The following is a 144,179-nucleotide window of genomic DNA, read 5'->3' as shown; positions in this document are numbered from 1 at the left end:
AAGTGGCGTAACACTGCGACAAACTTATTCCCAGAAACCATATGTGAGTCAGAAATGCATGCAGGCTCATTCTCCAGGCTCTTCCCACTCTGTTTCATCACTTTCCCATCCATTTCAGCCTTTTCCTCAGACCCCCAGACCTCTTTTTAGGGTCTAGCAGAAAATTACTCGCATTTCCCATTGACTTACATTGTACTCGCTATTCGGAACGAATACGCGATTATTACAAAGTACTCGTTACTAGTATAGCGATTACGAATATTACGGTACTCGCTCATCACTACTGATCATAGATGTGACTTCTCCATCTGTCTGTGACTTGTACAATATTTGTTTCAGGGTGAAGATCTGACCCATATTAATACTACAGAGACATATGTGAGGGGTGACGAGTGGTGTAAAGAGGAGATTCCTACATATGACTACCCAGGTGAGTAGTAACCACTAAATGCAGAGAAGTCACAGATTCTTCTCAGTCACAGGCTGTGGCTGGTTTACCGGTCATGTAGTCCAGCTGTATCACGATCGTGTGATAACCATTTTGCATCTAGACCAAAACATTGTCCTCCACCAAAAACTGTTCAATGAACTTACAACCTGGAAGATCCACCTACCAACTGAAATTAGAAGATCCTGACTCTTACCTGCCCAGATCTGTAAACTACCAATCCAAATGACAGCATATGTAGAAAGTGCTGACAAGTTAGAAAATCACTTGAAGAAAAATATTATGATGGGCCTGTAAGAGAAAGCAGAGGGTAATGATGGTGTTGGGTTCCTAGATCCCTGATATCTTATTGGATGGATCTACCTTCTCTCCCTTCTGTGCTACTGAATGTCCTCATATGGTCCCTACAAGACCAGGTCCAGTCTTTCTGGCCAAACTTCGCTTTTATGATTGGCAACATTAAATGTGCAGTGAGGCCAAGTGTGAATTTCTGTACAATAACAACAGAGTTTCCCTTTACCCTGACTTTTCAATTTCTTTTTAAACCAAATAACTTCAAATAGATGAAGTATACAAAAAAACATTACACCTGTGCCATGATATATCTCTAAGCTGTGTGCGGCTGATGGCTGTAAAAAAATTTATTCATGCCTGTAGGAGATATGTTGGCATGACTTGAGCCCTGGTTTCATGGATTCACTCGTCATAAATTATATTATCGATCCTAAAGAATTTATATACAATTTATCCTGAAATGGGGACCATTAATACTTTCTCTACTCTTCTGGTCAGGAGTCATAGTAGCTCCAACGGTCCACCATAGATAAGTGCAACTCTGGTTTAGTGTTGGAGTCGTCGTTCCCCCCCCCCAAGCATACATTCTTGTTGGGGATGTAACATATTTTTTTATTCCCTTTTTTTTTTATAAAGGTTCATTCTGATTGTGGTGGCATTGGCCTGCCCCACTTAACTCCGTAATTCCCTGGTAGTCTTTCATAAAAGGTCTCCATTGTCTCTTCCAAATGCCCGAGTTCTAAATTTAAGACACCTCAGCTCTGCACTATTATAAAAAGTTCTCATTAAATGTATATTTCTTCTTGAGACTCATTTGACAGAAAATATTGTCCCTTACTATAGTTTAAATTGCAGAAGCTACCAAGATGCATACTCTAATTACCCCAGAAAGGTTTCACCACTATTTTTTTTTTTTTGATCTTTTCATTACATGTGTTATTTTCTATAGTCAAAGTTTTGCCCATCACCCTTTAACCCCTCTATATGGATCTATACTTACACAAAGACCCCTAGGCTTGGACTTGGAGTTGCCTGCTGTTCTGTGGTGTGAGATGACAAGAAGAATAGTCAGGTTACCGGATCAGAACCAGGAGAGCAGAGAAAATACAAAATCAGAAGACACAATAGTAGTCAGTAAACGGGCTGGGATCACAAGAAGAAACTAAGAAGAAAATGCAGAACACTGGAGCTGAACACAGAGGACTTAACCAGCAGAGAACAAGGCTGTATCAGGCAGCTTCCGGCATTATGCATAAGCTTTAGTAGGGTGTAGTGCTTTCCATTTGAGTTAAGCAGGGAGCATATTTGACTTTGGAAGAGCGGATTTTGCTGGATTGGTTTATGGAAGCCATGTTGCTTTTCAAGAGTTTTTGAGCCACTAATGATGTGGAAGCCTCTGTTTTTCCATTGACACATGATGGACCTGAGTGGAGGCTTGTTTTTGTGAGATTAGTAGAATTTTTTATTGGTATCATTTTCGCATATTTCATATTTGGGAGGCAGAATGAACAAACAGTTGAACACCACGCTCTACTGGCTCATGCTATGAGGTTTTCTATTAGACTGTGAACTGTCATTGTCTTGGTGAATAATTCAATATTTTTACATAACTTGCCATTTGTACCAACAGTTTAAGTAGAAATGTTCAAAAATATAAATTTCAAGAATATTTTATTCAAATGTAATATTTTTTTTACTTAGCAGATGACTGTACTAGGAGATCAGAGGGACAGCTGACATCTTCAATTTTCAAATCAGATGAGCTTGAGATCTCACAGGATACAATTGAAGAGAATGCTATTACTCCAGATATACCATCATCCCTTCACAGCAAAGATGTGTCATCTGATCCTTTGAAACAGGTCCTATCTTCTGGTTCATTACCGACTACTATGGAAAATCAAAGTCACAAAATAAGTATTAAAAAAGTAATTGCTCCTAAAGCTAAGAAGCCATTTGCACGGTCAGAATATAGAAATATTTTTCCCCTCAAAAAGTTTTTTCTTAAACATCAAAAAATTCACACAGCAAAGAATAGATTTTCTTGTTTCAAGTGTATGAAATGTTTTAACAAGAAAGCAAGCCTTCTTAGTCACCAAAGAACTCACACAGGGGAGAAGCCTTTTTCCTGTTCAGAATGTGGGAAATGTTTTACAGAGAAATCAAATCTTGTTAAGCACCAGAGAACTCACACAGGGGAGAAGCCTTTTTCATGTTCAGAATGTGGAAAATATTTTACAGAGAAATCAAGTCTTATCAAACATCAGAGAATTCACACAGGGGAGAAGCCTTTTTCATGTTCAGAATGTGGAAAATGTTTTAATCGGAAAGCGCATCTTGATAGACATCAGAGAATTCACACAGGAGAGAAGGCTTTTTCCTGTTCAGAATGTGGGAAATGTTTTTTCTGGAAAGAGTATCTTCATAGACATCAGAGAACTCACACAGGGAAGATGCCTTTTTCATGTTCAGAATGTGGGAAATGTTTTACAGGCAAATCAAATCTTGTTAAGCACCAGAAAACTCACACAGGAGAGAAGCCTTTTTCATGTTCAGAATGTGGGAAATATTTTACAGAGAAATCAAGTCTTCTCAAACATCAGAGAATTCACACAGGGGAGAAGCCTTTTTCATGTTCAGAATGTGGGAAATGTTTTACAGGGAAATCAAATCTTGTTATGCACCAGAGAACTCACACAGGAGAGAAGCCTTTTTCATGTTCAGAATGTGGGAAATATTTTACAGAGAAATCAAGTCTTATCAAACATCAGAGAATTCACACAGGGGAGAAGCCTTTTTCATGTTCAGAATGTGGAAAATGTTTTAACCGGAAAGCGCATCTTGATAGACATCGGAGAACTCACACAGGGGAGAAGCCTTTTTCATGTTCAGAATGTGGAAAATGTTTTAACAACAAATCTGCTCTTGTTAGACATCAGATAACTCACACGGGGGAAAAGCCTTTTTCATGTTCAGAATGTGGGAAATGTTTTAACCAGAAATCAAATCTTCTTAGTCACCAGAGAACGCACACAGGGGAGAAACCATTTTCCTGTTCAGAATGTGTGAAATTTTTTAACCGGAAAACGCATCTTGATAGACATCAGAGAAGTCACAGAGGGGAGAAGCCTTTTTTATATCCTTAATGCGGAAAATGTTTTACTTGAAAAGACACACTTTTAGCAAGAAAAAATCTTGCTAATAAGTGACTGTGTCCTATAGACTGGAGGTAGCTTCCTGTGACTGAGAAAAATGAGCCAGTGTCCTTCCTGATCAGTGAGAGAACTGCTCTCTCCTCAAGCCCCACACTTATCTGACTGGTGCAGAGGAGGAGAGGAAGGTATACAGAGGCTGCAGTCCTGACTGAGCAGCTGAAGAACCTAGCTCATGGACCTTTCAGATCATGTAACACTGTTTTAAATATTTTTAAAAGTCAGGTTCCATTATGAACTGAGCCGTTTCTTAATGAGTTTGACCTCCTGAATTCAAATTGTACAATTGAGTTTTCCTTTTACTGCTACATATAATTAATGATAAAAGTTTCAGTACTTTGAAACATTATTATTTTTGTAAATATACAGATGCAGAATATTTTGTTATGCCAATTTTCTGATATTTAGTTAGAGAAAACTTAGAAACAATTCAAACAATTAAAACCTGTCTATACCCTATTGCGAATTTTAAACAGTTACTGAAATTGCACCACAAAATTAGTCCTCATTCAGTGACAACTGTTTTTTGCTTGTTTCTTGTTCTCCTGTATCAGATCATCTCTTAAAATTATGCAACAGTAATCTGCAAGCATTGATGGATTTCATTTTCCTTTATATCTTTTCTCCATAGCTGCAATATCTTGGTTACATTTCTCACCATCCTCGTCTCTCACTACTTCACAGTTTGGTGAAAGAAAAGTCTAGATTGTAAGAAATGAATCATTAAGGACATGTTATAGCGAAGATCCTTATATGTTTTGAGGAGAAACAATACCAACTCCTCATAGTTACTGTATCTGCTCGAGTTTCCCAAAAAGTTAGTTACCGCAAATGCAAATGTAAACCATACAGCCTTTTCCTTGCCCTGCAACAAATGAAGAAATTCCTCATGTTGAAGAAGCTTACAAATCTGAAGTCCAATAAAGACTCCTTCTTTTATATTTGCTTCATCTTAACCTTGGAAAGTTATCAATCAGATGCAGGAATGCTTTTACATTTTTATCCATAGCATTTAAAAAGTTCTTCATTAGGCCCAACTTGATAAGATTTTGTTACCACCATTGCCTAGGTGGGTCCTCAACTTCTGGATGCAGGACAGTTAACTCCCTTGCTGAAGTGAATGTCAGAGAGGCCAGTCCTTTTTTTTGGAGCAATATTCTCTTGCATGACTATCCCACTCACACAGAAAGCAGCAGTACTTTTGTGCAACAACCCTGACAACATACAGTACAGTCCAAAAGTTTGGACACACCTTATCATTTAAAGATTTTTCTGTATTTTCATGACTATGAAAATTGTACATTCACACTGAAGGCATCAAAACTATGAATTGACACATGTGGAATTATATACTTAACAAAAAAGTGTGAAACAACTGAAAATATGTCTTATATTCTAGGTTCTTCAAAGTAGCCATCTTTTGCTTTGATGACTGTTTTGCACACTCTTGGCATTCTCTTGATGAGCTTCAAGAGGTAGTCACCGGAAATGGTCTTCCAACAATCTTGAAGGAGTTCCCAGAGATGCTTAGCACTTGTTGGCCCTTTTGCCTTCACTCTGCGGTCCAGCTCACCCCAAACCATCTCGATTGGGTTCAGGTCTGGTGACTGTGGAGGCCAGGTCATCTGGCGTAGCACCCCATTACTCTCATTCTTGGTCAAATAGCCCTTACACAGCATGGAGGTGTGTTTGGGGTCATTGTCCTGTTGAAAAATAAATGATGGTCCAACTAAATGCACACCGGATGGAATAGCATGCCGCTGCAAGATGCTGTGGTAGCCATGCTGGTTCAGTATGCCTTCAATTTTGAATAAATCCCCAACAGTGTCACCAGCAAAGCACCCCCACACCATCACACCTCCTCCTCTATGCTTCACGGTGAGAACCAGGCATGTAGAGTCCATCCGTTCACCTTTTCTGCGTCGCACGAAGACACGGTGGTTGGAACCAAAGATCTCAAATTTGGACTCATCAGACGAAAGCACAGATTTCCACTGGTCTAATGTCCATTCCTTGAGTTCTTTAGCCCAAACAAATCTCTTCTGCTTGTTGCCTGTCCTTAGCAGTGGTTTCCTAGCAGCTATTTTACCATAAAGGCCTGCTGCACAAAGTCTCCTCTTAACAGTTGTTGAAGAGATTTGTCTGCTGCTAGAACTCTGTGTGGCATTGACCTGGTCTCTAATCTGAGCTGCTGTTAACCTGCGATTTCTGAGGCTGGTGACTCAGATAAACTTATCCTCAGAAGTAGAGGTGACTCTTGGTCTTCCTTTCCTGGGGCGGTCCTCATGTGAGCCAGTTTCTTTGTAGCGCTTGATGGTTTTTGCAACTGCACTTGGGGACACTTTCAAAGTTTGCCCAATTTTTCACACTGACTGGCCTTCATTTCTTAAAGTAATGATGGCCACTTGTTTTTCTTTACTTAGCTGCTTTTTTCTTGCCATAATACAAATTCTAACAGTCTAGTCAGTAGGACTATCAGCTGTGTATCCACCAGACTTCTGCACAACACAACTGATGATCCCAACCCCATTTATAAGGCCACTTACTAAACCTGACAGGGCACACCTGTGAAGTGAAAACCATTTCCAGTGACTACGTCTTGAAGCTCATCAAGAGAATGCCAAGAGTGTGCAAAGCAGTCATCAAAGCAAAAGGTGACTACTTTGAAGAACCTAGAACATAAGACATATTTTCAGTTGTTTTACACTTTTTTGTTAAGTATATAATTCCACATGTGTTAATTCATAGTTTTGATGCCTTCAGTGTGAATGTGCAATTTTCATATTCATGAAAATACAGAAAAATCTTTACATGATAAGGTGTGTCCAAACTTTTGGTCTGTACTGTATGTGAACAGTAGATGTAGGAGTTCCTGTCGAGCATCTAGCTCTTTATCCGATATAGGACCTGACGACCATCCTGAAAATCGTCATACATCTACCAGTTAACTTTCTGAGTGTGGCGGTACTTTGTTCCAGGGGAAAAAATGACCAGGAAAAGTCACATAAAGACGGCGGGAGAAGCAGGCTCTCAGCTCCAAGATGACACCACGGTCATCATGCTGGAGACAGATTGAGCAGGGGAGACGAGGAGGAGGGAAGTGGTGGCCAGGCTGTAGCAATTTGCCTGCACAAAAACACAGGTCTCAGCAGGTGCCAGTTGCCTTCTTATAGCAGCTACCCCACACCTGTGCACGGGCTCCAAGTGGAGGAGTTGGGTGAGGCAGCCACGTTGAAGGGGATGAAAAGACCACAAAATTGCATGTGGCACAATACTCACTGCCCCACGGCCTAATCTGCACCAATGGGACATACTGGTACCTGAGGTACCTACTTTAAAAGACGTTTTCATTGCAGTGGTACATTGTAAATTCTCTCCATCTGCTTTCAATGTACATTTTGGTGGACTTAAAGATGAGATAACAGGTATACGACACAAACTGCTGAAAATAGAGCAGGGGCAGTGGAAGGCAGAGTCAGCGCCATTGAGGACCAGATAGCCGATACAAGGAATGAGAACAGGCTTGCTGAACAGCAAATATCAGCACTGCTGGCAGAAACAGATGATCTTGATAATAGGTCAAGGCTCAATGATATGCCACTTATTGGTGTGCCTGAAATAATAGAAGGCTCCTTTCCTACTGAATTCTTTGAAAACTGGCTGAAATTAATTATCAGGCTTAAAACCTTAACCCTCCTATAATCTGTAGAATGAGCTCATAGGGTGCTCATCTTCCTCCTGGGCTTCCACAAAGACCTGTGCTGGCTAAAGTTTTACACTACCAGGGCAGAGATATTATCCTGCAACAGCCAAGGGATCACCCAGATGTAATAATCAATGGGTTCAAAATCTAGATCTTTCCAGATTATTCTATAGAAGTGCAGAAACAAAGAGCCAGATTCATTGATATAAAAAAAAGATCTGAGAGATCTGCACGTTCCATATTCAATTATTATATTTAATAAACCTTTCTGAATTGACGTCTTCAATAAACCAGCAGCACGGGAATTATCCACAAATTTCTCCAGATCCTGATATTAATCGGTTTTGACAAACCCATGGATCCGCAGCAGCTGAACATCAAACTTAAAACGCCAAAGAAAAGAATACAGATCAGGTTAGCACAATCTGATACAAATACTCTTAAATATTTGTTGGGTTAGGCCCTATTTGCGCTACTTTCTCCCTAGTGTTTTTTCTTGGATACAGTAGCAGTACATTGGAATCGTCTCCCGGTCTGGCAATTTTCAAAGGAGAGCCTGGCTGCAGAGGGAATTATCTATATAGCTACATCATGGAATACTTTTACAATTGACTATCATCAAGGGAACGGCTCATGTTACAAACTATTAGACAAACCGGAGGATCCATTATGGACATGGACAGTTCTACAAACATTTCCTAATGACAATACGTTTACACTTGAATTGGACTCTAATTTAAATAATTGTCTGCACATTATGTTAACATGTTTACATAAAAAGAGAACACAATTGTGTGAAACTGCAGCTGAAAAAGTTCTATCTTTAGCTAAAGACTGTGAAGACCTTGGGTCTTCCGTTGGCATACTACTCAGACAACACAGTGTGAGAGTAAAGCAGTGTGGCAATATTTTATTGAACCACCAAACGGACATTAAACAGAACAGTCCCATCAAACACCCAAGATGGTACAACATTACATAGTCTTGTCCTTCCGCTGACCTGCCAGAGATAGAACTGTGATTTTGGGACTTCCAGGGCCAACTACCTCAACCAGTGGCCCCCGCTTTTGGCGGGCACCCATAGAGAGGAGGTAGCAGCAAGCTTTGGAAGCTGACAGTACATCGAGGTACAAGGTCAGAAGACCCAAGGGTCCCACTCTGGCCTCGCCAAGAGTTTCTATGAGTTCCAGGTGACCAGAGGGTCCCACCTGGCAACCCCAAACAACATATCCATGGGGCCAGGTGACTTCATCGTCCCAACCTGGTCTCCCCCAATGGAGCAGATCCGTATCCTTCCAGTCAGGGCCGTACATACTTAGGCTGGAATCATGTATAATCTAAATCTGTGTCTCTCTGGATTGAGCCATGCTACCAAGCTGATGCCCTGCAGACTCTGACTGATTTTTGATTCTCTCTTTCAATTCTCACTGCTACAGAGGCATATGTCCCTTAAATAGTTACAGTTGTCCTATCATGTACACATCCACAGGTCAAGGATTAGGGAGGGTATTATTCCACAGGGCTCATGTCTCATTGTTTGAGCATTTAATCAATTTATATAGTTGGTATAGCAGGGGGCTCTTGTAAATCAACATGTAGATGACTTTAGTACAATATGCAATTAGCATAGTAACAAACATCATTGTTTAAAAACCAAGAGATGTCAACATTCAGCTTTATACAAATAATCGTATGCCCTTCTTGACCAGCCACAGAAATACACATACATTCACAAGTCAACACAAACAGAATAGTGGATTTCTCTTGGCTTAACAAAAGTAGACTTCTGGCTGATTAAGATAAAAAGCTGTTTTGTCAAAAGGACCTATTAAGGTTTGAATCTCATCCATAATATAAAAAAAAAATTCTAACACTATCACATCCATATTACAATTGGAACATGAGCCAATAATGAATAAATCGAAAAAAACTGCAACGAGACAGGGATGATTATCATATTATAAAAAAGAAAGAAACACAAAGTGTACCCTGAGTGATCGAACAAAAATCTAAAATTTCTCTTCCTAAAGGACAAGGCTAATGAATGTATTGATACAGATAAAGAAAATAGTGAAAAAATGAAAATAATAAGATCGAACCGAAGATAACAAATAAAAATATAATTGAGAAAGTCCTACCAAATAGAATTGAACCTTTATCAATTGCAACAGTTGAATCTACAAAAAGTACTGTGAGCAGGAGATCAAATTTGACAAACTCTCCTCCTATGCAAAATTCAAATACAATACTTCCATCTTCTGAATGGAAAACCTCTACCTTCATTTTGGTTCTTAATGCAAAACAAACATCTAGACAACATTAGACTACAAATAGAATAAATGAAGAAAGGGAAAGTGCTTGTGTAAGTAAAAATAAAACTGAGACAACTAGTAGCAATAAATTAAATGTCTAATTCCACCTAATGAAATTGAATCTCTTGCTCTAATCAAATTCTCAGATCCCATTTCTACTCCACTACTGGACCTCTCAATATATGACACTACATCAGACATTGTTTCCTCTACTAAAAAAAACAGGTTATGATTAGATTTCCGAATGGTCATTTCATAGTCCGGCAGATATGTTTGTCATACAATGCACCTTACGGCGGTAATATGAATCACTAAGTATATGGACATACATTACATGTGTATTCTAGAAATTACTCTAAAAAAAACAAGCAATACTATTATAGTGGGCAATACTGGTACTAAAGGTCTGGTACCTTTTTACCCTGGGCTGTGTTTCCCAAGAAAGGGCAATTAACCAATACTTCTCCCCCAAACCAGGGGAAAGAAAAGACCTACTAGAGGAATGCGAAAGAAAAAGAAAAGAGGGAAAATAAACCTACCACAAGCCCCAAACAATAATACCCACAAATATTTTTAATCTGTCGGACAACCTTTTATCAAATGATGAGAAATGAATGTTATCAAAATGACTTTCCTTTTGTCCCACAAACAAACCCAAAGACTTTGATCTTTTTTTAAATCTTCAGGTATTTACGAGGAAAATGACTGATTCAAAAAAACATTTTACAATAAATAAAGTGAGAGAACAGCCTATTTTATCTTCATCACAAACTGATTTACAATTTCATGTGAATGTAAAAACAAAATCCCATTTTTATCCGATCGAGAGTAAGGGACATCACATTAGCACCTTCCATGATATAGTTCTTGATAAATTGAAAGAACTTACAATTAAAGGAGGCCCACCACAAAAAAATAAAAATAATCTTTCAATATCTGAGAAAAAAAACCTACAATTCTTAGGTAATAATGAAAACTTAGTCATTAGAGCTGCTGATAAAGGGGGGTATAGTAATACAAAACTGCACAGATTATTGCAGAGAAGCATACAGGATAATATCAGATGTGGAATACTATCAGACAATTCCTTCAGACCCTTTACCTAAAGTGATGCTAATAAATAATAGTTTGATCAACAGAGCAATGGAGGAAAATATATTAAATCTAAAAGAAAAAAAGTTTCTCTTAATCAAAAATCCCACTACTCCCTTCTTTTATCACCTTCCAAAAATCCATAATAGTCTTACCAATCCCCCTGGAAGACCTATAATATCAGGCATTGGATCTCTGACTAGCAATCTGTCAGAATATATTGACAAAATAATGCAGGATCATGTGTCAAAATTACCTAACGATCTAAAAGATTCTACACATCTAATTCCACTTCTACAAGAGATACAATGGGAGCCGAATTATGGTTTTCTCACATTAGATGTATCATCTTTATATTCAAATATATTAAAGGATATCGGATTGACATGTTTCAAAAATATTTGACCGATGTCAGATTGTCAAGTAGACAAATCCTTCATCTACACAGGGCTATCCTTTATTTAAAAAAATAGTTATTTTACATTTGAAGGTGAACATTACCATCAGACGCGAGGCACTGCGATGGGTTCAAAGGTCGCACCAACCTACGCAAATCTATTCATAGGGGTATTTGAGCAGATTTTTATTCAAAATAATAAATGGAAAAAGTAGATAAGATAAGATAAGATATACTTTATTTATCCCGGAGGAAATTGCGGTATCACATATAACTTTATATAAAAGGTTCATTGATGACCCGTTCTTTATATGGGACAATTGTAACAATAACATGCAATCCTTTATTAGCTACATAAATTCTAATAATTGAGGTATTTCCTTCTCACCCCTATATGATTTTGTAAATATTAATTTTTTGGATATAAATGTGTTTATTAAGGAATATTCCATATGTACGAAAACCTTTTTTTAAAAAGTTGACACAAACAGTTATATCCATTATAAAAGCGGACATTATGTGAAGTGGCTGTGAATTGTAGGGTTGACATTGATTTTATCCATACACTAGCAAAATCTGTTCAGAGGTCAGCTTAGGGTTTACTTAATACACACACAGATTGCCAAGGGCAAATAGAGATCCCGAATATAGACCTAAAAATAAAACAGAACTTTTATTTCACTTATTAGATATAATGGAAGGACACATACACTAAAAACACACAGTACTGGATATTGGAATTCTTTCAGCGAAGGGTTACATAACCCATAACTACTAAAGTGCTTGTGCTTCTATATTGATGGTTGAATATCAATTACTTATTATAATTCTTGGGGACCAGTCCTCAGTCCAATCTTATTCCGTGCGTTCTGATCATTCAGTATTGAGATTTTTATTTGTCCTAGACTAGTATATAGGGAATTATGGAGTACATAACTCAGATATAGGGACTAGGATATAGGGAATTATGCTGTACATAACTCGGATATAGGGACTAGGATATAGGGAATTATGCAGTACATAACTCAGATATAGGGACTAGGATATAGGGAATTATGCTGTACATAACTCGGATATAGGGACTAGGATATAGGGAATTATGCAGTACATAACTCAGATATAGGGACTAGGATATAGGGAATTATGGAGTACATAACTCAGATATAGGGACTAGGATATAGGGAATTATGCTGTACATAACTCGGATATAGGGACTAGGATATAGGGAATTATGCAGTACATAACTCAGATATAGGGACTAGGATATAGGGAATTATGCAGTACATAACTGGGATATAGAGACTAGGATATAGGGAATTATGCTGTACATAACTGGGATATAGAGACTAGGATATAGGGAATTATGCTGTACATAACTGGGATATAGGGACTAGGATATAGGGAATTATGCTCTACATAGCTAGGATATAGGGACTAGGATATAGGGAATTATGCAGTACATAACTGGGATATAGGGACTAGGATATAGGGAATTATGCTGTACATAACTAGGATATAGGGACTAGGATATAGGGAATTATGCTGTACATAACTGGGATATAGGAACTAGGATATAGGGAATTATGCTGTACATAACTAGGATATAGGGACTAGGATATAGGGAATTATGCTGTACATAACTGGGATATAGGGACTAGGATATAGGGAATTATGCAGTACATAACTAGGATATAGGGACTAGGATATAGGGAATTATGCAGTACATAACTGGGATATAGGGACTAGGATATAGGGAATTATGCTCTACATAGCTAGGATATAGGGACTAGGATATAGGGAATTATGCAGTACATAACTGGGATATAGGGACTAGGATATAGGGAATTATGCTGTACATAACTAGGATATAGGGGCTAGGATATAGGGAATTATGCTGTACATAACTGGGATATAGGGACTAGGATATAGGGAATTATGCTGTACATAACTAGGATATAGGGACTAGGATATAGGGAATTATGCTGTACATAACTAGGATATAGGGACTAGGATATAGGGAATTATGCTGTACATAACTAGGATATAGGGAATTATGCTGTACATAACTGGGATATAGGGACTAGGATATAGGGAATTATGCTGTACATAACTAGGATATAGGGAATTATGCTGTACATAACTCGGATATAGGGACTAGGATATAGGGAATTATGCTGTACATAACTCGGATATAGGGACTAGGATATAGGGAATTATGCTGTACATAACTAGGATATAGGGACTAGGATATAGGGAATTATGCAGTACATAACTGGAATATAGGGACTAGGATATAGGGAATTATGCTGTACATAACTGGGATATAGGGACTAGGATATAGGGAATTATACTGTACATAACTGGGATATAGGGACTAGGATATAGGGAATTATGCTGTACATAACTCGGATATAGGGACTAGGATATAGGGAATTATGCTGTACATAACTGGAATATAGGGACTAGGATATAGGGAATTATGCTGTACATAACTTGGATATAGGGACTAGGATATAGGGAATTATGCTGTACATAACTTGGATATAGGGACTAGGATATAGGGAATTATGCTGTACATAACTGGGATATAGGGATTAGGATATAGGGAATTATGCTGTACATAACTGGGATATAGGGACTAGGATATAGGGAATTATGCTGTACATAACTAGGATATAGGGACTAGGATATAGGGAATTATGCTGTACATAACTAGGATATAGGGACTAGGATAATATTAATTGTAATAATTTAGATGATATTTTATTGTAATATCTATTTACAACAATATTATCCATGATCTGTGACATGGTTTTATTAACCAATTGATATAAATTAATTATTTTAGATAAAACCCTCAACCATTCAGATTTTAAACCCTTAACTACCGGTGACGTATTAGTACACACATTTGCGTACTGTCCGTTCAGTGAGGGCTGCTGCGCTGAGCCCTCACTGAACCGGGCACATGTCAGCTGACTCTTACAGCTGACATGTGCCCGCAACAGCCCCGGGTGGAATCGCGATCCACCCGCGGCTGTTAACATGTTAAATGCCGCTGTCAATCTCCAACAGCGGCATTTAACGCGCGCTTCTGGGTAGCGCATCATAAGCCCCACCCACCGGCGACCCCGTCACGTGATCGCGGGTCACCGATGGGTGGGCATGACAACCCAGGGTCTGCAGCAGACGCCTGTGGTTGTCATGATCTTGTCGCTATGAGCGCCACCTAGTGGACCATTTCTGCTGCATGCAGGGGACCTGCTCGTCCCCTGTATGTAGCAGAGGCGATCGGACAGTTGCTGCTTCAAGTCTCCTATGGAAACTGTAGAAGCAAGCAAAAAGTAAAAAAAAAAAAGTTTTTAAAAATATAAAAAAAAATAAAAAAATATAAAAGTTTAAATCACCCCCCTTTCGCCCCATTCAAAATAAAATATAAAAAAAAAAACCCTACATACACATATTTGGTATCGCCGCATTCAGAATCGCCCGATCTATCAATATAAAAAAAAGATTAATCCGATCGGTAAACGGCATAACGAGAAAAAAATTCTAAACGCCAGAATTACGTTTTTTGGTCGCCGCAAAATTGAAAAAAAATGCAATAACGGGCGATCAAAACATCGGATCTACCCCAAAATGGTATCAATAAAAACGTCAGCCCGGTGCGCAAAAAATAAGCCTCACCCAGCCCCAGATCACGAAAAATGGAGACGCTACGGGTCTTAGAAAATGGCGCTATTTTTTTTTTTTTTTTACCAAATTTTGGAATTTTTTTCACCATTTAAATATAAAAGAACCTATACATGTTTGGTGTCTATGAACTCATAATGACCTGTAGAGTAAGAATGGCAGGTCAGTTTTAGCATTCAGTGAACATAGTAAAAAAAATAAATAAAAACAACTGTGGTATTGCACTTTTTTTGCAATTTTACCGCACTTGGAATTTTTTCCCGTTTTCCCGTACAGGATATGGTAAAACTAGTAATGGTGTTGAAAAGTACAACTCGTCCCGCAAAAAATAAGCCCTCACATGGCCATATTGACCAAAAAGTAAAAACGCTATGGCTCTGGGAACAAGGGGAGCAAAAACGAAAATGCAAAAACGGAAAATGCTCCGGGGCTTAAGGGGTTAATATTTAGTTCTTTTATATATATATATTTCCTAGGATTTATTAAGATATATAATTATGGTACAATGATGATCTTTTAATATCCTATGTAGATTTTTTAGATGTCACAATTTTATCAAACTCCCGGAACATCGAGCATTTAGATCTCCATGAAGTGATTGTCTTTTTTTCTCAGAGTATAAAACTCCACTCATTGTAATTCCAGTCACTACTGTTTTACGTATCGAGAGAATCCATGTAGCAAGTGCGGGATTCCTCTGATGTTCCCCGTCCTCTATTACCTACAGTCCCTGATAACGAAGGCTTGTAGTAAAAAGAAAGATCTCCCTGACCGGATCCCCCCGTGACGTCACCGCTGCCCTAGGTGACCCCTCAGCAGATGAAATCCTTCCAAGTTAAGCATATGGCCATATATTTACTCCAGCGGCCGTATTCATGGACAGAGGTAAACCACGCTCTCTCCCCATATTTCACCATCACATTGTATGAGAAACTAAGTAATTAAAAAAGGAAGCGTGGAAATAATTTATAATGATATTTATTTTCCCTCTAATAAAATTATACAGGAATTGATAAAACACACTGATATCAGTATAATGACACAAAATAATATTCTGAGATATGAAACACGACAAATGGCCTGTAACCAATATAATAAACTAAAATAATATTTAGAGGAATTCGGATAAGAGCATTTTAGCTCATCAAAAAGACATTAAATAAAATAAATCAAGAATTTATTGACATACAATGAGCTACAAGTTTTTTACACACTTTTCTCCGACCCTTGGATTTGCTTTTCTTTTTAATCATCTGCTAATTCCTAAATACACATAGCGGCTTAACGAGTAAAGAACACAGGACACAGTGGTTTTCCCTATAGAGACATAGGTTCTAGCCCAACTCCTGCTATTAGAATAAGTGAATACATACATTTATTTTAGTGAACATTTGAACTTATATATATACAATTTTTAAATAATGCTGAATAGGTTTATTGTATATGAATCGTGATACATTTTTAGGAGGAATTTCTTTGTATAATTGAAATACACACAATTTTGTTATTTTCCGATGTAATCGTCTGCCAATCCAGTGAACTTTGACACAACTCAGACAGTCATGTGTTGATTTGGAGCCTTAATTCAAACCTCAAGCCTTCACATTGTCTTGCAGGATTTTGTCTGTATGTGGTTGTCTCCTGAAGAAGAAGTGCTTGTCACTTTGAAACTCCTCGAATAAAAACAGAAATTTAATAAACCTTTCTGAATTGACGTCTTGAATAAACCAGCAGCCTGGGAAGTATCCACAAATATCTCCAGATCCTGATATTCAATGATCTACCCTGCCAAGTTAAGGGTGGTAGCCCGAGGTACTGTGCACTTTATTCAAGATTCATAAACCCTTCACTGGCTGGATATGAATGAGAGGATCAAATATGAAATACTCCGGGATCACATTCAGGATGTTACAAGTTGTAGATCCTGTGGTACAAACCCTAATTCTTCAAAAACACAGTGATCCGTGAGTGTATGGGAAGAAGTGTGTCCCTGCTTGTTGGACAGTTCTTTACAAATGTTGTTTTTTCTTCAGGTTCTATTATGATTTTATCACAGTCCTTATGTATAATTGGGGTTGAATTATCTCCCAAGGAGACGTAAATTCTAGGGGGGATTTTCCCATATGTTCAACAGTGACTGAGCCGCCATTTTTTATACTTTAAAAATGGAAATACTTTGCCCAGTCTCTCACCCGGAGAAAGGTGTTTTATATCTGACTATTATGGTTGGGGTTTTATGGGTGGAGGTCTTTTTTATTTTTTGGGGTATGTTTTATTTTGTTGACAATCTTGTAATTAGCGCTTAACTATCTATGTAAAACAGAAATGCTCTGCTGATAGGATATTGGAAACGACATATCTACTACATTAAATATGGCAGGGTCAGTGCAAATAGCTGGAATGTAAGGGGTCTTTCTTCTAGTGTTAAAAGACAGGTGATCTTTCAGTATCTTTAAATGGAAAAAACACATCTTACCTCTGAGAAACTTCATCTACTAAACAAGAAGAGATTACAGCCGACTATCACTCCACGCGCTCTCCATACTCTCGGGGAGTCAGTATATTAGTACACCCTAGTGCACAATGTGAGCGTCTTACAGTGAGATACAGAGGGTCACTAGATATGTTTGTTCTGTAAATTAATTACTAAATCTCTATTAATATAATCTATCTACATACCACCACTATATTCCAGGAGAATTATACATAAAATTCTCACTATTATTTCCGGCTTCTCACAAATCCCCTATATTATAATAGAGGACTTTAATAATATACCGGACTCTCACTGGGATAGAGGGATAAGAGGGTAGAAGGCAATTGTATGGCTTCCTGTATGAATGCCCACATTCATGCAGGAAGCCATAATAATGGTGTTACGTAAACAAGGCAAGGACCCTAGCTTGCCGGCATCCTATAGACCCATCCCTCTTTTAACAGTAAAGTCAAACTTCTTCCCAAGCTGCCATCCAGGGCTGGCGTCAGCCCTGAGCCAGCGGGGCGGGCCCACTCACCGTCGGGGACATTGGCGCTCTATGGGGCCAGTGAGTTGGGAGAGCCCAGTGCCAGTGCCGCACTTGCTCAGGCTGCCAGCACTTGGAATACTTACCTCTCCCTGTTCCCCACAGCTCCAGCTTCTTCCGCGTCTGCTGACTTGTGACTTCTCAAGTCAGAGGGAGCGATGACATCAGCGCACCCTGTGCTATGAGCATCACAGAGAGTAGGAAGATGGCGACGCTGAGGAGTCCAGAGCTGCAGCCAGCAAGGAACGAGGAGAGGGAAGTATTTGATTTTTTTTCATGTACACAGCATTATATGGGGGCCATCTTCCATGGAACATTATATGGGGCCCATCATGTATGGAGCATTATAGAGGGCCCATCATGTATGGAGCATTATATTGTGCCCATCTTCTATGGAGCATGATATGGGGCCCATCATGTAGGGAGTATTATATGGGGCCTATTCTGTATGGAGCATTATATGGGGCCAATTTTTCTGTATGGAGCATTATATGTGGCCCATTATTCTGTATTTAGTATTATATGGGGCCAATTTTTCTGTATGGAGCATTATATGTGGCCCATTATTCTGTAATTAGTATTATATGGGGTTCATTATTCTGTATGGAGCATTATATGGGGTCCATTATTCTGTATGGAGCATTATATGACGCCCATTATTCTGTATGGAGCAATACATGGGGTCCATTATTCTCTATGGAGCATTATATGGGGTCCATTATTCTCTATGGAGCAATATATAGGGCCCATTATTCTGTATGGAGCATTATATGGGGTCCATTATTCTGTTTGGAGCATTATATGTGGCCCATTATTCTGTATGGAGCATTATATGGGGTCCATTATTCTGTAAGGAGCAATATTTGGGGTTCATTAGTCTGTATGGAGCATTATATGAGGCCCATTATTCTGTATGGAGCATTATATGGGGCTCATTATTCTGTATGGAGCATTATATGAGGTCCATTATTCTGTATGGAGCATTATATGATGCCCCATTATTCTGTATGGCGCAATATATGGGGTCCATTATTCTGTATGGAGCAATATATGGGGTCCATTATTCTGTATGGAGCAATATATGGGGTCCATTATTCTTCATGGAGCAATATATGGGGTCCATTATTCTGTATAGAGCATTATAAGGGGTCCTTTATTCTGTATGGAGCATTATATGAGGCCCATTATTCTGTATGGAGCATTATGTGGGTCCATTATTCTGTATAGAGCAATATATGGGGTCCATTATTCTGTATGGAGTATTATATGAGGTCTATTATTCTGTATGGAGCATTATATGACGCCCATTATTCTGTATGGAGCAATATATGGGGTCCATTATTCTGTATGGAGCATTATATGGAGTCCATTAATCTGTATGGAGCAATATGTGGGGTCCATTATTCTGCATGGAGCAATATGTGGGGTCCATTATTCTGTATGGAGCAATATATGGGGTCCATTATTCTGCATGGAGCAATATATGGGGGCCATTATTCTGTATGGAGCATTATATGGGGTCTGTTATTCTGTATGGAGCATTATGTGGGTCTATTATTCTTTATGGTGCATTATATGGAGTCCGTTATTCTGTATGGAGCATTATATGAGGCCCATTATTCTGTATGGAGCATTATATGGGGCCCATTATTCTGTATGGAGCATTATATGGGGCTCCTTATTCTGTATGGAGCAATATATGGGGTCCATTATTCTCTATGGAGCATTATATGGGGTCCATTATTCTGTATGGAGCAATATATGGGGTCCATTATTCTGTATGGAGCAATATATGGGGTCCATTATTCTGCATGGAGCAATATATGGGGGCCATTATTCTGTATGGAGCATTATATGGGGTCCATTATTCTGTATGGAGCATTATATGGGGTCCGTTATTCTGTATGGAGCATTATGTGGGTCCATTATTCTGTATGGGGCATTATATGCAGTCCGTTATTCTGTATGGAGCATTATATGTGGTCCATTATTCTGTATGGAGTACTATATGGGGCTCATTATACTGTATGGAGCATTATATGGGGTCCATTATTCTGTATGGAGCAATATTTGGGGTCCATTATACTGTATGGAGGACTATATTGTCCGGTCTAAAATGAAAACGTTTGACTCCCCCCAGGGCACACACTGTGCGACAAATAGTACAATCTTTGGCATTGTACTATTTATATTTCTTATCTGTGCATCATGAATTGTGGTAAGTATTAAAGGGGCCCACTCTTTCGTCCCGGGGCCCACGAAAACCTGGAGCCGACCCTGGTGCTAGAAAACAGACTCTGAAAAGTGATCTCAATAATACATCTGGGTCAGTCTGGGTTTATGCCCAATATGTCCACCACGATCAATCTCGGAAAGCTTTATATTAATATGCAAGCAAGGGCTGATAATATTGGTCAAAGGGTGATCCTGTCTTTGGACGCCACTAAGGCCTTTGACAGTGTAGAATGGCAATACTTGTGGGCTACGTTGAGGCAGATTGGCTTTGGTGACAAATTTATATAATGGGTGCAATTGCTTTATTCAGACCCAAAGACTAAAATAAGAGCGAATGGCTCTATCACTAATCGATTTTTATTGCACAGAGGTACAAGACAAGGATGCCCCCTGTCTTCCTTACTGTTTGCAATAGCAATTGAAGTTCTTGCTGCAGTAATTAGATAAATTTATTTAAATATGGGACCCATTGTATGCCGTTTACTCTTATACCTAGGGTATGCTCGGGGGTCTCTGGACAGCACAATGGTATAAGGAATAAGTCTCTAGCGGACTTATTTCTTCCAAAGATGCTAAGGACTAGTGGGCACTCATTACAGGTGGCAGAATGATCATTTCGGCAAACAGGAAAGGGCTTTTTACAGTTAGAGCAGTCAGACTGTGGAACGCTTTACTATAAGAGGTAGTAATGGCAGACACTATAACAACTTTTAAAAAAGAGCTGGATGATTTCCTCAGTAAACATAACATTGTGGGTTATAGATAATTTAGTGACAACAAATGTATAATTGGTGGAGAAAGCTTGAACTTGATGGACTTAGGTCTTTTTTCAACATAGGTAACATCCCCAACTTTCTGTATAGCGTTCTCCACCCCAGGACATTCAGAGCTTATCTTATAAAATACACCAAAATGGGGATGAAAACCATAATTGAAAAAAACAGTGAGGTTCCAGTGGACTGATTGATCTGACTCTTAAAGGCAAAATCAGCAATAGGTAAGAATGAAGATCAGTCCTCCTGCTGAGCCGCAACAAAACACCTTAAAATTTGTTCCAAAGATTGATTTATCCTTTCTGTCTGACCGTTGGTTTCAGGGTGGTAGGCACAGGAACATGACAAGTCAATCCCCAGTGTTTTACAAAACGCTCTCCAGACTTTGGAAGCAAATTGCACTCCCCTATCAGACACAGTGTTAAGAGGAATTCCATGCAATCTCACAACATGACGAATAAACAACCTGGAGAGTGTCTCAGCATTAGGTAACCCTGACAAAGGAACAAAATGAGCCTGTTTACTGAATCAGTCAACCACAACCCAAATAACAGTCTTCTCACCACACCGAGGCAAATCCATGATGAAATCCATGGACAGATGAGTCCACTGTCTTTCAGGAATTAGCAATGGAGCCAATTACCGGCCGGTCAGTTATGACAGACTTTATCGTGTGCACAAACTTCACAAGTGGATGCAAAACCTTTAATATCATTATTCATAGATAGCCACCAAAAAGCCTAGCAATAGCTTTCTGCATAGCTGTGACCTCAGGATGACCATTCAAGATGGAATCATGAAACTCCTGCAACAGACGCAATCTTAGGTACAAAGCTACAAATAATTTGGACCCAGAAGTGGCGGAAGGGGCCAATGACTGGACTTTACGGATCTCAGCTTCCAACTCCAAGGATACCACAGAAAACCGCAGTGCCTTTAGGTAGACTGGAGGATGTAGGTTCTGGAGAAGAAACACGGACATGTTCCTGATGAGAATCCAAATCACGAGAAAAAATTATATATAATCAAGGAAAATCACAAGAAATCTCCCAATGTAATCAGAGAAATATTATTCAGAAAGCTGTGAAATCCTGTTGGTGCATTGGAGAATCCAAATAGCAGAACGAGATTATCGAGTAAACCCTCAGACGTTAAAAACTCTATTTTCCATTCATCACCGTTCTTGGTGCAAATCAAACTGTAGTAAGCCCCTCAAGGTTAGAAAACCATCTAGCCCCCAAAAGCTGATTATAGTCACGGCTCCACTCCGCACACACACGGCTCCGCTCCATACACCTCGTACACACACGGCTCCTCTCTGTACACCTCGTACACACACGGCTCCGCTCCATACACCTCGTACACATGCGGCTCCGCTCCGTACACCTCGTACACATGCGGCTCCGCTCCATACACCTCGTACACACACGGCTCCTCTCCGTACAGCTCGTACACATGCGGCTCCTCTCCGTACACCTCGTACACACGCGGCTTCGCTCCGTACACCTCGTACACACGCGGCTCCGCTCCGTACACTTCATACACACACGGATCCTCTCCGTACACCTCATACACACACGGCTCTGCTCCGTACACCTCGTACACACGCGGCTCCTCTCCGTACACCTCGTACACACGCGGCTCCTCTCCGTACACCTCGTACACACGCGGCACCGCTCTGTACACCTCGTACATAACGGCTCTGCTCTGTAAACCGCGTACACACATGGGTCCGCTCCGTGCATGTCTTATACACAAAGCTCTGCTCCGTACACGTCTTATACACATGGCTACGCTCCGCACGCCTCGTACACACATGGCTCCGCTCAAAAAACCTCGCACACACCCGGCTCCGCTCCATAAACCTCGTATACACACGGCTCCGCTCTGTACACTTCGTACACACACGGCTCCGCTCCGCACACCTCATACACACACGGCTCCGCTCCGCACACCTCATACACACACGGCTCTGCTCCGTAAACCGCGTACACACATGGGTCCGCTCCGTGCATGTCTTATACACAAAGCTCTGCTCCGTACACGTCTTATACACATGGCTACACTCCGCACGCCTTGTACACACATGGCTCCGCTCCATAACCCTCGTATACACACTGCTCCGCTCTGTACACTTCGTACACGGCTCCGCTATGTACACCTCGTACACACACGGCTCTGCTCCCTACACATTGTACACACACGGCTCTGCTCCCTACACTTAGTACACATGTGGCTCCGCTCCGTACACCTCGTACACACATGGCTCCGCTCCGTACACCTCGTACACACACGGCTCCGCTCCGTACACCTCGTACACACACGGCTCCGCTCCGTACACACACGGCTCCGCTCCGTACACCTCGTACACACACGGCTCCGCTCCGTACACACACGGCTCCGCTCCGTACACCTTGTACACACACGGCTCCGTACACCTCGTACACATGCGGCTCTGCTCCGTACACCTCGTACACACGCGGCTCTGCTCCGTACACCTCGTACACACATGGCTCTGCTCCGTACACCTCGTACACACACGGCTCTGCTCCGTACACCTCGTACACGCGCGGCTCCGCTCCGTACACCTCGTTCACACACGGCTCTGCTCCGTACACCTTGTACACACGCGGCTCTGCTCCGTACTCCTCGTACACGCGCGGCTCTGCTCCGTACTCCTCGTACACGCGCGGCTCTGCTCCGTACACCTCGTACACACGCGGCTCTGCTACATCCACACTGTAAACCCCTCCTGACCCCACACATAAACTTCAGCTCATCCAGCACCATGACAACCAGCACAGCAGAGTCCTGCATCCACTGAGGCCCCTGATCATGTGACCCCTGACTCCTCCCTCCTGTGACCTCATCACAGCGCCTGTGCGCACAGAGCAGCCATATATGTGGTGGCGGCTCTGCAGGTGGAGGTATGTGGAGATCCCCCATTATTGGCGCATTAAACCCTTCACCCCGAGGGTGGTTTGCATGTTAATGACCAGGCCAATTTTTACAATTCTGACCACTGTCACTTTATGAGGTAATTACTCTGGAACGCTTCAACGGATCCCCCTGATTTTGAGATTGTTTTTTCGTGACATATTGTACTTCATGATTGTGGAAAAATTTCTTCGATATCACTTGCGTTTATTTGTGAAAAAAACGGAAATTTGGTGAAAATTTTGCAATTTTCAAAATTTTAATTTTTATGCCCCTAAATCAGAGAGATATGTCACACAAAATACTTAATAAATAACATTTCCCATATGTCTACTTTACATCAGCACAATATTGGAACCAAAATTTTTTTTTTATTAGGGAGCTATAAGGGTTAAAATTTCACCAGCGATTTCTCATTTTTCCAACAAAATTTACAAAACCATTTTTTTAGTGACCACATCACATTTGAAGTCACTTTGAGGGGTCTTTGTGACAGAAAATATCCAAAAGTGACACCATTCTAAAAACTGCACCCCTCAAGGTGCTCAAAACCACATTCAAGAACTTTATTAACCCTTCAGATGCTTCACAGGAATTTTTGGAATGGGGAAGAAAAAAAATAAACATTTAACTTGTTTCACAAAAATGTTACTTTACACCCCAATTTTTTTATTTTCGCAAGAGTAACAGGAAAAAATGGACAAAATTTGTTATGCAATTTCTCCTGAGCACGCAGATACCCCATATGTGGGGAAAAACCACTGTTTGGGCGCACGGCAGGGTTTGGACGGAAGGAACGCCATTTGACTTTTTGAATGTAAAATTTACTTGAATAATTAGCAGATGCCATGTCGCGTTTGGGGAGCCCCTGATGTGCCTAAACAGTGGAAACCCCCCACAAGTGACACCATTTTGGAAACTAGACCCCCCAGGGAACTTATCTAGATGTGTGGTGAGCACCCTGAACCCCCAGGTGCTTCACAGAAGTTTATAACACGGAGCTGTGAAAATAAAAAAATCAAACTTTTTCCACAAAAATTATGTTTTAGCTCTAATTTTTATATTTTTACAAGGGCAAGAGGAGAAAATGGACCCCAAAAACTTTTGTGCAATTTCTCCTGAGTACGCCAATACCCCATATGTGGGGAAAATACAGTGTTTGGGCGCACAGCAGAGTTCAGAAGGGAAGGAGCATTGTGTGACTTTTTGAACGCAAAATTGGCTGGAATTGAGTGCGGACGCCATGTCGCGTTTGGAGAGCCCCTGATGTGCCTAAATAGTGGAAACCCCCCACAAGTGACCCCATTTTGGAAACTAAACCCCTCAAGGATTTTATCAAGGGGTGTAGTGAACATTTTGAACCCAGAGGTACGACACAGAATTTGATAACATTAAGTCATCATATTGAATAAGTTGTCATCAGTCTTGAGCGCAAGTGCTCGCTACTTGAGTTTGCACCAGGTATGCAGTAACATGCTCGAGTCCCCGCCCCGCATGTTTCACGGTTATTAGACACCCAAAAAAAAACACGCGGGGTTCGCTCATGCATGGCAGGCAATCCCCGCGAGTTTTTTTTGGCCACGAAGCATATGAGGCGGAAACTCGAGCATGTTAGTCAAGCACCTGCGATACTCAGTGCATACCGAAGCACCTGGCACTCAACACTAGTCGCCATATCGTCATAATTTTTTTTTTCTTTTTTTTTTACTTTTGAAAAAATCCCAACCCTAGCGGAACCCTAACCCTAGCACAACCCTAACCCTAGAGTTTATTTTTTACACCGTTCCTTGTGCGGTATAAGTGATTAGACAACTTTATTCTTCGGGTCGGTGCGATTACAGCGATACCAGATTTATATCGGGTTTTTATGATTGACAGGTGTCACACACTAAAGATGCATTTTTTTGCAAAGACTATTTTTTGCATCGCCATACTTTGAGAGCTATAATTTTTACATATTTTGGCCGACAGAGTCATGTGACATCTTGTTTTTTGCGGAACAAGTTGATGTTTTTATTGGTACCATTTTCAGGCACGTGACATTTTTTGATCGCTTTCTATTCTGATTTTTGGGAGGCAGAATAAACAAAAACCAACAATTCAGGAATTGTTTTTTGGTTTGTTTTTTTATGCCGTTCCGCGTATGGTGAAATTCATAAGGCAGCTTTATTATTCGGGTCAGTACGTTTACAGCGGTATCACATTTATATAGTTTTTTTTATGTTTTGGCGCTTCTACACAATAAAAACTATTTTATAAAAAAAATAATTTTTTTGTATCGCTTTATTCTGAGAGCTATAACTTTTTTTATTTTTCGGCTGATGGAGCTGTATGGCGCCTTGTTTTTTTGCGGGACAAGATGACGTTTTCAGCGGTACCATTTTTATTTACATTCGTTTTTTTTATCGCGTTTTATTCCATTTTTTGTTTGGCGGTATGATGATAAAGCATCATTTTTTGCTTAGTTTTTTTAATTTTTTTTACAGTGTTCACTAAAGGGGTTAACTAGTGGGACAGTTTTATAGGTCAGGTCATTCTAGACGCGGCGATACTAAATAAGTGTACTTTTTATTGTTTTGTTTTTTTCATAATAATACTTATTGATGGGTATATTATATTTTTATTTTTTGGGTATTATTTTTTTCATTTTTTTTTTTATATTTTTACAATTTTTTTTCTTTTAATTTTTTATTTTAAACTTTCTTACACTTTTTTTACTTTTACATTGTCCCATTATGGGACTTTCACTTTTTGCAGCCTGATCGGCTGTATAGCATAGAGAACAGCAGCAGCTCCCTATGCTATGCAGCCTGTCAGCGCTGCACACAGGGAGGTTACTTTGGTCATGCACTGCCTCCTGTTGACCCGGATGTTATTATGACGACATCGAGCCGTCATGACAACATCCGAGACCATTATGTAAAGAGAGGAGAGAACAAGGCGCAATGGGTGACTCAGTATTGCAATTGTTAGAGGGGTGTGAGGATGGCTACTAACCTTATGAAGTTGTGCACCTCTGCACAACCCCAGTGTAAAGCTCCACAAGCTCCGCTCTGTTGGTGGCTGTCATCTATTTCCAGCGGCGTTCACAGATCCTGATCTCTCGGTGGTGGATCACGTGGTCAGGTTAGTTGCATGTAACGCCGAGATGGACGCCCAGCTTCACCAACACCCCCGGCAGCGTTCCGGAGGGGTTAGGGCAGCGCAGCTTGGAAAACCAGGGTAGTGATTCTAATTAAATTCCTCCCACAGGTGAAAGAACAATAAGTTAAAGGCAGCTCTACCGCACCCCAACAGGGGGAAAGGGACAATAAATGGATATGAATAGCGGTACCAGAGCGCCAATAACAGGGCAAAAATATTAAAAGGACTGATTTATTAATATACACACAACGCGTTTCGGTGGACACAGCCACCTTCATCAGGTGTGACAAGCAGCAAACAATTGATCCTTATATACATTTGACTAGGTATACAATTACTTAAAAGGGGCCTTTTTTTTTTTTTTTTTTTTTTTTTTCTTTTTTTTGTTATACCCCTCAATAAAAAGTTTTTTTGAGGATCTTGTAAGTTAGGGTCCTCATCTAGGAATTTTTTAATTGCCTGTAAACCCAATACATGTGTGATATTGGAATAAAGAGAGCTTATATCGAGTGTAATAAGAAGACAGCCTGGAAGAGGGGGTAATTCTCTCAATAGTCTAATTAAATGTGTGGAATCCTTTAAATGAGAATCTAGGGATAAAACGTACTTCTGTAAAAAAAGATCAATATAGTGGGATAAGTTGGATGTGATAGAATTAATACCAGAAATAATAGGACGTCCAGGGGGATTAAATTTATCTTTATGAATTTTGGGTAAAAAATAAAAATAAGGGACTTTGAATTTTTTAATGTCTAAAAAGGATTTTTCTTTTTTATTGAGGAAGCCAGCTGTAGAGGCCCCTGCTACAAGTCCTTTGTACTCCAAAAAAATGGTTACAGATGGGTCTGCTTCTAATTTCACGTAGTAGTTTGAGTCGTCTAAGATTCTGAGGCCCTCCTTGATGTACCAGCCTCTGTTCATTATCACAGTCCCCCCTCCCTTATCTGCTCTCTTTATAATTATTTCTTTATTATCCTGAAGGGTTTTTAATGCACATTTCTCCTGGTAGCTCAAGTTATTCACTTTTTTTGAAATTGGGGGGAATGTCCTAAGGTCCCTCAAAATTAATTGTTGGAAAGTTTCAAGGTGTGAACCTTTGTGATGTAATGGATAAAAATTATTTTTCCCCTTCACATTTACATGAGTGAAAGGGTCCAGTAATGGGGGGCCTGGTATATTAGATTCTTGAATGGAGGGGGATACTGTTGAGCATGAACTAATAGGATGTGATTTTCTCTTATCTTCCAATAGAAAATGTCTTTTTAGTGTCAATTTCCTTATAAATTCATTTAAATCACAGAACAAAGTGAAATTATTAAATGGGACAGCTGGACAGAAAGATAATCCTCGACCTAACAAGGATCGTTCAGCTTCAGATAGCACATAGCTAGAAATATTAAAAATGCCCCCACAACCGATAGGGGTTTCTATCTGCAGGGAATTTGTATTCTGGTTCATTGGCAAGATTTCATTTTCTTTATATTTGGATTGTGTCTCAATTTCGGCATTTGGACTATTTTTGTTGTTGAGGCCTCGGGTTTTTCCACTCCCTCTACATCCCCTAAATTTCTTTTTCGTTTTGGACAACGTCCGGGGACCACGTGAAAAAAATGTGTAATTTTCGTTTTATTAGTTTGGGATGCAACTGCATTCTGTGTTTGAGGATTTATCAAGATACTATTTTCATTCAAAATCGGAGATAATTCCAAGGATGTCATTCTGTTTATAGGGGGTTTTATGTGGTTTATACCACTTGTTTTATCAGAGGGTCTCCCTTGATTTAAAATATTCAGTGTATCCGCTATCGGGATCTGACCAGATGACTCCCCAGCAATAGGAGTCTGTATTGCACTAGAAAGCTCTGAGATATTAGATCCACTATGGGATATCTCCTGTGTGTTAATATGTAATGTGAAGTTCAGTTCATCAATATCGGCTACTTGTGTGGAAATAGTAGACGGATTAGCAATAAATTCTACATCTGCTGCTTGTGTGGATAAAATAGGTGGATCAGTAATCAGTATGGAGGGAGGAGTAATTTCCATACACATTCCCTCTATTATAAGGTCATTATTTTTTTCCAAATTAGAATTAAATGCAGTATTTTTCTTGTAATTATTGTTAATGGATAACTTCTTTTTATGAGTCTCATATATTGCTTGTTGTTTTTTATTCATAAAAAACTGTTTTTGAAAACTATTCACTTGTTTTGTATGGTTATCAGGATCATTGCTTAGAATAGGGGATGATGGATTATCCCTAGTTGTTCTCTGCATAGAGATGATGGGAACAGGTGAAATTTGAAGTGGTGATTGGATTTTTTCTTTTTTAGAGTCTTTTATATCTCTTTCATATTTTTTGGCTTTTTTATTTATTAAATCATTTTCAAACTTAGCCAGTCTTAGTTTTACCTCATTATCCATGGCAAAATATTCCGCAGATGAAGAAAAGAACTCCAAATCCCCTTTAATTTTAGCTATTGTTTCTAAAGCATGCATAGCCAGAGTATTCCTTTTATCAATCAACAATCTGATCAGTGTTGTTGAGCAATCAGAAATACACCTGTCCCATCTTTCAGTAAAAACAATATCCTGAGGAAAGGATGAGTTGAGATTCATTCTCAATCCCTTGGGTATTATGTTATCCTTAATGTAATGTTCTAAAAACATCGTGTCTACGTGATTAGTTATTTCTATTTTGCTATTATTTTCTAAGTTCAAAAACAGTCCACGTAACCTTTTTTGATCTGTATCATTCAGCATAGTTGGATTAGTATATATGCATCTGTCGCCATCTTTAGAGTCTTTACTAAGGGCTGTAATGATCAGAGATAATCTAAATTTCTCTCTATTGGTCACATAAAAGTCCATAATGATCCAGCAATTTAGATTTTAAAGTCTTAAACACAGTTCTTATCTGTTGACGATTCTGCAAGATTTTTCCGTCTCTCGATGTGTTGAATAATCTGAGTCGCCCAATTTGCAGCTCCTGGTCTTGAGGCTAAGCCCCCAGCAATAGCAGACTCAATATGTAAAGAGAGGAGAGAACAAGGCGCAATGGGTGACTCAGTATTGCAATTGTTAGAGGGGTGTGAGGATGGCTACTAACCTTATGAAGTTGTGCACCTCTGCACAACCCCAGTGTAAAGCTCCACAAGCTCCGCTCTGTTGGTGGCTGTCATCTATTTCCAGCGGCGTTCACAGATCCTGATCTCTCGGTGGTGGATCACGTGGTCAGGTTAGTTAGGGGCCCCTTTTAAGTAATTGTATACCTAGTCAAATGTATATAAGGATCAATTGTTTGCTGCTTGTCACACCTGATGAAGGTGGCTGTGTCCACCGAAACTCGTTGTGTGTATATTAATAAATCAGTCCTTTTAATATTTTTGCCCTGTTATTGGCGCTCTGGTACCGCTATTCATATCCATTTAACATCCGAGACCAGACTCAGATGCCACGGGACGCCGGGAGAGGAGGTGAGTACCGATTCTTACTTCGATTGCAGCATTGTGGGAGCTAATGTGCCGGGAGCGGTGCGGGACCGCTCCCACCGGGTCACCGGGTGTCAGCTGTGACCATGAGCTGACACCAGGCGGCGATCGCCCCGCACCGCTTGTGTGCGGGCCCCATCGCCGCACGCGTAATAGTACATAGCTGGTCAATAAAGCCCAGGGCGCAGCTACGTAATATTACAGGCAAGGTCGTAAAGGGGTTAATACTAGAAATATATTGCTCAGGGGATATCGCAGCCAATTCCCACAAGAATAATCCTGGAAACACAGAATTAGAGAGAATTATTTCTCAGAAGTTTATATAGGACTTAATACATTCCTGATTCTGGAGAGTAATATAAATACTTCAGAAAACAGAGCAATAAAGTTCAGAGAAGAAGCTTCATAGAAAGACAATGAAGTTACAGACGTCATTTAACCCTTTGGGAGAAAGTGATTCCAGGGAGTAAATTCAGAACACGTCTCTGTAGAAGTTTACTGCGTTGTGATTGTGAATCCGCGGGGGTCGTCTCTTCTAACACCGACCATCGGAGATCAGAACTTTTATCACCATCCAAGAAATGTCTGGCCACGGTGGTCTCACCAAACTTCTGCTCTTCTTCATTCTTTTTCTTGCAGTGGCCGCAGTGGATTTCATCCTAGGTTCATAGAGCTGAATAGAGGAGCGATGTTCCTTCAGTCTGATTGTAATTGATCATGACTTTTGTCCACTTTACCACAAGGCACTTTACAGAGTAAATCACATCAGAACTGTAGCTGGTAAAAAAACACCAATTTCCACAGGTGTCCCTTCTAATTGGTGGGAAAACTGTCACCTGTAATAATCCTCCAACAGTTCTGACATGACAAACACGGAAAAGTGCCCCTTTATGGATCTGAAAGAAAGTCTGTTTAGACACTTTAGCGTAATAGTATCAGCTCTAATCAAATGGTTAGATAGCGATTTACCCTGAAGATTCACAAATTGTGGGGTTGTTTTAAAAATGTTACATTTAGGGTGTTTTTGTGAAGGAATCATGTATTGCTCCCATAGTACAGTGCCCCTTTCTTGGCCCCCACACACAGTATACTGTTCCCCTAGTATCGCCATCCACCCACACACTGTATAATATTTCGACGGTACCTCCATCCCCAATTTTATTTTTTTGGGGTGTTTTTCATGTATCATATGGAAACCTATGCGAAAATGCTAAAAAAAAATCCCATCATATCCAGAGAGAAAAATACACTGTACATGGAGTATTTGGCATTAAATATCTCTTGTCTTTGTGTTCTTACAAACAAACTTTTATAAATGTCTCAAATTTCTATGTCTGAATCAGACTTGAGATCTAACGTGATAGAACATTACAGTTCAAAGACGGGAAACATTCATATAGACGGCCGGTGGTGATGTAGTCAGTGACGGACTTTGGCCAAATATGTTTCTAGAACCAAAGTAGAAGATGAAGATGTCCTCATCATGAAGTAGTTATTTCTCATGTCACGTGTAATATCTCCTGCAGTATTACTAATGCCGATTCCGGTGTCTGTAAATGAGGCGAGAATTAGCTTTATGGAAGATGAGTCTATGAGAAACGTATTCAGCTACAGACTCCAAGGAAGAAACTGCTTGTTGTTTGTGGCTTAAATTATATATGTTTTATTAGTATATGTATATAAGAAAACTAAATACTGTAAAATAATAAATCTCCTCATATGTTTCCCTTATTATCTCCAGTAATTGTATTATTACACAGGATTTTTATGACGTTACATCTGCTCATCATCTTCTCATTCAGGTCTCTACAATATCGGACCCTCTCAGTGAATATCTTCTATATAAGCAAATTTTTCTGATTTACCCATCAAGGATGGATATGGACAGAGACAAGATGGCGGAGAGGATATTATACCTCACCCTAGAGATCCTCTTCCGGGTTACTGGAGAGGTGAGAGATTCTGATGACGTCACGTTACATCATTCTTATCTATGGGAATAACAGATGGACAGAACTGGAGAGGTGAGGACTCTGGAAATGTCTGGAGGGAGATTTATTAATGTGTCTCTCCATAACCAGGATTACACAGTAGTGAAGAAGACCTCTAGAGAGCGCTGTCAGGACCCTGTGTCTGAGGGATGGGGAAGACCCCTGAGCCCAAAAACCGGACCTCCATCTCACCCCCTGATACATGATGACATCAATGACCAGAAGATCCTAGAACTCACCTACAAGATGATTGAGCTGCTGACTGGAGAGGTGACACTGCTGGGAATGCTGGGGCATTATACAGTAACGCTATGAAGGGATCGAGGGATGACAGTATCATTGTATGTGTCAGGTTCCTATAAGGTGTCACGATATCGCCGTCTATTTCTCCATGGAGGAGTGGGAGTATTTAGGACACAAAGATCTGTACAAGAACGTCATGATGGAGGTTCCCCAGCCCCTCACATCACCAGGTAATAGACAGGACTAAATACACATGGCCTATAATTATCTGTATGTAAAGAATGAATTCAGCCCCTGTATGTGTTTCCTCCAGATCTATCCAGTAAGAGGACAACACCAGAGAGATGTCCCCGTCCTCTTCTTCCACTGGACTGTAAACAAGAAGATCCCAATGTTCCTCAGGATCATCAGGTAGATGGAGAGAAGGTGTCATGAGATCTCCCCTATGATGTGTAGACGGCTGTGAAGGTCTTGTGTTCAGTCTTGTTTTATCCACCAGTATTATATGTTTTATACTTGTGTAATGAGAATGGTGGAGATGGCAGGATTAGAGCTGATCATAGATGGGACTTCTCCATCTGTCTGTGACTTTTACAATATTTGTTTCAGGGTGAAGATCTGACCCATATTAATACTACAGAGACATATGTGAGGGATGACGAGTGGTGTAAAGAGGAGATTCCTACATATGACTACCCAGGTGAGTACTAACCACTAAATGCAGAGAAATCACAGATTCTTCTCAGACACCGGCTGTGGCTGCTTTATTGGTCATGTGATCACCATTTTGCCGTTAAAGTACAACATTGTCCTCCACCTAAAACTGTTCAAATGACTTTATGAAATTGTGAAAGTCCTTTTCTATAGAATTTACAACCTGGAGGATCCACCTACCCCCTGGGATTAGTAGATGCTGACTGTTAACTGCCCAGATCTGTAAATCCACTCATTGCTCTGACAAATTATTATATATCTCCAAAACTTATATTTCCAAAATTCACAGACTAATCCAATTGGAGTAAAGGGTAAAAATTAACTTTTATTTTTTCACGATTAAAACTAGAAATATAGTAGCAAAATGTAAAAATGATTGACTCAGTGGTCCCTGAACTGAAAGTCAGCTAGGATATTAGTAGTAAAGAGTTTGTCACTCAAAATTATTGCAATATACAGTACAGACCAAAAGTTTGGACACACCTTCTCATTTAAAGATTTTTCTGCATTTTCATGACTTTTAAAATTGTACATTCACACTGAAGGCATCAAAACTATGAATTAACACATGTGGAATTATATACTTAACAAAAAAGTGTGAAACAACTGAAAATATGTCTTATATTCTAGGTTCTTCAAAGTAGCCACCTTTTGCTTTGATGACTGCTTTGCACACTCTTGGCATTCTCTTGATGACCTTCAAGAGGTAGTCACCGGAAATGGTTTTCACTTCACAGGTGTGCCCGGTCAGGTTTAATAAGTGGGATTTCTTGCCTTATAAATGGGGTTGGGACCATCAGTTGTGCTGTGCAGAAGTCAGGTGGATACACAGCTGATAGTCCTACTGAATAGATTGTTAGAATTTGTATTATGGCAAGAAAAAAGCAGCTAAGTAAAGATAAACGAGTGGCCATCATTACTTTAAGAAATGAAGGTCAGTCAGTCCAAAAAATTGGGCAAACTTTGAAAGTGTCCCCAAGTGCAGTTGCAAAAACCATCAAGCGCTACAAAGAAACTGTCTCACATGAGGACCGCCCCAGGAAAGGAAGACTAAGAGTCACCTCTGCTTCTGAGGATAAGTTTATCCGAGTCACCAGCCTCAGAAATCGCAGGTTAACAGCAGCTCAGATTAAAGACCAGGTCAATGCCACACAGAGTTCTAGCAGCAGACACATCTCTACAACAACTGTTAAGAGGAGACTTTGTGCAGCTGGCCTTCATGGTAAAATAGCTGCTAGGAAACCACTGCTAAGGACAGGCAACAAGAAGAAGAGACTTGTTTGGGCTAAAGAACACAAGGAATGGACATTAGACCAGTGGAAATCTGTGCTTTGGTCTGATGAGTCCAAATTTGAGATCTTTGGTTCCAACCACCGTGTCTTTGTTCGACGCAGAAAAGGTGAACGGATTGACTCTACATGCCTGGTTCCCACCGTGAAGCATGGAGGAGGAGGTGTGATGGTGTGGGGGTGCTTTGCTGGTGACACTGTTGGGGATTTATTCAAAATTGAAGGCATACTGAACCAGCATGGCTACAACAGCAACTTGCAGCGGCATGCTATTCCATCCGGTTTGCATTTATTTTTCTACAGGACAATGACCCCAAACACACCTCCAGGCTGTGTAAGGGCTATTTGACCAAGAAGGAGAGTGATGGGGTGCTACGCCAGATGACTTGGCCTCCACAGTCACCAGATCTGAACCCAATCAAGATGGTTTGGGGTGAGCTGGACCGCAGAGTGAAGGCAAAAGGGCCAACAAGTGCTAAGCATTTCTGGGAACTCCTTCAAGATTGTTGGAAGACCATTTCCGGTGACTACCTCTTGAAGCTCATCAAGAGAATGCCAAGAGTGTGCAAAGCAGTCATCAAAGCAAAAGGTGGCTACTTAGAAGAACCTAGAATATAAGACATATTTTCAGTTGTTTCACACTTTTTTGTTAAGTATATAATTCCACATGTGTTAATTCATAGTTTTGATGCCTTCAGTGTGAATGTACAATTTTCATAGTCATGAAAATACAGAAAAATCTTTAAATGAGAAGGTGTGTCCAAACTTTTGGTCTGTACTGTATATCAATTATATTTATTTAATCAGGATAACAGATCTTCCTACCGTTTGTATCTAACAGAACAATTTATTCAGAAGAACTGTGAATAAATTCACCGTGGTAAGCTTTAAAATTCATGAAGCCGACACATTGGCAGTTTCTCTTATCTTGTGCTTATAGCAGCAGTTATAGGATATTGAGAGATTCTCTTGCTTTATCCCTAATCTTGTCAACAGTCATATAGTACAATACACTGTCTCCTACATAATGCCAATCACAAGAGCCTGTTAGCTGAACTTCTCATATTATAGCATTAGCGATGAGGATGAAGCTATCGTGATGGACGTCCCTAGCTGCTGCTACAGTGGGGAAAATAAGTATATGCAAGACGGCCTTCATTTTTTAAAGTCGTGGCGAAAAGACAACTAGGAAATACATAGCTTCTAATAGCCACAAGCCTACTCAATATTGAATGCAGATATAACAGGAGAAACAGAGTATATATAGGCATAAAATCAATATAGCTTTATTGGATACAAAATAGTAAAAAGGCCACAGCAGTGGCAACACAGAGTAAATAGTAGATTACAAAATACAGTACATGGTAACATATATAGAAAATGTATATATCAAAGGCCCCCCCAAACAAAAAAGGGGGAAGGGGAAAGGCAAGCAAATAGCATGTAAGATATACCATAGATGAGGGGTAGCCGCACAAGTGTGCAGGTATATATAAGATATCAAGAAAAATTCAAGTATCCCTTACCAATCGCTAGTAGGGGGGGCCAGTAGAGAAAAAGTGACAGGCAGACCGGGAACAGGATGAACTTAAGGTGCCAAGTGACCAGAAGAGAACCTCGACGCGCGTTTTGCCCCTATATTATGGGCTTTCTCAAGAGGCAAAAGAATGGGGAAAATAAGTATTTGATACACTGCTGATTTTTCAAGTTTATCGTAGGTACACTTCACCTGTGAGAGACAGAATGTAAAAAAAAATCCAGAAAATCACATTGTATGATTTTTAAATAATTAAATTGCATTTTATTGCATGAAATAAGTATTTGATCACCTACCAACCAGCAAGAATTCTGGCTCTCACGGACCTGTTAGTTTTTCTTTAAGAAGCCCTCCTACTCTGCACTCACTACCTGTATTAACTGCTGCTGTTTGAACTCGTTACCTGTATAAAAGACACCTGTCCAAACACTCAATCAATCACACTCAAATCTCTCCCCCATGGCCAAGACCAAAGAGCTGTATAAGGACACCAGGGAGAAAATTGTAGACCTCTACAGGGCTCAGATGGGCTACAGGACAATAGAGAAGGCAACAACTGTTGGCACAATATTAGAAAATGGACGAAACACAAGATGACTGTCAATCTTCCTCTGGCTGGGGCTCCATACAAGATCTCGCCTGGTGGGGCAGCGATGATTCTGAGAAAGGTCAGGAATCAGCCCAGAACTACAAGGGAGGACCTGGTCAATTCCCTGAAGAGAGCTGGGTATAGAGACAAGAAGACCTGGCACCACACATTTATAAAGGAACGCTGTGCCCCAGCATCCAAGGAAATATATAGAGAAGAACAATAAAAGGGTGTAAAAATGGGCACCAGACATTCTGAATAAGTAAGTCAATAACAATAAATAATAATTTTAAGAAGAATTATAAATTTTATTAAATACCACACACAAGCACCAAAAAGTTAAAACATAATTAAAAAGGCAGAAAAAGCATTAGATGTAAACCACCTTATAAAAGTCACATACATAAATATACATAAATTTATGAAATATTACATGTAATAAGGTGCCCACCCTGGATCAAAGCATATATTTCTGGTAGATGTAAAATTATGAATAATGCTGCACAGATAGAAAGTACAGTGTGTATGGAAAGTATTCAGTCCCCTTTACATTTTTCACTCTTTGTTTCATTGCAGCCATTTGGTAAATTCTAAAAAGTTCATTTTTTTCTCAGTAAAGTCCACTCTGCACCCCATCTTGTCTGAAAGAAAACAGAAATGTAGAAATTTTTGAAAATTTATTAAAAAAGAAAAACTGAAATATCACATGGTCATAAGTATTCAGACCCTTTACTCAGTATTGAGTAGAAGCCCCCTTTGAGCTAGTACAGCCATGAGTCTTCTAGGGAATGATGCAATAAGTTTTTCACACTTCCGTCCAAGGATTGGTCAAGTTGAGAATAGGGAGGAAGGAGGTGGGATGTTCCTACCTATAAAGACATGCTTGCTTGGCCGCCGAACATGGCCAGCAACCATGCCGATATGTTTATCAAGAAACTATCATAGTAACGAATTCTATTTAGATATTAAACAGACTGCTAGCCCCTGATGATCATGGCAGTTATAAAAAAATGATGAAACACGTAAGGCTTGAACTTCGGCTTAGTGCTAGCTAGGAAGGTCTAATATCATGTTTTACAGGAGTCGATAGACACTGTGGTATCGTAGGAATCAAAACTAGGAAGCGCAGTGTGTCAGCGCTGTGGGTGTGTGTCAGTGCTGTGGGTGTGTGTCAACGCTGTGGGTGTGTATCAGCGCTGTGGGTGGGTGTCAGTGCTGACGTCGGCGGTCGAGTGACCTGTCACATGGCTAAATGACGTCATGGAAGGTCCTTTTACACCACTGCGAGACACCGAGGAGACCGGACGCATTGGAGAAGGAGACCGGGGGCCATCGGAAGGTGAGTGTAATGTTTTTTTCCAGGACGTCCCTCCTGACAGCACACCAGGAGGTAGTCCTTCATGTCCGACTAGGGGCAGGAACACACGAGAGGTTAAAGGCCCCTCCCCACCCTCCATCGCCTGTGTTTTTCCTGTCCCTAGTCGGACAGGCACATGAGAGGGCGCAGCAGCGCTGAAAGCATAGGAGCAGCCCAGGGGACGGAGGGGTTGCCATACCTGTCTCCTCCCGCTGTCAAGACAGGCTGCCGGCTGAAACCCGTCCTGTTCCCTCAGCCAGCCCAGTGGAGTGGAGCTCCTGGAAGGCGCCGCTTCCCTCCTCGGAGGGCTCTGGGCGTGCTGCCTCTGCCGGCCAGCGCAATTCCAGTGACGCGGCTGCGGCATGAGTTCCACCCTGGAACGCACTTCCGGTTAGGAGGTCAGCAGGAAGGAGAAGCCTGGGGAAGATGGCGGCGAAGACGGCAGACAGGTAAAATCTGTCCATGTGTGTCTGTCGGTTAGGCACTGCACCTATAGTGAGCTATGGAGGGTAGCCCCGCGCAGCACACGGATTCCACGGCCATCTCCCTGGGTCATGTAAATGAGCATCTATGGGCCCCCTTTTTTTGTAGCTGAGCTATGGTGATTTATCCTGACAAACTGCCTGTGTCTGATACTGTCCATAGAATAAAGGGACCCCAAAGGGATCAGTTCCTAAGAAGAGGGCTAGGCGATGCCCAACTTGTACTACCAGGCTTCTGGACACATATAACAAACAGCTGTGCAAGGACTGTATAGCAAAAGTTATGGCGGAGGAGCAGGCCACATTTAGAGCCGAAGTAAAGGCTATGATTAAAGAGGAAGTGCCTGGGAGGCTTCAGCTGCAATCATCAAGACCAATATTGCGGCCACGTCCATGGCCAGATCAGCAGGCTTATGGTTGGAGGACCTGGAAGTCAAACTGAGAAAGAGTGCTTCCAGGGAGGATATAGCCGAGGCTTTATACATGGTCAGGATGGCAGTAAATTTCATGGCAGATGCGTCAGCAGAATCTGTCCGGTTCGCGGCAAGTAATGATGCGCTGTTGAATTCGGCCCGTAGGGCACTCTGGCTGAGGTCTTGGACAGGCGATATGCAGTCCAAAAACAAACTTTGTGCTATCCCATTTTCCGGCCTACAGGTTTTTGGACCTGTACTGGACAGCATTCGGCTGCAGCATTTCTTAGGAAGTTGGCAGAGAATAACCCAAAATCAGTGGATTTTACAACTTATAGAACACGGGTACAAGATCGAGTTTTCTCAATTCCCCCCCCGACGATTTCAGATCACGGAAGCCAGTTCAACAGCGGCCCTCAGAAGGCTGGAAGTAGACATCAGGCAGCTTCTCCAGGACGGAGCAATAACACCGGTCCCTCGTTCAGAGAGATACAGGTGCCATTATTCCAGACTGTTCTCCATAAAAAAACCATCGGGAGAGTACAGGACAATTATAAACCTCAGACCCCTGAACCAGTGGGTAAAGTACAAGAGGTTCAAAATGGAGTCAATAAAATCGGTGATACTTCTGGTACCCAAAGACGCGGTGATGTGTACCTTGGATTTGAAGCAGGCATATTACCATATTCCCATACACCCTTCAAGACAGAGATACCTCAGGTTTGCAACAAGAGGGAAAGGTGGCGTAAGCCACTATCAGTTCCAATGTCTTCCATTCGGCCTGTCATCGGCACCCCGTATTTTCACCAAAATAGTGACGGAAGTAGTCTCCCGTCTAAGGAGAGAGGGCATAGTCATAATTCCCTACCTAGACGACTTTCTTCTAGTAGCAGATTCAGACGCGCAGTTAATTCTTCATCAGCGTCGGGTAATGCGAGTATTGTCAGACTTGGGGTGAGTTCTAAATTTAGGAAAATCAGACCTAGCTCCAAGCAACCAGAAGATATTCTTGGGAGTGCTATTAGATTCGCACCGGGGCTTGTCCAAACTCCCTCAAAAGAAAGCTCGGGACATAGTAAAAAAATTCAGTTCCTTTTGCAGAAAGAGGGAAGTAACGGTCAGGGAAGCTATGAGTGTTCTGGGGACCATGACATTGTGCATCCCCTGTGTAAAGTGGTGTCAGGCACATTCCAGAATTCTTCAGAATGAAATCAGCTCCGCTTGGGACAAACGTCCGTCAGGCCTGGACAAAAAGATGCCCTTAACTCCAGACTTAAAAGGCTCCCTAGCCTGGTGGGTATCCCCTTTAAAGCTGGGAAGTTCCACAGTGGGACTAAGTAAAAAAGTGGAGAAATGTTGTAACAATATTTTTTAAAAAAATCACAAAATACTAATTAAAAAAATAAAAAATATATTGTACCCATAAATAAATATTATTATAAATCAAATGGATAAATAAACAATAAAAGTAGACATATTTGGTATTGCCGTGTCTAGAGCGACCCAACCATATTAAACCATCCCACTAGTTAATACAATTAGTAAACACCATAAAAAAAGTAAAAATCTAGGCAAAAAACAATGCTTTATCATCATACCGCAGAACAAAAAGTGGAATAAAATGCGATCAAAAAGATGAATGTACTGTACATAAAAATGGTATCTATGAAAACGTCACATTGTCCTGCAAAAAAACAAGCCGCCATACAGCTCCATCAGGGGAAAAATAAAAAAATTATAGCTCTCAGAATGAAGCAATGCAAAAATATTTTTTTTTCGATAAAATAGTTTTTATTCTGTAATAGCGTCAAAACATAAAAAAACTACATAATGTTGTATCGCGGTAATCGTACTGACTAGAAAAATAAAGCTGCCTTATCAATTTTACCATACGTGGAACGGCATAAAAAAAACAAAAAAAAAAACAATTCTTGAATTGTTGTTTTTTGTTTATTCTGCCTCTCAAAAATCGGAATAGAAAGCGATCAAAAAATGTAATCTGCCCAAATATGGTACCAATAAAAACGTCAACTCATCCTGCAAAAAACAAGCCCTCACATGACTTTTTCAGTAGAAATATGGAAAAATTATAGCTCACAAAATCTGGTTATGCAAAAACTAGTTTTTTGGGGGAAAAAAAGCGTATTTTAGTATGTGATAGCAGCCAAACATAAAAACCCGCTATAAATCTATCGCTGTAATTGCACCGACCCGAAGAATAAAGTCGTCTAATCACCTATACCGCACAGGAGCAGCGTAAAAAATAAATAAAACCAATTCTTCACCTGCTGTTGATTTGTTGATTCTAACTCCCAAATATCGCAGTAAGGCTCAGCTCACATTTATCCTGCGCTCTGAATATTCCCTATAATGAGGCAGGTGGAGGCACCATGGATGCTGTCTGGCCTTTGATCTGGCGGTGTCCGTCTTTTTAGGTTTGCATAAAAGTGTCATCGGCCACAGTTCTGTGCACCTCTGGGAAAAAAGGACATCACTGTACAGAGGCCAGACAGAGTCGAGAGTAACTCTGCTGCCTCGGGGTTTCATCTGAATTACGTCACTCTGAGATTTAAAAGGAAACCCTTATGTAAGTGCTCAGCATAGAGTGCAGGATAAATGTGATCCAAAATGTTATGTAAAATGTTCCCAAAATGTTCCCAGCTTCAACTCAATCCACAAAAAAAGCAAGTTCCCACTCGGGTTCGTCATCTGTTAGCGGAAATATAGGGGGCTTCCATGTTACTGATGGCACAAAGGCTCTGGAAAATCGAAATGGCCCTTGCACCCCAAAATAAATTCAGCAAATTCTGTGCTCCTAAAACTAAATGCCCCCTCCCTTCTGAGCACCAGTAAGCCTAAACCGCAGTTAGTGTCCACATGTTTGGCATTTCTGTAGTGATGAGAGCCCTCTTACTGTATGGGTGCATGTCTCCAGAAGCATAAGCCGGGAATAATCTACTGGTCACTACAGCGTACTGGTCACTACAACGGAAGTTTGCAATTTTCACTCAGCAACATCCACTGCTGCTTGTTTCTGGAAAACCCAAGGAGTCAAAATCGTCACAACACCTGTAGATAAATTCCCAAAGGGTATAATTTCCAAAATGGGGTAACTTGAGCGGTGATTGTGCTCTTGTAGCACTTAGGGGTTCTGTATATGGAGTCCGTAAACTAATACAGAAAATTCTGTGCTCCAGGATGCCTACTGTATTACTATACTGGGTTTCTGCTAAAACCAATAGCGCTCTGTCCCTCCCGAGTCTCACCGTATGGCTAAGCAGTTGACATGGATTTACTGTGACGGAGAGGAGCCAGAAGACTGCAGCTTCTAATTCCTCCCACTCATTAAAAGCCTTTCACCTTCATATTAAACAGTGCAGGTTTCTGCCGGGGGTTAATCTGCTCAGTTGTAAGCTCCTAGAAGCTTACCATCATTTAGGCTCTCACCTGTTCGCTGTTAGCCACTCCCCGCTCCTATATATACTGGGCTTTGGCAGGCTATCCTACCAGAGCTAGCTTATGCTGCATGGTTCTAGGAGTGTGCTGGACTGTTGTTGTTTGAGAAGGCGTTTGGAGGATTAAGCTAAGACTGTTGCGTGGTTTAGTTTGTGTGTTATCCTCTTCTTCTATTTAGGTTTGTCCCCCATCCTCCACTTCCCAGTGTTAACCTCTGTTGTTTGTGTGCATTTATTTGTATGATTGGTATTTTCCTTTAGCCCTATTTGTATTACCTTGTTAGTCTGGTTGGGGTTCAGCCATACATTACTACTCCCCTCTTCCCTGGGTGGTGGAAGGGAACAGACTGTGGGCGGATTGAGGAACTCAGACAAGGTACGTGGCGCCCGGTGTCTTTACCTTCAGAAGTAATCCGGGGAGCAGGACCAGCTAGGGTGCCCCTAATGTTAGGGACAGGAAGGAGCTCCTGCCCCCGGGATAGCCGACAACAGAGTCATGCCAGCAGTACTGTGCAACCACATATGTGGGGTATACAGTCAGCAGAAATTGTGGGACAAATTTTGATGCAATTTTTACCCATTTCCCATTGTAAAAATGTAAAATCTGGGTCTAAAACAAAATTTTAGTGGTAAAAATGGAATTATTTTTTTAATTGCCCAATAGTATAAAATTCGGTGACCCACCTGTTGTGATCACTGCACCCCTAGATGAATTCCTTGAGAGGTGTAGTTTGTAAAATGAGGTCTCATATGGGGGGTTCTGCTCTTCTGACACCTCAGGGGCTCTGCCAATGTGACATGGTACCCTCAAACCAGTCCAGCAAAATGTGAACTCCAATATGGCACCTCTTCTTTTCTGAGATTGGCACTGTGCCTCAAAAGTAGTTTTCGACCACATAAGGGGTATCTGCGCACTTAGGAGAAATTGCACAACAAATTTTGGTGTCCATTCTCTCCTGCAATCCTTGTGAAAATAAAAAAATTGGGGCTAAAATAACATTGTTTTTGGAAAAATGTGATTTTTATTTACACGATTCAATGTTATAAACTTCTGTGAAGCATCTGGGGATTCAAGGTGCTCACCGCACATCTAGATAAGTTCCCTGAGAGGTTTCCAAAATGGTGTCACTTGTGGTTGCACTGTTTAGACACATTAAAAGCTCTCCAAACGCGACATGGCGCCCGCTAATTATTCCAGAAAATTTTGCATTCAAAAAGTCAAATGGTGTTCCTTTCAAGTCCTGCTGCGCGCCCAAACAGTAGTTTTCCTCTACATATGGTATATCGGCGTGCTCAGGAGAAATTGCACAACAAATTTTGGGTCCATTTTTTCCTGTTACCCTTGCGAAAATAAAAAAAAATTGAGTCTAAAGTAAAATTTTTGTGACAAAGTTAAATGTTCATTTTTCCTTCCACAGTACAAAAATTCCTGTGAAGCATCTGAAGGGTTAATAAACTACTTGAATGTGGTTTTCAGCACATTGAGGGGTGCAGTTTTTAGAATGGTGTCACTTTTGAGTATATGTCATCTGTCATATAGGCCCCTGAAGTCACTTCAAATGTGATGTGGTCCCTAAAAAAATGGTTTTGTAAATTTTGTTGGAAAAATGAGAAATCTCTGGTCAAATTTTAACCCTTTTAATTTCCTAACAAACAAGAAAATTGTTTAAAAAATTGTGCTGATATAAAGTAGACATGTGAGAAATGTTATTTATTAACTAATTTGTGTGATATAACTGATTTAAGTTCATAAAATTAAGTTTTTGCCAAATTTTGATTATTTTTACAAATAAACACAAGAAATATCAAAGAAATGTTACCACTAACATAAAGTTCTATATGTCACGAAAAAGCTCATAATCAGTGGGATCCGTTGAAGCGTTCCAGAGTTATTACCTCATAAAGTGACACTGTAAAACTGTAAAATTTGGCCTGGTCATGAAGGTGCAAACAGCCTTGGGGGGTAAAGGGGTTAACTCCTCTAAATAGATCTGGACTTAGACAGAGACCCCTATGTAAAAAAAAAACATCACTAAGTTCTAGTGTATCTGTAGGGCCACAGTATTACCTGTTGTTCTGTAGTGTGAGATGGGAAGAAGAATAGTCCGTTAGCCGGGTCAGAACCAGGAGGGCAGAGAAAATACAAAATCAGAAGACACGAGAGTAGTCAGTAAACGGGCCGAGATCACAACAGGAGACAAATACACAAGCCGGGAGCTGATCACAGAGGACTGAACCAGAGGAGAACAAGGCTGTATCTGGCAGCTTCCAGCAATATGCTTCCAGCTTTAGTAGGGTGCAGTGGTCTCCAAATGGCTGAAGCAGGGAGCAGATTACTCCAGCTGGACAGCACACACACCCATACTGCCAGACTGGATGGTACTACAGGTCCCAGCAACCCTAATCTTAGTGGCTGGACAGAGCCTGCGCCGCCCAGAGCTTCTGGTTCTGACGTCTCCTCCATTACCAGCGCCGCCTGCAGGATGAATAAGGCGGCTCCTGGTGAGAGAAGCAGACGTCCCAGGAGCAGATCCCAGAGGAGATGGGACACACCATTTACAGAAGCCTTAATATGACAAAATGGCAGAAAACCAGAGCAGTAGAAATCCCCATAAAGTGACTCCATTTTGGAAATTATAACTTTCAGTGAAATAATCTATAGGAGTAGTGACTATTTTGACTCCACAGGCACTTTCTGGAAATTAGCACGCAGTGGATGATGGAGAGTGAAAATTGCACATTTGCCATTTTATTGCGCAACACATAACAGTTAGGAAAATAAGTATTGGATACACTGCCGATGTTCCCACGTACAAAGAATGGAGAGATCAGTAATTTTTATCACAGGTACAGTTCACCTGTGAGAGACAGAATCTAAAAAAAAAATCCAGAAAATCACATTGTATGGTTTTTACATAATTAATTTTCATTTTATTGCATGAAATAAATATTTGAAACAATAAACAAACAGAACTTAATATTTGGTACAGAAACCTTTGTTACAATTACAGAGGTCAGACGTTTCCTGTAGTTCTTGACCAGGTTTGCACACACTGCAGCAGGGATTTTGGCCCACTCCTCCATACAGATCTCCAGATCTTTCAGGTTTCGGGGCTGTCGCTAGGCAACATTGAGTTTCAGCTCCCTCCAAAGATTTTCTATTGGGTTCAGGTTTGGAGACTGGCTAGGCCCTCCAGGACCTGAAATGTTTCTTACGGAGCCACTCCTTAATTGCCCTGACTGTGTGTTTCGGGTCTTTGTCATGCTCGAAGACCCAGCCATGACCCATCTTCAATGCTCTTACTGAGGGAAGGTTATTGGCCAAAATCTCGCAATACATGACCCCATCCATCCTCCCTTCAATGTGGTGCAGTTATCCTGTTCCCTTTGCAGAAAAGCATTCTCAAAGTATGATGTCTCCCCTACCATGCTTCACAGTTGGGACGGTGTTCTGGGGGTTGTACTCATTCTTCTTCCTCCAAACATTGAGAGTGGAGTTGATACCAAAAAGTTCTATTTTGGTTTCATCTGACCACATGACCTTCTCCCATGCCTCCTCTGGATCATCCAAATGGTCATTGGCAAACTTCAAACTGGCCTGGACATGTGCTGGCGTGAGCAGTGGGACCTTGGGAGTGCTTCATTATTTTAATCCATGACGGCGAGGTGTTACTAACGGTAATGTTTGAGACTCTGGTCCCAGCTCTCTTCAGGTCATTGACCAGATCCTCCTGTGTAGTTCTGGGCTGATTATGACCTTTCTCAGAATCATCCTTACCGCACGAGGCGAGATGAAGCCTGCATGGAACTTGTGAAGAAACAGGGTCTTTCGTGGGCATAAATCTACTCAGACAACACAGGGTGAGGGTAAAACAGTGTGGCAATACTTTATTGAACCACCAAATGGACAATAAACCCATAGAACAGTCCCAGCAAATACCTAAGATGGTACAACATTACACAGTCTCACCCTTCTGCTGGCCCGCCTGGGATAGAACAGCTGCAACTTTGGGATTTCCAAGGCCAATTACCTCAACCAGTGGCTCCCCGCTTTTGGCGGGCCCCCACAGAGAGAAGGTATCGACAAGCTTAGGAAGCTGACAGTCCATCGAGGTACAAGGCCAGGAGACCCAAGGGTCCCACCCTGGCCTCTCCGAGAGTTTCCATGGGGCCCGATGACCAGCTGGTCTCAATCTGGCTTCTCAGATAGAATGTCTCCATGGGTTCCAGGCGACCGGAGGGTCCCACCTGGCAACCCCAAACAACATATCCAAGGGGCCAGGTGACTTCATCGTCCCAACCTGGTCTCTCCAAATGTTTCCATGGGCTCTCTGATGGTCAATGGAGCAGATACGTATCTTTCCAGTCAGGGCCATATACCCTTAGGCTGGAATCTTGTAGAATACAAATATGTGTCTCTTTGAATAAACTGATGCTACCAAGCTGATGGTCTGAAGAGAGTCTGATCTTTGATTCTACTTGTAAAGTCTCTTTCAATTCTGCCTGCTACAGAGGCATGTGTTCTTTAAATAGTTCACATTTGTTCTTTCAAGTACACATCCACAGGGCAAGGGTTAGGGAGGGTATTATTCCACAGGGATCAGGTCTCATTGTTTCAGCATTCAATCACCCACATAGCCGACATAGCAGGGGGGGTGGTTCTTTAAATCAACATCTAGCTGGCTTTAGTATAATATGCAATTAGTATAGTAACAAACGTCATTGTTTCAGAACCAAGAGAAGACAACATTCAGCGTTATACAAATACTGGTCTGTTCTTCTTGAACTACCAAAGAAACACACACAAGTTTTAAAGTCAACACAAACACAATAGTGCATTTCTCTTGGCTTAACAAATCTAGACGTATGGCTGATTAAGATAAGAAGCTGTGTCGTCACAGAGCCTCAGACAAGAAGATTGACGGTCATCTTGTGTTTCTTCCATTTCCTATTAATTGCACTAACAGTTGTCTTCTCAATAAGCTGCTTGCCTATTGTCCTGGAGCCCATCCCTACCTTGTGCAGGTCTAAAATTTTGTCCCTGGTGTCCTTAGACATCTGTTTGGTCTTGGCCATGGTGGGGAGGTTGGAGTGATATTGATTGTGTGTGGATAGGTGTTTTGTATAGAGGTAATGAGTTCAAACAAGTGCAATTAGAACAGGTAGGAGTGCAGAGTAGGAGGGCTTCTTAAAGAAAAACCAACAGGTCTATGAGAGACAGAATTCTTGCTGGTTAGTAGATGATCAAATACTTATTTCATGCACTAAACCTACTCAAATAAATAATGACTAAACATAAAAATTAATTTAAAATATAAAATTTTGAAATTTTTATTAATATACATGATAAAACCAAAAAAGGAAGGGATTACAAGGAGAAAACTATATATATGGGGTATAGCATGTAGATGACAATGAATGGTTAATCCTAAATATATGATAAAGTGCGTAGATATAATAAATAAATGTAGCAACCAATAATCTATATAAAATATAAATAAATTCTCAATTAAATCCCAGTGGATATATAAATACAAGTTCTATGCTAGATACATTATATGCAAAAATAAATATAACATATAAGTAAGGATAAATACCATATGGTCAAGGCCCCACAACCTCCCAAGGGGACCAATTTATTTATTTATATTTTATATAGATTATTGGCTGCTACACTTATCGTATTTTTCAGACTATAAGACGCACCAGACCATAAGACGCACCTAGGTTTTAGAGTAGCAAAATAGAAAAAAAAATTAAGCAAAAATTGTGGTCATGATGCATTATTTTAGGGGAAGGGGTTCTGCTGCTGACACTGTTAAAGGGGTAATGTCCCCCAATTCTTTTAATATCCCCATCCTGGTTTATATGCCCCCCCTCCTTCCTGTTATATGTGGCCCCCATCCCCATATGCATGGCACCCCTCATCCCCATCCTGGTATGCATGGCACCCCTTGATCCCCATCCTGGTATGCAAGGCACCTCCTGATCCCCATCCTGGTATGCTTGGCATCCCCTGATCCCCAATCCTGGTATGCATGGCACCCCCTGATCCCCATCCTGGTATGCTTGGCACCCCCCGATCCCCATCCTGGTATGCTTGGCACCCCCTGATCCCTATCCTGGTATGTTTGGCACTCCTGCTCCAAATCCTGGTATGCAAGGCACCCCTCATCCCCAATCCTGGCACGCGTGGCACCCCTGATCCCCATGCTGGTATGCATGGCACCCCTGATCCCCATCCTGGTATGCATGGCACCCCCTGATCCCCATGCTGGTAATGCCTGGCCCCCCTCATCTCCATTCTGGTAATGAATGCCCTCCCTGATCCCCATCCTGGTAATGCATGCCCTCCCTGATCCCCATCCTGGTAATGCATGGCCACCTCTGATCCCCATACTGGTAAAGCATGGCACCCCTGATCCCCATTCTGGTAATGCATGGCCCCCTGATCCCCATCCTGGTAATACATGGCCACCTCTAATCCCCATCCTGGTAATACATGGCCACCTCTGATCCCCATACTGGTAAAGCATGGCACCCCTGATCCCCATCCTGGTAATGCATGGCACCCCTAATCCCCATCCTGGTAATGCATGGCCCCCCTGATCACCATCACACTGCGCACACATAAATAAACAGTTATACTCACCTCCTGTCTGCTCCAGCGCTGCGTCCCGCTCTGCTGCCGACACTCACTGTGTGCGCCGCTCATGGCAGGGGGCGCATGGCGTCCCTGTCATGTACCCTCACACTGAGATGCTGTGCCGGAATAGTCACTGCTCCCCACGCTTGGACTGTGTGCGTTGGGAGCAGTGACCATTCACTCTCCATAACAGCGCGCACACTGTAGCCGCAGTGTGGCTCCTGCTGTGCTCGGAGGTCTGTGTGCCCACTATTAAAGACCATGATTATTCACTACAATCCATGAGAGTGGGTAGTAGTGAATATTCATGGCCTTTAATAGTAGGCACACTGACCGCCGAGCACAGCAGGAGCTGTGCTGTGGCTACAGTGTTCGCGCTATTAAGGAAGATGAATATTCATTGCTCTCCACGCCCTAGGGTGTATTTGTAGAGTATCTGAGCCACTAATAATGTGCAAACCTTTGTTTTTCCACTGACAGATGATGGACCTGAGTGGGGACTTGTTTTTTCGTGAGATGAGTAGAAGCTTTTCTTGTTATTATTTTCACCTATATAACATTGTTTGGTGGCTTTTATTCCATATTTGGGAGGCAGAATCAGTTGAACACCACGGTCAACTGCTCCATGCTATGAGGTTTTCTGTTAGACTGTGAACTGTCATTGTCTTGGTGAATAATGAAATTTTTTTACATAAATTTCCATTTTTACAGACAGTTTAAGTAGAAATGTTCAAAAATATAAATTTCAAGGATATTTTATTCAAAAATAATAATTCGTTTTTTTTTTTTCTTGGCAGATGACTGGACCAGGAGATCAGAGGGACAGCTGACATCTCCAGTTTTCAAATCAAATGGTCTTGAGATCCCAGAGGATGTAATTGAAGTGAATGCCATTACTCCAGATATACCATCATCCCTTCACAGCAAAGATCTGTCATCTGATCCTATCAAACAGGTCCTATCTCCTGATTCATTACTGACCACTATGGAAAATCAAAGTCACAAAATAAGCATTAAAAAACGAATTGCTCCTCAAGCAAAGAAGCCATTTTCACATTCAGAAAATGGAAATAGTGTTTCCGTTGAAAAGTCTATTCTTAATCATCAAAAAATTCACCCAGCAGGGAATAGATTTTTTTGTTTCAAATGTGGGAAATGTTTTAACCAGAAATCAGATCTTGTTAATCACCAGAGAACTCACACAGGGGAGAAGCCATTTTCATGTTCAGAATGTGGGAAATGTTTTGCAGGGAAATCAAGTCTTATCAGACATCAGAGAATACACACAGGAGAGAAGCCTTTTTCCTGTTCAGAATGTGGAAAATGTTTTTTATGGAAATCAAATCTTGTTAATCACCGGAGAAGTCACACAGGGGAGAAGCCATTTTCCTGTTCAGAATGTGGGAAAAGTTTTCATCAGAAAGCAGATCTTGTTACACACCAGAGAACTCACACTGGGGAGAAGCCATTTTCTTGTTCAGAATGTGGGAAATGTTTTAACCGGAAATCAGTTTTTGTTAAGCACCAGAGAACTCACACAGGGGAAAAGCCTTTTTTCTGTTCAGAATGTGGGAAATATTTTTCACAGAAATCAAATCTTGTCACGCACCAGAAAATTCACACAGGGGAGAAGTCTTTTTCCTGTTCAGAATGTGGGAAATATTTTAATCATAAATGTAATCTCATTAAACACCAAAGAACTCACACAGGGGAGAAGCCTTTTTTTTGTTCAGAATGTAGGATATGTTTTAACCAGAAATCATATTTTGTTAGACACCAGAGAACCCACACAGGGGAGAAGCCTTTTTCACATTCAGAATGTTGAAAATGTTTTGTGAAGAAATCATCTTTTCATCACCAGAGCAGGCACACAGGCAGAAGTCTTTTTCATGTTCTTAATGTGAGAAATAATTTATACGGAAATCAACTCTAAATAAAAATCAGCCTAATAAACATCAGAGTGTCACAATTTCTCTGCTTAGTGTGTCTTGGATGCTTTGACTGACAGCTCAGTCAAGCAATGTGGTGCAGGGGTGTGCTGAGTTGTCGGTGTTTTGATGGACAGCTCAGCCGTCCAATCCGAGTCTTGAGAGGTGTTGAGCTTCTTTCAGGTGTTCCCTGTTCCAGGTGATTACCCAGTAACTTAGCTGAGTCTCAGACCTCTGCTAGACATAGTATCTGCTCGGTTGTTTGCCTTGTAATTCTGTGCTCTGTTTGTTGATCCTTTGCTGTATGACTTTAAACCTCGTTCTGACCATCCATTTGCCTAGCCCCTTTGCTCTGATCTGCTATCTTCCTGGTATTATGACCTCAGATCATGACTTGACTTCACCTTTGTCTTTTCTCTTTTGTTTTCTAAGTGCTCTCTTGGTATCTGACCCTGGTATGTTTGACTAATCTGCCTCACAGCCTGTCCATGAGTGGTGACTAGCATCACATTATATTTCGCATATACTTTTTTCCCACTAATGGATCCAATTCCTACACTCTGTGATCAGGCAGCGAATCTGACCCAGATGATCCAGGATCTGGCCAGGAAATACTAGAAGCTAGGATCTTTACAGTCCCAGCTGCAGGGTCAGTTTTCTAGTACTATGAGTGCTTCCCAAAGCTCTCCGCTACCGACTGTAGTTATAACTGTGGTACCTGCTGACGTGCAGTTGGTCTCCCAAACCAGTAGTATGTGGAAAGGCACGAAAAGTGGAAAATCCGCGCTGCTGGTAGATGACAGTAAATCCAGGTCCACACTAGAAAAATATGCTTTATTTTATTGTCTATCCGTGTCAAAGTAACATACTTCCTCCTCGGGACAAAAAAACATATGACAAATGACAGAACACAGCCATATACAGTATATACACTGGTGAATTTGAAAAAATGTGGCGCCAAAAAGAACACATGATATGTGAAAGTTTAATATTGTAAATAATTTAAGAAGAAATGATGATAAAAGCTTTCAAAATTATATAATTACATATTTTTATTTTCTCAATTTCATTTATTTTATAACCAATAATAAAATGCACATTTCTGGTGATAAATTTAATCTAAATATAAATATAGCGTGATGTAAAAATATAGTTATGTAGGTTGGGCAAGAAGTCACAGAACCAAAGTATCGACATTGGCGTGAGCGATGTAATGGAGAAGAGTGAATGAACCAGAGGATTAAAAAGGGGCGATTGGGGTGTATAAAACCATAAATTTATTAAGAAGTGGATTGTAGTGAATAAAAGTGTTTGTCACATTGGAATGTTAGAATATTAATTATTAGACATTATATGGACATATAAAACACATTTTTAATGTTAATGTATAAGAGAAATAAGATACTAAACTAAAGATACTGGCCAAAGAAATCGGTAAGAGAATAGCGTGGGAAAAAAATCTATGCTGCTGGGAAAGTCCCTCCGCTGAACTTAGATGAACTCAGCATTCGGGGATAACCCAGCTGTTAGAGTGAGAGGCTGGGTGAAATCATGACATAGCGTGGGAAAATTTTAGTACAAGCCTCCAAAGAAGCCATGAAAGAGGAATAAAGAAGAGATCTTCGAGCAAAATGAGTGGCAAAACAAAAAATGAAGCGGGAGTGAGTTCAATTCCCACCCGAAATAACAAATTGAGGTAAACTGTGCAAATATTAAGAAATTATACCATACACAAAAATATAATTATTAAAAATATTTAAGATATATATACAGTATTAAAATATTTAATAAATATATACAATATATATGTATATGATAAAAATGGTGACTGATAAAAGTAAATCAAGCATAACATGGGGGGCAGCATGGTGGCTCAGTGGTTAGCACTGCAGCGCTGCGGCTCTGGGCTCAAATCCCACCAAGGACAACATCTGCAAGGAGTTTGTATGTTCTCCCTGTGTTTGCGTCGGTTTTCTCCGGGTTCTCCGGTTTCCTCCCACACTCCAAAGACATACTGATATGGAATGTAGATTGTGAGCCCCAATGGGGACAGCGACGATAATGTCTGTAAAGCGCTGTGGAATTAATGGCGCTATATAAGTTGTAATGTCCTCACAGTACAAGAAATTCAAGAGAGTAGATTTCATCTGTATTTTATTCTTCTCCTTCTTCCTCCAGCACAATGCATTACATGTTTCTCAGCAGACTAGAAACCGAAACTAAAACTCACTTCCAGTCTCTAACTCTCCGGTCACAAGACTTCCTTTTCTTAAAGAGACAGATCTAAACATTATACATTACACACCCCAAGTCATATCGTCCCATTTCTCTTCTATCGATAGACATATTGCAAAGGCCTGGCAAATAGATTATTTCACATTATTACGGAGATTATTCATAAGGATCAATCAGGCTTTATTCCAAACTGGTCCACAGCAATGAATTTACGAAGGCTTTTTCTTCAAAGATCAGATGTAATAATGGGACATAAAGCTATTCTTTCTTTCTTTCTCTCTCTCGATGCGGCTAAAGCATTCGATGGCGTAGAATGGAAATACCTGTGGGAGGTTCTTAAAAGGTTTGGGGTGGGTCCCAAATTCCTATCATACATACAGGTTTTGTACTCTGGACCTCAGGCTAAAATAAGAACTAATGGTCTCTTATCGGCTTCAATCGCGTTGGGGAGGGGCACTCGGCAGGGATGCCCCCTGTCTCCCCTCCTTCTCGCGATAGCCATTGAACCTTTGGCCTGTATGTTGATTGCTAGTCCGGATATTGTAGGCTATAAATATGGTATCCTAATGATGACGATTTACTTATATATATATATATATATATATATATATACACTGTATATACACACACACACACACACACACACACACACACACACACATATATATATATATATATATATATATATATATATATATACATATATACATATACACACACAGTACAGACCAAATTGTACATTCACACTGAAGGCATCAAAACTATGAATTAACACATGTGGAATTATATACTTAACAAAAAATTGTGAAACAACTGAAAATATGTCTTATATTCTAGGTTCTTCAAAAGTAGCCACCTTTTGCTTTGATGATTGCTTTGCACACTCTTTGCATTCTCTTGATGAGCTTCAAGAGGTAGTCACCGGAAATGGTTTTCACTTCACAGGTGTGCCCTGTCACGTTTAATAAGTGGGATTTCTCGCCTTATAAATGGGGTTGGGACCATCACTTGTGTTGTGCAGAAGTCTGGTGGATACACAGCTGATAGTCCTTCTGAATAGACTGTTAGAATTTGTATTATGGCAAGAAAAAAGCAGCTAAGTAAAGAAAAACGAGTGACCATCATTACTTTAAGAAATGAAGGTCAGTCAGTCTGAAAAATTGGGTAAACTTTGAAAGTGTCCCCAAGTGCAGTTACAAAAACCATCAAGCGCTACAAAGAAACTGGCTCACATGAGGACCGCCCCAGGAAAGGAAAACAAAGAGTCACCTCTGCTTCTGAGGATAAGTTTATCCGAGTCATCAGCCTCAGAAATCGCAGGTTAACAGCAGCTCAGATTAGAGACCAGGTCAATGGCACCCAGAGTTCTAGCAGCAGACACATCTCTTCAACAACTGTTAAGAGGAGACTTTGTGCAGCAGGCCTTCATAGTAAAATAGCTGCTAGGAAACCACTGCTAAGGACAGGCAACAAGCAGAAGAGACTTGTTTGGGCTAAAGAACACAAGGAATGGACATTAGACCAGTGGAAATCTGTGCTTTGGTCTGATGAGTCCAAATTTGAGATCTTTGGTTCTAACCACCGTGTCTTTGTGCGACGCAGAAAAGGTGAACGGATGGACTCTACATGCCTGGTCCCCACCGTGAAGCATGGAGGACGAGGTGTGATGGTGTGGGGGTGCTTTGCTGGTGACACTGTTGTGTACTTATTCAAAATTTAAGGCATACTGAACCAGCATGGCTACCACAGCATCTTGCAGCGGCATGCTATTCCATCCGGTTTGTGTTTAGTTGGACCATCATTTATTTTTCAACAGGACAATGACCCCAAACACACCTCCAGGCTGTGTAAGGGCTATTTAACCAAGAAGGAGAGTGATGGGGTGCTACGCCAGATGACCTGGCCTCCACAGTCACCAGACCTGAACCCAATCGAGATGGTTTGGGGTGAGCTGGACCGCAGAGTGAAGGCAAAAGGGCCAACAAGTGCTAAGCATCTCTGGGAACTCCTTCAAGATTGTTGGAAGACCATTTCCGGTGACTAGATGTGTCTGCTGCTAGAACTCTGTGTGGCATTGACTTGGTCTCTAATCTGAGCTGCTGTTAACCTGAGATTTCTGAGGCTGTTGACTCGGATAAACTTATCCTCAGAAGCAGAGGTGACTCTTGGTCTTCCTTTCCTGGAGCGGTCCTCATGTGAGCCAGTTTCTTTGTAGCGCTTGCTGGTTTTTGCAACTGCACTTGGGGACACTTTCAAAGTTTGCTCAATTTTTCGGACTGACTGACCTTCATTTCTTAAAGTAATGATGGCCACTCATTTTTCTTTACTTAGAATTTGTATTATAGCAAGAAAAAAGCAGCTAAGAGTCTATTCAGTAGGACTATCAGCTGTGTATCCACCTGACTTCTGCAGAACACAACTGATGGTCCCAACCCCATTTATAAGGCAAGAAATCCCACTTATTAAACGTGACAAGGCACACCTGTGAAGTGAAAACCATTTCCGGTGACTACCTCTTCAAGCTCATCAAGAGAATGCCAAGAGTATTCAAAGCAGTTTTCAAAGCAAAAGGTGGCTACTTTGAAGAACCTAGAATATAAGACATATTTTCAGTTGTTTCACATTTTTTTGTTAAGTATATAATTCCACATGTGTTAATTCATAGTTTTGATGCCTTCAGTGTGAATGTACAATTTTCATAGTCATGAAAATAAAGAAAAATCTTTAAATGAGAAAGTGTGTCCAAACTTTTGGTCTGTACTGTATATATATATATATATATATATATATATATATATATATATATATACACACACACACACACAGACACAGTTGAAACCAGAAGTTTACATACACTATATAAAAAGACACATATGCATGTTTTTCTCAATATCTGAGATGAAATCAGAATAAACATTTCCCGTTTTAGGTCAATTAGTTTAAATTTGCCAAATGCCAGAACAATGAGAGAGAGAATGTTTTAAGGCATTTTTATTGCTTACTGCAAAAGTTTCCATACACTACGATTACTATACCTTTAAATAATTTTGGACTGCCCATATGATGATGTCATGTGTTTTGAAGCTTCTGATTTTTTTTCTGAGCTTTTTGGCAGCATCTGTGTTAATTAGAAACACACCTGTGGATGTATTTTAATGCACATCTGAAACACACTGCTTCTTTGTGTACCATCATGGAAAAGTCTAAAGAAATCAGCCAAGATATCAGGAAGAGAATTGTGGATTACAAATTGTGGGTACAATTTCATGATACCTGAAGCTGCCTCGTTCATCTGTACAAACAATTATACGCAAGTACAAACAAAAATGGAATGTCAAGCCATCATACCACTCAGGAAGGAGATGGGTTCTGTGTACCAGAGATGAACGTGCATTGGTCCGACATGTGCATATCAACCCAAGGACAAAAGCAAGAGACCTTGTGAAGATGATGGCGGAAGCTGATAAGATTGTGTAAATATCCACAGTGAAACGAGTACTGTATCAACATGGGCCGAAAGGCTACTCTGCCATTACTCAAGAAAAGGAAGAAACCATTACTCAAAAAAAAAACATAAAAAAGCCAGATTAATGTTTGCACATGCACACAGGAACAAAGAGCTTAATTTTTGGAGACATATTCTGTGGTCTGATGAAACTAAAATTGAACTTTTTGGGCATACTGACCATCGTTACCTTTTGAGGAAAAAGGGAGAAGCTTGGAAGCCTAAGAACACCATCCCAACTGTGAAACACGGGGGTGACAGCATCTTGTTGTTGAGTTGTTTTGCTGCAGGAGGGACTGATGCACTTCACAAAATAGATGGCATCATGAGAAAAGAAGATTATGTGGCAATACTGAAGCAACATCTCAAGACATTAGCCAGGAAGTTAAAGCTTGGGCGGAAATGGGTCTTCCAAATAGACAATGACCTGAAGCATACTGCCAAAATGGTAAGAAAGTGGCTTAAGGATAACAAAGTCAATGTTTTGGAGTGGCCGACACAAAGCCCTGATCTCAGTCCTATTGAAAAGGCAGATGCGAGCAAGGCGACCTACAATCCTGGATCAGTTACACCAGTTTTGTCAGGAGGAATCGGCCCAAATTCCGAACAACTATTCTGAAAAGCTTGTGGAAGGATATCCCAAACGTTTGACCCAAGTCATTCAGTTTAAGGGCAATGGTACCAAATACTAATGAAATATATGTAAACTTTTGACTTTGGAGTAAGTAATAAAAATGCCTTAAAACATTCTCTCTCTCATTATTCTGGCATTTGGAAAATATTAAAAATTATGGTAATCCTAATTGACCTAACACGGGAAAGGTTTATTCTGATTTCATCTCAGATATTGAGAAAAACATGCTGATGTGTCTTTTTATATAGTGTATGTAAACTTCTGGTTTCAAACTAATGTGCCTTTGATATCAGCCGTAATTGACAGAGTAACCACAAATAATACTTTTGAACTAGCGGCTGCCATGAGAAATAACACAATGAATAAGTAGGATATTCATTGGTCCTTATGGAACACTCTTAAATGCAAATCAAGATGGACGCCCTTTTGGGTAGAAAATAATACTTTTGTTAAGTTGGTATTAGAGAAGGGAAACACTAAGGGTCGTATTTCTGATATTTACTGAGTCCTTTTAATTCTTATTTAACAATATTTCCTTCTCCAGCTAGACAAAAATGGATGGAGATATAGGTCCAATTTCTGAGGATCAATGGAGAGCGGTATTAGAACTGGTTCCCCAATTATCTTTATATGAGACACAGAGATTTTCCCAGATCATATTAATACATAGGAAATATAAGACGCCTAGATTCCTATGCAACATAGGATACCGGACTGCTGCTGAATGTCCAGGATGTAACATGGATGCTGCGGGCCTATTACATCCGCTATGGGAATGCTGGGAGTTAGGAAAATACTGGAAAGGAGTTCTGTCTATTATAAAGAGGGTATATAAAATAGATATTCAACCAGACCCCAAAAAATGCCTATTAGGTATATTAGAGCAGGGGTTCTCAAACTTTTTAAACAGGGGGCCAGTTCACTGTCCCTTGGACCATTGGAGGGCCGGAATATAGTTTAAAAAAAAACTATGAACAAATTCCTATGCACACTGTACATATCTTATTTTAAAGTAAAAAAAAACAAAACGGGAATAAATACAATATTTAAAATGAAGAACAAGTAAAGTTAAATCAACAAACTTACCGGTATGTCAATGGGAACTATGGGCCAGCTTTTGGCTAATGAGATGGTCAATGTCCGGTTCCATATTTGTCACTGCTAGTCGTAACAAGTGATGCAAGTGTGCATCAGTTAGTCTGGATCTGGTTGGAGATTTCACATGTTTCATTCTGGAAAAAGTCTGTTCACAGACATAAGTGCTGCCAAAGATGGTTGCCATTTTGAGTGCAAGGTTCCTGAGATTAGGATATGTCTCAGAGGGGAGAGATGCATAGAAATTAGGAAGGCTGCTTGACTTGAATGCATCTTTCAGAGTCACAATTATGCATTTCAGCCAGTTCCATTTGGTAAATTGTATCCACATTTTCAATGTCAATAAAAAAATGGGTTACGGAAAAGCTGTATGTCCTGTTCATGGAGATGAATCTTTAAATCTACATTGGAACTCCTTTTGGAACTTTTCCAGTGAATCCACACATGTTTTGTTTGGGAATGCAACCAATGGTTTTTCCACTAACAGATTTTGAGTTGTGGGGAGATGGCAGAGATTTTCCTCCTTCACTTCTTTGATGAGGAGGCCTAATTTTACTTCAAATGCTTTCACATGTGATTGCATATCACAGAGGAGCTGCCCCTTTCCTTGAAGTTGTACATTGAAACTGTTAAGTAACTCTGTTACATCGGTCAGAAAGGCAAGGTGCCATTTCCATTCCGCATCATTGAGCTCCGGTACTTCTTTGTTTTTGAAAGCAGAGAAGCTGTAATCTGTGGAAGTAAGTCATAGAAATGTCTCAAAACTCTCCCTCGACTCAGCCAACGCACTTCTGTGTGGTGCAGAACATCTTCATAGGCAACATTTAGCCCAGACAGAAATTCCTGAAATTGTCAGTGGTTTAATGCATTAGCTCTAATGAAATTAACACAAGATACCACAATTTTCCTAACAGAGTCCCACTCCAGTGATTTACTACACAGCGCCTGTTGGTGGATGAGGCAGTATTGGATGAGAATGGTCATGTTTGTCCATCTCTTGGTTAATGCGAGCAATTACTCCTTCCTTAGACCCCACCATGCTAGGAGCACCATCAGTTGTCACACTGGCTAGTTTAGCCCAGTCCAGCTCCACACCATTTACAGTTTGGCAAACCTTTTCATAGATATCCTCTCCTGTAGTTCTTCCTTTCATGCCTTGCAGTGCAGCAAGCTCTTCTGTGACTTCGAAACAGTCATTCGTCCCACGAATAAAAATTAGAAGTTGTGCAGAATCACGAATATCATTACTTTCGTTGAGTGCCAAGGAAAAATAGGAAAGTGTTTTTGCAGAGTTTTGCAAATGCTGAAGCAAATTGTCTCCCATTTCTTCAATCCTTCGTGTAATGGTAGGTCCTGAAAGACTCACTGTACTAAATAATTCGGCCTTCTCTGGACACATCTCTTTGGCAACAGAAAGAAGGCATTCTGTAACAAATCCTCCCTCCAGGAATGGTCGGCCAGTGCCCGCTATTAGCTTGGCAACTTGAAAACTTACTCGCAGTGATGAAATATTTAGCTGCTTCTGCTTCACAGAAGTATTTTGCCGAGTTGTCAATGTATTTTTCAGTTTTAATATTTTATCCTTTCTCCGACCAAACAATCATATTTATCTTTATATTGAGTTTGATAGTGTCGAAGCAAATTGTATCCTTAGAACACAGACACTATATTTTGACATATCAAACACTCAGCTCTTTCCTTGTACTGCATGAAAAAGTAATCATAAGTCCACTGTTCTTTGAATATCCTACACTCCGCGTCAATTTTTCTTTTTCTTGATATCATTATTTCCTAGGGATTCCAAATTGCTTTTAGTAAAATACCAATTATATATACAGTGCTACAAAAACATTGTACCAGCAATAAAATTGCCCACATAGAGACATACAGACTGCACTGCCCAATAATGCAGTCTGATCAGTGCCCATCAATGAAGCTTTGCCAGTCTATATAATTTCAGCCTCACCAGTGCCCATATTGGTGGAACTCCGCTTTTACCTCAGGCTCAGACTGGTGTGGTGCGAGAGTCCCCAATAGGCAGGTAAATATCCCCAATAGGCAGCATAGGTTCCTAATAGGCAAGTAAAGGTCCCTCTAATAGGCAGCATAGGTCCCCAATAGGCAGGTAAATGTCCCCAATAGGCAGGTAAACGTCCCCAATAGGCAGCATACATTGGTGGCCAAAAGTATTGGCACCCCTGCAATTCTGTCAGATAATACTCAGTTTGTTCCTGAAAATGATTGCAATCACAAATTCTTTGGTATTATTCTCTTCATTTAATTTGCTTGCAAGGAAAAAATACAAAAGAGAAGGAAGCAAAAATCAAATCATTGATCATTTCACACAAAACTCCAAAAAAGGGCCGGACAAAAGTATTGGCACCCTCAGCCTAATACTTGGTTGCACAACCTTTAGCCAAAATAACTGCGAACAACCCCTTTCGGTAACCATCAATGAATTTCTTACAATGCTCTGCTGGAATTGTAGACCATTCTTCTTTGGCAAACTGCTCCAGGTCCCTGATATTTGAAGGGTGCCTTCTCCAAACTGCCATTTTGAGATCTCTCCACAGGTGTTCTATGGGATTCAGGTCTGGACTCATTGCTGGCCACCTTAGAAGTCTCCAGTGCTTTCTCTCAAACCATTTTATAGTGCTTTTGGAAGTGTGTTTTGGGTCATTGTCATGCTGGAAGACCCTTGATCTCTGAGGGAGAGCCATCTTTCTCACACTGGGCCCTACATTATGCTGCAAAATTTGTTGGTAGTCTTCAGACTTCATAATGCCATGCACACGGTCAAGCAGTCCAGTGCCAGAGGCAGCAAAGCAACCCCAAAACATCAGGGAACCTCCGCCATGTTTGACTGTAGGGACCGTGTTCTTTTCTTTGAATGCCTCTTTTTTTTCCTGTACACTCTATGTTGATGCTTTTTCCCAAAAAGCTCTACTTTTGCCTCATCTGACCAGAGAACATTCTTCCAAAACGTTTTAGGCTTTCTCAGGTAAGTTTTGGCAAACTCCAGCCTGGCTTTTTTATGTCTCGGGGTTAGAAGTGGGGTTTTCCTGGGTATCCTACCATACAGTCCCTTTTCATTCAGACGCCGATGGATAGTACGGGTTGACACTGTTGTGCCCTCGGACTGCAGGCAGCTTGAACTTGTTTGGATGTTAGTCGAGGTTCTTTATCCACCATCCGCACAATCTTGCGTTGAAATCTCTCGTCAATTTTTATTTTCCGTCCACATCTAGGGAGGTTAACCACAGTGCCATGGGCTTTAAACTTCTTGATGACACTGCGCACGGAAGACACAGGAACATTCAGGTCTTTGGAGATGGACTTGTAGCCTTGAGATTGCTCATGCTTCCTCACAATTTGGTTTCTCAAGTCCTCAGACAGTTCTTCGGTCTTCTTTCTTTTCTCCATGCTCAATGTGGTACACACAAGGACACAGGACAGAGGTTGAGTCAACTTTAATCCTTGTTAACTGGCTGCAAGTGTGATTTAGTTATTGCCAACACCTGTCAGGTGCCACAGGTAAGTTACAGGTGCTGTTAATTACACGAATTAGAGAAGCATCACATGATTTTTCAAACAGTGCCAATACTTTTGTCCACCCCCTTCTTTAGGTTTGGTGTGGAATTGTATCCAATTTGGCTTTAGGACAATTCTTTTTGTGTTTTTTTCATTGAAGACAAATTAAATGAAGATAATAATACCAAAGAATTTGTGATTGCAATCATTTTCAGGAAGAAACTGAGTATTATCAGACAGAATTGCAGGGGTGCCAATACTTTTGGCCACCACTGTAGGTCCCCAATAGGCAGCATAGGTCCCCAGTAGGCAGGTTATATGTCCCCAATAGGCAGGTAAGTGTCCCCAATAGGCAGGTAAATGTCCCCAATAGGCAAGTAAATGTCCCCAATAGGCAGCATAGGTCCCCAATAGGCAGGTAAATGTTCCCAATAGGCAGCATAGGTCCCCCATAGACAGGTAAATGTCCCCAATTGCAGGTAGACAATAATACCAAAAATAAAATTGCCCACATAGAGACATACAGACTGCACTGCCCATCAATGAAGCCTTGCCAGTCTATATAATTTCAGCCTCACCAGTGCCCATATTGGTGGAATTCCGCTTTTACCTCAGGCTCAGACTGGTGTGGTGTGAGAGTCCCCAATAGGCAAGTAAATGTCCCCAATAGGCAGCATAGGTTCCTAATAGGCAGGTAAAGGTCCCCAATAGGCAGGTAAATGTCCCCAATAGGCAAGTAAATGTCCCCAATAGGCAGCATAGGTTCCTAATACGTAGGTAAATGTTCCCAATAGGCAGCATAGGTCCCCAATAGGCAGGTAAATGTCCCCAATAGGCAGCATAGGTTCCTAATAGGCAAGTAAATGTTCCCAATAGGCAGCATAGGTCCCCAATAGGCAAGTAAATGTCCCCAATGGGCAGGTAAATGTTCCCAATAGGCAGGTAAATGTCCCCAATAGTCAAGTAAATCTCCCCAATAGGCAGGTAAATCTCCCCAATAGGCAGCATAGGTTCCTAATAGGCAGGTAGGCAGCATAGGTCCCCAATAGGCAGGTAAATGTCCCCTATAGGCAGCATAGGTCCCCAATAGGCAGGTAAAAGCCCCCAATAGGCAGGTAAATGTCCCCAATAGGCAGCATAGGTCCCCAATAGGCAGGTAAATGTCCCCAATAGGCAGGTAAATGTTCCCATAGGCAGCATAGGTCCCCAATAGGCAGGTGAATGTCCCCAATAGGCAGCATAGGTCCCCAATAGGCAGGTAAATATCCCCAATAGGCAGCATAGGTCCCCAATAGGCAGGTAAATATCCCCAATAGGCAGCATAGGTCCTCAATAGGCAGCTAAATGTCCCCAATAGGCAGCATAGGTCCCCAATGGGCAGGTAAATGTCCCCAATAGGCAACATAGGTCCCCAATAGGCAGGTAAATATCCCAAATAGGCAGCATAGGTCCCCAACAGGCAGGTAAATTTCCCCAATAGGCAGGTAAATGTCCCCAATAGGCAGGTAAATGTCCCCAATAGACAGCATAGGTTCCTAATAGGCAGGTAAATGTCCCCAATAGGCAGGTTATATGTCCCCAATAGGCAGGTTATATGTCCCCAATAGGCAGGTAAATGTTCCCAATAGGCAGGTAAGTGTCTCCAATAGGCAGGTAAATGTCCCCAATAGGCAGGTAAATGTCCCCAATAGGCAGCATAGGGCCGCAATAGGCAGGTAAATGTCCCCAATAGGCAGGTAAATGTCCCTAATAGGCAGCATAGGTCCCCAATAGGCAGGTAAGTGTCACCAATAGGCAAGTAAGTGTCCCCATAGGCAGCATAGGTCCCCAATAGGCAGGTAAATATCCCCAATAGGCAGGATAGGTCCCCAATTGGCAGGTAAATGTCCCTAATAGGCAGCATAGGTCCCCAATAGGCAGGTAAGTGTCACCAATAGGCAGGTAAGTGTCCCCAATAGGCAGGTAAATGTCCCCAATAGGCAACATAGGTCCCTAATAGGCAGGTAAATGTTCCCAATAGGCAGGATAGGTCCCCAATAGGCAGGTAAATATCCCAAATTGGCAGCATAGGTCCCCAATAGGCAGGTAAATATATCCAACAGGCAGCATAGGTCCCCAATAGGCAGGTAAATATCCCCAATAGGCAGCATAGGTCCCCAATAGGCAGCATAGGTCCCTAATAGGCAGGTACATGTCCCCAATAGGCAGGTAAATGTCCCCAATAAGCATGTCAGACCGGATCCAGTGTTAAAAATAAAAAAAAATACCAGTACTCACCCATGTATCCCACTGCTCTGAATAGGCGCCTGCTCGATTCTGTCTACTTCTGGCACAGGCGCGTGACGTCATCACGTCGTCTGTGCTGTATACGGAGGGCAGCAAGTCTTCCGGAGTGGCAGCGCATCGCCTTTACTCGCGGCATCGTCGTTCCGCCCACGATTACAGGGCCCGCCGGCATTGAACTGTCGTCTGCTAAGCAGGACAGGCAGCGGCGGCAAAAACACCCGGCAGGCCGGATAAACCTCCTCGGCGGGCCGCATGTGGCCCGCGGGCCGTAGTTTGAGGACCCCTGTATTAAAGGATGATATGGAATTTGACCCAATTTCAATAGGGATTTCACGTATTTTATTTCAAGCTAGGAAACATATTGCATCCAAATGGATTAACCCCTCACCTCCAGAAATTAGTGAACTAAAAAATAGGATAAATCATATTATCAGATTAGAAAAAGGGGTATATAAAAAACAAGATTTAATGTTTATGGTCGGATACACCTGGAATGACATCAAGGGGGTTATTGTTGGAGAGACCATGACTTATGGGGGAGGGGGGTATTGGCGAGGTCTAATGTTTCATTGTAATGTGTATTGGAATTCCTTAAATGTGGTATGGGTAATATAGCACACCTATATGTGTATAGGATTATAATGTTTATTACAATATTATAGTTATATAAAAGATTTCAAGAATGTGGAATGTTAAGTGTAAGATATAGTAACTGCAAGTTATCAGATGGTAATGGGCAAGCTGAAAGCATATATAGGAGAGATGCATGTATGTCATCCCTATGGTATGTTATCTTATTATTATATGTACTGGTTTCTTGTTTTGTAAAAAAAAAAAGATTATGAAAAAAAATCTCAAAAATATATTGGATTAAAAAAAAAGATTAGGAAAAAGGCTTCTCCACTATGTCGGTTCTCTGGTGCTTAACCAAAGCTGATTTATGGTTAAAACATTTCCCACATTCTGAACATGAAAAAGGCTTCTCCCCTGTGTGAGTTCTCTGGTGCTTAACCAAAGCTGATTTATCATTAAAACATTTCCCACATTCTGAACATGAAAAAGGCTTCTCCCCTGTGTGAGTTCTCTGGTGCTTAACAAAAGCTGATTTATCATTAAAACATTTCCCACATTCTGAACATGAAAAAGGCTTCTCCCCTGTGTGAGTTCTCTGATGCGTAATCAAAGCTGATTTATCATTAAAACATTTCCCACATTCTGAACATGAAAAAGGCTTCTCCCCTGTGTGAGTTCTCTGATGCGTAACCAAAGTTGATTTATCATTAAAACATTTCCCACATGCTGAACATGAAAAAGGCTTCTCCCCTGTGTGAGTTCTCTGGTGCTTAACCAAAGCTGATTTATCACGAAAACATTTTCCACATTCTGAACATGAAAAAGGTTTCTCCCCTGAGTGAGTTCTCTGATGCGTAACCAAAGCTGATTTAGCATTAAAACATTTCCCACATTCTGAACATGAAAAAGGCTTCTCCCCTGTGTGAGTTCTGTGGTGCTTAACCAAAGCTGATTTGTCACGAAAACATTTCGCACATTCTGAACATGAAAAAGGCTTCTCCCCTGTGTGAATTCTCTGGTGGTTAACCAAAAATGATTTACGGTTAAAACATTTGCCACATTCTGAACATGAAAAAGGCTTCTCCCCTGTGTGAATTCTCTGGTGCTTAACCAAAGCAGATTTAGTGTTAAAACATTTCCCACATTCGGAACATGAAAAAGGCTTCTCCCCTGTGTGAATTATCTGGTGCGTAACCAAAGCAGATTTATCGTAAAAACATTTCCCACATTCTGAACATGAAAAATGCTTCTCCCCTGTGTGAGTTCTCTCATGTTTGATAAGACTTGAATGCTGTACAAAACATTTCCCGCATTCTGAACATGAAAAAGGCTTCTCTCCTGTGTGGGTTCTCTGGTGGATATTAAGATGTGCTTTGTGGTTGAAAAATTTTTCACATTCTGAACAGGTAAAAGGCTTCTCCCCTGTGTGAATTCTCTTGTGATTAACCAAAGCTGATTTATGGTTAAAACATTTCTCACATTCTGAACAGGAAAAGGGCTTCTCCCCTGTGTGGGTTCTCTGGTGGTTATAAAGATGCGCTTTCCGGTTAAAACATTTCCCACATTCTGAACATGAAAAAGGCTTCTCCCCTATGTGAAGTCTCTGGTGCTTGACAAAATCTGATTTGTGGTTAAAACATTTCCCACATTTTGAACAAAAAAATCTATTGTCCGCTGTGTGTATTTTTTGATGTTTAAGAATAGACTTTTCGAGGGTACAACTATTTCCATTTTCTGAACGTGAAAATGACTTCTTTCCTTTACGAGCAGTTTGTTTTGTAATGCTTATTTTTTTATTTTGATTTTCCTTAGTAGTCGGTAATGAATCAGAAGACAGGAGCTGTTTCATAGGATCAGATGACAGATCTTTGCTGTGAAGGGAAGATGGTATATCTGGAGTAATGGCATTCACTTCAATTGTATCCTGTGGGATTTCAAGATCATCCAATTTAAAAATTGAAGATGTCGGCTGTCCCTCTGATCTCCTGGTACAGTCATCTGCCAAGAAAAAAACAATTATTAATTTTGAATAAAATATCCTTGAAATTTATATTTTTGAACATTTCTACTTAAAACATCTGTAGAAATGGCAAGTTATTGACAGAATGACAATTCACAGTCTAATAGAAAACCTCATAGGATGAACCAGTGGAGCGTGGTGTTCAACTGTTTGCTCATTCTGCCTCCAAAATATGGAATAAGAAGCCATCAAACAATGTTATGTAGGCAAAAATGATACCAATAAAAACTTCTTCTCATCCATAAACCAATGCAGCAAAATCCGCTTTCCCAAAGTCAGATCTCCCCCTCACTTCTGAGCCTTGCAGTGCGCCCAAACCACATTTAGCCTCCATGTATTTGGCATTACTATAGTGAGAAGAACCGACATTAATTTACCGTGTGTGTCTCCTGGAGCACAGTCTGGGCACTATGTGTTGGGCAATAAAATGGCCAATGGGCAATTTTCACTCTCCACCATTCATTGTGTGCTAATTTCCGGAAAGTGCCTGTGGAGTCAAAATACTCACTACTCCTATAGATTAATTCACTGCGGGTTATAATTTGCAAAATGGAGTCACTTTATGGTGATTTCTACTACTCTGGTTTTCTGCCATTTTGTTATATTAAAGAAGTAGTCCAGTACTTTTTTTCAATTTCGCCAATGTATTTAACCTGTGCCCATAAATCTTTTTGTAATTACCTTCTGCTGTCCTTCTTGCCTGTGAGCGGCAATATCGCTGGCCGCCTACAAGCATTACATGACCCCCGGCTGCAGCCGGCTCTTTCTTCCACTGATATCACGTTAAGTGAGGCGTGGCATCAGTGACGTGGTCCCCACGGTGGATGCTGGGCTGTGGGCAGAGTTACCCCGCGCGTCACACCCAGAATCCACCGCGCGCTTTCACAATGAATGAGGAGAGGGAAAGTGCATGGTGGATGCCGGGTGTGAGGCATGGGGTAACCCCGCCCACAGCCTAGCATTCACCGCGGGGACCATGTCACTGATGTCACTCCTCACGTGATGTCTGTAGGCGGCCAGTGATAGCGTCACTTACAGGCAAGAAGGACAGCAGAAGGTAATTACAAAAAGACTTATGGGCACAGGGTAAATACATTGGGGGACATTGGGGCAATTATAAAAAGTACTGGACAACTTCTTTAAGGTTTCTGTAAATAGTGTGTCCCATCTCCTTTGGGATCTGCTGCCCCAACGTCTCCATCTGTCACCAGGCGCCACCTTTATCATTCTGCAGGTGGCACTGGTGATGGAGGAGATGTCAGAACCAGAAGCTCTGGACGGCACAGGCTGTGTCCAGCCACTAAGATTAGGTAGCCTGGGACCTGTAGTACCATCCAGTCTGGCAGTATGGGTGTGTGTGCTGTCCAGCTGGAGTAATCTGCTTATTCCAATTGGAAAGCACCGCACCCTACTAAAGCTGGAAGCATATTGCCGGAAGCTGCCAGTTACAGCCTTGTTCTCCTCTGGTTCAGTCCTCTGTGCTCAGCTCCCGGCTTGTGGATTTGTTTCTTGTTGTGACCTCGGCCCGTTTACTGACTACTCTTGTGTCTTCTGATCTTGTATTTTCTCTGTCCCCCTTGTTTTGACCCAGTTACCTGACTATTCTTCTTGGGATTAAAGGGTGATGAGCAAGGCAAACCCTGGTATCTGGAAAATGGAGTAGATAGTGCCAAGCCTGTTTGTGGTAGCCATCTTTTGAGCTGCCAGGTGACCATGAACAGTGTCCCCAACACATTGTGTCTGCAAACTATTCTAGCAAGATCTGCATTCAAATAGCTAAATGTCGCTCCTTCCCTTCTTAACCTGCCATGTGCCCAGATAGTAGGGTACAACCGTGTATAGGGTATTGTTGGATTCAAGAGAAGTTGGAAAATAATTTGTAAGGTCCATTTGTTTCCTATTATCCTTTGTGAAGAATTCCAAAGTTATCACCAGATAAAGTGACACACGTCAGATTAAGAAAATGGTGCCTGATAGGAACACAAAACTGGCTGCAGGAAGGGGTTAAATCAGAGTATTTTGGGCACTAACTACTGTAGTCAAAAACTGTGACTATAGACAATAACACATCTACTGAAATTATCAAACTCAACAGTCTCCATCAGTAAGTAGTGAGTAACTAGTGGTGAAACCTCTCTGAGGTCTAAACAATGATAAGGGCCAATATTTTCTGTGAGATGAGTTTCAAGAAGAAATATTAGACATTGAAAGAGAACTTTGTATAATAGTGCAGAGCTGAGGTGTCTTAAATTTAGACCTCGGGCATTGGGAAGACGTAATGGAGACCTTCTTTTAAAGACTAGAGAGTTACAGAGTCACATAACTGAGTCAGGCCGATCCCACCACAATAAAGCTATCATACAAAATGAACCTGTTAAAAAATACAGAATAAAAGATATGTTACATCCTCAACAACAATATATGTATCAGGGAAGAGAACTTCAAATCTAAACCAGAGTCACACTCATTTATGGTGGACCATTGGAGCTACTATGACTCCTGAGCACAAGAGTAGAGAAAGTATTAGCGCCCCCATTTCAGGAGAGATTGTGCAGTAATCTGAATTCCTTAGGATTGAAAAATAATGTAATTTATGACGTTGAGTGAATCCATGAAACCAGGGCCGGAGCCATGCCAACACATCTCCTGCAGGCGTGAATAAATGTATATTACAGCCATCAGCCACGCACAGCTTAGAGATATATCATGGCACAGGTGTAATGTTTTCTGTATAGTTTATCACAATCCTGTTTGAAGTTAGTTGGTTTTAAAATAAATTGAACAGTCAGGATAAAGGGAAACTCTGCTGTTATTGTACAGAAATTCACACTTGTCCCTCACTGCACAATTAATGTTGTCGGTCATAAAAGTGAAGTTTGGCCAGAAAGGCTGGACCTGGTCTTGTAGGGACCATATGAGGACATTCAGCAGCACAGAAGGGAGAGAAGGTAGATTCATCCAATAAGATATCAGGGATCTAGGAAGCCAACAGCATCATTACCCTCCGCTTTCTCTTCAACTGATTTTCTAACTTGTCAGCACATTCTAAGTACGCTGCCATTTGGTTTTGTATTTTACAAATCTGGACAGGTAAGGGTCAGCGTCTCCTAATCCCAGGGGGTAGGTGGATCCTCCAGGTTGTAAATTCTACAGAAAAGGGCTTTCACAATTACACAAAGTAATGTGAACATTTTTGGATGGAGGAAAATGTTGTGGTCTATAGGTAAAATTGTGATCACACAATTGTGACACAACCGGACTACACCACCGATAAAGCAGCCACAGCCGGTGACTGAGAAGAATCTTTGACTTCTCTGCATTTAGTGGTTACTACTCACCTGGGTAGTCATATGTAGGAATCTCCTCTTTACACCGCTCATCACCCCTTACATATGTCTCTGTAGTATTAATATGGGTCAGATCTTCACCCTGAAACAAATATTGTAAAAGTCACAGACAGATGAGAAGTCACATCTATGATCAGCTCTAATCCTGCCATCTCCACCGTTCTCATTACACAAGTATAAAACATATAATACTGGTGGATAAAACAAGACTGAACACAAGACCTTCACAGCCATCTACACATCATAGGGGAGATCTCATGACACCTTCTCTCCATCTACCTGATGATCCTGAGGAACATTGGGATCTTCTTGTTTACAGTCCTGTGGAAGAAGAGGACGGGGACATCTCTCTGGTGTTGTCCTCTTACTGGATAGATCTGGAGGAAACACATACAGGGACTGGATTCATTCTTTACATACAGATAATTATAGGCCGTGTGTATTTAGTCCTGTCTATTACCTGGAGATGTGAGGGGCTGGGGAACCTCCATCATGACGTCCTTGTACAGATCTTTGTGTCCTTCTAAATACTCCCACTCCTCCATGCAGAAATAGACAGCGGCATCCTGACACCTTATAGGAACCTGACACATACAATGATACCGTCATCCCCCGATCCCTTCATAGCGTTACTGTATAATGTCCCAGCATTCCCAGCAGTGTCACCTCTCCAGTCAGCAGCTCAATCATCTTGTAGGCGAGTTCTAGGATCTTCTGGTCATTGATGTCCTCATGTATCAGGGGGTGAGGTGGAGGCCCCGTGATTGGGCTCAGGGGTCTTCCCCATCCCTCAGACACAGGTGCCTGACAGCGCCCACTAGAGGTCTTCTTCACTACTGTGTAATCCTGGTTATGGAGAGACACATTAATAAATCTCCCTCCAGACATTTCCAGAGTCCTCACCTCTCCAGTTCTGTCCATCTGTTATTCCCATATATAAGAATGATGTAATGTGACGTCATCAGAATCTCTCACCTCTCCAGTAAGCCGGAAGAGGATCTCTAGGGTGAGGTGTAATATCCTCTCCACCATCTTCTTTCTGTCTCTATCCATTCTTCTCTAGGAAAATTATATAGATAAATTATTAGTATCTCATATTGTGGGAATCTGAGTGGATTGAAGATGAGTTGGTGTAAAATATTTACAATTCTGTGTAATAATAAAATTAATAGTAAGTGAATAATGGGCGCTCACTGCTTGTGGTGCTCAGGAGTAAAATAGTGAAACAGTCAAAAAATATATATATATTCCAGCAAACAAATTATCATGAAAATGATTTTTTTATTATGCAATGAAGCAAAGAAAGTTTTCTTAATTTTGATAGACCCCTAATGAAATCAGATATTTCCAACGTTTCGGCCTATCATAGGCCTTTCTCAAGGTGTCTGGTGTCTAGTGGGTCCCAGTCTGCGGCAGAGCGGCATCTGTGTGTATCGCCCAAAAAAATTAATAGCATTGTGATGCCGGTATAAAGCAATAATGTGGTAGAGCTCTTCATACATCTTCAGGTCACACAGAGATACCTATGTGCTATCAGTTGGGATTATGGAAGTTATAAAATAATTCAGGTAATTTAACAATATAAAGAACGTAACAGTCTTTATACAGCCAATAAAATATGTTATCTATCATCTATTATCTATCTATTATCTATCTATTATCTACCGTCGATCTATTATCTATATATCATCTATCTATCTATTATCTATATCTCTATCATCTATTTAACTATCTATTATCTATCCATTTACCTATTATCTATCTATTATCTATCATCCATCTATTATCTATCTATCTATTATCTATCTAATATCTATCATATTATTTATGTATCTATTATCTATCTATCTATATCATCTATCTATTCTCTATCTATCAATTATCTATCATCTATCTATTTATCATCTATCATCTATCTATCCATATATCTATCTATAATCTATCATCTATCTATCATCTCTCTATTATCTATCATCTATGTATTTATCATATATCTATTATCTATCTATTATCTATCATCTATATATTATATATCTATTTTCTATCTATTATCTATCTATCCATATATATAATATATGTATTATCTATCTATCTATCTATCATATATCTACACATATATATCTACATATATATATATATATATATATATATATATATATATATATATATATATATATATATATGCAAAAGACACCAAGGATATAGCCACATATATATAAGGGTTTTTCAGCAAGGACCAGTTGGTCAGTGTAAAATACCCATAGTATCACAAGTTGTGTGCTATATGGACATGCAATATGAATGGCAGACCATTGGGTTAAAACACACAGCAACCGAGAGAATCACCGAACGTGGGGTCCAATAATGAGCATGACATTTTGGAATCCATAAATAAAAAACCTTTATTACAAAAATGGTTACAATGGCACAACAAGCACAAGAATGCCCACATTCAGAATGGTAAATCAAGAACCAGTATATCAAATACCAAATATGCATAAAAACAATATCTATACAATGAATGAGAAAAATAGAGGCGAGGACCGCCAACCCATATGTAATATAATGACCTATCATTACCCCCTGACGAAGGACTTTGCGTCCGAAACGCGCGTCGGGGAGCGCTCCACATTCAGTTCCTGGACTGCCTATCAGGTATATTATGCCGCTTTACTTCCTTTTTCTCCCATTATGAGACCTTTACAACTACTCCCCTTTACATTTGTGGTGGCCCCTCTTTAGGTGCTTTTACATTCAGCAACATAGCAACATTATTTTCTGTGTCCGTCTGGTGTGCATGTCCTCTAACACCAGCACATGCTTTACATTATATGTTATTGTTATATTATATATTTCTTGTATAACTGGTGGGCACATTGCACTAGATAGTGTGCATCTTAATTGGCGCCTCCTTTCATCTACACATAATATTTGTTCATATCTTTCGCTATGATGTTGTAATGATAGGTCATTATATTACATATGGGTTGGCGGTCCTCGCCTCTATTTTTCTCATTCGTTGTATAGATATTGTTTTTATGCATATTTGGTATTTGATGTACTAGTTCTTGATTTACCATTCTGAATGTGGGCATTCTTGTGCTTGTTGTGCCATTGTAACCATTTTGTAATAAAGGTTTTTTATTTATGGATTCCAAAATGTCATGCTCATTATTGGACCCCATATATATATATATATATATATATATATATATATATAGTGCCTACAAGTAGTATTCAACCCCCTGCAGATTTAGCTGGTTGACACATGCGGAATTAACTTGGCATTGTGACATTTGTACTGTAGATCAGCCTGGAAGTGGAAAATGCACTGCAGCAAATTTTTTTTTTTTTTTTTTTTTTTTAAACGTTAAAAGTTAATTCAGAGTGTCATTTATTATTCAACCCCTCAAACCACAAGAATTCTGTTTGGTCCCCCTAAAGTAGTAAGAAGTAGTTCAGGCACCAAGAATAATGAGCTTCACATGTGTGGATTAAAGATCTCTTTTGCCAGCCTTTTCTGACTATTTAAGACCCTCCCCAAACTTGTGAACAGCACTCAGACATGGTCAACCTGGGAATGACAAAGGAGCATTCCAAGGCCATCAGAGACAAGATCGTGGAGGGTCACAAGGCTGGCAAGGGGTACAAAACCCTTTCCAAGGAGTTGGGCTTACCTGTCTCCACTGTTGGGAGCATCATCCGTAAGTGGAAGGCTTATGGAACTACTGTTAGCCTTCCATGGCCTGGACAGCCTTTGAAAGTCTCCTCCCGTGCCGAGGCCAGGCTTGTCCGAAGAGTCAAGGCTAACCAAAGGACAACAAGGAAGGAGCTCCGGGAAGATCTCATGGCAGTGGGGACATTGGTTTCAGTCAATACCATAAGTAACGTACTCCACCGCAATGGTCTCCGTTCCAGACGAGCCCGTAAGGTACCTTTACTTTCAAAGCGTCATGTCAAGGCTCGTCTACAGTTTGCTCATGATCACTTGGAGGACTCTGAGACAGACTGGTTCAAGGTTCTATGGTCTGATAAGACCAAGATCGAGATCTTTGGTGCCATCCACACACGTGACGTTTGGAGACTGGGTGGCACTGCATACGACCCCAAGAATACCATCCCTACAGTCAAGCATGGTGGTGGCAGCATCATGCTGTGGGGCTGTTTCTCAGCCAAGGGGCCTGGCCATCTGGTCCGCATCCATGGGAAGATGGATAGCACGGCCTACCTGGAGATTTTGGCCAAGAACCTCCACTCCTCCATCAAGGATCTTAAGATGGGTCGTAATTTCATCTTCCAACAAGACAATGACCCAAAGCACACAGCCAAGAAAACCAAGGCCTGGTTCAAGAGGGAAAAAGTCAAGGTGTTGGAGTGGCCTAGTCAGTCTCCTGACCTTAACCCAATTGAAATCTTGTGGAAGGAGCTCAAGAATAAAGTCCACATGAGACACCCAAAGAACCTAGATAACTTGGAGAAGATCTGCATGGAGGAGTGGGCCAAGATAACTCCACAGACCTGTGCCGGCCTGATCAGGTCTTATAAAAGACGATTATTAGCTGTAATTGCAAACAAGGGTTATTCCACAAAATATTAAACATAGGGGTTGTATAATAATTGACCCACACTTTTATGTTTAAAATTTATTAAAATTCAACTGAGCAACATAACTTTTTGGTTTGTAAGATTTATGCTTCTGTTCATAAATCCTACTCTCGTTTGCAGTTTGAAGGCTCTAACTTATTTGCATCTTATCAAACCAGCTAAATCTGCAGGGGGTTGAATACTACTTGTAGGCACTGTATATGTATTATCTATCTATCTATAATCTATCATCTATCTATTATATATCATCTATCTATTTATCATCTATCTATTACCTATCATATATCTATTATCTAAATCTATCTATTTATCATCTGTCTATCATCCATGTATTTATCATATATGTATTATCTATCTATTATCTATCTTTCTATCTATCCCATATTATCTATATCTCTATTTATCTATTATCTCTCAATCAATTATCTATCTATCAATTACCTGCAGGTTAATATTATAATGCAGACCTGGGCAAAGTGTGGGCCCCGGGCCTCACTCGGCCCTCTGGCTGTTCCCTTCTGGTCCAAGACAGCATAGGGGCTGATAACAGTAGTCCACGGGCCGCACCGTGCCCTATTCCACCCAACCGCCGACTCCATCCGCGGTGAATCTCCATCCGCGGTGAATGCACTGGTGGAGGAGGGGCCGCCAGCCCCTTCTTCCACCGATCAGCATGAGAAACAGCTGATGTGATGATGTCATTTCATCGCGTCAGCTGTGCATTGTGGAGAGTTAATGCATCGGAGACAAGAGCAGAGCGCTGGACATGGGGAGGATATGGGGGTCTCATGCTGGACAAGGTGAGGCTATGGGGTCTCGTGCTGGACATGGGAAGGCTTTGGGGGTCTCATGCTGAACATGGGAAGGCTATGGGGGTCTCGTGCTTGACATGAGAAGGCTATGGGGGTCTCATACTGGACATGGAGAGGCTATGGGGGTCTCATGCTGGACATGGGGAAGTTATGAGGGGTTCATACAGTATATAGGGAGGCTATGGGGGTTTCATTCTGGACATGGGGAGGATATGGGGATCTCATGTTGGACATGGGGAGGCTATGGGGATCTCGTGCTGGACATGGGAAGGCTATGGGGGGTCTCATGCTGGACTTGGGGATGCTATGGGGGTCTCATACTGGACATGGAGAGGCTATGGGGGTCTCATGCTGGACATGGGGAAGTTATGAGGGGTTCATACTGTATATAGGGAGGCTATGGGGGTTTCATTCTGGACATGGGGAGGCTATGGGGGACTCATGCTGGAAATGCAGAGGCTATGGGGGTCTCGTGCTAGACATGGGGAGGCTATGGGGGTCTCATGCTGGAAATACAGAGGCTATGGGGATCTCATGCTGGATATGGGGAGGCTATGGGGGTCTCATGCTGAACATGGGAATGCTATGGGGATCTCATGCAGGACATGGGGAGGCTATGGGGGTCTCATGCTGGACATGGGGAAGCTATGGGGGTTCATACTGTATATAGGGAGGCTGTGGGGGTCTCATTCTGGACATGGGCAGGCTATAGGGAACTCATGCTCAACATGGGGAGGCTATGGGGGTCTCATGCTGTTTATGTACAAAAAGGAGGACCACTGAGTTGGGTTACAAATCCCTCCATATACCTATAGGTTATCTCCAAAACAACACCAAATGGGATTTAATCGTAAAAATATTAACTTTATTGAAAAATATTGATTATACAAAAAATTAATTACTCTCAAATATGAATAAGTAAATGATGGGGGAGGAGTTACAGGGAGGGGGAGGGCAGCTAGAGAAGAAAAACAGGGTAGCATGGAAGAACCCTGCAAAGAGACTTATATCCCCTATGTAACAATCAATAAATAATGATTGTTAACCTTTTCAGCCAGCCACAAAATATAAGAAAATTAATTAAAGAAAGTCCGCGATGACATATGTATATGTCTCATGGCTATTAATATAAAAATCCAAAAATACACCCAAACAGACGTCCCTTCATCAGGAGTCACAGAGAAAGTATTCCATCAATGGGCACTGGAGTGATATATCATATGATAGCTCTCCCTATAGACAGTGTACAATCCAATGATAAAGATTTAAAGATATAGTGATGGACTATAGTCTAAAAATGGGTAGCAGATACATATCCCCAGAACTTCTTCCACGCCGCCACTAACCTTCCCAGCATGGCCCAAGGTAATGGAGTTATAATACTACTTACTTTGCGCGATGTGCATGTGTCTCTTGCACATGTAACCCTTGGTCTAATTGACTTATTCACAGAATGTAGAGAGGAGAGGACTGTATCCACACAGATACAGAGGACTGTATCCACACAGATACAGAGGACTGTATCCACACAGATACAGAGGACTGTATCCACACAGATACAGAGGACATTATTCACACAGATACAGAGGACTTTATCCACAAAGATACAGAGGACTGTATCCACACAGATACAGAGGACTTTATCCACAAAGATACAGAGGACTTTATCCACACAGATACAGAGGACTGTATCCACACAGATACAAAGGACTGTATCCACACAGATACAGAGGACTGTATCCACACAGATACAGAGGACTGTATCCACACAGATACAGAGGACTGTATCCACAAAGATACAGAGGACTTTATCCACACAGATACAGAGGACTGTATCCACACAGATACAGAGGACTGTATCCACACAGTTACAGAGGACTGTATCCACACAGATACAGAGGATGGTATCCACAAAGATACAGAGGACTTTATTCACACAGATACAGAGGACTTTATCCACACAGACACAGAGGGCTGTATCCACACAGATACAGAGGACTTTATCCACACAGATACAGAGGACTTTATCCACACAATACAGAGGACTTTATCCACACAGATACAGAGGACTGTATCCACACAGATACAGAGGACTTTATCCACACAGATACAGAGGACTGTATCCACACAGATACAGAGGACTTTATTCACACAGATACAGAGGACTGTATCCACACAGATACAGAGGACTTTATCCACAAAGATACAGAGGACTTTATCCACAGAGATACAGAGGACTGTATTCACACAGATACAAAGGACTTTATTCACACAGATACAGAGGACTTTATCCACACAGATACAGAGGACTGTATCCACACAGATACAAAGGACTGTATCCACACAGATACAGAGGACTTTATTCACACAGATACAGAGGACTTTATCCACACAGATACAGAGGACTGTATCCACACAGATACAGAGGACTGTATCCACACAGATACAGAGGACTGTATCCACACAGATACAGAGGACTTTATCCACACAGATACAGAGGACTGTATCCACACAGATACAGAGGACTGTATCCACACAGATACAGAGGGCTGTATCCACAAAGATACAGAGGACTTTATCCACAGAGATACAGAGGACTGTATTCACACAGATACAAAGGACTTTATTCACACAGATACAGAGGACTTTATCCACACAGATACAGAGGACTGTATCCACACAGATACAAAGGACTGTATCCACACAGATACAGAGGACTTTATTCACACAGATACAGAGGACTTTATCCACACAGATACAGAGGACTGTATCCACACAGATACAGAGGACTGTATCCACACAGATACAGAGGACTGTATCCACACAGACACAGAGGACTGTATCCACACAGATACAGAGGACTGTATCCACACAGACACAGAGGACTGTATCCACACAGATACAGAGGACTGTATCCACACAGATACAGAGGGCTATATCCACACAGATACAGAGGACTTTATTCACACAGATATAGAGGACTGTATCCACACAGATACAGAGGACTGTATCCACACAGATACAGAGGACTGTATCCACACAGATACAGAGGATGGTATCCACAAAGATACAGAGGACTTTATTCACACAGATACAGAGGACTTTATCCACACAGACACAGAGGGCTGTATCCACACAGATACAGAGGACTTTATCCACACAGATACAGAGGACTTTATCCACACAATACAGAGGACTTTATCCACACAGATACAGAGGACTGTATCCACACAGATACAGAGGACTTTATCCACACAGATACAGAGGACTGTATCCACACAGATACAGAGGACTTTATTCACACAGATACAGAGGACTGTATCCACACAGATACAGAGGACTTTATCCACAAAGATACAGAGGACTGTATCCACACAGATACAGAGGACTTTATCCACAGAGATACAGAGGACTTTATCCACACAGATACAGAGGACTGTATCCACACAGATACAGAGGACTGTATCCACACAGATACAGAGGACTGTATTCACACAGATACAAAGGACTTTATTCACACAGATACAGAGGACTTTATCCACACAGATACAGAGGACTGTATCCACACAGATACAAAGGACTGTATCCACACAGATACAGAGGACTTTATTCACACAGATACAGAGGACTTTATCCACACAGATACAGAGGACTGTATCCACACAGATACAGAGGACTTTATCCACACAGATACAGAGGACTGTATCCACACAGATACAAAGGACTGTATCCACACAGATACAGAGGACTTTATTCACACAGATACAGAGGACTTTATCCACACAGATACAGAGGACTGTATCCACACAGATACAGAGGACTTTATCCACACAGATACAGAGGACTTTATCCACACAGATACAGAGGACTGTATCCACACAGATACAGAGGACTGTATCCACACAGATACAGAGGACTGTATCCACAAAGATACAGAGGACTTTATCCACACAGATACAGAGGACTGTATCCACACAGATACAGAGGACTGTATCCACACAGATACAGAGGGCTGTATCCACAAAGATACAGAGGACTTTATCCACAGAGATACAGAGGACTGTATCCACACAGATACAGAGGACTGTATTCACACAGATACAAAGGACTTTATTCACACAGATACAGAGGACTTTATCCACACAGATACAGAGGACTGTATCCACACAGATACAGAGGACTTTATCCACACAGATACAGAGGACTTTATCCACACAGATATAGAGGACTTTATCCACACAGATACAGAGGACTTTATCCACACAGATACAGAGGACTGTATCCACACAGATACAGAGGACTGTATCCACACAGATACAGAGGGCTGTATCCACAAAGATACAGAGGACTTTATCCACAGAGATACAGAGGACTGTATTCACACAGATACAGAGGACTGTATTCACACAGATACAAAGGACTTTATTCACACAGATACAGAGGACTTTATCCACACAGATACAGAGGACTGTATCCACACAGATACAGAGGACTTTATCCACACAGATACAGAGGACTTTATCCACACAGATACAGAGGACTTTATCCACACAGATACAGAGGACTTTATCCACACAGATACAGAGGACTTTATCCACACAGATACAGAGGACTGTATCCACACAGATACAGAGGACTGTATCCACACAGATACAGAGGACTGTATCCACAAAGATACAGAGGACTTTATCCACACAGATACAGAGGACTGTATCCACACAGATACAGAGGACTGTATCCACACAGATACAGAGGGCTGTATCCACAAAGATACAGAGGACTTTATCCACAGAGATACAGAGGACTGTATTCACACAGATACAGAGGACTGTATTCACACAGATACAAAGGACTTTATTCACACAGATACAGAGGACTTTATCCACACAGATACAGAGGACTATATCCACACAGATACAGAGGACTTTATCCACACAGATACAGAGGACTTTATCCACACAGATACAGAGGACTTTATCCACACAGATACAGAGGACTTTATCCACACAGATACAGAGGACTTTATCCACACAGATACAGAGGACTGTATCCACACAGATACAGAGGACTGTATCCACACAGATACAGAGGACTGTATCCACAAAGATACAGAGGACTTTATCCACACAGATACAGAGGACTGTATCCACACAGATACAGAGGACTGTATCCACACAGATACAGAGGGCTGTATCCACAAAGATACAGAGGACTTTATCCACAGAGATACAGAGGACTGTATCCACACAGATACAGAGGACTGTATTCACACAGATACAAAGGACTTTATTCACACAGATACAGAGGACTTTATCCACACAGATACAGAGGACTGTATCCACACAGATACAGAGGACTTTATCCACACAGATACAGAGGACTTTATCCACACAGATATAGAGGACTTTATCCACACAGATACAGAGGACTTTATCCACACAGATACAGAGGACTGTATCCACACAGATACAGAGGACTGTATCCACACAGATACAGAGGGCTGTATCCACAAAGATACAGAGGACTTTATCCACAGAGATACAGAGGACTGTATTCACACAGATACAGAGGACTGTATTCACACAGATACAAAGGACTTTATTCACACAGATACAGAGGACTTTATCCACACAGATACAGAGGACTGTATCCACACAGATACAGAGGACTTTATCCACACAGATACAGAGGACTTTATCCACACAGATACAGAGGACTTTATCCACACAGATACAGAGGACTTTATCCACACAGATACAGAGGACTTTATCCACACAGATACAGAGGACTGTATCCACACAGATACAGAGGACTGTATCCACACAGATACAGAGGACTGTATCCACAAAGATACAGAGGACTTTATCCACACAGATACAGAGGACTGTATCCACACAGATACAGAGGACTGTATCCACACAGATACAGAGGGCTGTATCCACAAAGATACAGAGGACTTTATCCACAGAGATACAGAGGACTGTATCCACACAGATACAGAGGACTGTATTCACACAGATACAAAGGACTTTATTCACACAGATACAGAGGACTTTATCCACACAGATACAGAGGACTGTATCCACACAGATACAGAGGACTTTATCCACACAGATACAGAGGACTTTATCCACACAGATATAGAGGACTTTATCCACACAGATACAGAGGACTTTATCCACACAGATACAGAGGACTGTATCCACACAGATACAGAGGACTGTATCCACACAGATACAGAGGGCTGTATCCACAAAGATACAGAGGACTTTATCCACAGAGATACAGAGGACTGTATTCACACAGATACAGAGGACTGTATTCACACAGATACAAAGGACTTTATTCACACAGAAACAGAGGACTTTATCCACACAGATACAGAGGACTGTATCCACACAGATACAGAGGACTTTATCCACACAGATACAGAGGACTTTATCCACACAGATATAGAGGACTTAAAGGCAAGAGGAGATCGCATGTAGCGATGCCCAAATATTTGAACAGCCACAGTCACACAAAGGCGACGGTGGGAAAATGTCACAAGAGGTGGACGATGATGAGACACATTTGTCAGAAAGTCAGGAGGAGGACCAGGGTGCGGAAGTGGAAGACGAGGCTGTGGATAAATTAGTAAATGACTCAACCTGGTAGGAGTACATGCAGAGCGAGGCCAGCAGCACACAGGGAGGGGGGGGAGGCAGAGCACCCCAACAGGCAAGAAGAAGCAGTGTGGTGGCCGCAGACAGAAGCAGGCAACCGTTCCCCATAACACCAACACAAAGGAAGTTGCCAGTACAACTGTTAGGTCTTCCCGAGTCTGGTTGTTTTTTAAAGACTCTGCCGATAACCCCAAAAAGGCCATTTGCATCACCTGCCAGGCCAGCATCAGCAAATGCTGCACATAACACATCTGCATCTCTGGCTGCTGTGGGCCTAAAAGGGGGCGTGGCCCCCATGCTCCCCTGACCTCTACCCCATTGAGAACCTCTGGAGCTTCATCAAAAGGAGTGTTTATGATGGCGGGAGGCAGTTCACATCTAAACAACAGCTCTGGGAGGGTATTCTGTCCTCATGCAAAACAATTGAAGCAGAAACCATCCAAAACCTGACAAATTCAATGGACGAGAGAGTTCAGAAGCTCCTTTCGAACAAGGGGTCCTATGTGCAAATGTAACATCACCTAGAATAAAGTTTTGAGTTGAAAACTGTTTGATTTCAGTGTGTAATAACCTGCTAATGCTTATAATTTCAAAAATGACCATTTTTTTGTTCTTTATTAAAATGAAAAGGTTGAAAACTCTGCTGTGCATAATAATTTGGAACATGCATTTCGAGTGCAGTTTGAGTGTTTTATTTTTTTTTTTAAATATACTGTTATCATAGGCAGTTTGTACAAAAACCTTTCAATTGTTCTCGAATAGTTATTTGACTGGAAAATTATAATGACTGCAATTCATATAGGTAATTTGGGAAAATCTGAGAAAATATTATTTGCATACTAATTTGGAACACAGTGTAGAATAGACAATAGATGATAATTATTGGTAATTATCAAGACACACTCAATAAAGGAGTGGTTCTGCAGGTGGGGACCACAGACCACATCTCAGTACCAATGCTTTATGGCTGATGTTTTGGTCACTTTTGAATGTTGGTTGTGCTTTCACACTCGCGGTAGCACGAGATGGACTCTCCAACCCACAGAAGTTGCTCAGGTAGTGCAGCTCATCCAGGACGGCACATCAATGCAAGCTGTGGCAAGAAGGTTTGCTGTGTCTGTCAGCGTAGTGTCCAGAGGCTGGAGGCGCTATCAGGAGACAGGCCAGTACACCAGGAGACATGGAGGAGGCCGTAGGAGGGAAACAACCCAGCAGCAGGAACGCTACCTCCGCCTTTGTGCAAGGAGGAACAGGAGGAGCACTGACAGAGCCCTGCAAAATGACCTCCAGCAGGCCACAAATGTGCATGTGTCTGCACAAAGTTAGAAACCGACTCCATGAGGGTGGTATGAGGGCCCGACATCCACAGATAGGGGTTGTGCTCACAGCCCAACACCGTGCAGGACGCTTGGCATTTGCCACAGAACACCAGGATTGGCAAAGTCACCACTGGCATCCTGTGCTCTTCACAGATGAAAGCAGGTTCACACTGAGCACATGTGACAGACATGACAGAGTCTGGAGACGCCGTGGAGAGCGATGTGCTGCCTGCAACATCCTTCAGCATGACAGGCTTGGCAGTGGGTCAGTAATAGTGCGGGGTGGCATTTCTTTTGAGGGCCGCACAGCCCTCCATGTGCTCGCCAGAGTTAGCCTGACTGCCATTAGGTAGTCGAGATGAGATCCTCAGACCCCTTGTGAGACCATATGCTGGTGCGGTTGGCCCTGGGTTCCTCCTAATGCAGGACAATGCCAAACCTCATGTGGCTGGAATGTGTCAGCAGTTCCTGCAAGATGAAGCCATTGAAGCTATGGACTGGCCCGTCCGTTCCCCAGACCTGAATCCGATTGAGCACATCTGGAACATCATGTCTCGCTCCATCCACCGTCACGTTGCACCACAGACTGTCCAGGAGTTGGCAGATGCTTTAGTCCAGGTCTAGGAAATCCCACAGGAGACCATCCGCAACCTCATCAGGAGCATGCCCAGGTGTTGTAGGGAGGTCATACAGGCACGTGGAGGCCACACACAATACTGAGCCTCATTTTGACTTGTTTAAAGGACATTACATCAAAGTTGGATCAGCCTGTAGTGTGTTTTTCCACTTTAATTTTGGGAGTGACTCCAAATCCAGGCCTCCATTGGTTAATAAATTTGATTTACATTGATGATTTTTATGTGATTTTGTTGTCAGCACATTCAACTTTGTACAGAACAAAGTATTCAATGAGAATATTTCATTCATTCATTCAGATCTAGGATGTGTTATTTGAGTGTGTTTGGGCAGTGTATAAGATAATTCACATAAATAAATATAAGGAAAATTCCCCACTACCACAGAATGTGCGCATGGAAAGAGGAATGGTCCTCGGTAAAACACAGTAAGTATCAGTATTTTGATAGACACAGTGGCCTTTTCACCCTCTATATATATTCCATATAGGGATCTAATTATAAGTATTTCTACCTACCTATATGGGACATTTATCGAATATATATTGTATATCCCATTTTAGGCATTCAATCACTAGCACTTTATTCCACTCTTTTGGGGTGCCTTTTTATACTTATTTATTTATTCACTTGTACTTTATCATCTGCGGCTGGTACATATCATACATATATATTTTGTGTCTGTGCATTTTTCTGAGTTTTCATGCTATGGTGCTTCCTGCAAACTTATACTTTTGTGTATAAGTGATTTTTTTTCCGGATTGCCACCTGGAATTGTGTCCTTTTTTCTCCCACCCTGATATGTTACAACTTGACCCAATAAAATTAAGATTTTGATGGCTTACTTTGGATTCTTGATCTCTGTGTTTTTTTCGTCCTTTGTGCTTCCCTCAGGGAACTTATCTAGATGTGTGGTGAGCACCCTGAACCCACAGGTGCTTTACAGAAGTTTATTGAGCCATAAAAATAAAATGTTCACATTTTTCCAACAAAAATGTTTTTCAGCCTCCAATCTTGCATTTTCATAAGGGAAGCAGGAGAAATTGCACCATGCAGTTTGTTGTTCAATTTCTCCTGAGTAAGCAGATACCCCATATGTGGGAGAAAACCACTGTTTGGGAGCGCGGCAGGGTTCGGAAGAGAAGGAGCACCATTTCACTTTTTGAATGTAAAATTTGCTTGAATAATTAGCGGACGCCATGTTGCATTTGAGGAGCCCCTGATGTGCCTAAACAGTAGAAACCCCCCACAAGTGACCCCATTTTAGAAACTACACCATTCAAGGATTTTATCAAGGGGTATAGTGAAAATTTTGAACCCAGACGTACGACACAGAATTTTGATAACATTAGGTCATCATATTGAATAAGTTGTCATTAGTCTTGAGCGCAAGTGCTCGCTACTTGAGTTTGCATAGGGTACTCGGGCATGCACCAAGTATCGCGGGTCCTCAAGTGACATGCTCGAGTCCCCGCCCCGCATCTTTCACTGTTATTAGACACCCAAAAAAAAACATGCGGTTATCGCTCGTGCATGGCAAACAATCACCGCAAGTTTTTTTGGGCTGTATAACAGCTGCAAAATATATGGGGTGGAGACTCAAGCATGTCACTCGAGCACCTGCGATACTCGGTGCATGCCCAAGCATCCGATGCAAACTCAAGTAGCGAGCACTTGTACTCAACACTAGTCGCCATATCGTCATTTTTTTTCTTTACTTTTGAAAAAATACCAACCCCAACACAACCCTAACCCCAATCTTAATACAAACCCAACCCTAGCACAACCCTAACCTTAGCCCAACCGTAACCTTAGCACAACCCTAACCCTAGCCCAACCCTAACTCTAACACAACCCTAACCCTAGCCCAACCTTTACTCTAACCCTAACCCTAACACTAGCACAACCCTAACCATAGTTTCTTTTTTACGCTGTTCCTCATGTGGTATAAGTGATTAGACGACTTTATTCTTTGGGTTGGTGCGATTACAGCGATGCCAGACTCATATCGGGTTTTTATGATTGACAGATGTCACACACTAAAAAAACATTTTTTTTTCAAAGACTAATTTTTGCATTGCCATATTTTGAGAGCTATAATTTTTCCATATTTTGGCCGACAGAGTCATGTGACAGCTAGTTTTTTGGGGGACAAGTTGACATTTTTATTGGTACAATTTTAGGGCACGTGACATTTTTTTGATCGCTTTCTATTCTGTTTTTTGGGAGACAGAATAAACAAAAACTAACAATTCCGGAATTTTTTTTTTTATGCCATTCCGAGTGTGGTAAAATTAATAAGGTAGCTTCATTTTTAACGTCAGTACATTTACAGCGGTACCATATTTATATTGTTATTTTATGTTTTGGTGCTTTTACACAATAAAAACTATTTTATAGAAAAATTAAATTTTTTGTATTGCTTTATTCTGAGAGCTATAACTTTTTTATTTTTTGGCTGATGGAGCTGTATGGCGGCTTGTTTTTTTGCAGGAGAAGATGATGTTTTCAGCGGTACCATTTTTATTTAAGCTCGTCTTTTAAGATCGCGTTTTATCACAATTTTTGTTTGGCGGTATGATGATAAAGAATCATTTTTTGCTTAGTTTTTTTTAAAAAAAATTTTTTCCATGTTCAGTAAAGGGGTGAACTAGTGAGACAGTTTTATACCGACTCCACCAAAATGGGCTCCGACTCCACAGCCCTGCTATGACGTGCAGTCACCATGTCCAAGTCCCACGTATTTCACTTTTTACTGCAGTGATCTTGTGCGCAGGCGAGTCACTGTGACTTCCCGGCACCTGGGCACAAGATCCCTGCAGTGAAATGACAGCATTGTACACAGTACAAGTGCATCACTACCGTAAAAAGTGCACAGGCGCAGGATCTGGACATAAGTATAAGTATAGATTCACATTTCTATCATCTGTATGCCCATTTTAAAGGTCAGATAAGCCAGGGGTGACAGATTCCCTTTAATCAGCCATGGGGCAGTCATGAAACCAGATATGTATCAAGGTATGTATAAAGGGAAGGGTATGGTACTCAGAGAATGTTTCAGTAATCTGCCTCAACGCGTTTCCCCAACAGCTTCATCAGGAGGCTTGATACAAGGATGTTAATTCATGATGTTCAGCATAGTGTGCCTAATAGCCAGGTCTCCATGTATAAATATCTCACATCATCCAAAATCCCTCCCCAGACTAGGAGACCCATTCCCATTCCTAGAGGTGAATTGTCATAGGATATATAGAATGGAGTCTTTCTACAATAATGTACTGCGCCTGCGCTACTTCTCATGAGCTAGAAGTCCAATAATCTCCATCCTCTAGTGTGCATGTTCAGATAAACTGATTGCCACCGCCCCACTGGTACCCGTGACTGCGCATTCCCATAGTTATGCATAACACACTGGAACATTGTCTGCGAATGCGCATGCTCGAATGTCTGCGTTCCACGCCGGAGCGCATATGGTATTGGATTGCATTCCATCATCAGAAAAATCCTCTCTCTGAGATCATCATGGGAGATTAAAAACAAGCATTGCACATCCTCCCATCATGCAATAGGCATGTAGATCTACTTTATCACTACATAAAATATGGGATGATGGCCCACAGTATATTTCTAAATGGTCATATTTGACCCCTGTTGCATAATTAGAGATACACAAGGATCACCACACTTGTTATTTAAGAAATAGTATATGTAGGAGATAACTGATAAGAAAAAATTCTGATATAGGAGCTCAGATATCTTGATGAAGTACAACATGTGAACCCCATTCACAGGGAACTGAGTAGCAATGGGTAGAGTATAAAATCCAAAAATATAATCCAGAATGGGGCTGTATTCACACAAAACAGGCATAGGAAATTTGTTCATTCAGTCCCTTAGGGCCTAGTGAATCCAGTCTAAAAATCCACTCACTTTCTTTTTTGAGGATACATGTATTGTGATCACCTCCTCTCACATTGGGTTTAACCACCTCAATGATACAAAAGGAGATGTCTCCGGTTTCACCTCGATGTACACTGTTTATGTGTCTCACTAATGGGGTGTCCCGAAGATGGCATATATCACCCAAATGCTCCCCCACCCTCCTCCTAGACTCTCTCTTGGTCTTGCCTACATAATCTAGGGGGCAGGTGCATGTGGTTCTGAGGTTTTACAGTTGGAATAATCCCACTTACTAGTGGAGGAACTCAAGAAAGATTTACATGGTCTCATCCAACTAAATGTACAACATTCTCCACATCTAAAGAAACCGCAGATTCTTCTATCTAGCCAAGTCCCCTTGGGTGAAGGTTTTTTGTAGAAACTATGCACTAAATGGTCCCTAATTAATCGACCCTTTCTGAAAGTTATTGTGGGAGTAGATCACACAGCACCCTCAGGTCCGGGTCAGCCACAAGTACATCCTAGAGTTTTCTGAGTATATTAAAGATACGGTCACTCTGATTGTCATAAGTTTTTCTTACTCGTGTTATCCCATCTTTTTCTTGGTCTCTTGGTTAGGTATGGAGGAGTGTCTGTGTAGCACCCTGAGGATTCGGCTGCTACAGGGGTATTGCACCTCAACCCAGAGGTGTGATATTCCACTCCCGGGTAAGGAAGGAGTGTGGAACTGAGCTCAGATAGACTGCATGCACTACATACATCCCATTCCAGAGGAGCAGGCCGACGGCACTCCCACTTAGAAATGTGCAGGTGCGACCGAGCCTGTTCCTGGCTGGAGTGGGAGGGGGGAGGAACATCCCATGTAGTGTAGGGGCAGATAGGGGGAGCAGTCTGGGTAGTGATAGGAGCTCATTGGGTGCTGGTCACCTGAGCTCACACATAGAGGGTGTATATAAGGTGGGCACCATCAAAGATCAGGGTCAGTCAGTTGCAGAAGACAAGTCTGTCAGGTGGAGGAAGGCATAGGACATCCTGTCAGTAACAGAGAGGAAGAGCAGCCCTGAGGAGAAAGAGAGAGAGGAGCAGTGAGAAAGACCCAGAGGGGGACAAAGAAGGGACCCAAGAACCCAAATCAGATCACCGGGTGAGGAGTCAGCACAAGGGTACCGGAACCCAAACTGGTGGGGGCAGAAAACACATCCCTAGCCAGAGACCGGAGGCTGTGGGCAGCATCTGCCACGGCCACCCACTACATCCACCCTGAAGGCTTACCACATGAAGGGTCAGGGAACCTGAGGCCAAAGGTTGCCCCACAGAAGGCCCGAGGGAGCTGGACCTAGGCGGATCACTGGTGGGGAAGGCAGAAGAAAGGACAGAGGGAGAGCTCAGGGCCACGCTCCGGACTTGTTTGGGGGTTGGCCGGATCCAGGACCTGGTGGACGCAGCACGGCTCGGGAGGTCACTTGGAGCTAGAGTGACCAGGAACATCTGCAGTAAGTAAAGACCCTTAACTGCACAACCCGAGTCTGTCTTCATTGCCGGCTGCACTACACCACCACAACCCCCATCCTCTGCGCCTGTCCCCTCTGAGGCTATACCCCACCCGTTGGGGGTTATCTCACCAAGCTGCGCACCCACCATCAACCTCAGCGGACCCTGCAGCAGCGGCGGCCACAGTGACCGCATCACAACGGGTGGCGTAGTCGACACAACGAACTTTAATAACATCAGTAAAGACTGCCACATAACACTGAGCTTGACGCCCTGGGCACGGGACCGGGTCACAGCCGCTCGGAGACTACAACCCCCCATCTGATCCGGTGCCGGGTATTCCCCTCAAAAAGGAATATGTCCCAGGGGGCGCGTCAACTTTGGCGTAGTCGGCAGGATTACGTGCCCGCAACACCCGGGTACTGCGTGCCTGAAGAAAAGTGCAAGTTTACCTCAGAAAGAAGACTCCTGCCGGTTCCGGAAGGTCCACGCCATCGGACTCCATCACCAGTCGTTTCCCGCCGATTGTCCGCCATTTCCAGCTTGTTCCCGCCATCTGCCGAGTTTCCCGCCACTGGGAAGCGATTCCCGCCAAAACCGCAGATTTCCCGCCTTGGAAGAGCAGCGGACGCCATTATGGGCGTGCCAAAGGAGAGCAAGAGGTTACCTCCCATCGTGGGCCAGGACAGAAAATGGCGCCAAAAGTGGAAACCGCCCCCACCAACAGAGACTGTGATGCTGGAGGTGTCTGTCAGCGTGAAAGAACTCCCCCTGGAGCTGACAGTCACCGAGTTGCCCCGGGACCGCCCTCGAAGTGGGAGGAGACGAAAGAAAGGAGAGAAGATGGGTGTCGCCTGGAGCAGTGTAGAACGAGCGCACCCGGAGGCAAGAGGTCTAATGAGGAGTAGCGGAGAAGCTCACCCGGAGTCGAGGAGAGAAAGAGTAGACCCGGGAATGGAGCGGCAGCAGAGCAGCACCGGCCCGCTGGCCAGGAGCCTGCTGGAGGAAGAAGGAGGAGAGCAGAGCAGCACCGGCCCGATGGCCAGGAGCCTGCCGGAAACAGAGCAGAGCAGCACCGACCCGATGGTCAGGAGCCTGCTGGAGTCAACAACCCCGCTAGGCTTAGCGGAGATCCTGGCGCAGCTTCCCCGAGATCGGGAGTGCGCGCGGAGTGCCCTGGAGGGCCTCGCGGAAAGGATGGCCCGAGTGCAGAGGGAGATCCTGGCGGAGTGGGGCCGGGAGATGGCCCAGCAAGCTGGAACCCGTCCACGGAACCCGCTCCCTTGGAAGAAGACATCGACTGCCTCTGCGGATGACGCGGGAGGACCCAAGGCCGGAGACGGCGCAGAAGAGGGAGCGAGACGCATGGCAGCAGGTAAGGGGGACGCCTATACCCCATACCGGAAGACCGCTTACCTGCCCCAGCTCCCCGTCGCAGAGCCCGAAGGTCCCCCGGCCGTACCCGAGACCGCCATGACACCGCCACCGACTAGGCCCCGACCGGAAGCCGCCGTCGCGACCCCGATGACGTCACGCATCGTGACCCGGAGCGTGGCGCCGGAAGAGGAGCCTCCGGCCTGGTCACAGGGTCTAGCATTTCCGGGCGCCGCATCCAAAGCAGAGCCATCTACCTCCGCGGAGCCTCCGGCCTGGTCGCAAGGCCAGGTAACCCAGGGCGCCGCCGTCCTAACGGTGCCCTTCACCTTCCAGGTGCCCCAGGCCTGGCCGCAAGGCCTGGGCAACCCGGGCGCCACCACCACCGCGCCCGCGCCCGTAATACCTAGGGTGCCACACCTGGGGGAGGACCTCTTCGGCCAGCTCACATGGCCGGACGGGCGGCCCTTCATCTGGCCCGAAGGGTACCCTGAGCTGGAGCGGCAGCAAAGACTAGGGCCCTTGTGTGCGCCCCTAATCCCGGCTCCGAAGCCCGTGGCTCGGGTCTCGCCTCCTCTAGCAGAAGCCCAATTCGTGTGGGACCCCACGGGAGAAGATTTGATGGGGTTCACCGGAGAAACTCGGGCAGCCGCAGCTGAACGTACAGAGTGTTGCCGTCAACAGCTGGCAGAGTTTAAGAGAGAACGGGAGGAGAGGCGGGTCAGAGAACAACAGGCCCAAATCCAGAGCGCGGAGCAGAAGAGCCGGACTAGGAGGGACCCTCGTGCAGCAGATCGTCCCCGTACCATCGGGACGGTAATAAAGTTCAACCCGCAGCATGGGTGGGGCTTTATAAAGGACCGGAACACCATGGGTGACGTCTTCGTTACTCGACGGGACGTCGAGTCCCACCTGCCAGAGGGTCACAAAGGCCGTGACCTCTACGTCGGTGACGAGGTAACGTTCACCCGGCACAAGTGTGCCAAGGGACCTTATGCCCTCCACGTGCACCGCCTGACGGAGGAGGAGTTGCGGTGTAGGGAGGAAGAGCCAGAAGACCCGGACGGGTTCAAGGCTAGGAGGTACTACGATTAAGAACAGTAGTAAAGAAAAACTGTATATAGTTACCCGTCGGGGTACCCAAGTAGCCGTAACTACTGGGAAGTTTAGTCCCCGTTGGGACCAGTGAACTGTTTACCTGTGTGACCCCTTCCATACCAGGCTGAGGACTGTGTGCAGCCATCCCTTTCCCTTTACCTGGCCGGGGACTGAGAACGGCCAAAATTCCCCTGTACATAGTTGCGCTTCCTAAAGCGCCCCCTACCGGTTTTATATGAGAAACTGTTTTTCAAGAGACTGTCGCACTTTACCTGGTCACGAGTTGCACGGTGACCAGAGGAGGAAGAAAGAAAAAGACGACGAGAAAGTTTTATATATATATGTTTTATGTGTTTTATATGTTTATAAAAATTTGTATGTTTTGGTGTTTTTGTCTTTGCAGCCCGAGGACGTGCTGTGATTTACCAGGGGGGAATGTAGCACCCTGAGGATTCGGCTGCTACAGGGGTATTGCACCTCAACCCAGAGGTGTGATATTCCACTCCCGGGTAAGGAAGGAGTGTGGAACTGAGCTCAGATAGACTGCATGCACTACATACATCCCATTCCAGAGGAGCAGGCCGACGGCACTCCCACTTAGAAATGTGCAGGTGCGACCGAGCCTGTTCCTGGCTGGAGTGGGAGGGGGGAGGAACATCCCATGTAGTGTAGGGGCAGATAGGGGGAGCAGTCTGGGTAGTGATAGGAGCTCATTGGGTGCTGGTCACCTGAGCTCACACATAGAGGGTGTATATAAGGTGGGCACCATCAAAGATCAGGGTCAGTCAGTTGCAGAAGACAAGTCTGTCAGGTGGAGGAAGGCATAGGACATCCTGTCAGTAACAGAGAGGAAGAGCAGCCCTGAGGAGAAAGAGAGAGAGGAGCAGTGAGAAAGACCCAGAGGGGGACAAAGAAGGGACCCAAGAACCCAAATCAGATCACCGGGTGAGGAGTCAGCACAAGGGTACCGGAACCCAAACTGGTGGGGGCAGAAAACACATCCCTAGCCAGAGACCGGAGGCTGTGGGCAGCATCTGCCACGGCCACCCACTACATCCACCCTGAAGGCTTACCACATGAAGGGTCAGGGAACCTGAGGCCAAAGGTTGCCCCACAGAAGGCCCGAGGGAGCTGGACCTAGGCGGATCACTGGTGGGGAAGGCAGAAGAAAGGACAGAGGGAGAGCTCAGGGCCACGCTCCGGACTTGTTTGGGGGTTGGCCGGATCCAGGACCTGGTGGACGCAGCACGGCTCGGGAGGTCACTTGGAGCTAGAGTGACCAGGAACATCTGCAGTAAGTAAAGACCCTTAACTGCACAACCCGAGTCTGTCTTCATTGCCGGCTGCACTACACCACCACAACCCCCATCCTCTGCGCCTGTCCCCTCTGAGGCTATACCCCACCCGTTGGGGGTTATCTCACCAAGCTGCGCACCCACCATCAACCTCAGCGGACCCTGCAGCAGCGGCGGCCACAGTGACCGCATCACAACGGGTGGCGTAGTCGACACAACGAACTTTAATAACATCAGTAAAGACTGCCACATAACACTGAGCTTGACGCCCTGGGCACGGGACCGGGTCACAGCCGCTCGGAGACTACAACCCCCCATCTGATCCGGTGCCGGGTATTCCCCTCAAAAAGGAATATGTCCCAGGGGGCGCGTCATCTGTCTCTCCCATTTTTCTGCAAACGATGATGTGGAATCCAAAATGTACCATGAGTATCCTTTTTCCCTCAATCTGGTGTTCAGGTCTATTGCCTGTATATTAAAATCTGTGACATTATGGCAGTACCTTCTCAACCATAAAAATTGGTCCTTGGGTATTCCTCTTTTTATGGGGATGGGGGTGGTGGTTATCCCACTTCAATAGTTTATTAGTGCTTGAAGGTTTATGATAGATGAGAGTCCATATGGTCCCATCCAGTTCTTTCTTGATTAGTACATCCAGGAAAGGCAACTGGTATTAATTAAATTTAGATGTAAATCTCAGGCCCACTGTATTGATGTTGCGTTCCCTGACAATTTCAAGATTGTTCACTCGTCCCTGACCAGATGATAAAAAAGTCGTCAATATATTTGTACCATGCCCCAATATATGAATGCCATCACTTATGATCATCCCTGAATATTGTGGTTTCCTCCTACCAGCCCGAGAATAGGTTAGCATACGAGTGGGCACAGAGGCTCCCCATCGCAGTACCCCTGAGCTGGTGGAAGTAATTCATGTCAAAAAGAAAGAAGTTATGAGTAAGAGTGAATTTTAGAAGATCCTCCATAAATTCATTATGTCTGCTACACTCTTATTGATCTCGATTTCAAGAAATGTCTTACTCCTCTGATACCATCCTCATGCGGTATATTACTGTACAAAGCCTCGAAATCTAGTAAGGCCTGCTCCCCTACATGAATGTATACATGCTCGAGGGTCTACATGTAGGGGAGCAGGCAAAGGGAAAACCATTCTCCAGAGGAATTATTCCAACTGTAAAACCTCAGGACTTATTCCAACTGCAGGACCTCAGGCGGTACTGGGGGAACATTATACTGTGTGGGGGCATCATACATACTGCATAAGGTGCATAATGGGGAAATTACACTGTGTGGGGGCATCATACATACTGCATAAGGGGCATAATGGGGGCATTACACTGTGTGGTGGCATCATACATATTGCATAAGGGGCATAATGGGGAATTACACTGTGTGGGGGCATCATACATACTGCATAAGGGGCATAATGGGGAATTACACTGTGTGGGGTCATCATACATACTGCATAAGGGGCATAATGGGTGCATAACACTGTGTGGGGGCATCATACATCCTGCATAAGGGGTATAATGGGGGCATTACACTGTGGGGGCAGTAAAGGGGTCCTGTACTATGAGAACAATACGTTTCCTCCCTTCCTGTCTCCATAGTTGGGTCGTATGTATCTATTACAGGAAACAGAACAAAACCTTATGATTCTTATAAAGGGGCAACACAAGACCCCAAAAGAGTCTCGGTGCTGAAGGGGTTAATGCCCCCTGCGCCCAATAATGGGGGTCTCCACATACCTCCACCTGCAGAGCCGCCACCACATATATGGCTGCTCTGTGCGCACAGGAGCTGTGATGAGGTCACAGGAGGGGAGGAGTCAGGGGTCACATGATCAGGGGCCTCAGTGGATGCAGGACTCTGCTGTGCTGGTTGTCATGGTGCTGGATGAGCTGAAGTTTATGTGTGGGGTCAGGAGGGGTTTACAGTGTGGATGTAGCAGAGCCGCGTGTGTACGAGGTGTATGGAGCGGAGCCGCGTGTGTACGAGGTGTACGGAGCAGAGCCGCGCATGTAAGAGGTGTATGGAGCGAAGCCGCGTGTGTACAAGGTGTACGGAGCAGAGCCGCATGTGTACGAGGTGTAGAGAGCTGAGCCGTGCGTGTACGAGGTGTACGGAGCGAAGCCGTATGTGTACGAGGTGTACGGAGCGGAGCCGCGTGTGTACAAGATGTAGAGAGCGGAGCTGCGGGTGTACGAGGTGTACGGAGCGAAGCCGTATGTGTACGAGGTGTACGGAGCGGAGCCTCCTGCCGGGCAGAGACGCCGTTTCCCTCACCGTCGCGGTCCTGGTCCGGCGTCCTCCAGCTCCCCTGCACCTGCTGTTGCTTCCCGGGCACTGTGCTTAGGCCGCGCGCGCCGTCCTAAAGAGTCCCCGGCCAATGGCCAGAGGACCACTCCTATATAAAGCACCTCCTCCAAAATGGAGGTGCCTGTGCAAGGTTGTTGTTTGTGTGCTAACACTTTCCTCAGCCCTCAGGTCCCGCTGCCTGTCAGCCGTGCCCGCCAGCCTGTCTAGCAGCCGTGCCCGCCAGCCTGTCTAGCAGCCGTGCCCGCCAGCCTGTCTAGCAGCCGTGCCCGCCAGCCTGTCTACCCGGATCACCTGTCAGGCCACCTGCCGTGCCCGCCTTCTCGCCAACCCGGATCACCCATCTGGCTACCTGCCAAGCCCGCCTGCTTGCCAACCCAGATCACCCGTCAGGCTACCTGCCGTGCTTTCCTGCTGTATCTGTCAGCTTCAGCCATCTGACCCGTGGGAGTCGCCTGCTCTCACACAAGGTCAGTCCCAGTGTGGCACCTGGTCCACCTGCCCGGTCTCTCCTTGGTTCACGGAGTTGACTAAGCCACCGTGCGACCAGGGTCGGTCCGAGTAGGCACTTAATTATGCCCCTTTGGTCCCTCCTTGCATCCCAGCATAGAGGTTCCACCACCCGGATCCGTAACAGTTTGCACAGGCCATGGAACCCAGTGGCTCCCAGGCTCCTTCGCTCTCTGACCTGTACCAAGAGGTCTCTCACCAGAGATCCCAACAGGATACTATCCTGTCCTATCTGCGGACAGTCAACTCCCACCTGGACGCGCTGTCCACCCCTACTGTGTCCGCCTCTATCCAAGCGGCACCTGCTCCAGCGGCACCTCAACCCTGCGGCGCTGTGGCACCCGGCTTTGGACCCCGGCTCTCTGCGCATCCACATTTTGGTGGTGACCCCGTACTATGTCGGGGCTTCATAAATCAGTGCACGCTGCACTTTGAACTCCTGGCACACCAGTTCACCTCCAACAGGGCCAAGGTGGCATTCATCATGTCTCACCTCACCGGAGAGGCGTTGGCGTGGCTTAATCCTCTGTGGGAGAGAGGGGATCCTCTGGTGTCCGATCTTCAGGCTTTCCTCGCGGCCTTCCGGAAGGTGTTCAATGAGCCCGGACGAAAATCTTCTACCGCCTCCTCACTTCTCCGACTCTGCCAAGGGAGTCTCACTGTGGGCCAGTATGCCGTACATTTCCGAACCCTCGCATCTGAACTTGCCTGGAGCAATGAGGCCCTGGTGTCCACCTTTTGGGAGGGCCTTTCCGGACGGATCAAGGATGAGCTAGCCGGACGTAACATACCTCCCTCCCTGGACGACCTGGTGTCATTAGCTACCCGGATTGACCTTCGTTTCCTGGAACGCGCTAAGGAGATGACCCGTGAGAGGAAACCTCCCCGCCTCGCTCCCGTCCTCCAAAGTCTAGTCTGCCAACCTGCACTCCCCCGGGTGTCTTCTCCAGAGCCTATGCAAATTGACCAAGTCAAGATGCTGAGGGGAGTTGCTTCTATTGTGGCAATAATGAGCATCTTATCTGCTCTTGCCCGGTGAGACCGGGAAACTCCAGTGTCTAGAACCGCTCGGAGAGGTCGTCCTAGGCAAGAGTTTTTCCTCTCTGCCCTTGACTCTGTCTGTTTCCGTTACCAGTGGTGAGACCCGCTTTTTTGAGACTACCCATCTGGATTCCGGAGCCGCTGGGAATCTCATGCAACAAGCCGTTGCGGAGCACTTTCAGATTCCTAACATATGTCTGACTGACCCTTTAGCAGTCTCCTCTGTGGATGGAAAGCTTCTCCCTGAAACCATTGTAACATACCTGGCGGCGTCCTTGCATGGTGGTCCATCTCCCACTGTGCAAGAGCGCGCACTTGGTCTCCAGTCCAGAATGTCTCTCTGGCTTCCCTCCATGCTGTCTGTTTGTGTCTGTTTCTGCTGCTTAAGGGCGGCGCCCGATCACTTCCTGCTTTTTGTACCTGCTGTGGGTCACACCCCTTGTGCGTCCTCAGCCTATTGCTGTCTGTCACCTGGTATATAGCTCAGCTGCTCTAATCTATCCCTGCCTGAGCATAGTGTTTCATTCAGTGTGTGCTTGCATTCTGAAGGTGCCAGGTCCCGTTCTTTGTCTCCTGCCTTGCGGTATCAGTTCCCGTGTCTGAACTGAGTCCTGTCTTTGTCTCCTGCCTTGCGGTATCGGTTCCCGTGTCTGAACTGAGTCCTGTCTATGTCTCCTGCCTTGCGGTATCAGTTCCCGTGTCTGAACTGAGTCCTGTCTGTGTACTCTTGCCTGCTGCCTCTCCTGGAGGCTGTATTTCCAGGCCTGTCTGAACACGCTCCTAGCCTGTTCCTCCCGCCTTCTAGGGGCCGATTACCTAGACCCGCTCCAGTATCTTGTCTGTCCTGTCTGAACACGCTCCTTGCCTGTTCGTCCCGCCTCTCTGGGGGCCGTATTCCCAGACCCGCTCCTGTATCCCGCTGCAGTGTCGGTCTCCTCCGTACACTCAGTTCCAGTCTGAACTCTCTCCTATCCTTTACCTGTTTTGCCTCTATGTCCGTTCCCTTCCTTTTTCTGCAGAGTCTGAACTCGTACCTAACTCCTGCTTGTTGTCTCTGTACTCCCGTTTGTGAGTTTGTGGTCCACTCGCTACTTCACTGCAAGTACCCTGTGGGTATCTGGCTCTGCCTTTCTCTTCCTGTCTGTTCCGTGTGAACAGAGCCCTGTCCCCCCTGCTCTGCCTTGCTTGCCGCTCCGGCGGTTTCCGCTCTGCTCCTGCCTTGTTTGTCGCTCTGCGGTTTCCGCTCGGCTCCTGCCTTGTTTGCCGCTCTGCGGTTTCCGCTCTGCTCCTGCCTTCTTAGCCGCTCTGCTCCTGCCTTGTTTACCGCTCTGCGGTTTCCGCTCTGCTCCTGCTTAGCTTCCCGCTCTTGCGGTTTCTGCTCTGCTCTTGCCTTGTTTGTCGCTCTGCGGTTTCCGCTCGGCTCCTGCCTTGTTTGCCGCTCTGCGGTTTCCGCTCTGCTCCTGCCTTCTTAGCCGCTCTGCGGTTTCCGCTCTGCTCCTGCCTTGTTTGCCGCTCTGCGGTTTCTGCTCTGCTCCTGCCTTCTTAGCCGCTCTGCGGTTTCCGCTCTGCTCCTGCCTTCTTAGCCGCTCTGCGGTTTCCGCTCTGCTCCTGCCTTGTTTGCCGCTCTGCGGTTTCCGCTCGGCTCCTGCCTTGTTTGCCGCTCTGCGGTTTCCGCTCTGCTCCTGCCTTCTTAGCCGCTCTGCGGTTTCCGCTCTGCTCCTGCCTTGTTTACCGCTCTGCGGTTTCCGCTCTGCTCCTGCTTAGCTTGCCGCTCTTGCGGTTTCTGCTCTGCTCTTGCCTTGTTTGTCGCTCTGCGGTTTCCGCTCAGCTCCTGCCTTGTTTGCCGCTCTGCGGTTTCCGCTCTGCTCCTGCCTTCTTAGCCGCTCTGCGGTTTCCGCTCTGCTCCTGCCTTGTTTGCCGCTCTGCGGTTTCCGCTCTGCTCCTGCCTTGTTTACCGCTCTGCGGTTTCCGCTCTGCTCCTGCCTTGTTTACCGCTCTGCGGTTTCCGCTCTGCTCCTGCCTTGTTTGCCGCTCTGCGGTTTCCGCTCTGCTCCTGCCTTCTTAGCCGCTCTGCGGTTTCCGCTCTGCTCCTGCCTTGTTTGCCGCTCTGCGGTTTCCGCTCTGCTCCTGCCTTCTTTGCCGCTCTGCGGTTTCCGCTCTGCTCCTGCCTTCTTAGCCGCTCTGCGGTTTCCGCTCTGCTCCTGCCTTGTTTGCCGCTCTGTGGTTTCCGCTCGGCTCCTGCCTTGTTTGCCGCTCTGCGGTTTCCGCTCTGCTCCTGCCTTCTTAGCCGCTCTGCGGTTTCCGCTCTGTTCCTTCCTTGTTTACCGCTCTGCAGTTTCCGCTCTGCTCCTGCTTAGCTTGCCGCTCTTGCGGTTTCTGCTCTGCTCTTGCCTTGCTTGCCGCTCCTGCGGTTTCCGCTCTGCTCCTGCCTTGTTTGCCGCTCTGCGGTTTCCGCTCTGCTCCTGCCTTGTTTACCGCTCTGCGGTTTCCGCTCTGCTCCTGCCTTGTTTACCGCTCTGCGGTTTCCGCTCTGCTCCTGCCTTGTTTACTGCTCTGCGGTTTCCGCCCTGCTCCTGCCTTGTTTACCGCTCTGCGGTTTCCGCTCTGCTCCTGCTTAGCTTGCCGCTCTTGCGGTTTCCACTCTGCTCTTGCCTTGCTTGCCGCTCCTGTGGTTTCTGCTCTGCATCTGCCCGCTGCTCCGGCAGTCCCGTCCTGCTCTGCTTCTGCTCGCTGCTCCGGCAGCCCCGTCCTGCTCTGCATCTGCTCGCTGCTCCGGCAGCCCCGTCCTGCTCTGCATCTGCTCGCTGCTCCGGCAGTCCTGTCCTGCTCTGCTTGTGCTCGCTGCTCTGGCAGTCCCGTCCTGCTCTGCTCTTGCCCACCGCTTCGGGCGTTCCCTCTCTGCTGTGTTTGGCTACCGCATCTGCGGTTCTGTTTCTGTGACCCAGTCTGTACTGGGTCTTGTCCTCTCTGTGCTCCAGCCCGTCCTTTCGACCAGTACCTCCCCGCCTGCATACTCGCCTGTATCCACCCGTCTGCATACCTGCCGTGTTCGCTTATATCCACCAGTCTGTGCCAGCCTAACCTGCCTGTTCCAGTAATCCCTGTGTGGGTCAACCCCCGTGTCCGGAGTTTGACCTGGAGTAGCACCTGGTCCCTCTGCCCGGTTTCTCCCTGGTGCACTGGCGTTGTATGCCGTCGTGCCACCTTGGTCGGATCGGCCAGATACTTAGTCACGCCCCTCCAGGCACTCTCCGGTTCATGGTCCAGTGGAACCACTACTCCCGCACACGCCAGTCAGTCCGGGCGTGTGCATAACAGCATGCTCAGGCCATGGTTCCCGTTGAGCCCCACGGCCTTCGCTCTCTGAGAAGTTTTCCAGCGAATACATGCATTAAAAATAAATAAATAATTTTTTTTTTTTCTCAGCTGAGTTCCAGGCGAATTACGCACCCGTCCAGATGGATCTATCTGCTCTCGTTCCTGCGGATCCGCCACGTTACTATGGGGATCCAAGACAAAGTCGTGCATTTGTGGAGCAATGCATGCTACACTTCAAGTTCTACCCTCTATGTTTTCCCACCGATCGGGTTAAGGTGGCATTCATTATGTCTTACTGGCGGGTGATGCCTTGGAATGGATCAACCCCCTATATGAAACACAGGATCCGATCCTCCTGGACCTAATGGCCTTCCTGGTGGCCTTTCTAATGGTCTTCGATGATCCTAACCCGGAGGCTCCTGCTGAAGCTTCACCTCCCAATATCCCGGAGCAGCCCCGATGGGTAATGTGTGTGGGTAGCGCAATAGTCCGCCAGCCCAATGAGACTACTGCACACCCAGAATCCTCACAGGGTGACTACGCTTTCCGGAATACTTCTCCCAACCTCAAGAGGCAGTCCAGACGTACTAGACGTAGAGGCAAGCCGTCACGCCAGGGTCTGTCCTCCCTGAGACCTCCTGACCCCAACCTTGAAGTCCCTACTGAAGCTTCATCTCCCTGTATCCCGGAGAAGCCCCAACGGGTAATGTGCGTGGGTAGTGCACCGGTTCTCCTGCCCGAAGAGACTTCTGCCCATCCAGACTCCACACAGGAGAACTTCCTGCACCCGGCATCAGATGCTTCACCCACTTTAACCGGTGTGCATGTCCAAGGATGCTCCAAAGCTGTGGTTACCTCTGAGTCTGTGCACCTCTACTACCTGGCGGAGGACCCCCTGTTGCCTCCTGAATCCTCCGGGATACCACTCGATGACAAATGGAGAGAGACTTCTCTACACTCGGTACTCAATACTTTGTCCGCTTCGTCCTGTGAGCCTGACGATGGGTACCCCAAAGTGGTAGTTACCCCCGAGTCTCTACATCCCTCCGACCAGGCGGAGGACCTCCAGTTGTCTCCAGAACCCTTCGGGGTGCTACCTGGTAGCGAAAGGACAGAGACTCTCCTATACTCTGTACCTGATACCTCGCTCGCTTCGTCCAGTGAGTCCAACCTAGTGTACTCCGAAGCAGAGGTTACTCCCGAGTCTCTACACCCCTCCGACCAGGCGGAGGACCTCCAGTTGTCTCCAGAACCCTTCGGGGTGCTACCTGGTAGCGAAAGGACAGAGACTCTCCTATACTCTGTACCTGATACCTCGCTCGCTTCGTCCAGTGAGTCCGACCTAGTGTACTCTGAAGCAGAGGTTACCCGTGAGTCTCTACACCCCTCTGACCAGGCGGAGGACCTCCAGTTGTCTCCAGAACCCTTCGGGGTGCCACCTGGTGGTGAATGGACAGAGACTTTCCTATATCCTGGATCTGATACCTCGCTTGCTTCCTCCAGTGAGTCCGACCTAGTGTACTCTGAAGCAGATGTTTTCTCTGAGCCTCTGCACTCTTCTGACCCAGCGGAGGACCTCCAGTTGTTTCCTGAATTCTCCGGGGTACCACCAGATCACAAAGAGACAGTGACTTTTTCTCATTATGTACCTGATAACCTGTCTATTTCTTCCTGTGAGCTTGACAAGATGGACCTCGAAGCAGAGATTACCCCCAAGTCTCTGTCCCCTTCCAACCCGGTGAAGGACTTCCAGTTGTCTCCTGTACCCTCTGGGGTGCCACCTGAAAATATGTGGAGAGAGACTTCCTTGTGTGCTGTTCCTGGTACTCCACCCGTTTCGTCTGTTGCTGAGGATGGCTGGATAGGAGGTAGCATCCTAGCTAACCAGATGGGATCAATTTTTCCTGTGGACAGTGGAAGTGATCTCCTTGAAGTGAACGACTGGTCCACGAATTCCCTGCGGAAGATTCTGGCAGGCCTGAAGAAGAGGGGGCGTAAGGGGGGGGGTACTGTAACATACCTGGCGACGTCCTTGCATGGTGGTCCATCTCCCACTGTGCAAGAGCGCGCACTTGGTCTCCAGTCCAGAATGTCTCTCTGGCTTCCCTCCATGCTGTCTGTTTGTGTCTGTTTCTGCTGCTTAAGGGCGGCGCCCGATCACTTCCTGCTTTTTGTACCTGCTGTGGGTCACACCCCTTGTGCGTCCTCAGCCTATTGCTGTCTGTCACCTGGTATATAGCTCAGCTGCTCCCATCTATCCCTGTCTGAGCATAGTGTTTCATTCAGTGTGTGCTTGCATTCTGAAGGTGCCAGGTCCCGTTCTTTGTCTCCTGCCTTGCGGTATCAGTTCCCGTGTCTGAACTGAGTCCTGTCTTTGTCTCCTGCCTTGCGGTATCGGTTCCCATGTCTGAACTGAGTCCTGTCTATGTCTCCTGCCTTGCGGTATCAGTTCCCGTGTCTGAACTGAGTCCTGTCTGTGTACTCTTGCCTGCTGCCTCTCCTGGAGGCTGTATTTCCAGGCCTGTCTGAACACGCTCCTAGCCTGTTCCTCCCGCCTTCTAGGGGCCGATTACCTAGACCCGCTCCAGTATCTTGTCTGTCCTGTCTGAACACGCTCCTTGCCTGTTCGTCCCGCCTCTCTGGGGGCCGTATTCCCAGACCCGCTCCTGTATCCCGCTGCAGTGTCGGTCTCCTCCGTACACTCAGTTCCAGTCTGAACTCTCTCCTATCCTTTACCTGTTTTGCCTCTATGTCCGTTCCCTTCCTTTTTCTGCAGAGTCTGAACTCGTACCTAACTCCTGCTTGTTGTCTCTGTACTCCCGTTTGTGAGTTTGTGGTCCACTCGCTACTTCACTGCAAGTACCCTGTGGGTATCTGGCTCTGCCTTTCTCTTCCTGTCTGTTCCGTGTGAACAGAGCCCTGTCCCCCCTGCTCTGCCTTGCTTGCCGCTCCGGCGGTTTCCGCTCTGCTCCTGCCTTGTTTGTCGCTCTGCGGTTTCCGCTCGGCTCCTGCCTTGTTTGCCGCTCTGCGGTTTCCGCTCTGCTCCTGCCTTCTTAGCCGCTCTGCTCCTGCCTTGTTTACCGCTCTGTGGTTTCCGCTCTGCTCCTGCTTAGCTTGCCGCTCTTGCGGTTTCTGCTCTGCTCTTGCCTTGTTTGTCGCTCTGCGGTTTCCGCTCGGCTCCTGTCTTGTTTGCCGCTCTGCGGTTTCCGCTCTGCTCCTGCCTTCTTAGCCGCTCTGCGGTTTCCGCTCTGCTCCTGCCGTGTTTGCCACTCTGCGGTTTCCGCTCTGCTCCTGCCTTCTTAGCCGCTCTGCGGTTTCCGCTCTGCTCCTGCCTTCTTAGCCGCTCTGCGGTTTCCGCTCTGCTCCTGCCTTGTTTGCCGCTCTGCGGTTTCCGCTCGGCTCCTGCCTTGTTTGCCGCTCTGCGGTTTCCGCTCTGCTCCTGCCTTCTTAGCCGCTCTGCGGTTTCCGCTCTGCTCCTGCCTTGTTTACCGCTCTGCGGTTTCCGCTCTGCTCCTGCTTAGCTTGCCGCTCTTGCGGTTTCTGCTCTGCTCTTGCCTTGCTTGCCGCTCCTGCGGTTTCCGCTCTGCTCCTGACTTGTTTGCCGCTCTGCGGTTTCCGCTCTGCTCCTGCCTTGTTTGCCGCTCTGCGGTTTCCGCTCTGCTCCTGCCTTGTTTACCGCTCTGCGGTTTCCGCTCTGCTCCTGCCTTGTTTACCGCTCTGCGGTTTCCGCTCTGCTCCTGCCTTGTTTACCGCTCTGCGGTTTCTGCCCTGCTCCTGCCTTGTTTACCGCTCTGCGGTTTCCGCTCTGCTCCTGCTTAGCTTGCCGCTCTTGCGGTTTCCACTCTGCTCTTGCCTTGCTTGCCGCTCCTGCGGTTTCTGCTCTGCATCTGCCCGCTGCTCCGGCAGTTCCGTCCTGCTCTGCTTCTGCTCGCTGCTCCGGCAGCCCCGTCCTGCTCTGCATCTGCTCGCTGCTCCGGCAGCCCCGTCCTGCTCTGCATCTGCTCGCTGCTCCGGCAGTCCTGTCCTGCTCTGCTTGTGCTCGCTGCTCCGGCAGTCCCGTCCTGCTCTGCTCTTGCCCACCGCTTTGGGCGTTCCCTCTCTGCTGTGTTTGGCTACCGCATCTGCGGTTCTGTTTCTGTGACCCAGTCTGTACTGGGTCTTGTCCTCTCTGTGCTCCAGCCCGTCCTTTCGGCCAGTACCTCCCCGCCTGCATACTCGCCTGTATCCACCCGTCTGCATACCTGCCGTGTTCGCTTATATCCACCAGTCTGTGCCAGCCTAACCTGCCTGTTCCAGTAATCCCTGTGTGGGTCAACCCCCGTGTCCGGAGTTTGACCTGGAGTAGCACCTGGTCCCTCTGCCCGGTTTCTCCCTGGTGCACTGGCGTCGTATGCCGTCGTGCCACCTTGGTCGGATCGGCCAGATACTTAGTCACGCCCCTCCAGGCACTCTCCGGTTCATGGTCCAGTGGAACCACTACTCCCGCACATGCCAGTCAGTCCGGGCGTGTGCATAACAACCATCTTGCTGGTCACTGAGCCGGTAACTCTTCAGGTGGGAATGCTGCACTCTCCTTTTTCGTACTGTCCGGTCTCTCTCATTCCATCTTGCTAGGCCTGCCTTGGTTACAAAGACATGAGCCTGTCCTGAACAGGAGCTCGGGAGACGTGCTCCGTTGGGGTCAGGAATGCCATAAGACCTGTCTGGTTCCAGTTCGTCCTGCTCGACCCCTGTCTACTCCGGCTAACGTACCAGGCCTGTCAGCACCCTACTGGTCCTATGCGGACGTTTTTGATAAAAAGGAGGCAGAGACACTACAACCTCATAGGCCGTATGATTGCCCCATCGACCTAATACCTGGTGCTTCACCTCCTCACGGGCGAATCTACCCCTTGTCGCTGGCCGAGACCCGTGCCATGTCTGAATATATTGAAGAAAATCTTGCTAGGGGATTTATCCAGAAATCCACCTCTCCGGCTGGAGCAGGATTCTTCTTCGCCAAGAAGAAGAACGGCTCTCTTCATCCTTGTATCGACTATAGGGGCCTCAACCAGATTACCATCAAGAATAAGTACCCCCTGTCTCTCATCTTGGAGCTGTTTGACCGCCTAAAGGGCGCAAAGGTCTTCACTAAACTCGACCTGCGTGGGGCGTACAATCTGGTCCGGATCTGCCAGGGAGACGAGTGGAAGACTGCATTCAACACCCGGGATGGTCACTACGAGTACCGCATGATGCCCTTCGGTCTTTGTAATGCTCCAGCCATCTTCCAGGAGTTACTAAACTATATCTTTCGAGACCTCCTGTATTCCTGCGTGGTGCTGTACCTGGACGATATCTTGGTGTTCTCCCCTGATCTGCCCTCTCACCGGAGGGATGTTCGTCAGGTACTGCTGAGGCTCCGGAAGAATCACCTGTATGCTAAGTACGAGAAATGCCTCTTTGAGCAGACCTTCCTGCCATTTCTGGGGTATAGCAACTCGGAGACCGGACTGCGGATGGATCCCGAGAACATGTCTGCCGTATTAAAGTGGCCCCGACCGGAGGGGTTAAAGGCTATTCAGCGGTGTCTGGGATTCACTATTACCGCCTCTCCATTCCTCATTTCTCCTCCCGGACAGCTCCCATCTCTGCTCTTACCCGTAAGGGAGCAAATCCCAGGGAGTGGTCTCCTGAGGCAGAGAATGCCTTTATCTCTCTTAAACAAGACTTTTCCTCAGCTCCTCTGCTACACCATCCTGATGGCAATAAACAGTTCTTCCTGGAGGTTGATGCCTCTTCCTCCGGAGCCGGAGCAGTGCTCACCCAGAAATCCTCGTCCGGGCGAATGGTGACCTGCGGCTTCTTCTCCAAACTCTTCTCTCCGGCCAAGCATAATTACTCCATAGGAGATCGAGAACTGCTGGCCATTAAATTAGCGCTGGAGGAGTGGCGCTACTTGCTTGAGGGGGCTCTGCACCCAGTGGTCATCTACACTAACCATAAAAACCTCACGTATTTGCAGACCGCCCAGAGACTTATCCCGCGTCAGGCCAGATGGTTTTTGTTCTTTGCTCGATTCTGCTTCAATCTCCATTACCGCCCAGCAGACAAGAACATTAAAGCCGACGCTCTATCCCGCTCTTTTCTGTCTTCCGAACTGGAGGAGGAGCCTCTACACATCATTGATCCCTCCAGAATAATGACTGTTGCTCCGTTTGACCTGTCTCATCTACCTCCTGGTAAGACCTTTGTAGCGGCTCAAGATCGGAAGAGGGTCTTACTCTGGGGCCATTCATCCAAACTGGCTGGCCATGCCGGCCAGAGGAAGACACTTCTGCTCATTGCCCGACACTATTGGTGGCCCACCCTGCGCAAGGACATTGCAGATTTTGTCTCGACTTGTTCCTCTTGTGCCCGTAACAAGATACCTAGGCACCTTACAGCCGGTCACCTCCTTCCTCTTCCCATGCCTTCCTCTCCGTGGTAACATATTGCAATCGATTTCATCACAGATCTCCCTGTATCGGCCGGTTGTACAGTCATTTGGGTGGTCGCAGACCGCTTCTCCAAGATGGCTCACTTCATCGCTCTGCCTGGTCTTCCGTTTGCACCTGTGCTGGCTAAGGACTTCATCCGTCAAATCTTCCGTCTCCATGGCTTACCCCTCCACATTGTCTCGGACCGAGGAGTTCAGTTCACTTCTCGCTTTTGGAGAGCCACGTGCAAGCTGCTGGATGTCTCTTTGGATTTCTCTTCAGCCTATCATCCTCAGTCCAATGGTCAAGTGGAAAGTATCAATCAGATCCTTACCAGCTTTCTTCGGCACTTTGTCAATGCTCACCATAGCGATTGGTTTGAGCTCCTGCCCTGGGCCGAGTTTTCCTATAACAACCATGTGAGTGGGTCCTCTGCTAAGTCTCCATTTTTTGTGGTCTACGGTCAACACCCCCGGATTCCGTTTCCCGTCTCCGCTGCAGTGGACAATCCTGCCACGGAGTCTCTCATCAGTGAATTTTCTGTGATTTGGGAGGACACTAGATCTGCGCTTTTTCAGTCCTCCGAGCGGATGAAGAAGCATGCTGATAAGAGACGTCTGGATCCGTCAAAATTCCGTCTGGGAGACAAGGTCTAGCTTTTCTCCAAATATGTCCGTCTCAAGATACCATCATATAAGTTGAGTCCGCGGTTCATCGGTCCGGTCGAGATTCAGAACCAAATAAATCGAGTGGCTTACAAGCTGAAACTCCCGGCCTCCTTACGGATTCCCAACTCCTTTCACATGTCTCTCCTCAACCCTGTTGTCCTTAATTCATTCTCTGACGATCCAGGTACCGCTCCAGCTCCAGTCTCCACTGAGGATGTCTTTGAGGTAGAGAACATTTTGGCCATCAAGAGGGTAAGAGGAAAGACTATCTTTCTTGTGGATTGGAAGGGATGCCTGTGCAAGTTTGTCGTTTGTGTACTAACACTCTCCTCAGCCCTCAGGTTCCAGTTCCCGCCAGCCAGTCTGTTAGCCGTGCCCGCCAGTCTGTCTATCACCCGTGCCCGCCAGCCGTGCATGCCAGCCGTGCATGCCAGCCTGTCAGCCGTGCCCGCCAGCCTGTCAGCCGTGTCCCGCCAGCCTGTCTGTCAGCTGTTCCTGCTAGCCTGTCTGCCATCCGTGTCCCGCCAGCCTGTCTACCCAGATCACCTGTCAGGCCACCTGCCGTGCCCGCCTGCTTGCCAACCTGGATCACCCATCTGGCTACCTGCCGTGCCCGCTTGCCAACCTGGATCACCCATCTGGCTACCTGCCGTGCCCGCTTGCCAACCTGGATCACCCATCTGGCTACCTGCCGTGCCCGCTTGCCAACCTGGATCACCCGTCAGGCTACCTGCTGTGCTCTCCCACTGTACCTGTCAGCTTCAGCCATCTGACCCATGGGAGTTGCCTGTTCTCACACAAGGTCGGTCCCAGTGTGGTACCTAGTCCACCTGTCCGATCCCTCCTTGGTTCACGGAGTCAACTAAGCCGCCGTGTGACCAGGGTCGGTCAGAGTAGGCACTTAGTTACGCCCCTCTAGTCCCTCCTTGCATCCCAGCACAGAGGTTCCACCACCTGGATCCGTAACAATGTCATGTGTTTCGAAGCTTCTCAGACACACCTGTGGATGTATTTTAATGCACACCTGAAACACACTGCTTCTTTGTGGAGCATCATGGGAAAGTCTAAAGAAATCATCCAAGATACCAGAAAGAGAATTGTGGACTTGCACTTGTCTGGCTCATCCTTGGGTACAATTTCAAGATACCTGAAGGTGCCTCGTTCATCTATACAAACAATTATACGCAAGTACAAACAGGATGGGAATGTCCAGCCATCATACCGCTCAGAAAGGAGATGGATTCTGGGTCCCAGAGATGAACGTGCTTTAGTCCGACATGTACATATCAACCCAAGGACCAAAGCAAAAGACCTTGTGAAGATGATGGCGGAAGCTGGTAAGATTTATTTTTTTGAGCAGTGTAGTTATTTCACATATCACTTTCACTATGGTGTTAGTAATGGGGACGTCTTATAGACGCCTCTCCATTACTAAGCTGGGTTTGATGTCAGCTGGCCTTATAAGCTGACATCAACCCCAGCCCTATAACCCCACTGCCACCGCTACAGGGCAGTGGGCAGAGCGGAGGCTAAGTGACAGAACTGGTGCATCCTATGGATGCGCCACTTCTGGGGCGGCTGAGGGCTGTTGTTTCTAGCCTCGGAGGGGGCCAATATTCATGAACCCTTCCTAGGCTATTAATAATATTAATGCCCCGTCTCATGCTGCACATAACACATCCTGCATCTCTGGCTGCTGTGGGCATAAAAGGGGACAAACTTATGGTGTGGCCCCCATGCTCCCCTGACCTCAACCCCATTGAGAACCTCTGGAGCATCATCAAAAGGAGTGTCTATGATGGCTGGAGGCAGTTCACATCTAAGCAACAGCTCTGGGAGGGTATTCTGTCCTCATGCAAAACAATTGAAGCAAAAACCATCCAAAACCTGACAAAATCAATGGACGAGAGAGTTCAGAAGCTCCTTTCGAACAAGGGGTCCTATGTGCAAATGTAACATCACCTAGAATAAAGTTTTGAGTTGAAAACTGTTTGATTTCAGTTTGTAATAACCTGCTAATGCTTATAATTTCAAAAAAGACCATTTTTTTGTTCTTTATTAAAATGAAAAGGTTGAAAACTCTGCTGTGCATAATAATTTGGAACATGCATTTTGAGCGCAGTTTGAGTTTTTTATTTTTTTAAAACTATACTGTTATCATAGGCAGTTTGTACAAAAACCTTTCAATTGTGCTCTAATAGTTATTTGACTGGAAAATTACAATGACTGCAATTCATATAGGTAATTTGGGAAAATCTGAGAAAATATTATTTGCATAATAATTTGGAACACAGTGTAACTTTATTCTTCGGGTCGGTGCGATTACTGAGATACCAGATTTATATTGGGTTTTTATGACTGACAGCTGTCAGGCTATGTGCCCACGTTGCGGAAATGAAGCATATTTTTCACGCTTCTCCCTGGCAGGAAAAACGCATGCGGATTTTACATACATTTTTCCCGCCAGGTAGAAGCGTTTGTAAAGCGTCTTTGCATGCATTTCTGCATGCGGGTTATCAAGCGCTTTTCCAAGCGATTTTAGCATCACTTGGAAAAGTGCTTGACAATTTGTTCACATTATATAAATCCATGCAACCGGCATGGATTTATAGTAGTGTGACCAAGTTAGTTAAAAAAAAAGAATAAAATGGTAAAAAATAAAAAAATAAAGTTTATACTCACCTTCCAGTGTCCTCCCGGTGTTCTCTCCGCCGCGTAAGGTGTGTTGGGCGGCTCACGATGGTGTGAAGGACCTGCGGTGACGTCATTGAGCCATGTGATGGGTCATATGACTCAGTGACGTCATGGCAGGTCCTTCACAACAGTGGGAGCAATGCAAGAGAGCGGACGCGGCAGAGATAACACCGGGAGGACATCGGAAGGTGAGTATAAACTTTATTTTTTATTTTCAATTCTTTTTTTCACAGTTTCTATGGTACCCAGGTCTGGATGAGAATCTCCTCTCCTCCAGACTTGGGTACCATCCGCACATTGAACCGTGTGATATCTGCTTGTGCACATGTAGTGATGCGGATGTCACGCAGTCCAATGCAAGTCAATGGCGGCGATTACGCTGCGTGTCCGCAAAATTAATAGACATGCTGCGGATTTTTGAGCGCAGCATAAACGCTGCGGAAAAATTCGCAGCATGGGCATTGACAGTGCGGCTTGTCATTGAGGACCATGGGGGGCAGATTACCATGCGTTTTTGAATTCCGCAGCATATACGCTTGTAAAACGCTACATGAGCACATACCCTCACAAACTAAAAGACGCTTTTTTTTTTGCAAAATCTAGTTTTTGCATCGCCATATTTTGAGAGCTATAATTTTTCCATATTTCGGCCGACAGTCATGTGATGGCTTGTCTTTTGCGGGACGAGCTGACATTTTTATTGGTACCATTTTTGGGTACGTGATATTTTTTGATCGCTTTCTATTCCGTTTTTTTGGGAGGTAAAATTAACAAAAACCAACAATTCAGGATTTCTTTTTTGAGTTTTTTTTTATGCCGTTCTGCATGTGGTAAAAGTGATAAGGCAGCATTATTCTTCGGGTCAGTACGTTTACAGTGATACTACACTTACTGTATATTTTTTTATGTTTTGGCGCTTTTACACAATAAAACTATTTTATAGAAAAAAATTTTTTTTGCATCGCTTTATTCTGAGAGCTATAACTTTTTTATTTTTCAGCTGATGGAGCTGTATGGCGGCCTTTTTTTGGGGAACAAGATGACGTTTTCAGCGGTACCATTTTTATTTCCATTTTGCTTTTTGATCGCATTTTTTTCCACTTTTTGTTTGGCCGTTATTACGGTGTGCACAGAAGGAGTTAATTAGTGTGACAATTTTATAGATCGGGTTGTTTCGGACGCGGCGATACCAAATATGTGTACTTTTTTTGTTTTTACATAAATATACGGATTTATTGGTTTAATATTTTATTTATTTATTTTTATTTATTTTGTGATTTATTTTTAACAGTTTGAAAACATTTTTTGACTCTTTTTTTTTTACATTTTTACTTAGTCCCTGTATGGGACATTAATTTTTATTTTTCTAATCACTGATCTCATGCAATGCAATAGACATGTATTGCATTGCATGAGATCTTTGCTGACTGTTTCACAGTCAGTGTCTCCTGCTAGAGTTCAGCTGCAGGCTGAGCCTAGCAGGACACCATATATGGCAGATCCGGAGGTGGTCATGTGACCTCCAGCTGCCATAACAACGGCAGGTCCTGGAAGACATCAGGGGGCCGTCGGAGAGGTAAGTTGACGACTCCCTCTCCGCTCACTATCTTCTATATGCTGCGATCACTAAAAATCGCGGCATATACAGTACAGACCAAAAGTTTGGACACACCTTCTCATTTAAAGATTTTTCTGTATTTTTATGACTATGAAAATTGTAAATTCACACTGAAGGCATCAAAACTATGAATTAACACATGTGGAATTATATACTTAACAAAAAAGTGTGAAACAACTGAAAATATGTCTTATATTCTAGGTTCTTCAAAGTAGCCACCTTTTGCTTTGATGACTGCTTTGCACACACTTGGCATTCTCTTGATGAGCTTCAAGAGGTAGTCACCGGAAATGGTCTTCCAACAATCTTGAAGGAGTTCCCAGAGATGCTTAGCACTTGTTGGCCCTTTTGCCTTCACTCTGCGGTCCAGCTCACCCCAAACCATCTCAATTGGGTTCAGGTCTGGTGACCCCCATCACTCTCCCTCTTGGTCAAATAGCCCTTACACAACCTGGAGGTGTGTTTGGGTCATTGTCCTGTTGAAAAATAAATGATGGTCCAACTAAACGCAAACCGGATGGAATAGCATGCCGCTGCAAGATGCTGTGGTAGCCATGCTGGTTCAGTATACCTTCAATTTTGCATAAATCCCCAACAGTGTCACCAGCAAAGCACCCCCAACACCACCACACCTCCTCCTCCATGCTTCACAGTGGGAACCAGGCATGTAGAGTCCATCCGTTCACCTTTTCTGCGTCGCACAAAGACACGGTGGTTGGAACCAAAGATCTCAAATTTGGACTCATCAGACCAAAGCACAGATTTTCACTGGTCTAATGTCCATTCCTTGTGTTCTTTAGCCCAAACAAGTCTCTTCTGCTTGTTGCCTGTCCTTAGCAGTGGTTTCCTAGCAGCTATTTTACCATGAAGGCCTGCTGCACAAAGTCTCCTCTTAACAGTTGTTGTAGAGATGTGTCTGCTGCTAGAACTCTGTGTGGCATTGACCTGGTCTCCAATCTGAGCTGCTGTTAACCTGCTATTTCTGAGGCTAGTGACTTGGATAAACTTATCCTCAGAAGCAGAGGTGACTCTTGGTCTTCCTTTCCTGGGGCGGTCCTCATGTGAGCCAGTTTCTTTGTAGTGCTTGATGATTTTTGCAACTGCACTTGGGGATACTTTCAAAGTTTGCCCAATTTTTCGCACTGACTGACCTTCATTTCTTAAAGTAATGATGGCCACTCGTTTTTATTTACTTAGAATTTGTATTATGGGAAGAAAAAAGCAGCTAAGTCTATTCAGTAGGACTATCAGCTGTGTATCCACCAGACTTCTGCACAACACAACTGATGGTCCCAACCTCATTTATAAGGCAAGAAATCCCACTTATGAAACCTGACAGTGCACACCTGTGAAGTGAAAACCATTTCCGGTGACTACCTCTTGAAGCTCATCAAGAGAATGCCAAGAGTGTGCAAAGCAGTCATCAAAGCAAAAGGTGGCTACTTTGAAGAACCTAGAATATAAGACATATTTTCAGTTGTTTCACACTTTTTTGTTAAGTATATAATTCCACATGTGTTAATTCATAGTTTTGATGCCTTCAGTGTGAATGTACAATTTTCAAAGTCATGAAAATACAGAAAAATCTTTAAATGAGAAGGTGTGTCCAAACTTTTGGTCTGTACTGTAGAAGATAGCAAAGGGTTAATTAACACCATTGGGACCTGATCCAATCAGGTCCCAAAGATGTCCCCTGTCAGAGCTGTCGCTCTGAACCGCAACCGCAGCACTTGCAGGACCCTGGGGGTCCTGAGGGCTGCGGGACCGCCGACCGTTCATAAACGTCGGCGCTGCACAGAGCCCAGGCATCGCCGACGTTTATGTACAGTGGGCGGTCAGGAAGCGGTTAAAAAAATTTGAGGGGACCTCAAGACATAATTGAGGTGGATTTGGAAGGGTATTGGGAGTATGAAGTAAGGCGAATTCTTGGTTCCAGGTGGGTCAGGTATCGTCTGCATTATCTCGTCAAGTGGAAAGATTATGGTCCTTAAGATAATTCCTAAGTTAATTTGGGGTGTTATAGATAAATATATGTATGATTATGGAAGTTATATGAAAATGGAACTCCATACTTTTATGTATTAAGAATTGCAGACAATCCAAAATGCCCTCCTCCTGCCCATACCACATTGCACCAATAACCTCATAATGATCAAACATCCACATACTACGTGGAACATGGAATTATGGAAAATCCCTAATGATTATTGACTAACATATTAATCTGATAATAAGAGCTTGCTAATGATCTTTATTTCTTTTAGGGAAATTACAGAATAATAAAAGATAAGTGACTATACTGATTGACCTTTGAACCTTACTTGCAAGACAGACTTAACTGATTTAATTGAGAGTCAGCTTGACTTAATTGTTTACATATTAAAATAATGACCCATTAGCGACAGATGTCAGCCATAATTATGAGATAAGGCAATGAGGTAATGTGTGGAAAGGTCCTTGATATTTCCTATAAAAAGCCTATTTGAGACACTACTCAGTTTTCATTTGTGATTTCTCCAACCGTATAGATCCTATATACAGTTTGGCGGCAGACAACTTAAGACGAGAACACACACATTTTGTGTGCCCCTAACAGGGGGATCTTCAGGCGATCAGATAGACAGATTATTGGGTGGGGCTGGGGAAAACCTAGCAGTCATTGTACACATTGGTACCAATGACAAAGTTAGAGGGAGGTGAAAGGTCTTTAAAAATGATTACAGGGAATTAGGAGAGAAGCTGAAGTACAGGTGGTGTCTTCAGAAATACTGCTGATTCCACTACGTCACTAAAAAGTCAGCGGGAACTTAAGGAGATAATTGTCAGGAAGAAAGAGCTTAGGTTCATGGAGAACTGAGCTGACTTCTCTGTCGGCTACAGGCTTTACGATAGGGACAGGCTGCACCTCAATGGGGAGAATGCAGATGTGCTGGGGGAAAAAATGGTCAGATGGATGGAGGAGCTTTCAACCTAGGATCTGGGGGGAGGGAAGGTAGCTGTGCAAATAAGGGGGTAGAGTAGACAGAGAGTGAGACATTCAAGGAAAGTAAGGAGACGAGTAGCAGTAATAAATGTGTTAATAGTATTAAATGTCTGCAGGCAAATGCAAGAAGTCTTGAAAACAAAATGAATGAATCAGAGTCTCTTAGGTCAGCCACAGATTACGACGTGGTGGGCATTACAGAAAGCTGGCTGGGTGAAAGCCATGACTGGGTGACAAACAGAGGGTTAGACTACATTGAAACGGATAGGAAAGAAAAATAGGTAGAGGGGTATTTTCGTTAAAACCAACTTAAGACCTCAAGCTCAATGACGATATGGGGGGGAGCTTCGACAATGTACTGCACACATGCCCAACTCTTGGTGATTATATTTGACCCACGACACCAGAACCACCACACCTATGTGGGGCCATTATTTTGCATGGAGGACTATGTGAGGCCCATTATACTGTATGGAAAGCTATGTGGGGCTCATTGTACTGTATGGAAAGTTATGTGGGGCCCATTATACTGTATGGAAAGTTATGTGGGGCCCATTATACTGTATGGAAAGTTATGTGAGGCCAATCATACTGTATGCAGGACTATGTGGGGCCCATTATTCTGTATGGAGGACTATGTGGGGCCCATTATTCTGTATACTGGTTGGTCCACAACTTTGTCCAAGTTTTTCATTTTGGCCCTCTGCATTTTAAAACCAGTATGGGTAGATGTACATGGAAATGGCAATAATGGAAAGCTGCTAATTGGACTTTGCTACAAGCTTCCTAATATACAGTGGTGGCCAAAAGTATTGGCACCCCTGCAATTCTGTCAGATAATACTCCGTTTCTTCCTGAAAATGATTGAAATCACAAATTCTTTGGTATTATTATCTTCATTTAATTTGTCTTCAATGAAAAAACACAAAAAGAATTGTCCTAAAGCCAAATTGGATATAATTCCACACCAAACCTAAAAAAGGGGGTGGACAAAAGTATTGGCACTGTTTGAAAAATCATGTGATGCTTCTCTAATTCATGTAATTAACAGCACCTGTAACTTACCTGTGGCACCTAACAGGTGTTGGCAATAACTAAATCACACTTGCAGCCAGTTAACATGGATTAAAGTTGACTCAACGTCTGTCCTGTGTCCTTGTGTGTACCACATTGAGCATGGAGAAAAGAAAGAAGACCAAAGAACTGTCTGAGGACTTGAGAAACCAAATTGTGAGGAAGCATGAGCAATCTCAACGCTACAAGTCAGTCCATCTCCAAAGACCTGAATGTTCCTGTGTCTTCCAAGCGCAGTGTCATCAAGAAGTTTAAAGCCCATGGCACTGTGGCTAACCTCCCTAGATCCAATATAAGTTTCTCAATTGGTGCATATTAAAGATAATATATATACTGCTCAATGGCTAGCACCTAATGGTAGGAATATAGGTTAAGTCGTTCGACATAGATAAATACTTGAAGAAATAAATACGACCATATCAACCCAAAATAATAATAAAATTTAACTTTTATTCATAAATAGTATAAAAAGTTACTTCATAATCAATATAGGGCACAGTACAAGAATACAGAAAAACACATATCATGTATGATGACCATCTCACTGAAGGGACGATCCAGTCCACATGTAATAGGGTCCGAGGCACCACAGCAAAAAAGCATATATATAGTCCTTCATATAACAGACCAATAAAGAATTTCTTTTAGATACATGTGATCTACTTAAGAAAGTTGATGGATTGTATTTGGACCCAGAAATGATTCTTGTGACGGGTGATGTGGAATCACTTTATACTAATATCAAGCATGTGGATGGTCTAAGAGCTTGCGCTTTTTTCCTCAATACCTCTAATCCAGAGGTCCCCAACCGCCGGTCCGCGGACCAGGACCGGGCCGTTGGGGTTTTTCAGCCGGTCCGCGGGGAGAGGGGGCCCCTCCAGCCTCCAGCAGGGCCGCCATCAGGGCATGACTGCCCTGACTCCAGTATGGGGCCCGGCCGGTAGGAGCCCCCTCGGAGCCCCCCTCTTGTGCGTCTCTCTCCTCATGGGGCCCCCGGCCGCATGCTAAGCGCCGGGTCCGGGACATCTTAGCGCTGCGCTGCTGCGGCAGCACCTTCATGATTCCCCTGACTTCCGGTCATGTGACGGCGCCGTCACATGGCCGGAAGTCAGGAGAACCTGGTGTCAGCGATTTGGACGAGCGCCAGGATTCTGCAGGGATCGCATGGGGGTAAGTATAACAAGTTTTATTTTTTTTTAAATACAATTAACTAGGAGTGGGGGGAATGGGAGATGCACATGGGGGGAGGGGAGAGATGAGAGATGCACATGGGGGAGGGGAGAGATGAGAGATCCACATGGGGGGGAGGGGAGAGATGCACATGGGGGAGGGGAGAGATGAGAGATCCACATGGGGGGGAGGGGAGAGATGAGATGCACATGGGGGAGGGGAGAGATGAGAGATCCACATGGGGGGAGGGGAGAGATGAGAGATGCACATGGGGGGAGGGGAGAGATGAGAGATGCACATGGGGGGAGGGGAGAGATGAGAGATGCACATGGGAGGGAGGGGAGAGATGAGAGATGCACGGGGTGGATGAGAGATGCACGGGGGGGTGAGAGATGCACGGGGGGGTGAGAGATGCACGGGGGGGTGAGAGATGCACGGGGGGGTGAGAGATGCACGGGGGGTGGATGAGAGATGCACGGGGGGGTGAGAGATGCACGGGGGGGATGAGAGATGCACGGGGGGTGGATGAGAGATGCACGGGGGGGTGAGAGATGCACGGGGGGGTGAGAGATGCACGGGGGGGTGAGAGATGCACGGGGGGGTGAGAGATGCACGGGGGGGATGAGAGATGCACGGGGGGGTGAGAGATGCATGGGGGGGATGAGAGATGCACGGGGGGTGGATGAGAGATGCACGGGGGGGTGAGAGATGCACGGGGGGGTGAGAGATGCACGGGGGGTGGATGAGAGATGCACGGGGGGGTGAGAGATGCACGGGGGGGATGAGAGATGCACGGAGGGGGATGAGAGATGCACGGGGGGTGGATGAGAGATGCACGGGGGGGTGAGAGATGCACGGGGGGGATGAGAGATGCACGGAGGGGATGAGAGATGCACGGGGGGTGGATGAGAGATGCACGGAGGGGGATGAGAGATGCACGGAGGGGGATGAGAGATGCACGGGGGTGAGCTGCACATGGGGTGGTGAGAGATGCACATGGGGGGGTTATGTTTACATAACTTTGTTGCCTTATGAAGGGCGGGGGGGGCCCCCAAAAATTTCTTGCACAGGGGCCCACTACAGTCTGTGTCCGCCCCTGGGATGAAGTAAATGCAGCTGAACAGCAGCTGTCAGGACAGCTGCCCTGTCCTGCTGCAGGGCGTGATGGGGCCTCAGTGATGCGGCTCCTGGCACAGCACATTATGTGGGGCTCCTGGCATAGCTCCTGGCGGGGACCTGGTCTACACTATATGATAAGTATGCACTAAACTCCAAATCCCTCCATTACCCCGCCCCCATATGACCAAAGCCCCGCCCACCCCACCCCCTCCTTGCTGGGCCATGGAAAAATGATCTTGCTTCAAGCCGGTCCCTGGTGCAAAAAAGGTTGGGGACCACTGCTTTAATCTACCGAGAGATATTGTCGACTTGGTGATGTGCCTCTTGGAATTTTCCCTTACCCACAACTTTTTCACTTTTAAGGGGTCCTTCTACCTACAGCTCCAGGGTACTGCAATGGGTGCATCTTTTGCGCTGGCCTATGCTAATTTGTTCCTGGGGCTGTGGGAGAGGGGCCTCTCCCTGCCGGATCGGCGGGCGTCAATGGATCGCGTCCCTTTTTGGACGCGCTACATTGACGATATCCTGCTGATCTGGCAGGGTTCGGTTGAGGACTTGCAAACATTTGTGCAACTCCTCAACACTAATGAGATGAATATCTATATTACTTTCAATTGGGATATTGACACAGTGAACTTTCTTGATGTTACCCTTACAAGGGATCATAATAATTTGATACAAACAAACATCTATAGAAAGGATACCTCCAAGAATATGTTGCTCCACGCATCGTCCTCCCATCCCCCGTGGATGGTTCGATCTGTACCCACTGGGCAATTTCTGGGTCTCCGCAGACTTTGTTCCAGTGATGAAGATTTTGTTAGACAGTCCAAGGACATGAAGAAGAGATTCTATGAGAGGGGCTACAGTAAACGGGTGGTTAAAAGAGCGTACCATCGCGCTAAATATTCAAATAGGTACGATTTGCTTTATTTGCAAAGAAATCCTAAGATCAATGACAAACCTAGATTTATAACAAACTACCATGGACAATTCGGACGGATGAGGAAATGCTTGACTCAAGCTTGGCCCATCCTCCTGATAGATCCGGTATTGTCAAAAATCCTTCCTGATCGCTCACCCATTACTGTACGCCGCTCCAAGAATCTCCGTGACTATCTTGTACATAGTCACTACCAAACTGTGTCTGGCATGTCTACAATTTTTGGTGCATCGGGTCCTGAATGTGGTAGTTTTCCGTGCGGTCGATGCGTCGCTTGCCCCAATATGGATAGAACCAATATTTTCTCCAATGCAGCTGGCACGAAAACCTATGAAATAAGGAGCCGCATTACATGTATCTCACGCTTTGTTATTTATTATGCTACTTGCCCCTGTGGGCTTATTTATGTTGGCCTAACAACGCGCCAACTCAAAGTGAGAATAAGAGAACATGTATTGGGGATATTGGCGGCGATCGACTGCGCGGATCCCTCCACACTCAGGACTATACCTAAACATTTTAAACTCCATCATGACTGCGATAGCTCCCTCCTGAGGGTTCGTGGGATAGATGCGTTAAGAGTTGGTATTCGTGGAGGTAAACTGAGCCAACGCTTGGCTCAGCTCGAATCTAGATGGATTTGGCGATTAAATACTGTACATCCCAATGGACTGAATGAGAATCTCAGCTTCGCTCCCTTTCTTTAATCTCTCCCCTGTCACATATTTTGTTGTGGTTTTTATGATTTTAACATTTTTTTATTATTATTTTTAGTATTCTTCATCATCCGTTTGCAGTTTACTTCCTCTGGCGTGTTGTCTCTTCATTATGGCTGATATCATATGGATGAATATGTGAATAAGAATATACTGAATAATCTATTTCATCCGGGAACGACTACTGCAGTGTATATATATTGTGGATCTTCCTTTCGCGTTTGAAGATCCTTATATGTTAATTGGTTTAAATGGAAGTTATATCTGGGAAGTTCGCTACCCCTACATTAGATATTGTCCCCCTTGATTTAATCATGGTGATATATAGGATGTTATCTTTTGATATTCCACCTACTATATATTAATGCTAGGACAATATGATTTTTCCACATTCCTCTCTCTATATATATATGGGATTGAACATGATCTGTATAGGCATTTTGTCATATTGTTATATATACTACTTGATGTGATGATATATTGTATGCAGATTGCCATATTGTTAATTCATTTGGTTGGGATACTGTCTCTATTATACGATCTACCTATATATCTATGTGGTGGTAGTGGAAGTATATATATCATTTAATTGAGCTTATACCTCTTGCTATGGTTCCTGACTATGGGAGGTTTAAGGACCTTACGCGCGAGCGTCGCCGCTTTCTGAGTACCCCGTGCCACCTGGCGTCTCTATGCAAGGACCTGTATCGCTTGGGTCCATGTGACCATCACGTGATCCCTTGCATGACGCCCGCGCCACCGGTTGCTTGGTAGCGGGGACGCTGCGCGCATTACTGCGGGTCCACCCCCTTCACTCGATTGGCCAACACAACATTTAAATATACACGCCCCTAGAGGAAGTTGACACCCCCTGAAGAAGGCAAACGCCGAAACGTGCGTTGGGGTGGACGAGCGGTCCACGTGAGGGTGCCCTGACATCACAGCTTGTGGCCCAGGTAATTCTCCCCTACATAACGCAGCACTTGTTTTTTACTCACCTATCTTTATACTCGCTTGGTATACACCCTGTCAACATAACTCTATTAACTGAACCATTCTAGCTGTTATACCTCGATTATAATGGTGCTATAGTGGCTATTACTAGTGTCCCTTATGTGGCGTTTGATATGATGAAGGTATATCTTAGCCTAGGTATATGGCACCCTGACAGTATAGGTTATGAACTGTGGTCATTTGATAATCCTCTTTATTGGTCTGTTATATGAAGGACTATATATATGCTTTTTTGCTGTGGTGCCTCGGAGCCTATTACATGTGGACTGGATCGTTACTTCAATGAGATGGTCATCATACATGATATGTGTTTTTATGTATTCTTGTACTGTGCCCTATATTGATTATGAAGTAACTTTTTATACTATTTATGAATAAAAGTTAAATTTTATTATTATTTTGGGTTGATATGGTCGTATTTCTTTCAAGTATTTAACCTCCCTAGATGTGGATGGAAAAGAAAAATTGACGAGAGATTTCAACGCAAGATTGTGCGGATGGTGGATAAAGAACCTCGACTAACATCCAAACAAGTTCAAGCTGCCCTGCAGTCCGAGGGTACAACAGTGTCAACCCGTACTATCCGTCGGCGTCTGAATGAAAAGGGAGACTGTATGGTAGGATACCCAGGAAGACCCCACTTCTTACCCCGAGACATAAGAAAGCCAGGCTGGAGTTTGCCAAAACTTACCTGAGAAAGCCTAAAACGTTTTGGAAGAATGTTCTATGGTCAGATGAGACAAAAGTCGAGCTTTTTGGGAAAAAGCATCAACATAGAGTGTAAAGGAAAAAAAAAGAGGCATTCAAAGAAAAGAACACGGTCCCTACAGTCAAACATGGCGGAGGTTCCCTGATGTTTTGGGGTTGCTTTGCTGCCTCTGGCACTGGACTGCTTGACCATGTGCATGGCATTATGAAGTCTGCAGACTACCAACAAATTTTGCAGCATAATGTAGGGGCCAGTGTGAGAAAGCTGGGTCTCCCTCAGAGGTCATGGGTCTTCTAGCAGGACAATTACCCAAAACACACTTCCAAAAGCACTATAAAATGGTTGGAGAGAAAGCACTGGAGACTTCTAAGGTGGCCAGCAATGAGTCCAGACCTGAATCCCATAGAACACCTGTGGAGAGATCTCAAAATGGCAGTTTGGAGAAGGCACCCTTCAAATATCAGGGACCTGGAGCAGTTTGCCAAAGAAGAATGGTCTACAATTCCAGCAGAGCATTGTAAGAAACTCATTGATGGTTACCGGAAGCGGTTGTTCGCAGTTATTTTAGCTAAAGGTTGTGCAACCAAGTATTAGGCTGAGGGTGCCAATACTTTTGTCTGGCCCATTTTTGGAGTTTTGTGTGAAATGATCAATGATTTCATTTTTGCTTCATTCTCTTTTGTGTTTTTTCCTTGCAAGCAAATTAAATGAAGATAATAAGACCAAAGAATGTGATTGCAATCATTTTCAGGAAGAAACTGAGTATTATCTGACAGAATTGCAGGGGTGCCAATACTTTTGACCACCACTGTAGCTGAACATGAAAAGGATGATATGCTGCAACAAATTAAAAAGGCAACAAAAACAAGTCATGGTGAAAAGTGTTGGATCCCTTGAAATTGTTCCAGAAAATGAAGTAATTCTCCCAGAAAATTATTGCAATTACATGTTTTGTTATACAGGCTTATTTCCTTTGTGTGTATTGGAACAACACAAGAAAACACAGAAAAAAAAGGCAACTTGAACATAATTTCACACAAAACCACATAAAATAGGTCGGACAAAATTGTTGACACCTTGCCAAAATTGTGGGTAAACAACTTTGTTTCAATCATGTGAAGCTTGTTCAAACACAATTGTCGCAAATAGTAGGTGTGGGCAATATGAAAATCACAACTAAAACCAGATAAAAAAGGGAGAAGTTGATTCAATCTTCGCATGAGTCTGAGGACTTGAAAACCAAAATTGTTGAAAAATATCAATAATTTCAAGGTTATAAGTCCATCTTTAGAGATCCGGATGTTCCTCTGTCCAAGGTGCGCAACATAATCAATAAATTTACAACACATACAGTCAAATATGGTGGCCCTTCAAAGATGTTTTGGGTTGTTTTGCTGCCTCTGGCACTAGGTACCTTAACTGTGCAAGGCATCATGAAATCTGAAGATTAGCAAAGGATTTTGGGGCACAATGTAGTGCCTAGTGTCAGAAAGCTGGGTTTGCGTCCTAGGTCATGGGTCTTTCAGCATGACAATGACCCCAAACATAATTCAAGAAGCACCCAGAAAATGGATGGAAACAAAGTTCTGGACAGTTCTGACCAGCAATGAATCCGGACCTAAATCCCATTGAACACCTGTGGAGAGATCTTAAAATTGCTGTATGGAGAAAAATATTAAAATTTGCAAGTCCTCAGTGGTTGATACCATCTTTTCAGTTAGCCATTAGTCAGTAAGCTTTCGAGACTACTCAGGTCCTTCATCAGATATAGTATAACACAAAAATCTGAAGAGTCACATATTTATGCACAACAGGGCACAGGAATAGTGCAATAAATAAGACAAGTGACGTGAAGCAGAACTATCAGTATGGGAAAGGGATAAGCAGTTGTGGCCGTAAATATGCGTGGACACAAGTAGGTCTATTCTTTCTTTTCTTTTTTTGTGTGGCGATAAGAATTCATCCTTGTTTTTAGTTTTTGCCCTGTCTCCCCTACATACAGACCCCCAGTTGGACATTTGGAACATATAATTAAGTTCATTGTGATGCAGCTGAAAGTACCTGGGATCTTGTGGTCCTGATGTGAGTTGGGAATCTTTATCTTGTCCGTGGTCATTATAAATGGACGGGTTTTACATATACAGTTGGTGAGGATGAATTTTGTAAGTTTCACCACAAAGGTGAAACTATCCTCCCGGTCAGTTTGCTTTCCTTCCCAGTACCTTTTCATTCAAACAATGTTAGGTTTCTGGGAGATTATACTTGTTCCTTTTATTTTTGGTTCTCCTTAGCTTGCCTTCTTTGCCCTATATTAATGAGTTTTTGTTTCTCATTCAGGGTCTTCGTATTTTACTTCATACTTTCCTTTCCCCTTGTTGACAGTGTGTTGCAGCCTCCCCTCTGATTCCTAAGGAGGTATGAGAAACTCCTCAACGACTTATTAGGGAGTTAGGTCTGTGGTGGCGTTTCTAGTTGTGCAGCTAGGGTCTTTCTTGTCTGTACAGAGACTAGTTGGGCGTAGCTGCGGCATTCTTCCCTGTGTGGGTTCTCTGGTGGTTATCAAAATGCGCTTTCTGTACAAAACATTTCCCACAATCTGAACATGAAAAAGCCTTTGCCCCCGTGTGGGTTCTCTGGTGCTTAAGAAAACTAGATTTCTGGTTAAAACATTTTCCACATTCTGAACATGGAAAAGGCTTCTCCCCTGTGTGAGTTTTCTGATGTTTGATAAGATTTGATTTCACAGTAAAATATTTCCCACATTCTGAACATGAAAATGGCTTCTCTCCTGTGTGAGTTCTCTGATGGTTGATAAGAGTTGATTTCTCTGTAAAACATTTTCCACATTCTGAACATGGAAAAGGCTTCTCCCCTGTGTGAGTTCTCTGATGTTGGAAAAGATTTGATTTCTTTGCAAAACATTTCCCAGATTCTGCACATGAAAATGGCTTCTCCACTGTGTGAGTTCTCTGATGTATATTAAGATATGATTTTTGGTTAAAACATTTTCTACATTCTGAACATGGAAAAGGCTTCTCCCCTGTGTGAGTTCTCTGATGTTTGATAAGAGTTGATTTCTCTGTAAAACATTTCCCACATTCTGAACAGGAAAATGGCTTCTCTCCTGTGTGAGTTATCTGGTGCCTAACAAGACTTGATTTCTGATTAAAACATCTCCCACACTTGGAGCAAGAAAATCTTTTCTCTGCTGTGTGAATTTTTTGATTTTTAAGAAAAGACTTTTTGAGAGGAAAACTATTTCCATATCCTGAATGTGAAAATGGCTTCTTTGCATTAGGAGCAGTTTGTTTTTTAATGCTTATTTTGTGACTTTGATTTTCCTTAGTAGTCGGTAATGAATGAGAAGACAGGACCTGTTTCATAGGATCAGATGATTGAGGTCTGCTGTGAAGGGATGATGGTATATCTGGAGTAATGTCATTCATTTCAATTGTATCCTGTGAGATCTCAAAATTATCTGATTTGAAAATTGAAGGTGTCAGCTGTCCCTCTGATCTCCTGGTACGGACATCTGCCAAGAAGAAAACCAATTATTATTTTTTAATAAAAAATCCTTGAATTTTATATATTTGAACATTTCTACTTAAACTGACTGTAAAAAAGGCAAGTTATATTAAACAATTCACTTATTCACCAGGACAATGACCATCTAATAGAAAATCTCATAGGATGAACCAGTGGAGAGTGGTGTTCAACTGTTTGTTCATTCTGCCTCCCAAATATGGAGTAAAAGGCGCAGGCTCTGTCCAGCCACTAAGATTAGGGAGCCTGGGACCTGTAGTACCATCCTGTCTGGCAGTATGGGTGTGCGTGCTGTCCAGCTGGAGTAATCTGCTCCCTGCTTCAGCCATTTGGAGAGCACCGCACCCTACTAAAGCTGGAAGCATATTGCCGGAAGCTGCCAGATCCAGCCTTGTTCTCCTCTGGTTCAGTCATCTGTGCTCAGCTCCCGGCTTGTGTATTTGTTTCCTGTTGTGGCCCCGGCCCGTTTACTGACTACTCTTATGTCTTCTGATTTTGTATTTTCTCTGCCCTCCTGGTTCTGACCCGGCTACCTGACTGTTCTTCTTCCCATCTCACTCCACAGAACAGCAGGTAACACCGTGGCCCAAGCCTAGGGGTCTCTGTGTAAGTCCAGATCCATGTAGAGGGGTTAAACGGCGATGAGCAAAGTAATTTGTGAAATCTGTAAAAAAGGTAGATAGTGACAAGCCTGTTCGTGGTAACAATCTTTTGAGCTTCCAGGTGACCAAGACCAGCTCCCCCAATACATTGTGTCTGCAAACTATTCCAGCAAAATCTGCATTCCTAATAGCTTAATGGCGCTTCTTCCCTTCTTAACCTGCCATGTGCCCAGATAGTAGTGTACAACCGTATATAGGGGATTGTCAGATTCAAGAGAAGTTGGAAAATAATTTGTAAGGTCCATTTGTTTTCTATTATCCTTTGTGAAGAATTCCAAAGTTATCACCACATAAAGTGACACATGTCAGATTTGAAAAATGGGTCTGATTAGAAACATAATACTGGCTGCAGGAAGAGGTTAAATCAGAGGATTACCGAAGTCAAAAACTGTGACTACAGACAATAAAACATCTACTGAAATGATCAAACTGAACAGTCTTCATCAGGGAAAAATGAGTAACTACAATCTAAACTATCGTAAGGGACAATATTTTCTGTCAGATGAGTGTCAAGAAGAAATATTAGACATTTAAAGTGAACTTTTATATAATACTGCAGAGATGAGGTGTCTTAAATTTAGATCTCGGGCATTTGGAAGAGATAATGGAGATCTTTTTGAAAGACGACCAGGGAGTTATAGAGTCACATAAGTGAGGCCGGCTGATCCAACCACAATGAAACTATCATACAGAATGAACTTGTAAAAAAAAGAAAGAATATAAAAACATGTAACATCCCCAACAACAACGTATGTATGAAGGGAGAAATCCAACACTAAACTGGACTTGCACTCATTTATGGTGGACCATTGGAGCAACTATGAGTCCTGACCAGAAGAGTAGAGAAAGTATTAGTGCCCCCATTTCAGGAGAGATTGTGCAGTGATCTGAATTCCTTAGGATTGAAAACATAATGGAATTTATGACGTGGAGTGAATCCATGAAACCAGGGCTCGAGCCATGCCAACACATCTCCTGCAGGCGTGAATAAATGTATATTACAGCCATCAGCCACGCACAGCTTAGAGATATATCATGGCGCAGGTGTAATGTTTTCTGTATAGTTTATCACAATCCTGTTTGAAGTTAGTTGGTTTTAAAAGAAATTGAAAAGTCAGGATAAAGGGAAACTCTGTTGTTATTGTGCAGAAATTCACACTTGGCCCTCACCGCACATTTAATGTCGATAATAAAAGTGATCTTTGGTCAGAAAGACTGGACCTGGTCTTGTAGGGACCATATGGGCACATTCAGCAGCACAGAAGGGAGAGAAGGTAGATTCATCCAATAAGATATCAGGGATCTAGGAAGCCAACAGCATCATTACCCTCCGCTTTCTCTTACAGGCCCATCATAATATTTTTCTTCAAGTGATTTTCTAACTTGTCAGCACATTCTACATACGCGATCATTTGTCTTTATAGTTTGCAGATCTGAGCAGGTAACGGTCAGCATCTCCTAATCCCAGGGGGTTGGTGGATCCTCCAGGTTGTAAGGTCTATAGAAAAGGGCTTTCACAATTACACAAAGAAATTTGAATATTTTCAGACGGAGGAGAATGTTGTGGTCTAGCGGCAAAATGGTGATCACACGATTGTGATATGGCCGGACTACACAACCGATAAAGCAGCCACAGATGGGGACTGAGAAGAATCTGTGACTTCTCTGCATTTAGTGGTTACTACTCACCTGGGTGGTCATATGTAGGAATCTCCTCTTTACACCGCTCATCACCCCTCACATATGTCTCTGTAGTATTAATATGGGTCAGATCTTCACCCTGAAACAAATATTGTAAAAGTCACAGACAGATGGAGAAGTCCCATCTATGATCAGCTCTAATCCTGTCATCTCCACCGTTCTCATTACACAAGTATAAAACATAATAATGGTGGATAAAACAGAACTGAAGACATGACCTTTACAGCCGTCCACACATCATAGGGGAAATCTCATGACACCTTCTCTCCATCTACCTGATGATCCTGAGGAACATTGGGATCTTCTTCTTTACAGTCCTGTGGAAGAAGAGGACGGGGACATCTCTCTGGTGTTGTCCTCTTACTGGATAGATCTGGAGGAAACACATACAGGGACTGAATTCATTCTTTACATACAGATTATTATAGGACGTGTGCATTTAGTCCTGTCTATTACCTGGTGATGTGAGGGGCTGGGGAACCTCCATCATGACGTCCTTGTACAGATCTTTGTGTCCTTCTAAATACTACCACTCCTCCATGGAGAAATAGACAGCGACATCCTGACACCTTATAGGAACCTGACACATACAATGATACCGTCATCCCGCCAATCCCTTCATATCATTACTGTATAATTTCCCAGCATTCCCAGCAGTGTCACCTCTCCAGTCAGCAGCTCAATCATCTTGTAGGCGAGTTCTAGGATCTTCTGGTCATTGATGTCCTCATGTATCAGGGGGTGAGGTGGAGACCTCGTGATTAATCTCTGGTTATGGAGAGACACATTAATAAATCTCACTACAGACATTTCCAGAGTCCTCACCTCTCCAGTTCTGTCCATCTGTTATTCCCATAGATAAGAATGATGTAATGTGACATCATCAGAATCTCTCACCTCTCCAGTAAGCCGGAAAAGGATCTCTAGGGTGAGGTGTAATATCCTCTCCACCATCTTGTCCATCATTTTCCTGGATAAATCAGGAAAATGTTCTTATATAGATGACTTTCACTGAGAGGATCCGGTATTTTAGATCTGAATGAGAAAAAGATAAGCTGATGGATAAGACCATTTTTCTGCAAACGATGATGCGGAATCTAAACTGTACCATGAGTACCCTTCATCCCTTAATCTGGTGTTCAGGTCTATTGCCTGTATATTAAAATCTGTGACATTCTAGCAGTACCTTCTCAACCGTAAAATTTGGCCCTTGGGTTTTCCTCTTTTTATGGGGATGGGGGTGGGGGTGGGGGTTATCCCACTTCAATAGTTTATTAGTGCTTGAAGGTTTATGGTAGATGAGTGTCCCTATGGTCCCATTACAATCCTTCTTGATCAGTACATACAGGAAAGGCAACTGGTAATAATTGGTGTTGGTCTGCTTCTTTAAACAAAATGTACTTTTCAGGTTATCCCCCAGTACCCTCACTTTTCATCCCTTCTTTTGAGGTCCACACAGTCAGACTCTACCGGCCCTTCTCCCTGCCAGTGGCGGTTGTGTATCGCCCTCCGGCCCCCTCCCGTCAGTTTGTGGATCACTTTGCCACTTAACTTCCAAACTTTCTATCCTATGACATCCCCACCCCCATCATGGGAGACTTTAACATCCCAATTAGCGATTCCCTCTCCCTATCTGCCGCTCATCTTTTATCGCTAACTTCCTCCTTCGGCCTTTCACAGCTTACTAATTCTCCTACACATAAAGATGGAAATACTCTTTGACCTGATCTTCGCACAGCTCTGTTCAATACATGACATTACTAACTCTCCTCTTCCACTCTCTGATCACAACCTTCTCCCATTCTCTGTCAAGAACTGTCACCCTGCTCAAGACACCCCTACTTTCCACACTTATAGAAATATACATGCCATTAACACCCAGAAATTTATGAAAACGTTGCAATGATCATTGGCCCCAATCTCCTCCCTCTCATGCCCTGACTCTGCACTGAAGCATTATAACGAAACATTGCAATGCGCCCTGGATGAAGGCACACCTCCTACACAGAGAACAACTCGGCACAGACGGCGACAACCCTGGAACACGCTGCAAGCACATTTTTTCCAGTGGTGCTCCAGGTGTGCCGAACGGCTGTGGACAAAATCTTGTCTGGCCGAAGATTTCCTCCATTATAAATTTATGCTTAAAACCTATAAAGCCGCCCTTCACCTATCCAAACAAACCTACTTTGACAACCTAATCATCTCATGGTCCAATAATCCTAAACACCTGTTTGACACTTTTCACTCTCTCCTTAATCAATAAGCACAGGCCCCAACCACCGACCTCAGCACTGACGATCTCGCCAATTATTTCAAAGAAAAAATTGACCATATCCGACAGGAAATTTTTTTCTCAATCCCCACATGTTATGCATGCTCCTCCCTCCCACATTGTATCTTGCTCATTTTCTGACTTCGAAACAGTAACGGAAGAAGAAGTGACAAGGCTCCTTGCTTCCTCTCGCTCTACCACCTGCACCAGTGACCCTATTCCTTCACATCTCCTTCAGTCCCTTTCTCCAGCTGCCACCACTCACCTAACTAGTTTTCAAAATTTTAATTTTTATGCCCTTAAATCAGAGAGATATGTTACACAAAATAGTTAATAAATAAAATTTCCCACATGTCTACTTTACATCAGCGCAATTTTGGAACCAAAATTTTTTTCTAGTAAGGAGCTATAAGGGTTAAAAGTTGACCAGCGATTTCTCATTTTTACAACAAAATTTACAAAACCATTTTTTTTAGGGACCACATCACATTTGAAGTGACTTTGAAGGGCTTTTATGACAGAAAATACCCAAGAGTGACACCATTCTAAAAACTGCACCCCTCAAGGTGCTCAAAACCACATTCAAGAAGTTTAAAAACCCTTCAGGTTCTTCACAGGAATTTTTGGAATGTGGAAGAAAAAAATTAACATTTAACTTTTTTCACAAAAATGTTACTTTAGACCCAAATTTTTTTGTTTTCGCAGGGGTAACAGAAAAAAATGGACCCCAAAATTTGTGGTGAAATTTCCTCTGAGCACGCAGATACCCCATAAGTGAGGAAAAAACACTGTTTGAGAACACAGCAGGGCTCGGAAGGGAAGGAGCGCCATTTGACTTTTTGAATGTAAAATTTGCTTGAATAATTAGCGGACGCCATGTTACGTTTGGAGAGCTCCTGATGTGCCTAAACAGTGGAAACCCCCCACAAGTGAACCCATTTTGGAAACTATACCCCTTAGGGAACCTATCTAGATGTGTGGTGAGCAACTTGAACACCCAGGTGCTTCACAGAAGTTTATAACATTGAACCGTAAAAATAAAATGTTCACATTTTTTCAGCAAAAATGTTTTTCAGCTCCCAATTTTGCATTTTCATAAGGGTAAGAGAAATTGCACTATGCAATTTGTTGTGCAATTTCTCCTGAGTAAGCCGATACTCCATATGTGCGGGAAAACCACTGTTTGGGCGCGCGGCAGGGTTCAGAAGGGAAGGAGCGCTATTTGACTTTTTGAATGTAAAATTTGCTTGAATAATTAGCAGACACCATGTTGTGTTTGGACAGCCCCTGATGTGCCTAAACAGTGGAAACCCCCCACAAGTGACACCATTTTGGAAACTAGACCCCTCAGGGAACTTATCTAGATGTGTGGTGAGCATCCTGAACCCCAAAGTGTTTTACAGAAGTTTATAACATGGAGCCGTGAAAATAAAAAAATCTAACTTTTACCACAAAAATTATGTTTTAGCCCCAATTTTTTTATTTTCACAAGGGTAAGAGGGGAAAATGGAACCCAAAAACTGTTGTGCAATTTTTCCTGAGTAAGCCAATACCCCATATGTGGGGAAAATACAGTGTTTGGGCGCACGGCAGAGTTCAGAAGGGAAGGAGCACTGTGTGACTTTTTGAATGCAAAATTGTCTGGAATCGAGGGCGGATGCCATGTTGCGTTTGGAGAGCCCCTGATGTGCCTAAGTAGTGGAAACCCCCCACAAGTGACCCCATTTTGGAAACTACACACCTCAAGGATTTTATCAAGGGGTATAGTGAACATTTTGAACCCAGAGGTACGACACAGAATTTGATAACATTAGGTCATCATATTAATAAGTTGTCATTAGTCTTGAGTGCAAGTGCTCGCTATTTGAGTTTGCATCGGGTGCTCAGATATGCACCATGTATCGCGGGTGCTCGAGTGACATGCTCGTGTCCCCGCCCCGCATGCTTCACGGTTATTAGACACCAAAAAAAAAACATGCGGGGATCGCTGGTGCATGGCAATCCCCGCAAGGTTTTTTTGGCTGTATAACAGCTGCAAAACATTTGGGACGGAGACTCGAGCATGTCACCCGAGCACCCGATGCAAACTCAAGTAGCGAGCACTTGCGTTCAACATTAGTCACCTTATCGTCATTTTTTTTTTCTACTTCTGAAAAAATCCCAGCCCCAACCCTAACCCTAACCTTAGCCCAACCCTAACTCTAGCCTAACCCTAGCCCAACCCCAACCCTAACCCTAGCACAACCCTAACCCTAAAGTTTATTTTTTACACCGTTCCTCGTGCGGTATAAGTGATTAGACGACTTTATTATTCGGGTCGGTGCAATTACAGTGATGCCAGATTCATAACGGGTTTTTATGATTGACAGCTGTCACACACTTAAAAGACACATTTTTTTGCAGACTAGTTTTTACATCGCCATATTTTGAGAGCTATAATTTTTCCATATTTCGGCCGACAGTCATTTACATTTGTCTTTTTGATCACGTTTTATTCCATTTTTTGTTTGGCGGTATGATGATAAAGCATGGTTTTATGTTTCGTTTTTTTGCTTTTTTTTTATCGTGTTCACTAAAAGGGTTAACTAGCAGGACAGTTTTATAGGTCAGGTCGTTCCGGACGCGGCGATACCAAATATGTGTACTTTTATTGGTTTATTTTTTTTTTCATAAGATTATTTTCTTATGGGTACAATATATATATATATATATTTTTTATTTATTTTTTTCTGACATTTTTATTACTTTTACACATTGTCCCACTATGGGATTTTCACTTTTTGCAGCCTGATCGGCTGCATGGCATAGAGAGCAGCAGCTCCCTATGCCATGCAGTCTGTCAGCGCTGCACAGGGAGAAGTTACTTTGGTCGTGCACTGTGCATGACCAAAGCAACTTCCTGCCTCCTGGTGTCCCAGATGTTGTCATGATGACGTCGGGTCACCATGGCAACATCCGGGACCGGACTCCGATGCCGCTGGACGCCGGCAGACAAGGTAAGTATCGAGCTTACCTCCTCTTGCCACCGGAATGCTGCGATTGATTTCGATCGCATTTCGGAGGTTAATGTGCGGGGAGCGGTGCGGGGCTGCTCCCTGCACATAGCACTGGGTGTCAGCTGTAACAATCAGCTGACACCCGGTGGCGATCTCGCCCGCACCGCTTGTGTGTGGGCGAAATCGCCAGGGTGTATTAATACGCATCAGGCCCAGGGCACAGATACGTACTAATATGCCCTGGGTCATAAAGGGGTTAAACACGCCAGCATACATCCATTACTTAAATAAACATCCCTCGACCAGAACTGTGCTGCTAACTACAGACCTATTTCCAATCTTCCCTTTATCTCTAAACTCCTGGAATGACTGGTCCACTGCTGTCTAATCTGCTATCTCTCAGATAACTCCCTTCTTGACCCTTTACAATCTGGTTTCCGCTCTTTACATTCTACTGAAACTGCACTCACTAAAATGTCTAATGATCTACTAACAGCCAAATCTAATGGTCACTACTCCCTGCTGATTCTCCTGGATCTCTCTGCAGCATTCGACACTGTGGATCTACCTCACTGCCTGCTCCTTCACTGTGTCTTTTGCTGGCTCCTCTTCCTCTCCCCTTCCCCTTATTGTCGTGGTTCCTCAATGATCAGTCTTAGGCCCCCTTCTTTTCTCCTTATATTCCGCTCCTATTGGACAAACAATCAGCAGATTCGGTTTTTAGTACCATCTCTATGCTGATGACACCCAATTATACACCTCTTCTTCGGACATCACCCCTGCATTATTACAAAATACCAGTGATTGTCTTTCCGCTGTCTCTAACACTATGTCCTCCCTCTATCTAAAATTGAATCTGTCAAAAACTGAACTACTCGTATTTCCTCCCTCCACTAACCTACCTATGCCCAATATTGCCATCTCCGTTTGTGGCTCCATCATTACTCGCCAGCAAAATGCCCGCTGTCTTGGGGTCATACTTGATTCAGATCTTTCCTTCACTCCTCACATCAAATCGCTCGCTCGTGTCATCTACACCTCCAAAACATCTCTAGAATCAGAAATTTTCTTACCTTTGACTCTGTAAAAACTCTTACTGTAGCTCTTATTCATTCTCGTCTGGACTATTGCAACTCTTTACTTATCGGTCTCCCTCTTTCTAAACATTCCCCTCTCCAATCCGTCCTGAACGCAGCAGTCAGGGTCATATTCCTCACCAACCGATACAACAATGCCTCTTCCCTGTGCCAGTCATTGCACTGATTGCCCATCCAATACAGAGTTCAATATAAACTTATTGCTCTTACCCACAAAGCTCTTGACGATTCTGCACCGCCCTACATCACCTCCCTCGTGTCAGTCTATCACCCTACCCGTGCCCTCCGTTCTGCTAATGACTTAAAACTAAAATCCTCCATAATCTGAACCTCTCACTCCCGTCTCCAAGTTTTCTCGCATGCTGCACCAATTCTTTGGAATGCATTACCCAGGACAATTTGATTAATTCCCAATACTCACAGTTTTAAGCGTGCCGTAAAAACCCATTTCTTTAGATTGGCCTATCACCTCAACACACTTATCTAACCGTCCCAGTTTGGCCCATATTAAAATTTTCTTCAAAAATACTGGTACATACTGGCTGGCGACCAGTTCATGTGGTGTTATGTACTTACCCTATTTAGTATATTAAGGCTGTATTATACAATATATATACATTTTACCTTTTGTGTCTCCCCTATTTCCTTACAGACTGTAAGCTTGCGAGCAGGGCCCTCACTCCTTTTAATTTCTGAGTTATGCTTATTCTGTAAAGTCTGTATTGTCTGTATAAGTCCCCCCTAAAATTGTAAAGTGCTGTGGAATATGTTGTCGCTATAAAAATAAAAATTATTATTATAATAAATTCAGATGTAAATCTCAGGCCCACTCTATTGATGTTGAGTTCCCCGACAAATTCAAAAGATTGTTCACTCGTCCCTGACCAGGTGATAAAAATGTCATCAAGATATTTGTACCATACCCCAATATATGGATGCCACCACTTATGATCATCCCTGAATATTGTGGATTCCTCCCACCAGTCCAGGGATAAGTTAGCATATGAGGGGGCACAGAGGCTACCCATCGCAGTACCCCTGAGCTGGTGGAAGTACTTCCTGTCAAAAACAAAGGAGTTATGAGTAAGAGTGAATTTTAGAAGATCCTCCATGAAGTCATTATGTCTGCTACACTCTATTGATCTCGATTTCAAGAAACGTCTTACTCCTCTGATACCATCCTCATGCGGTATATTACTGTACAAAGCCTCGATATCTAGTAAGGCCTGCTCCCCTACATGCATGTATACATGCTCGAGGGTCTACATGTAGGGGAGCAGGCAAAGGGAAAACCAACTCCAGAGGGATTATTCCAACTGTAAAACCTCAGGTGGTACTATGGGAACATTATACTGTGTGGGGGGGCATCATACACACTGCATAAGGGGCATAATGGGGGCATTACACTGTGTGGGGGGCATCATACATACTGCATAAGGGGCATAATGGGGGCATTACACTGTGTGGGGGCATCATACAAACTGCATAACGGGCATAATGGGGGCATTATACTGTGTGGGGGCATCATACATCCTGTATAAGGGGCATAATGGGGGCATTACACTGTGTGGGGGCATCATACATCCTGCATAAGGGGCATAATGGGGGCATTACACTGTGTGGGGGCATCAACATCCTGCATAAGGGGCATAATGGGGGCATTACACTGTGGGGCCAGTAAAGGGGTCCTGTACTATGAGAACAATACGTTTCCTCCCTTCCTGTCTCCATAGTTGGGTCGTATGTATCTATTACAGGAAACAGAACAAAGACCTTATGATTCTTATAAAGGGGCAACACAAGACCCCAAAAGAGTCTCGGTGCTGAAGGGGTTAATACCCCCTGCGCCCAGTAATGGGGTCTCCACATACCTCCACCTGCAGAGCCGCCACCACATATATGGCTGCTCTGTGCACACAGGAGCTGTGATGAGGTCACAGGAGGGGAGGAGTCAGGGGTCACATGATCAGGGGCCTCAGTGGATGCAGGACTCTGCTGTGCTGGTTGTCATGGTGCTGGATGAGCTGAAGTTTATGTGTGGGGTCAGGAGGGGTTTACAGTGTGGATGTAGCAGAGCCACGTGTGTACGAGGTGTACGGAGCAGAGCCGTGTGTGTACGAGGCGTACGGAGTAGAGCTGCACGTGTACGAGGCGTACGGAGCAGAGCCGCGTGTGTACGAGGTGTACGGAGCGGAGTCGTGTGTGTACGAGGTGTACGGAGCAGAGCCGCGTGTGTACGAGGTGTACGGAGCAGAGCCGCGTGTGTACGAGGTGTACGAAGCGGAGCCGTGTGTGTACAAGGTGTACGGAGCGGAGCCGCGTGTGTACGAGGTGTACGGAGCGGAGCCGCGTGTGTACGAGGTGTACGGAGCAGAGCCGTGTGTTTACGAGGTGTACGGAGCGGAGCCGTGTGTGTACGGAGCAGAGCCGCACGTGTACGAGGTGTACGGAGCAGAGCCTCGCGTGTACGAGGTGTACGGAGCAGAGCCGCGCGTGTACGAGGCGTACGGAGCGGAGCCGCGCGTGTACGAGGTGTACGGAGCCACGCGTGTACGAGGTGTACGGAGCGGAGCCGCGTGTGTACGAGGTGTACGGAGCGGAGCCGAGTGTGTACGAGGTGTACGGAGTGGAGCCGCGTGTGTACGAGGTGTACAGAGCGGAGCCGCATGTGTACGAGGTGTACGGAGCAGAGCCGCACGTGTGTACGAGATGTACGGGGCGGAGCCGCGTGTGTACGAGGAGTACGGAGCGGAGCCGCGTGTTTACGAGATGTACGGAGCGGAGCCGCGTGTTTACGAGGTGTATGGAGCAGATCCGTGTGTGTACGAGATGTACGGAGCGGAGGCACGAGTGTACGAGGTGTACGGAGCGGAGCCGCACATGTACTAGGTGCACGGAGCGGAGCCGTGCATGTACGAGGTGTACGGAGCGGAGCCGCACATGTACGAGGTGTACGGAGCGGAGCCGCGTGTGTACGAGATGTATGGAGCGGATCCGCGTTTGTACGAGGTGTACGGAGCGGAGCCACGCGTGTACAAGGTGTACGGAGCAGAGCGGTGTGTGTACGAGGTGTACGATCACTATATCACTTATCTTTATAAATCTACACATGCAGTACAGAATATATACATACTGACCCTATACACATACAGTACAGAATATATACATACTGACCCTATACACATACAGTACAGACCAAAAGTTTGGACACACCTTCTCATTTAAAGATTTTTCTGTATTTTCATGACTATGAAAATTGTACATTCACACTGAAGGCATCAAAACTATGAATTAACACATGTGGAATTATATACTTAACAAAAAAGTGTGAAATAGCTGAAAATATGTCTTACATTCTAGGTTCTTCAAAGGAGCCACCTTTTGCTTTGATGACTGCTTTGCAAAACTCTTGGCATTCTCTTGATGAGCTTCAAGAGGTAGTCACCAGAAATGGTTTTCACTTCACAGGTGTGCCCTGTCAGGTTTAATAAGTGGGACTTCTTGCCTTCCAACAATCTTGAAGGAGTTCCCAGAGATGCTTAGCACTTGTTGGCCCTTTTGCCTTCACTCTGCGGTCCAGCTCACCCCAAACCATCTCGATTGGGTTCAGGTCTGGTGACTGTGGAGGCCAGGTCATCTGGCGTAGCACCCCATCACTCTCCTTCTTGGTCAAATAGCCCTTAAACAGCCTGGAGGTGTGTTTGGGGTCATTGTCCTGTTGAAAAATAAATGATGATCCAGCTAAACGCAGACCGTATGGAATAGCATGCCGCTGCAAGATGCTGTGGTAGCCATGCTGGTTCAGTATGCCTTCAATTTTGAATAAATCCCCAACAGTGTCACCAGCAAAGCACCCCCGCACCAGTTGTTTCACACTTTTTTGTTAAGTATATAATTCCACATGTGTTAATTCATAGTTTTGATGCCTTTAGGGTGAATGTATAATTTTCATAGTCATGAAAATACAGAATAATCTTTAAGAGAGAAGGTGTGTCCAAACTTTTGGTCTGTACTGTATATATATATATATATATATATATATATATATATATATTGTAAGGTGGCTGCCGGAGAGGTCGTGGACGGGAGGTATGTGTCCCCGAAGTGCCAAGCTTCGGTGATATAGGACTGGGAGAAGCCGGCTCCAGCACACATAGTACTGAGAGGAATTTAATTGGCCCGGATTACAGGGCCGGTTTTACGAGCAGCTGAAAGAGCTGGGGGGTGGGGAAACAGCTGCTCACTTACCTCCAGTCCAGGTCTTGGAAGGCTGATTTAAGACAACGGCGCCTGTCTCTATCAGTCTGTGTGTGTTGGGCAAGGTGAGCAGACCTTGCATGTGCTCCTTAGACTCTGCAGGAGGCAGAGGAAGGCACTTTGTTTAAACGGCTGAAGCCGTGCTGCATGGACTTGTTATTTTGAGCTTTGTTCTGTTATTCCTTTTTGTGCCAGGAAAAGGCTGTTACTTTTGTTTCCTCACTGTTGTATGGACACTAAATAAACCACCAGTTTGTTTGAACCCGCGGACTGCATCACTGTGTGAATCTGTGCCTACCTCCAACGCGGCTCAGTGAGTACAAATCCCTACAATTGGTGCTAGAAGCACGGGCACAGATCCCAAGCAGCAGTGTGACTGCTGCAAGAAGACGTATATGTCCTGGGTGAAGTCCGCCATAAGCCAGCAAGTGTCGCCAGACAAAATGGAGTACCTGCTTAAACATTTGTTGCAGGCACAGCAGGCGCAACAAGCGCAACACCAGCAGCAGTACCAGCAGAGCATGCTGCAGCAGGAAACAAATAAACTTCTGATGCAGCAGATCCAACAGCAGCAAAGACAAATGAAAATCTTGGCAGAGCAGATCCATGGCAGGACGACCGCCACATCCTCAGATCCAGGTGATGACTCATACGTCAGGAAGACGGTAAGAAGAGCATTACAAAAGAAGACCCCGGGTGATGACGTTGAGGCGTTCCTGACTGTCTTTGAGAGGGTGGCAGAGCGGGAAAAATTGTCTCCGGAGCAGTAGGCGGAGGTGCTGGCGCCACATTTGACAGGTGAGCCGCAGAAGGCCTATGACTTGGCCTTGCAGGACGCGAAAGAGTACGCTAAGTTGAAAACTGAGATTTTGGCACGCTTAGCAGTGACTCTGACTGTCAGGGCGCAATGGGTGCACTACTGGGCCTATTGCAGTGACAAACCTCCCCGGTCCCAGATGTTCGACCTCCTACACCTGGTCCAAAAGTGGTTGCAACCTGAATCTTCTTCCCCAGCACAGATGGTGGAGAAGGTCATTATAGACAGTTTTATACACTCTCTTCCGAAGTTGGTGAAATCCTGGGTTGCTCAGGGAGATCCCCATAATGCCGATGACTTGGTGGGGTTGGTGGAAAGATACCAGGCGGTTGAGAGTCCGTTGGAAAAACAAGGGGTCGTAGCCTCTCAATACTGGGGTTCTCAAAAGGCAGCGGACAACCAAAAGAAGGTAGCTAGCGCCACACCTGGGGGGCGTCATAGAGTTCAGGAGGGGTCTGAGTTGCTGCCCAACGTCCCACCCCATAATATAGTGTGTTGGAGATGTCATACCCCTGGCCATACTGCCGCCCGGTGTTCCGTAAACTCTGAGCCAATGGACTGCAACATGGGCCGACGTTGCTCTTATTTTGCCTACCCTGCCTGCGACGCGTTTTCTCAACATGGCAAGGGCCCTCAGGCATGCTCAGTGTCAGTAAAGGGGGCACAAGTCTCTGGACTATTGGACTCAGGAAGTTTGGAGACCCTGATAAGGGCCACACTCCCTCATGGACTGATTCCTGGGCCAATGGCCCCGGTGGATGTAAACACGGACTGTGGCACCACATCTCATGAAGTGGCGGTCGTTAAGGACCTATTGAATCCCATAATAATTGGACGTGACTTTGCATTATTCTGGGAAATGTGGGGGAAAGCGGGGACACGCGTGGCTCCGCTCCGTACACCTCATACGCACACGGTTCCGCTCCGCACGCCTCGTACACACGCAGTTTCGCTCCGTACACCTCGTACACACGCGGCGCTGCTCCGAATGCCTCGAACACTCGGCTCCTCTCCGTACGCCTCGTACACGCGCGGCTCCGCTCAGTACACCTCGTAAACGCGCGGCTCCGCTCAGTACACCTCGTACACGCGCTGCTCCGCTCAGTACACCTCGTACAGGCCCGGCTTCGCTCAGTACACCTCGTACACACACGGTTCCGCTCAGTACACCTCGTACACACACGGTTCCGCTCAGTACACCTCGTACACACACGGTTCCGCTCCGTACACCTCGTACACACACGGTTCCGCTCTGAACGCCTCGTACACACACGGTTCTGCTCCGTATGCCTCGTACACACACGGTTCCGCTCCGTGCGCCTCGTACACGCACGGTTCCGCTCCGTACTCCTCGTATACGCACGGTTCCGCTCCGTAAGCATCGTACACACGCGGTTCCGCTCCGTACGCCTCGTACACGCGCGGCTCCGCTCTGAACGCCTCGTACACACACGGTTCTGCTCCGTATGCCTCGTACACACACGGTTCCGCTCCGTGCGCCTCGTACACGCACGGTTCCGCTCCGTACTCCTCGTATACGCACGGTTCCGCTCCGTAAGCATCGTACACACGCGGTTCCGCTCCGTACGCCTCGTACACGCGCGGCTCCGCTCCGTACGCCTCGTACACGCGCGGCTCCGCTCCGTACGCCTCGTACACGCGCGGCTCCGCTCCGTACGCCTCGTTCACGCGCGGCTCCGCTCCGTACGCCTCGTACACGCGCGGCTCCGCTCCGTACGCCTCGTACACGCGCGGCTCCGCTCCGTACGCCTCGTACACGCGCGGTTCCGCTCCGTACGCCTCGTACACGCGCGGCTCCGCTCCGTACGCCTCGTACACGCGCGGCTCCGCTCCGTACACCTCGTACACACGCGGCTCCGCTCCGTACACCTCGTACACACGCGGCTCTGCTCCGTACGCCTCGTACACACGGCTCCGCTCCATACGCCTCGTACACACGGCTCCGCTCCATACACCTCATACACACGCGGCTCTGCTACATCCACACTGTAAACCCCTCCTGACCCCACACATAAACTTCAGCTCATCCAGCACCATGACAACCAGCACAGCAGAGTCCTGCATCCACTGAGGCCCCTGATCATGTGACCCCTGACTCCTCCCCTCCTGTGACCTCCTCACAGCTCCTGTGCGCACAGAGCAGCCATATATGTGGTGGCGGCTCTGCAGGTGGAGGTATGTGGAGATCCCCCATTACTGGAGCATTAATACTAGATATATATTGCACAGGGGATATCGCAGCCGATTCCCTCTAGAATAATCCTGGAATCGCAGCATTAGATGATTATTTCTCAGCGGTTTCTGTGGCACAGCTACCAGCGTCCCGTACTCTATGGGACTGTCCCGTCCAGTCCCGTCCCGTCTCCGCTGTTCTCCGGCTCATACTCCCCTCTCGGACATCTTCGTAGCTCCTCCCTGTGAAGCGCATAAATTACACTTATAATATTCACTTCACTTTATGGGAATCAGTAAATGGCGTGATTGATATTTTTTCTCTATTAAACTTATAAGAAATGTATTAACAGCCTTAACGCTGTGGCCGTGTTCACATGTAGATTAAGTGCGGCGTTTTCTTTAATGCTTCTTTTCTGCACGTTTTCTGTAGATGTCTGCAGCACACGATGCTGTAACAATCTTCTCTGACTATTGGTATTTGCTGCATTTCTTTTATGCGTTTTCCTGCTTATTTGATGCAATTTTGGTGCAGATGTGAAGATGCGTTTTTAATGCTTTTTTATTAGTACAGAAAAGCTTTGATTCTGCACTTAAAAATGCTACAGTGTTTTTTTCTTCATGCTTTTTTTTTCAGAAGAAGCCTATAGAGAAAAAATACACCAAAACCGCAGATTTCTGCAGCGTCTTCAGACCACAGAGGGCGGATATTTCATGGAATCACATTCCGGAGCGTGTGTCCGTGTGATCCACGTGTAGACATATCCGTTTTTGGCCGTCAGCACGGATCACACAGCTCCATTCAAGTCAAAGGATCCATATAAACACATACCGCACCCGGATGCCATCCATGTGACACATACCGGCAGTTGGGAATTAGTGTACAGTTAGCGCTGTTCCCAAGCGCCAGGGGGTGCTGGGCGTTGCCCTCATCATTGGTCCCTGCTGGCGCTGCGATCAACACCAGCAGGGACAATGATGAGAGTAGTAGTCTGCTCCCGGTTTCTACACCTGTAAAAATAGAAAAAAAAAAATCCATATTCTCACCTAAGTGTCACCTGCTGTAATCCATGTGACCGATCACACCGAGGAACTGAAGAGAATGACTCCTGCAGCGAGCGGGCCCCAGAGCTGCGCTGAGCTCATGAGCGGTTTCCTGTCACTTGCTGAGGGCAGCTCTGGGGCCCGCTTGCTGCAGGAGTGATCTGTCCCATGGATTACAGCTACTACTCTCATCATTGTCCCTGCTGGTGCTGATCACAGCGCCAGCAGGAAACAATGATGAGGAACAGCGCAAACTGTACACTGATTCCTAAGCGCCGATATGTGTGGTCCTGATGCGGCACACGGGCAGCACATGGTTGCCACACGTGTGCCACACACGGCTGCGGATATCTCCGGTACTGGTTTTTCCTGTACCGGAAATATCCGGACGTGTGAAACCGGCCTAACTGTCCAAGCAAAGTGGATGTGATTTCATGAGAATTGTGCCCCCTTGTGATAAATAAGGAGGAAAAGGCCTAAAAAATGCGGCAATAATTAGAGAAGATTGTTATTCTGTAGTTTGGTGCGAATCTTGCAGAAAGCCAAAAACACAGTATTTCTGCACTGTATGAACACGGCCTTACAGAAAAGCCGGATGTCGTATAGTGAAGCTACAAAGAAATGAGAAAGTTCTGCCGGCTCCGACTGTGAATGAAGGAACAAAAAAATAATCTACAGGTCCCAACAAGAGATGAGCAGGACGCAGAGATGACGGCGCGCTGCCCTGGGTGATCAAAAGTCGCGCTGGGGACTAATTGGTGGGAAAACTATCACCTTTAATAATCCTCCAACAGTTCTGGCATGAAAAACACGGAAAAGTGCCCCTTTATGGATTTGAAGAAAGTCTGTTTAGAAACTTTAGCTTAATAGTATCAGCTCTAATCAAATGGTTAGATAGTGATTTACCCTGAAGATAGACAAATTGTGAGGTGATTTTTTGTGGAGGAATCATGTATTGCTCCCATAGTACAGTGCCCCTTTCTTGGTTCCCACACACAGTATAATGTTCCCCCAGTACCTCCATCCCCAATTTTATTTTTTTGGGGTGTTTTTCATGCAATGTAGGGAAACCTGCATGAAAATGTTAAAAAATATCCCATCATATCCAGAGAAAGAAAAATACATATGGAGAATTTGGCATTAAATATCTCTTGTCTCCATGCTTTTTCAAACAAACTTTTATAAAAGCCTCAAACTTCTGAGTGTGAATCAAACATGAGATCTAACGTGATAGAAAATTACAGTCCAGTGAAGACGGGAAACATATAGACGACCGGTGGAGATGTAGTCAGTGACCGACTCTGGCTAAATATGTCTCTAGAGACATAGTAGAAGATGAAGATGTCGTCCTCATCATGAAGTAATTATTTTTCATTTAGCTTTATGGAAGATGAGTCTATGAGAA

The 144,179-nt window shown here is 44.2% G+C and overlaps 4 protein-coding genes across 4 annotated transcripts in view; 2 read left to right on the top strand and 2 right to left on the bottom strand.

Annotated features, from left to right (window-relative positions):
- The window catches only part of LOC141212732 (uncharacterized), a 12,135-nt gene extending 7,814 nt beyond the window's left edge, over positions 1-4,321 (top strand). The window contains exon 2 of the mRNA XM_073665040.1: positions 2,447-4,321. Coding sequence (XP_073521141.1) covers positions 2,447-3,888 — 1,442 coding nt within the window. The 3' untranslated portion in view covers positions 3,889-4,321. The remainder of the gene's footprint in view (positions 1-2,446) is intronic.
- A 28,306-nt stretch (positions 4,322-32,627) lies between these two features.
- On the top strand, positions 32,628-33,234 carry LOC141212731 (gastrula zinc finger protein XlCGF66.1-like). The gene is made up of 3 exons (XM_073665039.1): positions 32,628-32,705; positions 32,835-33,014; positions 33,097-33,234. The coding sequence occupies exons 1-3, from the start codon at positions 32,628-32,630 to the stop codon at positions 33,232-33,234; spliced, it is 396 nt and encodes a 131-aa protein (XP_073521140.1).
- A 31,848-nt stretch (positions 33,235-65,082) lies between these two features.
- Positions 65,083-119,704, bottom strand: LOC141212730 (uncharacterized). Its single transcript, XM_073665037.1, has 4 exons — positions 119,574-119,704; positions 119,321-119,390; positions 70,615-70,705; positions 65,083-67,254 (listed from the first exon to the last, which is right to left on the bottom strand). The coding sequence occupies exons 1-4, from the start codon at positions 119,702-119,704 to the stop codon at positions 65,567-65,569; spliced, it is 1,980 nt and encodes a 659-aa protein (XP_073521138.1). The 3' UTR covers positions 65,083-65,566.
- A 2,946-nt stretch (positions 119,705-122,650) lies between these two features.
- LOC141212729 (uncharacterized) lies at positions 122,651-129,219 on the bottom strand. Its single transcript, XM_073665036.1, has 4 exons — positions 129,204-129,219; positions 128,371-128,468; positions 128,084-128,174; positions 122,651-125,721 (listed from the first exon to the last, which is right to left on the bottom strand). The coding sequence occupies exons 1-4, from the start codon at positions 129,217-129,219 to the stop codon at positions 124,697-124,699; spliced, it is 1,230 nt and encodes a 409-aa protein (XP_073521137.1). The 3' UTR covers positions 122,651-124,696.
- Between the last annotated feature and the right edge of the window lie 14,960 nt (positions 129,220-144,179).

This window comes from Phyllobates terribilis, unplaced genomic scaffold (assembly GCF_046119375.1).
Source record: "Phyllobates terribilis strain yellow unplaced genomic scaffold, ASM4611937v1 Scaffold_183__1_contigs__length_3771566, whole genome shotgun sequence".
In the NCBI taxonomy this organism is placed as follows: Eukaryota; Metazoa; Chordata; class Amphibia; order Anura; family Dendrobatidae; genus Phyllobates; species Phyllobates terribilis.
The sequence above is the reverse complement of the archived record's forward strand: the minus strand, read 5'-3'. Positions and strand labels throughout refer to the sequence as shown.

Excerpts from the sequence above, each read along its gene's own strand:
- LOC141212731 (XM_073665039.1), top strand. The coding sequence starts at position 32,628 with ATGGATATGGACAGAGACAAGATGGCGGAGAGGATATTATACCTCACC. Across the intron at positions 32,706-32,834 it reads TCTTCCGGGTTACTGGAGAG|GATTACACAGTAGTGAAGAA; the intron begins GTGAGAGATTCT and ends CTCCATAACCAG. Across the intron at positions 33,015-33,096 it reads TTGAGCTGCTGACTGGAGAG|GTTCCTATAAGGTGTCACGA; the intron begins GTGACACTGCTG and ends TGTATGTGTCAG.
- LOC141212730 (XM_073665037.1), bottom strand. The coding sequence starts at position 119,704 with ATGGTACGCTCTTTTAACCACCCGTTTACTGTAGCCCCTCTCATAGAA. Across the intron at positions 119,391-119,573 it reads ACCCAGAAATTGCCCAGTGG|TGTTGAGGAGTTGCACAAAT; the intron begins GTACAGATCGAA and ends TCATCTCATTAG. Across the intron at positions 70,706-119,320 it reads ATCAGCAGGATATCGTCAAT|GGTGAAGATCTGACCCATAT; the intron begins GTAGCGCGTCCA and ends TATTTGTTTCAG.
- LOC141212729 (XM_073665036.1), bottom strand. Across the intron at positions 128,175-128,370 it reads ATGTTCCTCAGGATCATCAG|GGTGAAGATCTGACCCATAT; the intron begins GTAGATGGAGAG and ends TATTTGTTTCAG. Across the intron at positions 125,722-128,083 it reads TCCTACATATGACCACCCAG|ATGTCCGTACCAGGAGATCA; the intron begins GTGAGTAGTAAC and ends TCTTCTTGGCAG.